This window comes from Aquarana catesbeiana, linkage group LG12 (assembly GCF_042186555.1).
Source record: "Aquarana catesbeiana isolate 2022-GZ linkage group LG12, ASM4218655v1, whole genome shotgun sequence".
Classification (NCBI taxonomy): Eukaryota; Metazoa; Chordata; class Amphibia; order Anura; family Ranidae; genus Aquarana; species Aquarana catesbeiana.
In genome coordinates this window covers 173,436,408-173,558,418 of record NC_133335.1, presented here as the reverse complement: position 1 = coordinate 173,558,418, position 122,011 = coordinate 173,436,408, and the positions used below count along the sequence as shown (strand labels likewise).

General features: G+C 43.7%; 2 protein-coding genes and 2 long non-coding RNA genes across 5 annotated transcripts; 2 read left to right on the top strand and 2 right to left on the bottom strand.

The window, feature by feature from the left end:
- Nucleotides 1-2,042: 2,042 nt before the first annotated feature.
- JMJD6 (jumonji domain containing 6, arginine demethylase and lysine hydroxylase) lies at nucleotides 2,043-42,772 on the bottom strand. The gene is made up of 6 exons (XM_073606216.1): nucleotides 42,351-42,772; nucleotides 27,062-27,450; nucleotides 19,306-19,592; nucleotides 18,678-18,813; nucleotides 8,572-8,710; nucleotides 2,043-4,367 (listed from the first exon to the last, which is right to left on the bottom strand). The coding sequence occupies exons 1-6, from the start codon at nucleotides 42,477-42,479 to the stop codon at nucleotides 4,236-4,238; spliced, it is 1,212 nt and encodes a 403-aa protein (XP_073462317.1). The 5' UTR covers nucleotides 42,480-42,772; the 3' UTR covers nucleotides 2,043-4,235.
- A 9-nt stretch (nucleotides 42,773-42,781) lies between these two features.
- METTL23 (methyltransferase 23, arginine) lies at nucleotides 42,782-78,019 on the top strand. 2 transcript variants are annotated; one of them, XM_073606218.1, is made up of 5 exons: nucleotides 42,782-42,990; nucleotides 49,186-49,290; nucleotides 65,400-65,559; nucleotides 67,983-68,067; nucleotides 77,283-78,019. In XM_073606218.1, exons 1-5 carry the CDS (start codon nucleotides 42,892-42,894, stop codon nucleotides 77,449-77,451), a joined length of 618 nt encoding a protein of 205 aa, XP_073462319.1. In that variant the 5' UTR covers nucleotides 42,782-42,891; the 3' UTR covers nucleotides 77,452-78,019. The 2 variants fall into 2 exon arrangements, with proteins under 2 accessions (XP_073462319.1, XP_073462318.1); XM_073606217.1 differs by having other exon boundaries at nucleotides 42,786-42,990; nucleotides 65,400-65,637.
- Nucleotides 78,020-92,654: 14,635 nt separating this feature from the next.
- LOC141114154 (uncharacterized) lies at nucleotides 92,655-93,737 on the bottom strand. The gene is made up of 4 exons (XR_012236881.1): nucleotides 93,565-93,737; nucleotides 93,340-93,456; nucleotides 93,020-93,230; nucleotides 92,655-92,895 (listed from the first exon to the last, which is right to left on the bottom strand). It is a non-coding gene; the product is annotated as an uncharacterized lncRNA (long non-coding RNA).
- Nucleotides 93,738-96,227: 2,490 nt separating this feature from the next.
- On the top strand, nucleotides 96,228-97,301 carry LOC141114153 (uncharacterized). The gene is made up of 4 exons (XR_012236880.1): nucleotides 96,228-96,392; nucleotides 96,501-96,617; nucleotides 96,727-96,937; nucleotides 97,062-97,301. It is a non-coding gene; the product is annotated as an uncharacterized lncRNA (long non-coding RNA).
- Nucleotides 97,302-122,011: the final 24,710 nt, after the last annotated feature.

Genomic DNA, 122,011 nt, shown 5'->3' with positions numbered 1-122,011 from the left:
GCAATGCAGCCGACAAAGGGGACCCTGCATCTTTCAGATACAATAACATGTCTGAGTATAGGCTAATGGTTTCCACTAACTGACCTGAGTGTAGCCTTCTAATGTCCGGACGTGTTCTAATGACAATTGCCAAAGGCTCCACAGCCAGTGCATATAGCAACAGAGACAATGGGTACCCCTATATAGAGGAAAGGGAATTGGCGACCCTACCATTGACCAAGGTTGGAGCTGTGGGAGTCTGGTATAACAGCTCAAGCCATTTAACCTCTTCCCACCCGCGCCTATAGCCGAATGACAGCTGCAACACGGGCTTACATTGCCAGAAGGACGTCTATTGACGTCCTCAGAGGAACCCACTTCCTGTATGCCCCCTTGGGCATGCAACGGGAAAAATCTGTGATCATTGTGTCCCATGGTCAAAGCCAATCACAGATTGTGGTAAATGACCAATCATGGCAACATATAGGGCTCACACAATAGTTCAAATAGGATAAAAAAAAAAAATACTTTTTCTGCTATGGGATCATTACCTCAGTATGTAACACTAAAAACACTGAGCAAAAGGAACCCTAAAACCATTCCTAGGGAGGGAGGCAAACTTCCACATGTACCCTATGGGAAGAGTGTGGACAGGTAACGACACACTAACCCCTCTCCATGGCACCCCAATATAGACATTGGGTGCCAAATAGCCTGATGTCTATGAATATTGGGCACCAGTGCTTTAGGAAGGTTGTTTTTTGGGGGGGGACCCCTTCAATGCTAAGGGTCATGTGAGTCATATCAGAATGGCAGGGTGCTGCACACTCACAGCACTCTTGTCATGTAAAATACCAGCTTGCACTCCTGGTGAGGTTATTTCTGGAAGGGGTGATGATTAACATGTTTTTAGCTTTTAAAAGCCCAATTTCTAATCCAGGACCCTCCCCAAATTATTCCCCCTACCTGTAGCCCTGGGCATTAGTGATGTTTGCTTTGTTGTATTATACTTACATTTTCCAGATGTCTTCAGGCTGAAGATATGATGTCACGAGATCCTCCTCTCTGGGCTGGACAGTCTTCAGTAATACAGTAAGCAGCATTGACATGAAGCAAGCTGCAATCTCTAATTACCAACTCTGAATGAAGGTTGCCATTGTAACACCCCCTCAAGGGGAGGACCCATGACAACCTGCACTTACAGAATGTCCTCAAATCCCCAGGTTGATTGATGCTGGGTGTAATTCTACCTGAAAAAATGAGGACATCTTATGGTGGAGAAAAGGTACTGCGAGGAAAGGTCTAAACTGAAAGATAGTTTTGAAGCCAATTTTTTTTTTATAACATTACTTTCAGTACTTTAATTAATAGATTTTCCAATTTTTGGTGTTTGGGATAGAACGAAGGAACAGCTGCATCCTGATGAGGAGATAAAAGCAAAGGAAAAGCACCTTTAAGTGTAGAAGGTCAAAAAAATGTATTAAAAACCCCAAATTAGGGCCACTCACATAAATCAGCCTGCCCTAGTGATAGACTTTGAGGACCACCTTAATGTTTAATCTTAAAATTGGGGGTCTACTTACCTTGGTGCCTACCATCCTCTTTTTCTTGGATCCTAATGAGGTCATCCCTATAAACATTCTGAAGAACACAGAAAGCTGACATTATGTCAAATTTCAGGTACATGTTATAGTTTTCTTATTTTTGAAGTAGGAAAGAATTATAACCCCTGTCAACTTGCCGTCTGTGATTCCATTAAGCAGATTAGCTCACCATTATCACAAAAGACAAAAAGATGGAGAATTCCAAAATTGCCAAGTTGGCACTAGAACAGAAGTTCTGCAATGGGAACACATTTTCCACTGACAATATATTTGAGGAATTCCACTCATTTTGTAGGAAATTTCTCATATTTTCATGTGTATCTTCAGGACAGGAAGTGGACACAAAAAACTAAAAAAAAAAAAAAAAATTTTGGCTACACATACTGTACACACCTAAATGAAGTGGATGAAATGGTTATTTTAAGCTGTAAATAAAACATTTGAGGGAAAAAAAAGACATTTCTAAAATGAGTCCATTCATTTTATTCTTGTTAGAAAACATTAAAAAAAAACATACAAATTAATGAAGTAAAGAATATTTAAATTAACATTGATCACAGACTGTAGTATAAGATATACATCGGTGTAACTAGAATTTAAGAAGACTTCCACAGCTTGGATTTGTTTAAACTGGAATTATTTGGCAGTCCAGAAAAATCTCGGGGATTATCCTAACGTATAAAAAGCATTTTTTAATTTTGAGTAGTCGAGTCTGCTTAGAAGGTATATTTACATTCCATAATTTCTTGGGGAGTTAAATCAGTTAAAAAGCTGCTGAAATGCCTGGACTGAGAAAGTGTATTCTTCTACATAGGTGCTGGATATGTGAAACTGGTTAAAAAAGGCCTGTTCCAGAATGTCGGTCAAGAAAATGTATGGCCTCTTCCAGGTACCCAATGGACATTTTTGCAAACTATTCTGTTACCCTAACTTTCAATATACTGGAGGATCAGGGCAAATGTAGCAACAAGAAAAGGGAAAGAGGTGCATAAGGCATCAACATCCTCCTACTAAAAACTCCACATTTTCCCCACAGCCACTTTAAGATTTAGAGATTTTTCAGGCAGCCCTGTACCTACCTGCTTGCCAAGAAAAAATAATTAGTCAGAACATTGATTAATCAGATAACTTATTGGAAAGAAATTCTGGCTCCAACTTAAGTCATGATGAATACTCTTCCCTTGCTCATACTAGAATGCAAGTAGCAATTCTTGCTTCATGAATGAGACTTTCAGTCACCATACGAGCTGGAGAAGAATGGTAACATGGATTTGTGGACTGTAAAGCTTTACCTCTTTCTGTAATGAAGTGTCATTAGTTGAAGAAACCAGACCCACCCACTAGTGTCAAATATAAGAATATGCATTCATATAAGTGGCACCGGGCACCTTTCAGATGGATAAAAATAGTTTGTTCTGTTTTCTGGATTAGGGTAATGCTCATAAGGTCTTGTTTAATAAGGCAATACAAAAAAGCAGCAATGACGTCCAAAGTGCAGTAACCCACAGTTACTAAAGTTGATCATGACTGAAAGCGAATGATAAAGCACATGGCATTCTTTAGACATGTTTACAAATGATGCAACAGAAAATGGATAGTAATGTTCAATTGTGTTATATTATTGTAGTTATCAAAGGCAAACCTGGTATCCATAAATGGACAGACTGACATGAACACTCTTAAAATGCTGGATGCCTGGCTGTCTCAGTCTTTTATGCATCACCAACCCAAAATGAGACCTATGATCATGGGTTACGGTTCACTGGTAATTAACTTGCTGCACACTTGTTCGGGGTCAGTTACTCACAAATGAATGAAGGTAAATAATTAGCAGCTAATGTTTTCATGAGGTGGTCATGGCCGCCAGCCCAAGGATTCATCCTGGGACAGCTTTCCTCCAATGTACTGCATTTGTAGGCTTTCTTCTGCTTTTGAAAGAAAGATTTTCTTCTTGCATGAATTAAATACAAAATCTGTGAAACAAAACAAAAAAAAAAAAAACACCAAAAAGGTATGCAACAAACACCTTTCAGACATCATTATTACTACACTATACTTTATTTAAAGTCACCGATGCCATGGTCTACTTTAATATTCCTACAACCAATAAACAGAGCTGAACATAACAAACATTCTATCTCAATTTTGTAGTGGGTGGTTTGTTTTCCCATGAAGGCAACTAAATTAAAAGTATTATTGTCTGCACCATAAAAGTAAAACTCTCCATCCAAGAAAATCAACTGTCTTCAGTACAGAAGAGGCCAGCAGAATTTGATGTACAGAATTCAATGTACAGCTTTAACCGTTTTATCAATCATATAAAGGGTCTTCATTTCCACTCTGAGGCCACACATCCTGTCATGCACTGTATTTTCTTTAGGCAGATGTGGTTTATGTTGCAGTTTAAGAACCTGTTCCATATTCACTGTAAAAGACATTCTATATAACTTTGTAACCTTTTAACCTCTGTTACCATATGTGAAAAAAGGGGCTAAAAACCAGAATTGAACTTGAAGTCTCTGTCATTCCTATAAAATGGTGGCACAGTATGTTCTCTGCAAGATTCCAGCAGCAGCAAACGTAAGTTAGACTTGATAGCACTCCCCCATGAGATCAGGAGCAGTCTCTCCCCCAGTGTTTATGCTGTCAGTATCACCTGGATGAGCTGCGTTCTTTGCTCACACAGTCATCCTGCGTGGTGATATCTCCATTGCCCATCCCACTACATGTTCTTCTCTTCTTTTTTCTGTGGGCCATAGTCTCTGCTCCAGAGCTAGAGTCATCCTGTGTGAAGAAAAGAATGAAAACCATTTGAGGATTATAACAATCTACCATTTATATCCCATATTTAGAAAACAATGTTATAGTGGTTGAACATGAGCCCCCCGACCCCACATTTACAAGCCCAATTTTATGGGGGGCAGTGGCATGGCCATAAGACCTACCTGGCAGTTTTCCTTTTAGTTCCAAACCCATCTAGGCTACGTGGATTTTCTGACTTGCCTCTAACATTTGTTTTCCTAGGTCAGTTCCAGATGCCTGCTGTGTAAGGCAATATTCTTGGTACTGCTGTCAAACTTCCAGCGCTACGGCTCTCAAGTAGTGAAAGGATCCTGTTTATCCACCCTTTCCTCTCCCTTTATCTAAACCATAAAAGACCTGTTTACAAAATACAAGGCTCTCTGTAGTTGGAGAAGTGAAGAGCAGGGACAGGTAGGTCACATGATCTCTCTTTATCCATTCACAGTATGTATTCTGTTCACAGAATACAAGGTGTTTTGTGAAAGGACAAGGGCAAAGGGAAGGTAAAATGATTGGATATGTTCATTGCATGAGAGCTGAGTTGAGAGTAGTAACTGGCATGAATGAAACTAGAATTATAATCAAACAGAGCAGCCACCTGGACCTAGGAGAGCCATCATTAAAAAGAAAAAAAAAAAAAAACTAAAAATGTGTACACAGTAAAATAGTGTGAAAAAAAAACAAAAAAACAAAAAAACAAAAACACACAATTGTTTTTTGCCTGGAAATCCACCCCCTGACTCACTTATACTCGCCTTCCCTATAACGCCTAACCCTGCTGGAACTATACCATAGTTTAGGCAAGGTTAATATCTACCTTTTATATAACAATGTTTGGGCCTGGTGTCTGGCCACTAGGCCAAAGCAATGCACCATGGAGGGGGCTCATATAGGCTTCCCTATACCTGGAAGCACTGAATATTTCATGGTTACAATCCAGTGCTGTGCCTGCTGCTCTCTCCCCTCACAGGACACAGAGGCAGCAGAGGGAGCAATTGGCTGCTGTCAATAACATTCTTTGTGAAGGGAGCAGGGCCGAGCCGTGCGTCTATGGGTGCATGCAGCCCAGCTCAGAAGCGAGCCCACACGTGTGCCCCATAGCAAGCAGCTTGATATGGTGGCACACACGAGGAGGAGCCTGGAGCACCTGCAGGGGACCCCAGAACAGGGAGGTTTAGGGCGATCAGTGCAATACAATTGCACAGAGCAAGTATAACATGAAGGAGCTTTTACAACCACTTTCCGACCAGGCTATAACCAAAAGACAGCTACAGTCTGGTCGTCCAGTTCTAGGAGGGTGTCCTCCCCGAACCACGCTCCATCCCCTCCACCCTGGGGCGCACACCCTGGGGCGCACTCTGATTGCATAGCTGCTCACAGATCGGGGTAAAGGGCCAATCACAGAGTCTCTTTACCATGCGATCAGCTGTGTCCAATCAAAGGGCACCCAATAGCTGGCAAGTGTGACAGAGGACATTTACAATGATAATCAGGGCACTGATCATCAGTGTCCTGATGATCAGTGTAGCCCCAGCAGTGCCAATCAGTGGAGAAAAATTACTTATTTGCACAACTTTACAAGAAAAAAAACTTTCTCTTTTCCACATTTTTGGATGTTTAGCAAAAAAAAAATTAAAAACCCAGTGTTGATTAAATGCCACCAAAAGAAAGCGGTGTCTCAAAAAAATTATAAAAATGTCATTCGTGTACAGTGTTGCATGACCGTGCAGTTGTCATTCAAAGTGTGGCAGCGCTGAAAGCTGAAAATAGGCCAGGGCAGGAAGGGGGTGAAAGTGCCCCGTATTGAAGTGGTTAACTCAGCAGTTGGGGGGGGGGGGGGGGCTTCATAAAAGGTCAGGGAGTTGGCTTTAAAGAGACACTGAACAGGCAGAACAGAGTACATTTAATAAGGACTAGGGGCAGTGAATTCCCACTTTGCTTATTAGTAGCCATATTGTTCCTAAACACATGCTGGATGGTTGATGCATTATAGCACACAAACTTATGACATAAAATGTATAATGTTGATTCATCAGTGATACACTATGGAATACTACTGAGACCCCCAATGTTGTAGAACTATAAGTAAGAATTTTAGCCTAAAATTATTCTCATATGTAAACACTAGCCTTCATATCCTGCACTGCAAAACGCTGCAACTCACTCGGGGTGGAGGATGGCTTTTGAATAGGTTTGAATGAAATCAGGTGAATCAGCCTGGATACAACCATTTTATATAAATATATCCCTTGGTATACAAAATGCAATAATAAATACATATTATGGCCACATCATGTGTACAGAAATTGTTAATCACATTATTTGCACTTAGTGCCATTTATAGCCCCAGGATTTGGCTTTACTAGAGATCTGTCACAATATATTAAACCATTGCCCGAAAAGGACTCCCTAAAGACGTCAGTTGTAGTAATGCCTATTATCATGTCCTAACAAGTGAAACGTAACTGCTTAAGGAAAGCATGACAGGACAATATGTCGTGTGCTATTTGTCTAACATGCACACATAATTACTTCCGTCAAGGCTGCTCTTGCAGCCCCTGATTTCATGAGTGTAACAACATCTGGTTGTAGCTCTGCTCACCACAGTACTGTGCACTGAAATGATGGAAATGCCTGTCATTTTGATACAACCTTCCTATATCCAACACTCTCATTGCTCACTGGCAAAAAAATAGATATAGTTCATCTCAAAAATACAAGTGGCTAGAAGTTAAAATTAGACAAAAATAAAACAGCTAGCCAATTACTTCTTTTAATTTATAAGGCAGCTATAAGAACAGCCAGTGTCTCTTGCAACCATTTAAAAAAAGATAAGACTAAAAGCGGAGCTCCACCCAAAAGGGTTCTGCTTGTTTGCTGCCTCCCCAGCCACATGGGGAAGGGGGAGCGGGTACCTGTTTTTGACGGACCCCCTTCTCCTTCCCCCGGCTCATTCACAAAGCGCAGTGCGCATTGCACATGCACATTAGGGAACCGGCTGTGAAGCTGGCGGTTTCCCTTACAAGAAATGGTGGCGTCAGCACCCAAGAGCAGATTGAAAAATGCGCTGGGGTACCAACATCGCGGGATCCCTGGACAGGTAAGTGTCCCAATATTAAAAGTCAGCAGCTACAGTATTTGTAACCGCTGACTAAATGTTTTCGTTGAGGGGCTGGAGCTTTGCTTTAACTAAGGAATCCATTTATAATGGGCTGTAGATTTCGCTATCCGTTTTAAGCTATATACCATAATGTTGGACTGTGCCATGGCCTGTATTTTGGAGGCCCAATTATAAAATGCAGGTCACAGTGTGGAGTTTACTTTCACTTGGTTCTGTTATCTATTGAATTCAGGCAAACATGGTTTTCAAAGAGGAGAAGTAGGACCAAAGATCTCCTGTGCCCTACTTCTCCTGTGGGTCACACTCCTATGATCTGTATTCAGCCAACAGCAGGAAAAACTCAGCTATTGGCTGCTATCACGGACCTGGTCCAGGCTCCAAGAGATCCCGACATTAATGTTGTGCGTCAAAGAGCCTGAGCCAGTCACTCCCACCCCCTTCACAGCCCAGCAATTTAGTAAGCATTGAAGGGGCAGAGCAGACAGCCAGTGACTGACAGTCACCATCTCTCTGCTCACTGAAGACTGAGAACCAAGGGATCATGCAATCACTCGGTTCTTGGTCTTAGATGTGGTAGGGGGACAGGTGCAGCATCAAGCCGATGCTGCTTCCAGCTAGGCAAGTATATATAAAAAAAAAAAGTTATTTAATTCCCTTACTTCTTTTTTAATTATACCCAAGGCAGTCAATACATGGTGGAATAAATGTCACATTTAAACCTAGCCTCACTTTGGTATAAACACTCCACTGCGATGGCGCTGTGTACAACTTCTGTTATTTAGCCACAGCCAGACACAAATACATATACAATGGCTAAGGTAACTGCTACAATCCCTGCAAGCTCCAGATTTAGACTAAATAGTCCAATTGGAGCTTTGCACACAAGGTATTGAGCATTGTGCTTCCAATCAAACGTTAAATGTGCACAAAACAGAGAATGTGCAAGAAAGCTTGTTAACTAACACCCACAGCAGCTAAACACAGTATGATCCTGGATCTACCTGTATTGGGGCTATACAAAGTCCCTGTGAGCATATTTCTTATTGATCTTTACACCAGTCTCACCTCTGAGCCAGATTCTGAAGAACTTGAGGAAGAAGAACTAGATGAATCACTTGAAGAGTCAGAAGCAATCCCTGTTGATTCCTGCAAATCCACCGTATCTGCAAGAGTTGCCAGCTCAGGACGTTCCTGCTTCAAGATCCTGTGAATTTAGAGGGAAAAATGAGTATGTAATAAAGAAAAAACACAAAGGACAGCACATTTTATTCACATCTGGTCCACATACAGAAGGCGACACCAAGAATTGTCACAGCCAAGCAGTGCAGGGAACGAAGCTTGCACTAAGTGTAAGGAGACACTTTATATGTAGGTCCACATCAGCTGTGAAGCACAGGTTAAAAGAAGATTTGCCATCCTCAAAGCTTTGTCCCAACAGAGCAGAACACGACATGATCAGTTGCAGCAAACATTCTTCAGCTCACAGCTGCTTTGGTAAAGGTTTCCTCTAATGGTAAAAAGAAGAACTATGCCACGTGCAAAAATAAGTCCACAAGCTTTTCCTAGGGTTCAAATATGTTTGTATACACAGTATCCCCATGACATACATTTTTGAAAAAAAACATTTGAAAGCTTTTGTGGAAATTATCTGCATGGCTCTGTTGGATGCATGTGCAAACATCTGAATGTTTGATTGTACACATACTTGTTCTCAATATGCAATATAAAAGCACAAAGAACTCAACCCTCACCATGCAATGACTGATTCCACTGCTTTCAATCCACATGAAGCAGTGAGAACTAATGCACAATATAGAAGGATATCAGTACTGGATGATGTTTTAACTCCTCTCCCATTGCAAAGAAAGTAGGGACCAGTGTTACCTGGATATATTTCATGATTTTAACAGCTTTACACTTTGGGCAACATAATATTTTAGAAAGTAGAACCAACCACCAACTTGTTACTTCTTGAAAATCCCTGGTATAAAACCTCTGCACTCTAGTTCAGCTTTGTCATCTATTACAATGAACTACTTCCCGACCAGTCGCCGCAGTTATATTGCGGCAGGTTGACTCCCCTGTGTGAGCCGTCGGAGATGTTACATAGTTACATAGTAGGTGAGGTTGAAAAAAGTCCATCAAGTCCAACCTATGTGTGTGATATGTCAGTATTACAAACATTATAATTACATTATTATGTACGTCTGCTCCTGGGGTCGGGATAGCAGGCGCGCGCCCACTGCACAGTGGGGGTGCCAATGCTTGTGGCCGACGGTCGCAATGACCGCCAGCCACGAGCGATCGTGAGCAGGAGACACAGAACAGGGACGAGTGTATGTAAACACACACACTTCCCTGTTCTGAAGAGGAGTGACAGATCGTGTGTTCTTATTAGCTAGGAACTAGGGCTGAAACAACTAATCGATTAATCGATTATGAAATTAATCGATTACTATTTTCATAATCGATTAATCGGCCAGTAACATAATGGGGTTAAAAAAGCTAAAATTAGCCCTATATAGTACAAAAAGAGCAAATAATCTCTACTGTAAATATTACTTTCACTGTTGCACAGTAAAAAAAAACGAATTTTTAATTTTTTTTTAACTCCATTATGTTACTAAATGTCTTAGGCCTGGTTCCCACCCATGTGTTTTTTGGTGCTTTTTGCAGAAATGCACTACAGTTCATTTAACGTTCACATCTATGCTTTTTTCAGCTGCTGTGTATTTGGAAAGTGTCAAGGACCTTTTTCAATGCAAAACGGTGCTTTTTTGGTTCAATATACTTCAATGGAGAAGCTGCAGAAAAGCATGTAATATTACAGTTCTGTTTGAAAATCTGCAAAACAGAATTTTTTTTCTTTAAATAAAAAAACTTGATATGAGTCAAGATTCAACCTCTAATGCCCCGTACACACGGTCGGATTTTCCGATGGAAAATGTCCGATCGGAGCGTGTTGTCGGAAATTCCGACCGTGTGTGGGCTCCATCGGACATTTTCCATCAGATTTTCCGACACACAAAGTTGGAGAGCAGGAGATAAAATTTTCCGACAACAAAATCCGTTGTCGGAAATTCCTATTGTGTGTACACAAATCCGACGGACAAAGTGCCACGCATGCTCAGAATAAATAAAGAGATGAAAGCTATTGGCCACTGCCCCGTTTATAGTCCCGACGTACGTGTTTTACGTCACCGCGTATAGAACGATCGGATTTTCCGACAACTTTGTGTGACCGTGTGTATGCAAGACAAGTTTGAGCCAACATCCGTCGGAAAAAATCCTAGGATTTTGTTGTCGGAATGTCCGAAGTCCGACCGTGTGTACGGGGCATAATAGTATATAGAGTATATCTCTTCTGTCTGTTATTCTCAGAGAGGATTAAAGATTTTACTCCCTAACCATATAGTTGGTTATTTATATTTACCCCTGCGTATTGATATTTAGGAATAAATTGCCTTTTTTAAACTTTACATATTAACTAAATTATACACCACACCTTTTTTTAAGGTTATTAACCGATTAATCGAAACAATAATCGGCCAACTAATCGATTATGAAAATAATCGTTAGTTGCAGCCCTACTAGGAACCATGATCCATCACTTCCTCTAGTCAGTCCACTCCCACTTCAGTTAGAATCACCTCCCAGGGAACACAGTTAACCCCTTGATCGCCCCCTAGTGTTAAACCCTTCACTGCCAGTGAGATTTTTACAGTAATTAATGCATTTGTATAGCACTGATTGCTGTATTAATGTCAATGGTCCCAAAAATGTGTCAAAATTGTCCAATGTGTCCGCCATGTCGCAGTCACGATAAAAATCACAGACCGCCACTATTACTAGTAAAAAAAAAAAAAAAAATGATAATAAAAACGCTATAAATCTAACCCCTATTTTGTAGATGCTATAACTTTTGCGCAAACCAATCAATATACACTTATTGCGATTTTTTTTTACCAAAAATATGTAGAATACATATCGGCCTAAACTGAGGAAAAAAGTTTTTTTTATATATATTTTTGGGGGATATTTATTATAGCCAAAGTAAAAAATAATGTGTTTTTTTCAAAATTGTTGCTATTCTTTTGTTTATAGCACACAAAATAAAAACCGCAGAGGTGATCAAATACCAAACGGAAGCTAGATTTGTGGGAAGAAAAAAAAAAAAAAAAAAAAAAGAAGAAGAAGACGTCGATTTGCTTGGGTACAATGTCGCACGATCACGCAATTGTCAGTTAAAGCGATGCAGTGCTGAATCGCAAAAAATGCTCTGGTCGGGAAGGGGGTAAATCCTTCTGGGGCTGAAGAGGTTAAAGTGATTGCAAACTTTTTTTTTTTTTTTTTTTTAAAAACAAACATGTCATACTCACCTGCTCTGTGTAATGGTTTTGCACAGAGTAGCCCCGATCCTCCTCTTCTCTGGTTTGCAGGCGGTGCTCCTGGCTGGCTAGATAACTTGCCAAGCAGCCCTGCTCGCTAGCCCAAACATGGTGGGTTACTCTCTTGTGGAATCATGAAAAAAGTAATTTCATGGTTCAGCTGTGACATGCCCCATCCCTTTCCCTGTAGGGTAGGGTCAGGTGATTGGTGGCCTCAATGGTCAATATGGAGAAAACAGGTGCAGTAAAGAGATTGTATGGTTTTTAATTCTATGGTTGGAGCTATAATAGTATGTCAGCACAACATCTCTTTAAATGTAACTATTATTCAAACAAGAATGGAGTGGGACTGTTTTAGGTGCCAGGTAAAACCACCAAATAAGTTTAAAAACATGTACATTTCATTCATTGAAAAAGTTGAAATGCATATGCACAAATTACAGATGCATGTAAGTAAATAAGCAACCAATAGTGTTACATTGTACTGAATTTCAAATGCACTTGGGTCTTCTACATGTTTCACCGTGCAGGCTTCTTCAGGGGATATTAAAGTGCAACAGTACAAACAGGGCTCCAACAACTTCAACCCAGATGAAACAAGAGGTCAGAGATGTGTAGGGAAAGGTACCAGAGAGCTGCGAAGGGCGAGGGCCCCCACAGGCCAAAACGGGTCACCCACTCCCCCCAACACAACCAGATGGGGTCAAACGCAGAAGGAGCACAATAGCATAGGGCAGCTTTAATTAAAAATATTATTGTGGCAACGGTGCCTGGGAACAAAAACCCATCCAAATTGGATATAGCTGTATTATCCACTGTAATATGGTCCAACCTCCAATCAGGAGATTAACCACTTCAATACAGGGCACTCCCCCCCCCCCCCCCAAGCCAATTTTCAGCTTTCAGAGCTGTTGCATTTTAAAGGACAACTGCGCAGTCATACAATGCTGTTTCCACAAATAGAGCTTTCTGTTGGTGGTATTTGATCACCTCTGGGGTTTTTATTTTTTTTTACAAATAAAATAAGACCAAAAAAAAAAAAAAGTTAGTTTCTGTTACAAAATTTTGTAAATAAGAAAGTTTTCTCCACTGATGGGCATTAATACATTAATAGGTGGCACTGATGGGCACTACTGATGAGGAGGCACTGTAAGGCATTACTGATTGGCACCTCTAATGGGCACTGATTGGCATTCCTGGTGGGCATGGGTGGCCATCCTCGGTGGGTCTGCACTGATAATCAGCGCAGACCCCCTCTGTCAGGAGAGCAGCCGATCGGCTCTCCTCTACTCGCATCTGTCAGTGTGAGTGGAGGAAAAGCCGATAAGCGGCTCTTCCAGTTTACACTGATCAGCTGTGATTGGACACAGCTAATCACATGATAAAGAGCCTACAACAGAGGCGCTTTACTGAGATCGGAGATGCAGCGTCAGACTGACACACCACCCCAACGATTACCGCGCTGCACACCTCTGCATAGGACGTCCAGTCAGGATAACTTAACCACTTTCCGGCCATCATTTTGCTATATGGCAGGCAGGAAGTGGTTAAGAAAATCCCCACTTTACTCCCACGTGGGAACGCTTACCAGGCTAAGGCCTCTTGTGCCATCTGGGTTGAAGTTGTTGGAGCCCTATTTGTATTGTTGCACTTTAATACTTCCTGAAGAAGCCTGCTCAGCAAAACATGTAGAAGATTTAAGTGAATTTGGAATCCAGAATATTATAACACTATAGGTGGCTTATTTACTTACATGTATTCGTATGTGCATATGGATTTTTACTTCATCTATGAATAAATGTACACGTTTTAAAAACTTTACTTATTTGGTGGACTTATCTGGCACCTAAAAAAATCCCACTCCATTCCTGTTTGAATAATGGATGCAGTAAAGAGTAGACCATAGAGCAACCATCAGAAATTGTAATTTCCAGAATTAACCACTTAAGGACCGCCGCACAACGATGTACGTCCAAACTTTGAACGGGGATATCGTTGTTATGGCAGCAGCTAGCTGCCATAACCCCGGTATCCCCGTTTTCGTGCAGCGGCTGGCTTTCAGATAAAAGTGGTGCCTGCGGCGGATTCGCCACGAGATCACTTTTAATCGGTGGCGGGAGAGGGCCCCCACCGCGATCTGGTGCCCTCCGCCGCTTACCGGAGCCGTCGGTAGCGGCGGAGGCGATCGCGTCCTTCCCTGTGGTGTGTCTGGAGACGAGTGAGGCTAAGATGGCGCCCACTTGTCTCCATGACACTGCTGGGCGGAAGCGACGTCAAAACGTCACTTCCGTCCACGCCTCTTAAAGGCACATTTTTTCAAATGTCATTTTTCTAAATTACTTTTTTTTTTTTTTTATTGCATTTTAATGTAAATATGAGATCTGAGGTCTTTTTGACCCCAGATCTCATATTTAAGTGGTCCTGCCATGCTTTTTTCTATTACAAGGGATGTTTACATTCCTTGTAATAGGAATAAAAGTGACACCATTTTTTTTTTTTTTTTTAAACAGTGTAAAAATATATAAAATATTGTAAAATAAATAATAAAAAAAAAAATAAGATTTTAAAACCCCCCCGTCCTAACGAACTCGCGTGCAGAAGCGAATCGCAGCGACCGGTAGAGCGAGAGCAATAATTCTAGCCCTAGACCTCCTCTGTACCGCAAAATATGCAACCTGTAGAATTTTTTAAACGTCGCCTATGGAGATTTTTGAGGGTAAAAGTTTGACGCCATTCCACGAGCGGGCGCAATTTTGAAGCGTGACATGTTGGGTATCAATTTACTTGGCGTAACATTATATTTCACAATATAAAAAAAAATTAGGCTAACTTTACTGTTGTGTTATTTTTTTTATTCAAAAAAGTGATTTTTTTCCAAAAAAAGTGCGCTTTTAAGACCGCTGCGCAAATACAGTGCAAAAAAAAAGTATTGCAACGTCTGCCATTTTATTCTCTAGGGTGTTAGAAGAAAAACCATATATAATGTTTGGGGGTTCTAAGTCATTTTCTAGTAGAAAAACCTGTTTTAAACATGTAAACACCTAAAATCCAAAACGAGGCTGGTCCTTAAAGCGGTTGTATACCCGCAATTTTTTTTTTTTTAACCCTGTAAAGCAAAAGGCATAATGAGCTAGTATGCACCGCATACTAGCTCATTATGAAATACTTACTATGAAATACTTACCTTAGAACGAGGCGTTCCACACCGAGGGAGCTGTCATGTTGCCTCGGCGTGTCTTCCGGGTATCGCGGTTCCAGCGCTGAGTGGCTGGAGCCGTGATGTCATCACTCCCGCGCATGCGCGCGGGAGATTTCTTACTCGGCAGCCGAGAATCCCCTGTGCGCATGCGCTGCTGCAGTCAGCGGCGCATAGCAAGGGGAATATCTCCTAAACCGTAAAGGTTTAGGAGATATTTTTTTTACCTACAGGTAAGCCTTATTATAGGCTTACCTGTAGGTAAAAGTAAAAAAAAAGACTATACAACCGCTTTAAGTGGTTAAGCGAACCAGCTATTTTTGGCCTCAAGGCTCTGTAGGTTACCTAAGAACACCTGCAGGCATCAATAGTGCCTGTTTCTCATCTTGCAGGCAATTTGTACACTTGTAGGTTTGCTGTAAATATCATTAACCACTTAAGCCCCGGACCATTTTGCTGGCCAAAGACCAAAGCACTTTTTGCGATTCGGCACTGCGCCGCTTTAACTGACAATTGCGCAGTCGTGCAATGTGGCTCCCAAACAAAAAATTGACGTCCTTTTTTTCCCCACAAATAGAGCTTTCTCTTGGTGGTATTTGATCACCTCTGCAGTTTTTATTTTTTGCGCTATGAACAAAAATAGAGCGACAATTTTGAAAAAAAAAAATTAAAAAAAACACGCATTATTTTTTACTTTTTGCTATAATAAATATCCCCAAAAATATTTAAAAAAAAAAAACATTTTTTTCCCCTCAGTTTAGGCCGATACGTATTCTTCTACACATTTTTGGTAAAGAAAAAAAAAAAAAAAAAAAAAAAATCGCAATAAGCGTTTGATTGGTTTGCGCAAGGTATAGCGTCTACAAAATAGGGGATAGTTTTATGGCATTTTTATTAACTTTTTTTTATACTGGTAATGGCGGCGATCAGCGATTTTTATCATGATTGCCACATTATGGCGGACACGTTGGACAATTTTGACACATTTTTGGGACCACTGTCATTTTTACAGCGATCAGTGCTATGAAATTGCACTGATTACTGTAAAATTGACACTGGCAGTGAAGGGGTTAACCACTAGGGGGCTAGGTAGGGGTTAAATGTGTCCTAGGGATGTGTTCTAACTGTGGGGGGAAGTGGCTGTGTGTGACACGTCACTGATCATAGCTCCCGATCACAGGTAGCTGTGATCAGTAACAGTGTCACTAGGCAGAACGGGGAGATGCTTGTTTACATTAGCATCTCCCCGTTCTTCCTTACCGTGAGACGATTGCGGGTATCCCCGCGGACATCAAGTCCACGGGACCCGCGATCCTACTCACGGAGCTCGGGGCGGGAGCACGCACGCCCGCAATGGCACGTCGGCAAATTCAAAGGGACGTACGGGTAGGCCCATTTGCCCAGCCATGCCATTTTGCCGACGTATAAGTACATGCGGCGGTTGGCAAGCATTAATATTTCCCAACCTTTAGGCCTCGTTCACACCATGGTGCAGACGTCAGTTTTTCTCCATTTCCCTGTTCACACCAAAACAATGGTAACAGGTGTGGATTTTTTTCCTGCGCAGAAATCTGCAACATGTAAGCAATTTGCTGCACATGAAAATAAATAAACAAACAAATAAATATACTGACATGACAAACATTGGTGTGAACAGGGCACATAACTGACACGCATGAAAACTAATGTCAACATGCATAAAAATTCACTGCGGGCTCGTTCCCACCATACATGCATAAAAACTGATGGGAAAAACGTGCAGAATGCACTTGCAGAGACATGAGTTTACATTTGTTTTACATCAGTTTTCATGCAAATCTGTTTTATGCACAGACTGACATCACATCCTCTGTCCTCATTGTGTAATCAGTGCCCACTATTCTTTCATCATCTGTGCCACCATTTTGTCCCCAATCATCAGTGACGATATGCTGTCTCCCCATATCAGTGCCTGCCAACACATGCCCCCTTGCAGCAGACATGATGTAAAGCAGGTGGGCAGTATAGACACAGAGCACTACTCTGCTTTCTCTCCCACATCCTGTCACACAGAGTCATGCAGAGCAGGGCTGTCAGATCTGTCTGCGTTTCAGTGCACAGGTGTGAGGAAAAATGCAGACATGCTGCATAACACCACACCTCTTCGCACTGGACATCACGCCTGCATTAAGGTGTGAACGAGCCACATAGAAAACAATCGTTTTCTGCCTTTCTTGCAGAGACCTAAAGGTCTCTGCAGATGGTGACTGAGCCCTTACACACGTGTCTGAATCTCCCTTACCTCTGAAGCCCCATCCACATTCGGATTGTGCTAGAGGCTACTGATAGGTGCTGATAAAGTGATGCAGCAACCACTTCTCAACACCCGTTTTAACTCAATTTTTTGCAGAAAAAGTGCTGCAAGTGAGTGCATTGCACACGATTGCAGGGCGTTTGCGGCACTTTCCCGCTGACTTGAATGTGTAGTGTTCAGATGCCCGCCGGTTTCTACAAGTTAGGTCAACTCTGCCACGGGCACAAAGAAGCATCACAGCCGCAGCATGTAAACACCCCGTTTGCTGTCTATTGCAGCTTAAGTGGTGGCAAAAAGGTGTCAATTGCAACATTTTTTTACTTTTTGTAGGGGCTTTGGTGAAATATCAGGGGTCTAAACAGACCTCTGATATCTCACTTTTGAGACAGAGAAAGGGACTGAGAACATTCCTCAATCCTTTTCTCTGCAGCCTCAACTGCAATGCAGAATGAATGAGCAGGAGGCTCTATCTATACAGAGGTTCCATTTATTCATAAACTGAAGCATAGTAAATGTTTACTACACTTCAGTTATGAATGAACACAGTGAGCGATCAGTACCAATCACTCACTGTGTTTATTCATAAAAGGAAGGGGCCTGGTAAATTGCATTTACCGGCTCCTTCCCCTGATCTGCAGACTGAAAAATCCCCGTTTGTCCGCAGTACCTGCCGACAGTGTTACGGGTGGGGAGGGGGACAGGCGGGGGCTGGGCAGTATGAAGACTCGCATGGTGGACCAGAGGGGAAAATCTATGTGGCAGGAGAAGGGGCAATTACAAGATCTGATCATCTGTGTGTGGGTCACTCCCTGCAGCCCCTTCTCCTCCTCTCCCTCCTGCCGGCTTTCAGAGGCTGCAGGGAGAGACATGCGGCTGAATGGATCTTGTTACCCGCCCCCCTCTTCCCCTGCCACACCGATCCCCCTCTGGTCCACCATGCAAGTCTTCATGCTGCCCCCCTCTTAGCTGTGGTCATGCTGTTGGGACACGGAAACACAAACCGCTCTGCCTGTCACATGGAGTGCAGAGCGGTGCTGTTAGTTTCTTTCAGTTTGGGTGCAGAGCTGTGTGCAATAATCCTGCACACCTCTGCACTGGAAACACAGTTTCCTGTGTGTCTTGCAGAGACCTGTGATTTTCTGCTGCAGATGTGAATGATCCCTGAAATGCACATGAAAACTGATGTAATACTGATGTAAACTCATGTCTCTACAAGTGAAATCTGTGCGGTTTCCCCATCAGTTTTCATGCACGTATGGTGTGAATGAGCTCTTAATGAACAACAACCTCTTACCTGTACCATTTTCTTGAAAGTTTGGGGCGCCCTCTTACTGTCTTGTGCCAAACAATAGGGAAGTTCGTGCAGCTGGCAAAGTTTTGGGTAACAGCAATAGTGGTGTCCAGGTTAAGTACAACATGCCACCAACCACCTGAAGAAAACCATATTATTAAAAACAATAGGTATAATATGTAATATAAAACCTCACCATAAACTGAGTGTATATAGGTCTTACAAAAATTAAAAAACACACACACAGCAACTTACATTGTGTAGGTGGGGTGTTGAAGCGTGCTGTAGAGAAGGTGCATGGTGTATGCGTGTTGCAGTGCTGTAGCACAGATGTGTTGGGTACCATAAAAAATGACTGGAAAGGCAAATACACATCATTGAGCAGCCGGTAGCTCATGTTCCCACAGCCCTAAGGGGCTTATTTACCTCTACACTTCGTTCATTGCAGTTTACCATTTAAGAGGACACATCTACACTTTTGCCTGTTTGCAGAAGAGAGCCTTTTAAACCTCAGTGTAGGCACTGTGGCGAACTCCCAAATAGTGCACCCAAAGCAATGTACTAGTATGTACTGACCCGGTGTCCACATTTATTCTAAACATGGGCACTTTTTGTGGGTAGAAGTATTTACCTGGCACAAATACAGTCTCTCCAGGCTTCTGTAAGATCTCTAGGGGTTTGAATTCAGCAGGCCAGGTAGGAAGCAATGTGCGTGGGTATATGACATTAAACCAAGTGATGGCTTCATCTTGCTGGTTTCCACCTTCTTCCCGTGTCACTTTGATTAGTTCACGTGGGGTATTGGTGGGAAAGAGGCACCAACGCTTGTGGCCATGGACCAGGGCATTCCAGGCACTGGTTCCTAGAGGATCAATGTGTATTCCTGTTCCAGAGCGAGGAGGACCCATCACAAACCACCTGATAGAACATAAGACATTTAAAAAATAAATATCAAGCCATTTCACAGATTTTTTTTTTTTGCCACATGAGATAGAGAGATAGAGAGATAGATATATCTAGATTTATATCTTTTTTACTAGCGATTTAAATCAAATCCACCCTGGTTAAGAGTGGAGAGGTACCCCAGATGATTTTATTATTGGGTGAATGGCTCTTTTATACAAGTCTGCATCGTAAGTATTAATCTTAGATGTAATGTGTTACATTAATATTGTTGTATTTAAATTATATTTAAAATTATCAGTTCTATTAACCACTTCAATACCAGGCACTTAGACACCTTCCCGCCCAGGCCAAATTTTCAGCGCTGTCGCAATTTGAATGACAATTGACCGAAATGTTTTGAAAAAAAAAACAAGTTTTTCTTTGTTTCTGTTAAAATTTTTTTGTAAATAAAGTACGTTTTCTTCTTCACTGACGGGCACCGATATGGCTGCACCAATGAGGCGGCACCGATATGGCTGCACCAATGAGGCGGCACCGATATGGCGGCACCGATATGGCTGCACCAATGAGGCGGCACCGATATGGCTGCACCAATGAGGCGGCACCGATATGGCTGCACCAATGAGGCGGCACCGATGATGGGCACTCGTAGGTGGCATTGATTGGTACTTATGGGTGGCACCGATGGGCAATGACAGGTGGCACTGATGACACTGATTTGTGGCACTGATAAAACTTATTGGTGGCATTGCTGGGCATAACTGAAACATAATGGTGCCAAGAGGCTCTTTACCAAGATCGGTGGAGCGGTGTGTCAGGCTGACACACCGCTCCACCGATTGCCGCGATGCGCGGCGGCATGTTATCCTGCTGGACGTCATATGACGCCCAGTCAGGATAACGGAACCACTTCCCGGACGTCAGTCCGCTATAATCCGGGCAGGAAGTGGTTAAAAAATATGTCACACCCCATTAACCCTGAAGAAGAATAGCCAAAACTTATTGGGTTAATCCAGATTCGGGTATTAGGGAGGACAAGCCAAGCACTATAAGAAACGCTATAAATTTCCAGATTAGGGATTTAAGGGTAGTGTCAGATATATTGCATTTTTTATGTACAGGTGCATCTCAAAAAATGTATTTCAGTAATTCAATTCAAAAAGTGAAACTCATAATATATATCTCAAACAAAAATGAGTACACCCTTTACATTTTTGTAAATATTTTATTCTATCTTTTCATGTGACAATACTGAAGAAATGACACTTTGCTACAATGTAAAGTAGTGAGTGTACAGCTTGTATAACAGTGTAAATTTGCTGTCCCCTCAAAGTAACCTACACAGCCATTAATGTATATACCGCTGGCAACAAAAGTGAGTACACCCTTAAGTGAAAATGTCCAAATTGGGCCCAAAGTGTCAATATTTTGTGTGGCCACCATTATTTTCCAGCACTGCAATAACCCTCTTGGGCATGGAGTTCAACAGAGCTTCACAGGTTGCCACTGTCCTCTTCCACTCCTCCATGACGACATCATGGAGATGGTGGATGTTAGAGACCTTGTACTCCTCCACCTTCCGTTTGAGGATACCACACAGATGCTCAATAGGGTTTAAGTCTGGAGACATGCTTGGCCAATCCATTACCTTTACCCTCAGCTTCTTTAGCAAAGCAGTGGTCCTCTTGGAGGTGTGTTTGGAGTAGTTATGTTGGAATACTGCCCAGCGGCCCAGTCTATGAAGGGAGGGGATCGTGTTCTGCTTCGGTATATCACAATACATGTTGGCATTCATGGTTCCCTCAATGAACTGTAGCTCCCCAGTGCCGGTGTTCTGCTGAGAAAGTTCCCCTCGGCGGATAAGGACCCCCCTGTACTGCGCAGGAGCAGCGCTTGCGCAGTACGAGCTGCCGGAAAAATTCCAAGCTGAATAGCTGTAAGTCATCTGTACACGGCGCCTGTAACAGGGCCCTCGCGGGCTCACTACGCTTCGGGCACGGCCCCGCTCGGCACTTTATTATTCTACCTCTATGTCCACTTGGATGGTGGGGCTTGAACCTGGGCTCAGGGCACAGGCGCCGTGTACAGCTGACTCAAGGTTTCCAGATTCGACTATTTTCGGCGGCTCCGTAGTCGTACTGCGCAAGCGCTGCGACTGCGCAGCACAGCGGGGTCCTTATCCGCTGGGGGAACTTTCTCGGCAAGACACCGGCAGCACTAATGCAGCACCAGACCATGACACTCCCACCATAATGCTTGACTGTAGGCAAGACACACTTGTCTTTGTACTCCTCACCTGTTTGCCGCCACACACGCTTGACACCCTCTGAACAAAATAAGTTTATCTTGGTCTCATCAGACATTTCTTAGCAACAATTCTTTTTTTCAGATCCTCAGTTTTTTGCCATGAACTGCCATGTTGAACCTCAGGTGATCAGTATGAGAGGGTGAGAGTGATAACACCAAATTTAACACACCTGCTCCCCATTCACATCCGAGACCTTGTAACACTAAAGAGTCACATGACACCAGGGAGGGAAATGGCTAATTGGCCCCAATTTGGACATTTTCACTTAGGGGTGTACTCACTTTTGTTGCCAGCAGTTTAGACATTAATGGCTGTGTGTTGAGTTATTTTGAGGGGACAGCAAATTTACACTGTTATACAAGCTATACACTCACTACTTTACATTGTAGCAAAGTGTCATGTCTTCAGTGTTGTCACATGAAAAGATATAATAAAATATTTACAAAAATGTGAGGGGTGTACTCACTTTTGTGATACTCTGTAGATTCATTACACAGAATGATATTTTTCAAGCATTTTTTACTTTTGATGATTATGGCTTACAGCTAGTGAAAACCCAAGATTCAGTATCTCAGAAAATTAGATTACATAAGACCAATTAAAAAAAAAAGGACTTTTAAAATACAGAAACGTTGACTTACTGAAAAGTATGTCCATGTACAGTATGGTATGCACTCAATACTTGGTCAGGGCTCCTTTTGCATGAATTACTGCATCAATGCAGAGTAGCATGGAGGCGATCAACCTCTGGCACTGCTGAGTTGTTATGGAAGCCCAGGTTGCTTTGATAGTGGTCTTCAGCTCATCTGCATTGTTGGGTCTGGTGTCTCTCATCTTCCTCTTGACAATACCCCACAGATTCTCTATGGGGTTTAGGTCAGGCGAGTTTGCTGGCCAATCAAGCACCATGATACCATGATCAATAAACCAGGTATTGATACTTTTGGCAGTGTAGGCAGGTGCCAAGACCTGCTGGAAAATTAAATCAGCATCTCCACAAAGCTGGTCAGCAGAGGGAAGCATGAAGTGCTCTAGAATTTCCTGGTAGAGGGCTGTGTTGGCTTTGGACTTGATAAAACACAGTGGACCAAGACCTGCAGATGACATGACGCCCCAAATCATCACTGACTGTGGAAACTTCACACTGGACCTCGTGCAACTTGGATTCTGTGCCTCTCCACTCTTCCTCCAGACTCTGGGACCTCGATTTCCAAATCAAATGTAAAATTTACTTTCATCTGAAAAGAGGACTTTGGACCACTGAGCAACAGTCCTTTCCTTTTTCTCCTTAGCCCAGGTAAGATGCTTCTGATGTTGTTTAGAGGTGCACCTAATGTCGGCCGAAAATGGTCTTTTGCGATTGGCCGAAAGAAAAAAAAAGGTGCCAATGATGGCACTGAAAAGGTGGTGGTCCATCCCGGGTGCAGCACATTGCAGGGGTGTCATCCTGGCACGCCCCAGTCCTCCCCTCCCTCCTCCTCATGTCACGCAGAGCTGAGATCTCCCTCTGTGTCACGGAGCTGATTGTTCGGCAGCCCCTGTAACAATGTCCCTCCCCCTGTGATAGACCGAACACTGATCCAATGCAGGTAAATTGAATCAGTGTGACGTGGATCATAGGAGACGGGAAAATCGCTGCTCTGTGTGATCCAGGCACCGGAGAGGCTGCATTGATCACTTGTATCATGTCTGCAGTCTCTATCTCCTGTATCATGTCTGCTAGAGGTGCACCAAATGGAAATTTTGCCAATACTATTAAGCAATGTGTTTAAGAGATTGCAGACATTATACAAGAGATGGTCAGAGACTGCATTTTTCTTGCACTAAAAAGGTGCCAATAATGTCCAACAATAAATTATTAATCTAAATTGATATTAATTAAAAAGCTTAATACAATTATATATAAAAATATACATTTTTTTTTTAAACTGTCATTTTTGGCATCCTCCGTTTTTGGTTTCGGCACCAAAATTTCCAGTCAGTGCACCTCTACTAGATACGTCTGTGTGGTGGCTCTTTAGGCACTGACACCAGCCGTAGTCCACTCCTTGTGCATTTCGCCAAAATTTTTGAATGTCCTTTGCTTCACAATCCTCTCAAGGCTGCGGTTATCCCTGTTGCTTGTGCACCTTTTTCTACCACACTTTTTCCTTCCACTCAACTTTCCATTACTATGTTTGGATACAGCACTCTGAACAGCCAGCTTCTTTAGCAACAATGTTTTGTGGCTTACCCTCCTTGTGGAGGGTGTCAATGACTGTCTTCTGGAAAACAGTCAGCAGTCTTCCCATGATTGTGTAACCTACTGAACCAGATTGAGAGGATATTTAAAGGTTCAGGAAACCTTTACAGATGTTTTGAGTTAATGAACTGATTAGAGTGTGACACCATGAGGCTACAATATTGAACTTTCACAATATTCTAATTTTCTGAGATACTGAATTTTGGGTTTTCAGTAGCTGTAAGCCATAAATCAATATTAAAAGAAAGAAATGCTTGAAATACATCACTCCGCGTGTAATGAATCTATATAAAATTATAGGAATTTCACTTTTTGAATTGAATTACTGAAATAAATTAACTTTTTGATGATATTCAATTTTTTTGAAATGTGCCTGCTAATGTACATTGTACCAAGCGCAATTTGATTTTAGGATGGTGTTCTTTAACTGTTTGCCGACCAGCCGTCGCAGTTTCACTGCGGCCGAAACGACGTTACCTTACGTTGATTCGTCTTTTGGCCACTAGGGGCGCACCCACAGCGTGTGCCTGGAGCCGATGCGCGTGCCCGGCAGGCGTGATGACCGTTGGGCACCCACGATCGCTCGTGACAGAGCGAGAATCAGGATCTGTGTGTGTAAACACACAAATCTTGGTTCTTTCAGGGGAGTAGAGACAGATCTGAACACCGATCTCTCTCTCCTCCTAGACAGTCCCATCCCCCCTACAGTTAGAACACACCTAGGGAACACAGTTAACCCCTTGATTGCCCCCTAGTGTTAACCCATTCCCTGCCAGTGACATTTATACTGTAATCAGTGTATTTTTATAGTTCTGATCGCTGTATAATTGTCAAAGGTCCCAAAAATGTGTCAAGTGTCCAATCTGTCCGCCACAATATCGCAGTCCCGATAAATAAAATATAAAATCGCAGATCGCCCCCATTACTAGTAAAAAAAAAATTAATTAAAAATGCCATAAATCTATTCCCTATTTTGTAGGCGCTATAACTTTTCCACAAACCAATCAATATACGCTTATTGCAATTTTTCCCCCCAAAAAATATGTTTTTGAGAAAAAATGTGGGATATTTATTATAGTAAAAAAAAAAAAAAAAAAAAAAAACGGAAGATAGATTTTTTTTTTTTCAAAATTGTCGCCCTCTTGTTTATAGCGCAAAAAATAAAAACCGCAGAGGTGATCAAATGCCACCAAAAGAAAGCTCTATTTGTGGGGGGAAAAAAAAATAAAAAAAAAAAAAAAACAACAGCGTTGCACGACCATGCAATTGTCAGTTAAAGCGACGCAGTGCTGTATCACAAAAAATGGCCTGGTCATTGAGCAGCCAAATCTTCCAGGGCTGAAGTGATTAATATGTTGTAAATCAAGATGATGTTTTTACCTATAAACTTTACACACCATTCCCACAAAAGTTTCATGGGGACACAATAGAGATTTGGTTCAGAATTAGGAATGTTGGCAAGTTTACTCATTCATTTTACCACCATCCTATTTTGTATTCTGCATGTTGAGCAATTGCGGAACATAAAATATTACTTTTCTGATCGCTTGAGGGAAACATTTGCAGCCTACAGAAACACAGAGGCATTGAACACAAGTACAAACTTTACCATACTGAATCTGGTTTGGGTTCTTTCCAAACTACAAGCAAATTGGTAAAGTGAAAATGATCCCTTAGGATTTAAAAACAGATTTACAGAGTTTTTTTTTTTTTTTTTTTACCTCCTCCCTGGTGCTGTCCCCTGCCTTTTTTGGTGCAAGATATCCTCAGTCTTCCAGGTGGAATGCACACTGGACATCATTTAACTCAGAAGAAATACTGAGTGTAAGGGGCTTCCTCACAGCACCCTGTGGACACAGTGTAATGATGCAGCTGACATCAGCACCACTGTCTGCATCATCGAGGACCTCCCAATGCCAGAAAAAGATACAATGATAAAGAGTACCACATGACCGGCCTGAAGACTGTGCAAAAATATAATACAAAAATAAATATTAAAGGGGTTGTAAAGGTAAAAATTTTTTCACCTTAATGCATTCTATGCATTAAGGTGAAAAAACTTTTGACAGTACCGCCGCCCCCAGCCCCCCCGTTTTACTTACCCGACGCCTCGAATCTTCGCTGCTCGTGCTCGTCATCTTCATTGCAGCTCAGCCTGGTCGCTGATTGGCTGCAGTGGATGGATTGAAAGCAGCGCAGCCATTGGCTCGCGCTGCTGTCAATCACATCCGATGATGCTGCGCGCCGGGGGGCGGGGCCGAGTGATACAGCGAGCAGCTATAGCCGCCGGCTGTATCACGGGAGCGCGCCCGCAAGCACTCACCACCGTGCGAAGGAGCTCGCATGAAGGTGGTAAATGCTTGTGGGGAGGAGCTGAAACAGCCGCCGAGGGACCCCAGAAGACCAGGTTCGGGGCCACTCTGTGCAGAACGAGCTGCACAGTGAAGGTAAGTATAACATGTTTGTTATTTTAAAAAAAAAAAAAAAAAAACATCTTTACAACCCCTTTAACTACTATGTATTGGGTGGCTGTAGGAGGGGGTGCGGGGGCATAAGGGGGAACCCAGAGCGGGCCTAACAAATTACAAAATTACTTTTCTGGTGGATTTCATTTTTAAAGTGGAACTAAACCCTCCTATCGTTTTCAGCCAAGGAAGCTGCCACCTTGACCTCTGTTTATTCTTCAATTGCCATGATGCTGCACATGTGATTAGTTATGGAAACAGCCATGGGATGGTTTGACAGTTTGGTTTAGAGCACAACCAATATGAGCGTTACATTCCCAGCACGTTCCGGGAACTTAAAGTTTTTTTGAAACTAAATCAATAGGTTTACTTTTGCTTTAAAGCCTGCAGCAGTGTCACTGGGTTTAGTACTGCATGACGCCTTGTACCATTTATGACAGAAGTTGAAGACCTAATCTCACTGTACCTGTATGGTGGTCTGCGCTTCTCGCCCGCATACTGGAAGAGGTCATCCGTGAAATATTTTGGCACTTCATAGTCATCCAGTATTTTCTGTCTCTTGGGATGTTCCCCATAACTGCTGTCAAAGATGTAGAGTGGACTGTCATCCCGGGTCCCCTCCATGTACTCAATGTAATATTTCATTTTCATCTTCACCGAATATCCATCGTTATCCTCTCCACATTTGAACTTCTGATTGCGATACTTTCGCTTCAGCCTTTCCAGCGTCCATTTCTCTTGAGCTGGCCAACCAAACTGAGCATTGATGAGGACTACTGGCTTGTAAGGCTTCTCAAAGCGCTCAATAAATTCTTCAAGGCTGAGCTGGATAGCATCAGCCCGCTCTACATTATCCTGTTGTGGGATTTAAAAAAAAACAAAAAAAAACACAAAAACATTTAAAACTGAACTGAAGTTTAAGTGGTTCTAAAGGCTCAAGGCTTTTTTACCCTAATGCAATAAAGTATAAGTTAACCTTTGGGAAGATGTTTCACCCGTTTATATGGGTGGGCACACACAGCGTGGCTCGGGAGTGAGCCTGCTCGAGTGCCCCCATAGCAAGAAGCTTGCTATGGGGGCACTTGACAATGGGAATCTTTGGGTTCTTTACTGTAAGATCGGCAAGGATGTGGAATTCCCTTCCACAGGCGGTGGTGTCAGCAGGGAGCATCGATAGCTTAAAAAAAAACTATTAGATAAGCACCTTAACGACCACATCATTACAGGGATATACAATGTAATACTGACATATAATCACACACATAGGTTGGACTTGATGGACTTGCATCTTTTTCACCCTCACCTACTATGTAAAAAGAAAAGGATTGGGTCTCCTATGTGCAAAATCAATGCACAGTGCAGGCGAGAACAACATGCTTGTTATTTTAAAAAAATGTTCTTCATAAATTTAGCCCAAAATACTGCTACATTTCTTTGGTGAAAATAATCAGTGTATATTATTTATGTGTGAAACTTAGCGATTCCACAAACTATAGTATATAGGGTTGCACCAATACCATTTTCTCAAGTAGGCGCCAAAACCGATTCCCGATACTTTTTATGTCATGTGACAGTGGCACTAATATGCAGCACTGATGAGGGGTGGACTTTTTTTTTCCCCCCACAATTAAATTTTTTACAGTTATTTTTTTTAATTATTCTTTTAATTGATATATTGGGTTTTTTTTTTTTTTTTTTACAGTGTTTTCTTATTTTGGGAGTGGGAGTGGAGGGTGTCAGTGGGTGGGTTATTTATTTTTATTATTATTTTTACAAATTACCCTTTATTTATTATTCTCTCTTTTTTTAAATGCATTTATTTTTATCAGCTACTGTTGGGGGGGGGGATTTGGTGAGAGATTGGGGGGGGGGGGGGGGGGGGGGGGGGGGGGGAAGCGGCTGTCAGTTGCTTTATAGAAAGGCTATACAGGGGGAATGGGTGCTTGTAACTGCCCCCACACCAATCACCTGTGAAGCTGCCCAGCCCCCCTGCCTCAATGAGGATGCCTGGCTCGATACAACAACAAGTATGGCATTAAACATCAGAGCATTTGCACGAGTACCGACTCATGGTGACCTCAATCACACCCTCTCCTGAGGTAGTTCTGCTATCTTTGCTCCCCGGACCGCTTAAATCGGTCAAAAAAGACGTTTTGCTTCACTTTCTGGCGGCTGCTAGAACGGTTCTGCCCAGACATTGGAAGTGGACGAGCATGCCTTCTCTGGGGGATTGGGCAATTGAAGTGGACCAAATCAATAGATTGGAACGAATGTTGTCGCAGGAAACAGGTAAAGAGGAGCAATTCTCCAAGACCTGGACCTCGTGGTCTATGTTTCGATACTCCTCAGAATTTATTCCATGGGCCAGAGGACTGTGACGCACCTGTGTAGCCAGAGTGGAATGTCTCTCTTAATTTCTACATTCCTTACTGCCTTGACCCCTCTATCCCCACTCTCTCTCTCCTTTCCCTTTAAATGTTGCAGTATTACACGATCACCTAAATCACAATCTCTAGTCTCATCAGACCGGAATGGTGGCACACACAGAGAGCTTCCCCCTCAGAGAAAACGCATTCAGCACAGCAACAAAAGCCCTAGCCTACCTGTAATGAGTAGATAGTGGTGCTCACCTACCCTTAATAAGCCAGGTTAGACGCTGTAGGTATACAGGCATATATACCACACTAAATCAATCAAAGCTCACAAATTATCTAAACCATGAGGCGGTATGACACCAGTGTTGCAAGGATGTATATTTCTGTTTATGTGATATTGAAGGACATATAGGTCTACTGTACAATTTTTCTATCTCAATAAAATAAGATTGCATTAGAACATATACTGAGAACTGCACCCAGCACAAGCAAAATGTTACTGTGGAGTATCCATACATACAGCACAAGAACAGATAAACCAAGTGTGAATTTAGCCTGTTCCAGAAAAGCGATCTGTACCTTTCAGAGGGGGGCTGAGCCTACCACCCCGTGAATGTTTTTTTTGCCAAATGGGAATCTTTAATGGAACAAACATGCTGCAAGCCAAGCATTTTGCTTACAGTTGCAGAGCAGCCTGTCAGCTCAATAAGCAGGGAAGTTGGGGGAGTGGAGGGTGGTTGAATCCAGAATCCATACCAAGAGTAAAATGCTACTGTGCAGTGTCCATACATTCCAAATTAAGAACAGACACGGAGAATTAAAGAGGAAGTAAACCCTGATGAGTTTACGTCTTCTTTGTTTCCCTGCAAAGGTAAAGCATAATGGGCTACTATGCATCGCATAATAACCCATTATGTGTCACTTACCTGACAAGGGAGCCTGTGATGTCACCGCTGTCCCTTCTCCTACAAAGCGTCCATCTTCTTTCCGGGTATCACAGCTCCAGCGCTGTGATTGGTCAGAGCTGCGGTGACGTCACTCCCGCGCATGCGCACTGGTGCCACCACTAACAGCACGCTCAGTGCGCCTGCGCGCCGTTGTCTACGGCGCATGCGCCGTAGACATCGGTGACTGTCTTTTGGAAATATCTCCCAAACCATGTAGGTTTAGGAGATATTTCTTGCACCTACAGGTAAGCCTTAATCTAGGCTTACCTGTAGGTAAAAGTGGTCTGTAAGGGTTTACAATCACTTTAAAGTATAACTAAGGGTAAAACTTTTACTATTTGGAGTGGAGAGGGATTAAAATGCTTGTCAGTTTTTATTGCCGTCTGTGTCCCTGTAAGGGAGAGTCACCCTCTCTATTTGTCCTGTTTACCATTATCATTGAAAGTAAAAAGAAAATCCCAAAATTTTGGGTTGTCCCTAGAAAAATAATAGGGGGGAAATCTTCCAATGGGGACACTAGTTCTGGTGACCAAGGAATTTCCTCAGCAGGAATTTTCTCTCACTTCCTGTTTGGCTATGTGACAAGACGTGAAGGGAAATATCTGCAATGGAACACAGGTGGAGAAAAAAAAAAAAAGAAAAGTTTTTCCCATAGTCCCATTTTAAACCCAGGGTGATTTGAATGTCATGAAGGGTGACAGGGTAACAAAAAGAATGGAGGACTTCCTGGATGAATGGCCGAATTGAAATTTTTTCTACACAACGGTGATGTGGACTTCTTTAAAAAATATTGTGTAATAAAGACACTGCAACCCAATTTCATAGTTCATCAGTTTGGAGTTGTCAAAGCAAAGCATGATTGCTGGCTAGCTGCTAGACATTATTACCCCTTGGAAGTGTCATTGCTCTCCCACCTGGAAATCCCAGCAAAATCTGATTCATTATCTGAAAAGACCAAAAGGCACAATTTAAACTGCTGAAACATGCTATGTAAAGCGTAAAAGCAATTACACGGACCTATTATATAATATCACAGATTAAAAAATAGGTGGTTTTACTATCCCCCGACCTCCCCCTAACAGTGATTGGAGGGGGGTGTACACATGGCTGCAGAACTTCACAGCTGTGGCAAAAATTATACCCGCTGTCATGTTTGGTTGGCAGTACCTACACCAAATGCAACCCATTCGAATAAACAGCGCTGTGTTCTAATTGCCCTGTGAGGGCTTTTCAAGGGTAAAAGTGAGAAGATGACATGTTGCCTCCCAGCTGCCTGTCAAACCCGCTCTAAAAAGTGATCCACCACTGAATGCTTTTCAGATGGGAAAAAAAAAAAAAAAGAGCTGCCGCCAATATAAATGAGCCCTAAGGCCCCTTTCACACATGCGGACCGTATGTCCGTATTTCATCCATCCGTTTTCGGATGAAATACGGACATACATGCATCCCTATGGGATAGCGGGTGTCAGCGGATGTACATCCGCTGACACCCGATGTTGTCCGCCTCCGCTCTCGTCCGATTCTGCGGACGGAAGAAAATCCTATTTTTCTATCCGTCTGCAGAGCGGATCGGAGGAACACGGACAGACGGTCCGTGTTCCTCCGATCCCCCATAGGGGAGAGCGGAGATCTGACAGGGCGGTCCCTGCACAGTGTGCGGGTCCCGCCCTGTCATCTGCCTGCTCAGCTGGGGAAAGCGGAGCGATCCCCGCTGAGCAGCGGATAAACACGGGGCGGATCAACACGGATCCGTCCCGTGTGAAAGGGGCCTAAGGGCTCGTTTACACTTGCTTCAAAACATGGCTTCGGACACGCTTTTTTAAAGCTCTCTGAACACCAAAGCCCCTGTCACTAAATAAAATTGTTAGCTTACAGTCATGTTTACACCTAGGGCAGGGAGATTTTCCAAGAGAAAAAAAAACTCAATTCACGATTCAAATTTTTTTTTTTTTTGGACACCGCGCCAGTCCTGAGGAGCTGCGGGCAGGAGTTTTTAGGCGAGGCCGTGGCTTCGGCCTAGTCCGCGGCATCCGGCCTCGCGGACTAGCCCGTAGCCGCGGGCTCGCCTAAAAACTCTTGCCCGCAGCTCTTTAGGACCAGCGCATTTCCCTGTTCTGCCTAGTGACAGGACAGAGATCACTGTTCTCTGTCATTGAGAGCAGTGATCACTGTCCTGTGTGTTGAAGCTCCTCCCCCTTCACAGTTAGAATCACTCCCTAGGACACACTTAACCCCTTCACTGCCATTTACACAGTAATCAATGCATTTTTATAGCACTGATCGCTGTATAAATGTCACTGGTCCCAAAAGTGTCCGATCTGTCCGCCATAATGTCGCAGTCCTGATAAAAATCGCAGATCACCGCCATTACTAATAAAAAAAAAAAAAATTAAAAATAAAAATGTCATAAAACCATCCCCTATTTTGTAGACGCCATAAATTTTGCGCAAACCAATCAATATACGCTTATTGCAATTTTTTTTTACCAAAAACATGTAGAAGAAGAATACATAATCTGCCTAAACGGAGGAAAAAAAATTGTTTTTTTTTATAAATTTTTGGGGGATATTTATTATAGCAAAAAGTAAAAAATATTGTGTTTTTTTCAAAAAATTGTCACTCTTTTTTTGTTTATAGCGCAAAAAATAAAAATCGCAGAGGTGATCAAATAACACCAAAAGAAAGCTCTATTTGTGAGGAAAAAAAAAAAAAAGGACGTCAATCTTGTTTGGGTACAGTGTCGCACAACCGCGCAATTGTCAGGTAAAGCGACGCAGTGCCGAATCGCAAAAAGTGCTCTGGTCAGGAAGGGGGTAAATCCTCAGGGGCTGAAGTGGTTAAACAAAGAATTCCCTGATGATATGAAATGTTGTACTGAGCATCTTCTAATAATAACAGTGCTGATCATTAAAAGGCCCGTACACACGATACGCAAATCAGAAGTAAAATTTCATCCGAACGATCTGCCGATTTTCGGATCATTCGTATGGTACTTTCGGCAGCCGATTACGCTGGATGTGCAGACTATAACATTTTAGACATACGTGAACACAACGTCCGATTTTCATTTCATTAATATGGTTTTCGTCCAAAAAAAATAGTAAGACCAAGACTACGCATGCTCAGAAACGAAAGAACACATACAAAACTATTCAACACATTACGTCACTTCTGACGTGGTATTCTGCCGTACGAAAACTTTTGTATGGCGAGTAACCTCTTCACTTTTGAAGAGACTATGTTGATGGGGACAAGGGCCTCATCTCCACAACCCTTGCTTGGTGGTTGTGGGGGTCTGTGGGTGGCTCATTGGAATTTGGAAGCCTCCTTTAATAAGGGGAGCCCCAGATCCCTGCCCCCCCCCCACGCTTATTCTCAGTGACAGCTGTTATATAGCTGAGGGCGGGGCCACCAAGTGATGCAAACGGGCGACCCCGCCCCCTCTGACCCCACGTGACATCAGAGGAAGGCGGGGTCGCCCATTTACATTACCAGGTGGCCCTGTCCTCAGCTATATAACAGCTGTCACCAAGAAGAAGTGTCACTCGGGAGCCTCCCATGGAGGTGGAGCTGTTGCTTTTCTTTTTTTTTTTTTCAGTCCATCGGGTGGTAAGAGATGGATTTACATCGCAGGACATTTTTATTTTTTTAATAAAGGACTTGTCCCAAAGTGTCTCCTGTCTTTTTACCTTTTGGCCCGTTACCAATTCACATGGGGGGGGGGGGGCCGGGATCTGGGGGTCCCCTTGTTAAAGGGGGCTTCCAGATTGCGATAAGCCCCCCGCCTGCAGACTCCCACAACCACCAGGCAAGGGGTTGTGGGGATGAGGCTCTTGTCCTCATCAACATGGGGTACGGTTCAGAAGGAGGGGGGAGCCTTTCTCACCCCCCCCCCCCCCAATTTTCCTGCGGCCTGCCAGGTTGCGTACTCAGATAAGGGTTTGGGAGGACCCCTATGCCATTTTTTTTGGTGCAGGGTTCCCCTTGATATCTATACCAGACCTGAAGGGCCTGGTATGGATTTTGGGGGGACCCCCAACGCAAAAAAAAAAAAAAAGGGGTTCAGGGTTGGGGAACCCATGCCGTTTTTTTTTTTTCAATGAGTTTTATCTATATTGCTGAGACCCGACAATTCATTACAGCTGCGATCAGTTTTGAATGACTTTTTTTCCTTTAGAAATGTCATTTTGCTGTCAGACTGTTCTAAACACGGGAAAACTGCGCCACTTTACAGGCATACTATAGACACCCCCAGGCACAATATTTAAAGAAATATTTCATTTTTTATTGTTTAACTTTATGCATTATTAAAATCACTGCTTCCGAAAAAACAGCCGTTTGTAAAACTTTTTTTTTTGCATTGATCCATGTCCCCTGGGGCAGGACCCGGGTCCCCAAACACTTTTTATGACAATAACTTGCATATTAACCTTTGAAAATAGCACTTTTGGTTTTCCATGTTAGTGTCCCATAGATTTTAAAGGCGTTCCGCGGCTTGCCGCGAACACCACATAATATTCGCTGTTCGGCGAACACCCAATGTTCGAGTCGAACATCTGGCTCATCCCTACTCATAACAATTCTCCAGTCTCCTGCATTATATTATCAGCCTTTAAAGAGGAGCTTTACTCACCTTCTTTGTCGCACTGCAGTGTCCGATGGATGCTGCCATCTTCAGCTAGATTGGCTTCCAGGTACCGATCATCAGTCGTGTTCATTGGCCTGGCTAAGGCTTCATGTACACGGGATGTTTTTAAACCTCTCCTGAATGATTTAACTTGACAGATAGTAATCCACGTTTAAAACGTTCATTTTGCCGCGTTTACATGGTGCATTGCGTTTAAAAACTTTTTTTTTAAACTTTAAAATAGCCAAAAATGAAAAAATGCCTGTAAATGAAACGCAGATAAATGCAAATGACCTTGTTTAGAAGCACTTGGCGCTTGAAATGCCTCTAAAATCAGCTTCTGAACCTTTTTTTGCGTTCCAAAAAAAGGCCTCTAAACTCAACTGCTTAGAAACGACTGTAAATGACCCTGTGTACATGGACAGGTAAGATAACAGAGGAGAGTTCAGGAACAGTTAAAAAAAAAAATGCCCAACTGCTCCTAAACGTCCGTTTACCAGCAGCAGTGTACATGAGGTCTAAGAGGATGTCAGTTCTGTGTACGTGCCAGGATTCATTAATTGCTTGCCGACCGGCTAACGCCGATATATAGGTCGGCAGAAGAGCACGTACAGGCAGATTAATGTACCTGTACGTTGCCCTTTAACCAGTTAAGGACCAGCCTCGTTTTGGATTTTAGGTGTTTACACGTTTAAAACAGGTTTTTCTGCTAGAAAATTACTTAGAACCCCCAAACATTATAAATGGTTTTTCTTCTAACACCCTAGAGAATACAATGGCGGTCATTGCAATACTTTTTTTTGCACCGTATTTGCGCAGCGGTCTTATAAGCGCACTTTTTTTGGAAAAAATTCACTTTTTTGAATAAAAAAATAAAACAGTAAAGTTATCCCAATTTTTTTTTATATTGTGAAATATAATGTTACGCCAAGTAAATTGATACCCAACATGTCATGCTTGAAAATTGCGCCCGCTCGTGGAATGGCGTCAAACTTTTACCCTCAAAAATCTCCATAGGCGACGTTTAAAAAATTCTACAGGTTGCATATTTTGCGCTACAGAGGAGGTCTAGGGCTAGAATTATTGCTCTCACTCTACCGGTCGCGGCGATACCTCACATGTGTGGTTTGACCACCGTTTTCATATGCGGGCGCTACTCGCGTATGCGTTCGCTTCTGCGCGCGAGCTCGTCGGGACAGGGGGGTTTTAAAAAAAATTTTTTTTATTTTTATTATTTATTTTACAATATTTTATTTATTTTTACACGGTTTAAAAAAAAAAAAAAAAATTGTGTCACTTTTATTCCTATTACAAGGAATGTAAACATCCCTTGTAATAGAAAAAAGCATGACAGGACCTCTTAAATATGACATCTGGGGTCAAAAAGACCTCAGATCTCATATTTACACTAAAATGCAATAAAAAAAAAAAAAAAAAAAAAGTCATTTAGAAAAATGACATTTGAAAAAAATATGCCTTTAAGAGGCGTGGACGGAAGTGACGTTTTGACGTCGCTTCCGCCCAGCAGTGTCATGGAAACGAGTGAGCGCCATCTTGGCCTCACTCGTCTCCAGACACACCATGGCACAGGACGCGATCGCCTCCGCCGCTACCGACGGCTCCGGTAAGCGGCGGAGGGCACCGGATCGCGGTGGGAGGGGGGGGTGGGCCCCTCTCCCGCCACTGATAAAAGTGATCTCGCGGCGAATCCGCCGCAGGGACCACTTTTATCTGAAAGCCGGCCGCCGCACGAAAACGGGGATACCGGGGTTATGGCAGCTAGCTGCTGCCATAACAACGATATCCCCGTTCAAACTTAGGACGTACATAGTCGTGCGGCGGTCGGGAAGTGGTTAAGAAGTGGTTTGCAGGCGCGACCTCTGTGAGTGTGATCGTGGGCCCCACGTCTCACGGAGAGGAAGAAATTGGAAATGCTGATGTAAACAAGCATTTCTCCATAAATCGGGAGTGGTGATCAGTGTCGTGCCACACATAGCCACGGCCCCCCCAGTTAGAATTACTCCCTAGGACACACTTAACCCCTTCACATTTACACAGTAATCAATGCATTTTTAAATCTCACTGATCACTATATAAATGTGAATGGTCCCAAAATTGCAAAAGTGTCCGATTAGTCTGTCATAATGTCACAGAAAAAAAAAAAAAAAAAAAAAAAAAAAAAAAAAAAAACGCTGATCGCCGCCATTACTAGCTAGTAAAAAAAAAAAATTTATTAAAAAAAAAAGCCATAAAACTATCCCCTATTTTGTAAACGCTATAACTTTTGCGCAAACCAATAAACGCTTCTTGTGATTTTTTTTTTACCAAAAATATGTAGAAGAATTCGTATCGGCCTAAACTGAGAAAAAAAAAAAAAAAAAGTTTTTTTTATATTTTTGGGGGCTATTATAGCAAAAAGTAAAAAAGAATGTGTTTTTTTCAAAATTGTTGCTATTTTTTTGTTTATAGCGCAAAAAATAAAATACCACCAAAAGAAAGTTCTATTTGTGGGGAAAAAAGGATGTAAATTTTGTTTGAGAGCTACATCGCACGACCACGCAATTGTCAGTTAAAGCGACGCAGTGCCGAATCGCAAAAAGTGCTCTAGTTTTTGGGCAGCCAAATGGTCCGGGGCTGAAGTGGTTAACCTCGGCATTGAAGAAATTTGTACATGGAGTTGTATGTTTGTACATGGCGCACAGGCAAGTAAGGAACTTTACCACAGGAGAGACATCATTGAGGAGGGGGGGGGGGGTTCATAATGGATGTCGTAGACATCCTTTAGAATTCTGCTAGGGCGCAGCACTGAAAGGGTCAGTGCTTGTGTCCAATTCATGTACCTGTCAGACACATCCATGAATCTGTCCATGTCTGCTCTAGGGACTCTCCTTCCCTACTACACTTCTGCCTTCCCTCCATGGCTACTGCGCCCATCACACTGACAAGACGCTTAGGAGTGGGCGAGTAGCCTGATGGGGGAACTAAGAGCTCCCCATGAGGTAGAATCCTGCAATGACAGCACAGGCAGTGGGTGGATTCATAGCTGCTATTCAGTACAATAGTAGCATTCAGATCCGCCCACTGCTATGAACTGCCAGTCAAAAGTGAGGTCGACCTGATGAAGAGCTAGTCTCATTTACTCAGACAGGGCCGCCTGCCCACCCAGTGACAAGTCAATGTCCATATTTGGGTAATGATGTCACTGTATGCCCACCTTGTTAACATTTAGCTTTCAGCTGAGTAATCTCCAGGTTCAAAGCTACAGTGCCTTGAAAAAGTATTCATACCCCTTGAAATGTTCTACATTTTGTCATGTTACAACCAAAAACGTAAATGTATTTTATTGGTGTATAGATAGACCAACACAAAGAGGAAGGAAAATGATAAATGGTTTTCAAGATTTTTTACAAATAAATATGTGAAAAGTGTGGCGTGCATTTGTATTCAGCCCCCCTGAGTCAATACTTTGTAGAACCACCTTTCACTGCAATTACAGCTGCAAGTCTTCTTGGGGATGTCTCTACCAGCTTTGCACATCTAGAATCAAATTTTTACCCATTCTTCTTTGCAAAATAGCTCAAGCTCTGTCAGATTGGATTGAGAGCTTCTGTAAACAGCAATTTTCAAGTCTTGCCACAGATTCTCAATTGGATTTAGGTCTGGACATTGACTGGGCCATTCTTACACCTGAATATGCTTTGATCTAAACCATTTCATTGTAGCTCTGGCTGTATGTTTAGGGTTGTTGTCCTGCTGGAAGGTGAACCTCCGCCCCAGTCTCAAGTTTTTTGCAGACTAACAGGTTTTCTTCTAGGATAGCCCTGTATTTGGCTTCATCCATTTCCCATCAACTCTGACCAGCTTTCTTGTCCCTGTTGAAGAAAAGCAACCCCACAACATGATGCTGCCACCACTATGTTTCACAGTGGGGATGGTGTGTTCAGGGTGATGTGCAGTCTTCCACCACACATAGTGTTTTGCTTTTAGGCCAAAAAGTTAAATTTTGGTCTTATCTGACCAAAACACATTCTTCTACACGTTTGCCGTGCCCCCCACATGGCTTCTGGCTTGAAAAACAAAAAAAAGGGGGAGGAGATCCTGATCCTTTAAAGCAGAATACAGAGCATGGTGCTTGTGCTGTGTAATTTGTCCCTCTCTACATTCTAATAGACCTGGTTAATCCTACCTGTTCCTGTGTCCCACACAGTAATTATGGCTGCTGATCCCCAATTACCATGGTCAGGTCATGTGCCTCTGTCATCCCTCCCTCCCTGTCAGCTCAGTAGCCTGTGTGTGATCCATCTCCTCGCTGCCTCCATAGCTGTAAAATTACTACTGAGAAATACCCCATTTTAAAGCACCGCTGGGTGCTCAAGTGACCTCCCGCCGCTCTCCTCACTGACGTCAACGAATTTCAGCCCCACCTGCTGTAGTGCTCGGATCAGGGAAGGAGAGCGCTGGCAGGTCACGTGAGCACCCAGCGGCACTGTAAAAGGTATTTTGTGAAATCATAAAAAAAAAAAAAAAAAGAGAAGAAGATACTGCACATTATATCTTCCTGTAGGAGAGGGGATTACAGGATTTCTCTGTAGTGACTTTACAACCACTTTAATGGGACTACTGCCAGAAAAGTGACGTTAGAGCCATTCTGAATTACCACTTGTCTCTCTTGCATTAAAAATCTGCCGGTTTGCCAAATGTTTTTACTGAACGATATGTGTGGCCCTCATAGGGATATCACAATTAAAGTCCCCCTATAACCATTAAGTTGACCACCACTGGTTTAAAAGATCTGTCAGGATTTTCCTGCTGTCTGCCAAAAAAGAAACTATTCACTTCCTGCCCTTTTTGAGATTCAAATAGGACAGGAAGAAGAGAGGGAATCTCCTCAATGGGCCAAAATACACACAGCAGTTGAAAGCTAACAGGATTCTCATTCAAATCAAAAGAAATGTTCAAACGGAACTTTAGTCTGAAAATGAAGTTGTCATAGGTCACTTCAGGCTGAACCCTTCTGCAGGTGTAGCTATGTAAAACATTAAAAATAAGTGTCTATACTGTTTATCCCATAATACACTGTCTCACCCTGCTCTGCACATGCTCAGTTGCTCTGTTTCGGCACTATGCCTAAAATCAGAGCCACTAGAGGCTTATCAGTTGACACCTTTAAGCTTTACTGTTGCTGAAGAGGGAAGAAAGCAACAGTAACGACACAAGCTGTGCATAGAGAACACAGATTTGGGAGGGAGAAAAGAAGAGCAGGAGAGGGGACAAAGGATAACCTCTGACTGACCTCACCATTATTATTATTTTTTAGCCTCGCTTACCTGAAGGTGGTATCTGCACATTTCAGATACTCACCCATCCAGTGGATTCAGCATTGTCCTGCTGAGATTCTCAAGTCCTGCCACCTGCGCCGTCCTACACCATGTTCTTTCTGACATCATTCAGAGGCCACCAGCTGTTCCGGGTTCAGCGGGTGGGCCCCTCCTTTCCTTTAATGAAAGGCTATGCCTCCTGGGATATGCGACATGCACATCCAGGGCGGCACAACGGGCAAATCATTCGCCTAAAGCAAGTGACATGCATGGGGAGGCAGAGCGGACTTTAAATTTACATTATAAAAAAAAAAAAAGGAAGGGGAAAGCCCTATTCCTGCAGAGGAAGGGAGGACGGGTGGAGAGGCAGGATCGTCCTTGGGAAGCTGAAGGTCCACTTTAAAGGGGTTATAACGTCAGGGGTTTTTTTTGTTTTTTTTTTAATGCATTCTATGCATTAAGATAAAGAGCCTTCCGTGTGCAGCAGCCCCCCTCATACTTACCTGAGCCCCCTCTCTGCCCTGCGATGTTTGCCCCTCCCTCCCGTATGGCTGAGACACAGCAGTGGTGCCATTGTCAAAGTCAGTTAGCCAATCAGGAGAGAGGGCGGGGCGGATCCGCAGCTCCGTGTCTGAATGGACACACAGAGCTGCATCTCGGCTTGAGTGCCCCCACAGCAAGCTGCTTGCTGTGGGGGCACTCAACAGGAGGGAGGGGCAGAGCACAGAAGAGGCACCCTAGAAGAGGAGAATCCAGGCTACTCTGTGCAAATCCACTGCAACGGGGCAGGTAAGTATAACATTTTTTTTTTTTTTTCCTCTATAAAAAATAACAAACGAGACTTTACAATCACTTTAAACTTATCTTATTTTTTTTTTTTTTTTTTTAGGTCCAGCGATCCTCTTTCCTGTAAAAGAGATGTGAGTGGCTCTACAGCTGCCTGATCACTTTTACAGGGTGCGGAAGGAGCCACCCCCTCCCACCGTCATCTCTCCTGTGCCATCATGGAGCCCAGGATGGCTGCAGACAGAGGAGAAAAAGCAACATCTTTCTTTCCCCTCCTCTGTGACGAACAAAGCCAGATGTGATTACGCCACTCCCGGTTGTTTATTAGCCATTTCCGGCTAGACAAGCATCTGTTCAAACCAATGCTTTTGAAGGCACAGGAGAGATCTGGGGTTCAACAGACCCCAGATCTCTCCATAAAGAGTACCTGTCACTGCCAATGATATAAATTGTTCATCCATTGTGATAGCAATAAAGGTAGTACAAAAAAATGTAAATAAAATAATAAAGTTTTCCTGCCCTGGTTACCCTGGGTATGGATGGCAACGTCTGACATGTAGGTGGATGCCCTGTATCACTCCTTCCTTTTTGTTGCTCTCCTGTAACTTTTGGGTTTCAGACAATGCCTCCTGACATCTGATTGTGTATCATTGCGCCAATGGTGGGATCTAGCTGAACTGTTTTTGATCTGCCATTATAAAGCTTGATAAAAATGTATGTTTTATCCCGCCTTGGGTACCATCTATCCTATGCTTGTTTTCCTTATTTTATGACCTGTATGCTGGCGCTTATTGTCCTTTGCCAATCTGCTTATCTTGTACCCTTGGTTATTATTGAAAAACTAAAAAAAAAAAACTAAAAAAAAACTAAAAAAAAAAAAAAAAAAAGGGTCGGTTTTCAAAAAAAAGTTTGTAAAGAAAAAAAAAATAAAGCTCCTCTGTCCTACTGTACAAATGGGCATGTAGGACACACATACGTAAGCAGTGATTGAACCACACAAGTGAGGTATTGCCGCAAATGTCAGCGTGGAAGCAATCATTCTAGAGCCGTACCTCCGATAACCAGTAGAAGGATTTTAACGTGTAGAATTTTAGGTACTATAGTGTCACCATTTCACAGGCATGCAAATTGTTAAATCTTGACATGTTTGGTATCTATTTAGTCAGTGCAACATCTTCTTTTAGATTATTAAAAAAATGGGTAATATAATTGTGTTTGTGTACACTAATGCATTTTAGTGTGTTCTTTTTCCCCTGAAAATTAGCATTTGATAAACAGATGCACAAAAATACTACAAAAATAAATAAAATTGAGACAATTGGCATTTTATTTTACGGGGGGCCTCCGCCATTGGAAAATATATACTGCTTGGGATTCTACGGAACTTTCCAGCAAAAAAAAACAAAAAACTGATTTTAATATGTAGGAGAGAAATGTCGGGATTGGCTGGAAGTTATTTGATGTGTACACCCTGAGAAGAAGTTGATGTACAGAAGTAGAAGTCACATGGAGGATGCTGTATTCAGGACATCCCTCCTCTGAGTACCACGTGTACCCCAGTACTATGACATAGGTAACCTGTGTGTGCTGGAACCATCCAATATAGGCCTATTACAGGGGGGAGTCCACCCACCGTCCAGCAGTGCTGGCTCCCCAGTGAGCCCTCCCCCTATAATGTGTAGAGGTGGGAGCGCTCACTCACCCGCACATTGTTGGTGCTCAGGCTGTACACCTCTATGTAATTATGGCGGATCCAGTCCTGCGAGTCCTTCAGCTCGGGCCGAGCACTCCGCTTGGCCTCCTTTATCCTCTTCTTACTCTTGTGGTTCATCCCGAGTATTCCCTACCAGGCGCGCTCTGATCCCCCCAGCTATCTCCCAGCCGCTCACCAGACACTCTGCGCCCCGCCCACCCCATTTCCGATTGGCTCACACGTATCAGGAAGTGAAGCGCCCTCCCCGCACGCCTTGTCCTGAGAGAGCCGCCATGTTGGGAGGGTCAGCGCACACACGAAATTATATAACGCCAATACTTTTCATTTTCACCTTCTATCGGCGCTCGGCGTATTTTTTTTTTATCCTAAGCAAATGGCTGCACACGCATGTGTGCAGCGATACATCCTACAACTAAAGCTATGCGGTTTCCTCTACCAATATGGCTGCCGGGTTCCGCCGATGGCGCCATTAATGTGCGACAGTATGGCGGCGCACGTGTGGAGGAGTTCCCCCCGGTGATGTCTCCGGATGGGGGAAGAAGGGGAGCTTCGAGTCGTGCTCCGGGAGTATGTGTACGTCCAGGAGGAGGGGGAAGAGGACGGGGAGCTCAGGCTGATCATCCCCGAGGTGCTGATTGTATTATTGTCCACAATGGGGCGCCATGGGTTACGTGCAGAACCGCAGGCAACGCTTTAACCCGCTCACTACTGGGGCGGCCAATCACTGACCGAGTCTGGACACACAGACACGCCCACTATTCTCTGCCGCTATCCCAACTACAGACCATGACCCATACAGTGTGTGTGTATATATATATATATATATATATATATATATATATATATATGTGTGTGTATTACATTTATATTATATAAGTCTAGGTATACTACAGTATATCATTCATTACATTAATATTATATAAGTCTAGATAGATACAGTATATCATTCATTACCTTAATATATATGCAATGTTATATAAGTCTATATCTCATATGTATATATATATACTTTTATCACAATAATGTTATTATATAACTCTATATTTGTATTACATTAACTGCTTCAGAAGATTTTACCCCCTTCCTGACCTGAGCACTTTTTTGCGATTCGGCACTTTGTCGCTTTAACTGACAATTGCGCGGTCGTGCGACGTGGCTCCCAAACAAAATTGACGTCCTTTTTCCCCACAAATAGAGCTTTCTTTTGGTGGTATTTGATCACCTCTGTAGTTTTTATATTTTGCGCTATAAACAAAAAAAGCGACAATTTTGAAAAACACACAAAAAAACGCATTATTTTTTACTTTTTTGCTATAATAAATATCCCCCAAAAATATATAAAAAAAAACATTTTTCTTCCTCAGTTTTTAAGCCGATATATATTCTTCTACATATTTTTGGTAAAAAAAAAAAAACGCAATAAGCGTATACTGATTGGATTTGCACAAAAATAATAGCTTCTACAAAATAGGGGATAGATTTATAACATTTTTATTATTATAATTTTTTTTTTTTTTTTTACTAGTAATGGTGGCGATCTGCGCTTTTTATCATGACTGCGACATTATGGCGGACACATCGGACAATTTTGACACATGTTTGGGACCATTGGCATTAATACAGCGATCAGTGCTATAAAAATGCATTGATTACTGTAACAATGTCACTGGCAGTGTAGTGGTTAACACTAGGGGGCGATCAAGGGGTTAATTGTGTTCCCTGGTGTGTATTCTAACTGAAGGGGGGATGGGACTGTGTAGGGGAGTTGACAGATCACTGTTCATACTTTGTATGAACAGACGATCAGTCACTTCTCCCCTCAGAGAACCCGGGATCTGTGTGTTTACACACACAGATCCCGGTTCTCGTTGTGTTACGAGCGATCGGCACTCGCATCGGCTCCGGGGGCGAGCTGCGGGTGCGCCCCTAGTGGCCACTAGAGGGAGCGACGTAACATAACGGCAATTCGCACAGGCAAGCCATGTTGCTGCATGGTCGGAAAGCGGATAATATACACCACTTTGCAAAAGTTTTAGGCAGGTGAGGGAAAAAATTGCTGTTAATTCAGGCGGAGTTCCACCCAAAAGGGGGAAACTCCGCTTATCTGCCTCCTCCCTCTCTGGTGCCCCTTTTTTGGGGGAAGGGGGAGCGGGTACCTGGTTTTGATTGGTACCTTCTCCCACTTCCAGCTCAGTTCGCTGTGGCGAACCTACTGCGCATGCACGAATCATACTTACTTGTACCCTAATAGTAAAAATCAGCAGCTGCAGTATTTGTAGTTGCTGACTTTTAATTTTTTTGGGGGGGGGGGGGCAGGACTGTCAAAAATTAAAAACGCTTGTAAATGAAATGCGGCTAAACGCGAGTTAACACGTTTACACACGTTTACAAGCTGTTACAGGCGTTTGGCATTTCGAATGCTTCTGAACATCCGTCCTGAACCCCCTTTTTTTTGCTTTCCAAAAAAAATGCTTCTAAGCTCAACTGCTTAGAAACGGCCCTGTGTACATGTACTGATAAGATAACATAGAGGAGAGTTCAGGAGCAGCTGAAAAAAACGCCCAACTGCTCCTAAACGTCCGTCTACCAGTAGCAGTGTACATGAAGCCTTAGGCTTCATGCACATGAGACGCCGGTGCAAACTCTGCTGAACACATATTTTTAAAAGCTGAAACCGGCATTTATAAACTCCCGTTTTCCCCCATTTCCATGCCGCGTTTAGCCGCTCTTAGCCACGTTTTACCGCGTTTGAGTCTAGAAGCGTCTGCAGAGCAGAGAATGACATTTTGCGACCCAACTTTGGGGCCCCGTATCTCAGGGCCACTTGGTGCTAGGAACCCTAAATTTGCTAACACAGTGGAACTAACACTACAACATATCCAAAGTTGGGGTTCCTAGCACCAAGTGGCCCCGAGATACGGGGCCCCAAAGTCGGGTCGCAAAATGTCATTCTCTGCTGCAGAAAAGTGCTTGACATTTTGCGACCCGAATTTAGGGCCCCGTATCTCGGGGCCACTTCCTGCTAGGAACCCCAACTTTGGATATGTTGTAGTGCTAGTTCAAATGTGTTTGCACACTGAATTTGGGGTTCCTAGCACCAAGGGGCCCCAAATTTTGGTCGCAAAATGTCATTCTCTGCTGCAGTTTACTATCATATTTCTGTGTTTTCTGGTCCAAAAAAACAGGGTTCCTTTAAAGACACTTATAAACGCAAACGTGGTTAAATGCGGGTACCGGTGTTTAGCGTCTGAACCCATTTTTTGCTTCTGGAAAAACGAGGTTAAACACAACTGCATAAAAACACCAAAAAACGAGACTGTGTACATGGACACATAGGATAACATTGAATGAGTTGCCTTGCAAAAGTATTCACCCTCCTTGGAATTTTTCGTGTTTTCTTGCCTGGACCTGGAATTAACATGGATTGTTTGAGGCTTTGCATCGTTTAATTTACAGAGCATGCCCACAACTTTTGAAGATTTTTTTTTGTTTGTTTTATTGTGCAGCAAACTACAAATAGGACAAAATAACAGAAAAAGTCAATGTGCATAACTATTCACCCCCCTAAAGTCAATACTTTGAAGAGCCACCTTTTGCGGCTATCACAGCTCCAAGTCGCTTTAAGTCTGACCACAGATTTTCTATTGGATTGAGGTCTGGGCTTTGACTAGGCTATTTCAACACATTTACATGTTTCCCCTTAAACCACTCAAGTGTGGCTATCACAGCTCCAAGTCGCTTTCGATAAGTCTCTATGAACTTGCCACATCTTACCATTGGGATTTTTGCCCATTCCTCCTTGCAAAACTGCTCCAGCTTCTTCAAGTTGGATGGTTTGCGCTTGTGAACAGCAATCGTTAAGTCTGACTACAGATTTTTCCGTTGGGATGAGTTCTGGGCTTTGACTAGGCCATTCTAACACATTTACATGTTTTTTTGGGGTGTATTTAGGGTCATTGTCCTGCTGGAAGGTGAACCTCCGTCCTAGCCTCAAATCACACACAGAGTGGTACATGTTTTGTTCAAGAATGACCCCGGAATTTAGCACCATCCATCTTTCCCTCAACTCTGACCAGTTTCCCAGTCTGGACTGCTGAAAAACATCCCCACAGCATGATGCTGCCACCACCATGTTACACTGTGGGGATGGTGTTCTTAGGGTGATGTGATGTGTTGGGTTTGCGCCAGACATAGCGTTTTCTTTCATGGCCAAAAAGTTCATTTTTAGTCTCATCAGACCAGAGCACCTTCCTCCATACATTTTGGGAGTCTCCCACATCCCTTTTCGGAAACTCAAAACGTGCCATATTGTTTTTTGCTGAAAGTAATGGCTTTCTTCTGGCCAATCTGCCATAAAGCCCAACTCTATGGAGCGTACAGCTTATTGTCGTCCTATGTACAGATACTCCAGTCTCTGCTGTGGAACTCTGCAGCTCCTCCAGGGTTACCTTAGGTCTCTGTGCTGCCTCTCTGATTAATGCCCTCCTTGCCCAGTCCCTGAGTTTTGGTGTGCGGCCGTCTCTTGGCAGGTGTGCTGTTGTGCCATGTTCTTTCCATTTGGTTATGATAAATTTGATGGTGCTCCTAGGGATCATCAAAGATTTGGATATTTTTTATAACCTAACCCTGACTTGTACTTCTCAACAACATTGCCCCTTACTTGTTTGGAGAGTTCCTTGGTCTTCGTGGCAGTGTTTGGTTAGTGGTGCCTCTTGCTTAGGTGTTGCAGCCTCTGGGGCCTTTCAAAAAGGTGTGTATATGTAATGGCAGATCATGTGACCCTTAGATTGCACACAGGTGGACATTATTTCACTAATTATGTGACTTCTGAAGGTAATTAGTTGCACCAGAGCTTTTTATGGGCTTCCTAATAAAGGGGTGAATACATACGCACATGCCAATTATCATTTTTATTTCTGAAAAATAGTTTTATGTATATATTTTTCTAATTTTACTTCACCAACTTAGACTATTGTGTTCTGATACATCACATATAATTCAGATTAAAAAAAACATTGAACTAAAGGCTGTAATGTAACAAAATAGGTAAAAAGCCAAGGGGGGTGAATACTTTTGCAAGGCACTGTGTGTGTGTGTGTGTGTGTGTGTGTATATATATTTATATTATATTTATATTATATTATATGTAATGTTGATCCAGGGAAAATCCGATTGCCTCTCGGGGGATCAAGAAGGAATTTTTTCCAGAGCTATAGCAAATTGGTCCATGCTTTGCTGGGGGTTTTTTGCCTTCCTCTGGATCAACTGTGGGTGAAGGATTGTGTGTGTGTATGTATGTTATATATTTTTTTTTTTAACTAGATGGACTTGTGTCTTTTTTTCAACCTGACTAACTATGTAACTATATATTATTATATACGTCTAGGGGATTTCAGAGCAGATGTATCACCTACCTTATACTTTGCTCTGGTGCTTCCATCCTCCACCAAAACTGCATGTAAATTCATTCTGTGTGAATGTGGCAAAATTGAATATTCTCAGACTATATTGTCTGTAGATCGAATGTTAATAATTGGAAAAAAGAAGTCTAAATAGGGAAAATATTGTATTATGACTACTAGATTGAGCTAAGGAGTGTATTTATTTCCTATGATACGCAGCGCCATCTAGTGCCAATAATGCGGTACTTTTACCATTCACAATGTTTGTTTTCTATGAAATAACATTCAGTCTGCAGAGAATATAGCCTGAAAACAATCTATTTTGCCCCATTCGCAATAAAGACATTTGCTTGAAGTTTCACTAGACAAGCTATGCACATTTTTATATAAATACACCTCATAGTGTTTAATAAAGGGGGGAGTCACCATTTCATAGGTGGGGAGTTGCCCTATTAGAAGAACTTTGTCTAAACCATGTGTAAGCCTGAAATGGCAGGTTCTCTTTAAGGTCACAAAGTGTTTTGACTGACATGGTCACTTTATCCATTTTCTACTTTATTCAAAAGAAACTTTTGGCTTTAGAAATGTTACATGTTTCGTTTTTCTAATTGCTTGCTTTGTGAACCTGCCCTCAATGCTGACACTGCAACAATATAGGATCAGCACTATGGACAGCGCTTAAGATGCCAGGCTTTACCAGGATGTGGAATCCTGGCTGCGGGCAATATTGGCAACGGTCTCATGTATTACGGCTTACAAAGTAGTTAACATATTACGGCTTTTAATTATTATACTGGTAAAGTTTGGCCCAAATGGTCTATGTAAAGTGACTGGAAACCTGGACTTCTGCTTTTAAAGCTGAACCCTAGACAGATTTAGGAGACACAAAGTAATGAAATTAATTAGTACATAAGTAATGCATATATTTTTTAATGAAAGCAGTGCAAGTATCTGAATTTGACCTGGTATCACCCTCTTGAATCAATGTACAGCAGAGCTCAGTCTAGGACAGGAAATGACAGCACAAATGAGCCGGTTAGTTGTGCTATAGTGTGCATGTGCTACCAAGGAGCATTGCTGATAGGAGGGGAGAGCAGAGTGACAGAGATGAGCTCATAAGTCTGCTGCTTTTCTTTTCACTGTCCATTCGCCCGCCAGGAAAGAGACAAGACCTGTACGTTTCACTTGATCGCAGCAGAGGAAAATAACGCTTTCTAAATTGCCAGAAAGGGCTGTGCTGTGTGGCAGAGTTGTGTAACTGTTAGGACTAGATGAACAGAATTACAAATCCTATGGAAGGTAAAACAGGTCTGTTATGTGTTATTTTATCTAGGAATTAACTGTCAAAGGAAAACAGTGCAAGGAAGACTGATTTGTTTTATTTTACCCTTGTTCACCAATTTAACAAAAATGTTTTGCAGGTACTGGATTCAGAATATGGAATGTATGTCTGGCCTTGTGCACTGGTCCTTGCACAGTATATATGGTTTCACCGATCAGTCATAACTGGCAAGAGGGTACTAGAGGTATGTTTATTATTTCCCTTTAAATATATTTATGTAGTACCCAACCCTAGTCAGGCGATATTATTCCTGATATGTTAAATAGGCTAGCTATTAGAGGGTAAATATGCCCAAAAGTGATATCTTGGCAGATTAATCACCATATGATTTCTTATGTATCTTTGGGACATCAGTGGTGGGATTTTTGTGTTTGAGTTCATAGGTATATAAATCTTCTAGGGGCATGTTCCTCTCAAGGTTGCCCTTCTTTTGGATGTTTCGTTTTTGTATCCTTTTTTTATCAAGAAGTATATACATTTCTGTTGTTGCAATGTACTGTGAGCAAGACTTTCAGATGACCTTAAAGCAGGGGTTGGCAACCCCCGGCACTGGTGCAGCAAGCGGTACATGAAGCCTCTTCAGCCGACACACGAAGCTTCTTCAGCCGGCACTCGACTCCCTTCCCTATCAGCAGAGCAGTGCAGGGAAGTGTCAGTGAGATACTAATGCATTCCAATCTCAGAATTCCCCATGCCGCACCCACACTGAGGGGGAGGCACTGCGCCCCCACACATTGTGAAAGATGGGAAACATTGTTTGGTTCTGTAACTTTGCTGTAGCTGCAAGCATCAGCTTTTGTGATGGGGAAGAGATTGAGTGCAGTTCTGCAGGAGGAGGAGGAGGACTGTCTTGGCCACTGCTAGCCCCATCCACCATCTGGAGGAAGACGACTCTCTCGGTTGCCACTACCAATCGCAGAAGAAGGGATTTCACTGTGATTGAGAAAACCACAATCAGGTGACAGTTTGTGGAATTATTGTTGAGCTTCTGGGAACTTTGTTGAAATTATTCCTGAACTTTGTATCACTTACTACTGAACCCCTGCACTCTGTCTTTTTAAGCCACAGCCAGTATTCAGTGCAGTGAAAATCACGCCCAACTTTTCCTGTGGCGCAGAGCGCCGCACTTTTTCTCAGCTGCGGGGGCCAAACTTATGATCCTGCACACAGGCCCACTGATTTCAGAAAATGCCCCTGACCTGAGCTCATCATTGCGCATCCATTCCAGATGCTTGTATGTGACATCACATACAAACACGTGGGCTGGATGCGAGAGGTGGATCAGCAGGATGACACTCAGGTAGATGTGTCATCTTTGCTTCCTTTCATCAGTCTGCATATCACGCATATCATAGATGACAACGGTGGAGCAGATGAGAAGAGGGTACAGCGGTGGAGCAGATGAGAAGAGGGTACAGCGGTGGGACAGATGAGCAGGAGGCGTTCAGAGGTGGGACAGATGAGCAGGAGGTGCAGCGGTGGGGCAGATGTGCAGGGAGGTACAGTGGTAGAAGAGATGAGAAGGGGTTCAGCAGTGGGACAGATGAGCAGGGGGGTTCAGATTTGAGCCAGATGAGCAGGGAAGTTTAGTGTTGGGGCAGATGAGAAGGGGTTCAGTGGTGGGACAGAAAAGCGGGGGTAGAGCAGTGGGTCAGATTTGAAAGGAGGTGTATTGGGGGGACAGATAAGCAGGGGGTTACAGTGGTGGGGCAGGAGAGCAGGGGAGTAAAGAGGTAAGACAGATGTGCAGGAGGTACATTGGTGGGGCAGATGAGAAAGCGGGTTACAGTGGTGAGGCAGATGAGCAGATGGGTTCAGTATTAGGACAGATGAGAAGGTGATTCAGTAGTGAGACAGAAGAGCATGGGGATACGGCGGTGGAGCAGATGTGCTGGGAGGTACAGTGGTGGGACAGGAGAGCAAGGGGGTACATTTGCGGGGCAGATGTACAGGAGGTACAGTGGTGGGAGGGATGAGAAGGGGGTTCAGCGGTGGGACAGAAAAGCAGGGTGGGTACAGTGGTGGGACAGATGAGCAGGGGGTTCAGTGTTGGGCTAGATGAGAAGGGGGTTACAGCGGTGGGAAAGATGAGCAGGGGGGGTTCAGTGTTGGGGCAGAGGAGAAAGGCGGTACATTGGTGACAGATGAGTAGAGGGTTACAGTAGTGGGGCAGAGAAGCAGGGGGTACAGAGGTGGGGCAGATGTGCAGAGGAGAAAGGAGATACATTGGTGGAACACATGAGCCAGGGGGTTACAGTGGTGGGGCAGAAGAGCAGGGGGTACAGTGGTGGTACAGATGTCCAAGAGGTACATTGGTGGGGCAGATGAGAAAGGGGGTTACAGTGTTTGGACAGATGAGAAGATGGTTCAGCAGTGAGACAGAAGAGCATGGGGGTATGACGGTGGAGCAGATGTGCATGGAGGTACAGTGTTGGGGCAGATGAGCAGGGGGTTACAGTGGTGGGACAGATGAGCAGGGTGGGTACAGTGGTGGGACAGATGAGCAGGGTGGGTACAGTGGTGGGACAGATGAGCAGGGGGGTTACAGTGGTGGGACAGATGAGCAGGGGGGTTACAGTGGTGGGACAGATGAGCAGGGGGGTTACATTGGTGGGGCAGATGAGAAATGGGGTACGTTGGGGCAGATGAGAAATGGGGTACGTTGGGGCAGATGAGAAATGGGGTACGTTGGTGGGGCAGATTTGCAGGGGGGTACAGTGGTGAAACAGATTTGCAGGGGGGACAGTGATCTGAGGTGTGAAGGTGCAGGATGTTAATTTCTCACTACTAAAGTAGTTTACAGCATTTAAAAAATCCTTTTCATGATTGAGAGTGTGAAGTTGACTTTTTTTGGTATAAAATCAGCACATTCAGTTTCTTTGAAAAGAATTTCGGCACACTGTGCTCAAAAGGTTGCCTATCCCTGCCTTAAAGGCTAAGTTCACTTTTTTTTTCTAAATTCCAGCTCCCCTATATACTAATATAGCATTAATGTACTTCTTTTGCAGATATAAAAAAGCTTTCTATTTATCCTACACACCCCTTACCTCTGTGTCCAACTTGTATAAAAAAAAACTTTTTATTCCTGGATGGCCCTTAGGAAGTAAAAAAATGTTAAGATACAGGAAGTAGTTCACCAGCTGACCTCATTAACCCCCCCCCCACACACACACACACACATAATCTGCTCTCCTACTCCAGGAGATCACTACCACCCACCTCTGCAGGTGCACATTTTTTAAATGCAATCAGTGATCACTGTTCTCACTTAATACACAGGCATCAATTATTTTTCTACCTTACTTTCATGTTGCATAGATCATTCATTTGGCAGAGTGTGCAGGAGCTGAGCAATCAGATAGCAGCCTATGTGGATAGAGCTGTAGTATTAAAAACAGGAGAAGTATGTCCTGGGTTCTGTAAAACTCACCATACACTATATAATCTGATTGTACAATCTCCTTTAGATCTATCATCAACTATGTAGTGCTAGGGCCTGCCTGATTGGATAGATGGTGTATCCTCCTATTATATAGTTTTGGTAAATCTAAAGGAGATTGTGCAATCTCTGTACAATCAGATCATATGATGCATGGCCAACTTTATACTAAAACATAGGAGGGAGTGGATGGAGACACTTGGCTGTCAGAGTTCTGTGAATGAATGAACTACAACTAAGATCAGCCATTGCAGCTGACAGCTTGTAGTTCTCAATGAACTATGAGGGTTCTGGTGAGCGCTCTAGTAGTTCATTGATCTTCCTTTCTTTAGCAACTGCCTTCCTTTATTGGAGGTACAGGCAGACAGCTCTACTGACAGTCTGCAGGAGCCTGGCACTGCACTTGTGATGTGCTGATCGTGGGTGCGATGCTTTACAGGCTCCTAAGAAAAGAAAAAAAAAATACATTTTGTAAAGGTGCACTTACAGTGCCTTGAAAAAGAAATTTTCCTCATTTTGTCATGTTACAACCAAAAACATAAATGTATTTTATTGGGATTTTATTAGAGGTCGACCGATATGGGTTTTTCTCTGGCCGATGCCGATGCCGATATTTAGAAATCGCGGTGGCCGATGGCCGATATGTGATGCCGATTTTTTTGGGCTGATATATTTGGCCGATTTTTTTTTTCCTTTCTTTTTTCCCTTCATCTCATAAAATCTAACAGTTAGACCCCTTTCACACTGGGGCGTTTTTCAGGCGCTTTTGGGCTAAAAATAGCACCTGTAAAGTGCCTGTAAAACGGCTCCCCTGCAGTCTCAGTGTGAGATCCCGAGTGCTTTCACACTGAGGCGATGCGCTGGCAGGATGTAAAAAAAAGTCCTGCAAACGGCATCTTTGGAGCGGTGTATACTGCTGCTCCACCACTCCTGCCCATTGAAATGAATGCGCACTGCTGCCGAAGCGCCTGCAAAGCGTTTTGGCAGCGGCGCTTCAGGGGCGCATTTAACCCCTTCCTCGGCCGCTAGCTGGGTTATAAGCGCCCCGCTAGCAGCCGAATAGCGCCTCTAAAATGACGGTAAAGCGCCGCTAAAACTAGCAGCGTTTTACCATCAACGCCTGCCCGCTCCAGTGTGAAAGCAACCTTAAGTAATACAGAAATTTTTTTTCATTTAAACATTAAACAAAACAAACCTTCAATCAGTTCACTTGTATGTATAATTTAGATTAAAAACCTAAAAAAAAAAAAAAAAAAAAAAAAAAAAACCTATCTTAAATAATAAATACACAAAAACAGGTAATCAAAACTTTTGGACGAAAAAAAATGGGCTAACTTTACTGCTTATTTTTTTTTTTTTAATTCATTACTGTATTTTTTTTTTTAATTGCGTTTGAAAGACCGCTGCGCAAATACCGTGTGACATAAAATATTGCAACAATCACCATTTTATTCCCTAGGGTCTCTGCTAAAAAAATATATATAATGTTTGGGGGTTCTAAGTGATTTTCTAGCAGAAAATACAGGATTTTTACTTGTAAGCAACAAGTATCAGAAAAGATTTAGTCTTTAAATGGTTAAACTGAAAACTTCTCCACGGAGTTCAGTCTATTGATAAAAAGAACCTGAAAGAGATACAATGTATCTTCTTATCAGACTTGGCAGGCTGCCCAGAGGAGGGGAGAATCCTCTCCACAGATAACTTAGGGAAACTTGCATTAACTTCTATTACAGAAGTCATTTGCAAGTCACGGCTGAAGTTATAATCGGCCTTTTTTATCAGCACAATCGGCCGATGCCGATTAAGTAAAAAACGCCAAATATCGGCCGATATATCGGCCGGCCGATATATCGGTCGACCTCTAGATTTTATGTCCTAGACAAAGTGGCACATAATTGTGAAGTAGAACGAAAGTGATAAATGGTTTTCAAATTTGTTTACAAATAGATATCTGAAAAGTGTGGCGTGCATTTGTATTCAGCCCCCTTTACTCTAATAACCCTAACTATAATTGAGTGGAACCAATTGCCTTCAGAAGTCACCTAATTAGTAAATAGAGCCCACCTGTCTGTAATTTAATCTCAGTATAAATACAGCTGCTCTGTGAAGCCCTCAGAGGTTTGTTAGAGAACCTTTGTGAACAAACAGCATCATGAAGGCCAAGGAATGCACCACATAGGTCAGGGATAAAGTTGTGGAGAAGTTTAAAGCAGGGTTATGTTATAAAAAAATCCCATCATCACATCGTTCAATCCATCATCTGAAAATGAAAAGAGTATTGCACAACTGCAAACCTACCAAGACATGGCCATTCACCTAAACCAGTGATGTCAAAACTTGGCACCCCAGATGTTTTGGAACTACATTTCCCATGATGCTCAACTACACTGCGGCAGAGTGCATAAGCATCATGGGAAATGTAGTTCCAAAACATCTGGGGTCCCAAGGTTCACCATCACTTACCTAAACTGACAGGCCGGGCAAGGAGAGCATTAATCAGAGAAGCAGCCAAGAGGCCCATGGTAACTCTGGAGGAGCTGCAGAGATCCACAGCTCAGGTGGGAGAATCTGTCCACAGAACAAGTATTAGTCGTGCACTCCACAAATCTGACCTTTTATGGAAGCGTGGCAAGAAGAAAGCCATTGTTTAAAGAAAGCCATAAGAAGTCCCATTTGCAGTTTGCGAGAAGCCATGTGGGGGACACAGCAAACATGTGGAAGAAGGTGCTCTGGTCAGATGAGTTAAAAAAAATTGTACTTTTTGGCCTAAAAGCAAAACACTATGTGTGGCGGAAAACTAACATTTTCACACTGAACACACCATCCCTACCGTGAAACATGGTGGTGGCAGCATCATGTTGTGGGGATGCTTTTCTTCAGCAGGGACAGGGAAGCTTGTCAGAGTTGATGGGAAATTGATGGAGCCAAGTACAGGGCAATCTTGGAAGAAAACCTGTTATGCCCTGTACACACGACCAGTTTTGCAGTCGGCATAAACTCCGAAGGTTTCTCCGACAGAATTCCATTCAAGCGGTCTTGCCTACACACGGTCAAACCAAAGTCTGACCGTCCAGAACGAGATGACGTACAGCACGTACGATGGGACTAGAAAAAGGAAGTTCAATAGCCTGTAGCTAATAGCTTCCATCTCGTACTTGCTTCAGAGCATGCGTCGTTTTTGGTCCATCGGAACAGCATACAGACGAGCGGTTTTCCCGATAGGAATTGGTTCCGTCGGAAATGTTTAGAACATGTTCCATTTCTAGGTTCATCAGAATTTTTGAGAAAAAAAGTCAGATGAGACATACACACGATCGGAATAGACGATGAAAAGCTTCCGTCTGACTTTTTCTGTCGGACATTCCACTCGTGTGTATGCGGCTTTAGAGTCTGCAAAAGACTTGAGACTAAAGCCTCGTACACATGATAAGATTTTCCATACAAACACGCATGCTCGGAAGCAAGGACGAGCCGGAAGCGGTCGTTCTTGTAAACTAGCGTTCGTAATGGAGAATTAACACACGTGACGCTGCAAATTATGAAATCTAGAAATGCAGCGCACATTCTCCTCTTCTTTAATGGGATAATAATGAAGCTGCTTTGCTGGTGATACTGATGGAGTTATGGCAAACTAATTTTCAAAGGCTTTTTTTTTTCTAGTGATATCAAGAATAATACCACAACAGCATTATCCCGTAGTTTTTAAGATCAAAGATTCAAAGATGTTGGTGTCCCTTGTCAATTTTACATTGTATTTTTTGAAATGTAACTGCCTACTCCCAAACCGTCATTTGAAGTAAAACACAGAGCCAAGTATTATTCTCCACAATTTTTTTATTCTGCCAATAGAACTACGTAGAGGGTTCTTTACTGTAAGAGCGGCAAGGATGTGGAATTCCCTTCCACAGGCGGTGGTCTCAGCGGGGAGCATTGATAGCTTCAAGAAACTATTAGATAAGCACCTGAATGACCGCAACATACAGGGATATACAATGTAATACTGACACATAATCACACACATAGGTTGGACTTGATGGACTTGTGTCTTTTTTCAATCTCACCTACTATGTAACTATGTAAGAACTTATCCAAAAAGTGCATTCTATGCATCCAAAAATATAGAAAGTATAACAAATCAAATCATTATTCAAACAAAAAATAAAATAAAAGCCTTGTGCATGTGTCCTGCTTCTTAATATAAGGGGTCAACAATGCCGAGAGTTGGTGAGAGCAGGGGTCCGTCATCCGGAGATAATTCTGAAAATCATCCGGATTATTCTCCTGGAGCTCCCGCAGCAAAGGCATATGACATAATTGGTCACGATTAATAAAGCAACCAATTTTTGGTCCAAGAAATCCTCTTCCTCCCTGTTCCTGGACTGGGGTCAAAGCAATAAATCCAAGGCCAATAATAAATAACACGTTATCTCCTCCGATTCCGCAACATGGCTGGTTGACGAACGGCCATTCAGAAATTAACTGAAAAGCGCAAATCAACACTCACCAATTAGCAGAAGGAGCCCAAAAGGTGGTGCCTGACAATTGAACTTCCTCTTTATCGGCTCGTAGTATTTCACTATGTTCATGTTTGTTGGCCGACAATTGTGTACCGTTTGTATGCAAGACAAAATCCAGGCACACGCCCTTCGGACAAAAGTCCGATGCTTTGTCTGCGGAAAATCTGATCGTGTGTACGAGGCTTGAGGCTAAGGCTTCACCTTCCAGCAGGACAATGACCCTAAACCTACAGCCTGAGCTACAATGGAATGGTTTAGATCAGGGATCTCCAAACTATGTCCCATGAGGCATTGTAAAACTCTGACATTCACAGACATGATGGGAATTATAGTTCCTGAACAACTGGAGGGCCATAGTTTGGAGACCCCTGGTTTATATCAAAGCATATTCATGTGTTAGAATGGCCCAGTCAATATCCAGACTTAAATCCAATTGAGAATCTGTGGCAAGACTTGAAAATTGCTGTTTACAGACGCTCTCCATCCAATCTGACAGAGCTTGAGCTATTTTGCAAAGAAGAATGGGCAAAAATTTCACTCTCTAGATATGCAAAGCTGGTAGAGACATACCCAAAAAAGACTTACAGCTGTAATTGCAGCGAAAGGTGGTTCTACAAAGTATTGACTCGGGGCTGAACACAAATGCACACTTTTCACATATTTATTTGTAAAGAAATTGAAAACCATTTATCATTTTCCTTCCACTTCACAATTATGTGCCATTTTGTGTGTCACATAAAATCCCAATAAAAAACATTTACATTTTTGGTTGTAACATGTCAAAATATGGAAAATTTCAAGGGGTATCAATACTTTTTCAAGGCTGTGTAGCCTTCAAATTTGGTCAAAGCTGCACAGTTTTTGTTTTTCTTTATCGTACATCAGGGGACACAGAGCCATAGTAGTTACTATGTGGGTTATATAGGTCACCTTTAGGTGATGGACACTGGCACACCCTAAGACAGGAAGTTCACTCCCTATATAACCCCTCCCATTACTGGGAGTACCTCAGTTTTTTTGCCCGTGTCTTAGGTGTTGGTCACGAGTAAAGATGTGCTATGCTGAGCTCCACTGGAGTAATCCTTTGCTGGGGCACGCGTTGCAGACTGATCCATTCAAAGTGTCTTTTCAGGCCGAATTGAATGGTACCTGTGCCTGGTGGGGAAAGAAACGAGGTTTGACCCGTAACGCTTCACTTATTTGAGGGCTGGACCCCGGGATCCTGTGCTTTGGTTTTTTCAGCCATAAAGCTTCCTGGCGGGGTGCTATACACGGGTCCAAGGGTGAGGATCCCCCTGATAAAAAAGGGGCCACGGTCCTTGAAGGTTTTTTAATGGAGCCCACCATGATGGGTGAAGGTTGGGTCTGTTTGGTTTTACCACAGAATCCTGCGGCGGGATAAGGTAAGTGGAGATTCCTAAGGAATTTCACGCTTCTCCATGTCTTGCTCCGTCTCAGCAGAAGCTGCAGCCTTCTTCCAGCTAATCAGTCCTAAGCCTCGGTAAGATGTTGGAGGGGGGATTTTTTTGCAAAGTCCCCCCACCTGTGCAGGATTTTTACTCCCTCTCCAGAGGGAGTCCAGGATGGTCGGCGGTATGCCGCTCTGCTCCTTCTGCCACTTTGAAATAGCGGCGGCTCTCCTGCTCTTCCTCCTCTCCACCACTCCCACCCACACGCCTATCCGGTCGGATCGGAGGCCCACAGAAATGGCCTTTTTTTGAAAGGGAGGGGGGCGTGGTGGGAAGAAGGGGGCGCGGCTTAGCGCGGCGATGGCGTGCTTCAACGTCCTCAGCGCAGGTGAGGCGCAGGTAAAGTCTCCACTGCCAAGCTTCATTTGGCTGTCGGAGGGACATGAGAGCAGATGGGGGCATGTAAGTATGGTGACACAGGCATTCACCAAGGCACGTTTACTTGCACCAGGCTGAAGCATTAATAGCAGCGGCAGTGCTGAACTATTACTCAGCAGTGGGTGCGTTTTTTTTCTGGCAGTACCTCTGCGTTTGTAATCAGGCTCTGGAGACCCTAATATCACCTCTGCAATACCATCCTCCCCTTAAAGACCTGGGGTGGCTAGTCAGGGTGAGCCTTTGGGTCCGCCAAGTGTTTCAACTGTTTCCAACACTTCAGCCCCTGTCTATATTACTGAAGAAGTTTTTTTCCTCAGCCTTGGTGGTTTTAGAGGAAAGGTTAGCTGCTTTAATTTGCCCAAAATGGGAGACGCAATAGGTCCCCTTCTACCACCCAGGTCCCTCAGTCAGAGGGACAGTGGGCAAGAGAGGATGAATTCCCCTCAGGGGAAACTATCTGAGAAATTGCTAGTGCAATCTCTTATGCCACGTACACACGGTCGGACTTTCCAGCAGGAAAGGTCCGACGGAATCTTTTCATTGGACATTCCGATCGTTTGTGGCCTCATCAGACTTTTATTTTTCGAAAATTCTGACGGACCTAGAAATAGAACATGTTTTAAATCTTTCCAACGGAATCCATTCCGATTGGGAAAACCGATCGTCTGTATGCTGTTCCGACGGACCAAGAACGACGCATGCTCTGAAGCAAGTACGAGACGGCAGCTATTGGCTACTCGCTATTGAAGTTCCTTTTCCTAGTCCCATCGTATGTGTTGTACGTCACCGCGTTCTAGACGGTCGGACTTTGGTGTGATCGTGTGTAGGCAAGACAGTTTCAGCGCAATAGGTCCCCTTCTACCACCCAGGTCCCTCAGTCAGAGGAACAGTGGGCAAGAGAGGATGAATTCCCCTCAGGGGAAACTATCTGAGAAATTGCTAGTGCAATCTCTTATGCCACGTACACACGGTCGGACTTTCCAGCAGGAAAGGTCCGACGGAATCTTTTCATTGGACATTCCGATCGTTTGTGGCCTCATCAGACTTTTTTTTTCGAAAATTCTGACGGACCTAGAAATAGAACATGTTTTAAATCTTTCCAACGGAATCCATTCCGATTGGGAAAACCGATCGTCTGTATGCTGTTCCGACGGACCAAGAACGACGCATGCTCTGAAGCAAGTACGAGACGGCAGCTATTGGCTACTCGCTATTGAAGTTCCTTTTCCTAGTCCCATCGTATGTGTTGTACGTCACCGCGTTCTAGACGGTCGGACTTTGGTGTGATCGTGTGTAGGCAAGACAGTTTCAGCGGAACTCCGTCGGAAAAACCTTCGGAGTTTATTCCGACGGAAAGACCGGTCATGTGTACGCGGCATTACAGAATTGGTCCGCCGTACATTTAACCTCCCTGGCGGTATGATTATTTCGGATTTTAGGTGCTGAAAGCGGCACAATTATTTTGCATTTGGCGTTTTATATTGTAGGCCTGTAATCCTTAACAATAACACACTTAAATCTGTCTAGTAGATATCCCGGGTATGATGAAGTTTGAAACACAAAAACATAAATTATAATATAATAAATATAAATAATTTAAAAAAATAATAATAATAAAATACATTTCCCCACGATTCACTATCGCTCAATTCTGCAAATGTTCTAATTTACTATCACTGTTTTCTAGCTGATCTAAAGCCACTTTTGACGTAAAGGGACACTTTTTGGTTGCTATGGACAATCTCAAGTTTCCAGGCAGAAAGAACAGTATATATAACATAAAACTGCATGCAGGACATGGGCCAAAGCACTGGGGACAAAAGGGATGTGAAATTTCATACAGTACTGTAATCTGTAAGATTACAGTACTGTATGTGTTATGGTTTTTAAATTTTTTTGAATTTGCCGCCAGGCTCCGCCCCTGTACGTTGCGATGCTCACAGGGAACGGAGCCTGGCACGGAGAGGCTTCGGAGGAGACAGAGCCCGCAGACACAGCGGGGGACATCGCAGGATCCTGGGGACAAGGTAAGTAAAGCCGCACCAGGATCCTGAGATGCAATCCCAAGTGTGGCTCGGGGTTACCGATAATGGTGCTGAAATTTAACCCCGAGCCACACTCAGGAATACCGTCGAGGAGGCTACGCTACCCTTAACTGAATCAGCTGGAAAACCTCCTTCTTTGGGGTTCGCTAAAGCCTCTTCAAACCTTGCACACCTTTCCTGTCCATTCATGACTGGAACAGCTTGTGTATCCTGAGTGGGATCACCCAGATAAGCATGTTTTTTTCTCCTAAAAAGTTCAGTACTTTATCCTATAGGGGGAAAAAAATCACTAAAAGGTGGGGTATACCAGCAATTGACGCTGCCATATCCTCTGTGAATAAAAGTTTGACTTGTCTGGTAGACAACGCTCAAGTGATTAGGGATCCACCCGATAACAAATTGGAATTCCTGTTAAACAAACGCATTTTCTTTGGCAGGTTCAGTGGCTCAACCTGCAGTGGCTGCAATTGAGGTATGCCAAACCTTAGTTGAGACAGGTGTTCAAAGTTATTACTGATCAACAGGCCCAGGATTTAGCAGAGCTACCAGGGGCTTTATGTTTTGCAATTGACGCTACGAGAGATTCTATTCTTCGGGCCTCACGCCTTACGCTTGGGCTGGTGCATATGAATAGAATCTTATGGTTGAAAAATCGGTCAGCCAAGCACCATGCAAAAAACTCCTGGTCGTTCTTTCCTTTCCGTAGTGAACGGCTGTTTGAGGAGGATTTGGTCATCCAATACATCCAAAAAAGGTACCCTTTTGCCAGTTAAGAAAGGGAGTAAACGTCCCTTATTTAAACAGGCTCCTTCTCCAGGGCCAGGGGCATCAGCCTCCAGGCAGTCCCAACAGTTTTCACCATCGGGTTCAAAAGGTAGACCTTAGGGTCAATCCCAGGGTCAGAAGAAGTCCTAGGGAAGGAATCCTACAAACAGAATGCTAAAGCCTCTTTGTGAAGGGGCGCCCCCCGCTCACTCGAGTGGGGGGAAGACTTCTGCAGTTCTCAAGGATCTGGCCGGACGAGTTTCCAGACAGATGGGTGGTCTCCACAATAACTCTAGGTTACACTAGAAGTGTTCCCGCCTCCTCGTATTTCTCAGGTCAAATGTCCAAAAATCCAAAGAAAAAGAAGTCTCTCTTTCAAGCATTAGATCAGCTTTTGTCTCAAAAAGTGATCATGTAGTCCCCATGTATGAACAGGGTTTGCGGTTTTATTTAAACCTTTTCACGGTGCTAAAACCAAATGGAGATGTTAAACCCATTCTAGGTCTAAATCGATTCCTGAAAATCTGCTTTTTGTGCCTGGAATCAATCTGAGCAGTTGTCTCCATCCTATAAGGAGGAGAATTTCTGGCATCAATTGACATCAAGGATGCATACCTGCATGTGCCTATTTTCCCCGCTCACTAGAAATCTCTACGTTTTCGAGGTAGAATGCTCCATTTTTAATTGTAACCTTACCTTTCGGGCAAAGCTACTGCACCCTGGGTGTTTACAAAAGTTCTGGCCAGATTAAAGGCTCAAGTTATAATAAATATAGCATACCTAGATGACCTGCTCTTGATAGAACAGTCGGTATCCCACTTAGACCAAAGTATGGTCACCACAACTACTTGGAATACCTAGGTTGGATCCTCAACCTAGAGAGCTCTTCTTTAAAACCATTAAGAAAAGGGTATTTTTACCCCAGGCAAAGATCAGCTCCATAAAAGAGCTGGTTCAGGTGGTCAGGACAAAGAAGAATCCTTCTATTCGCCTTTGCATGAGGTTGTTGGGAAAGATGGTGGCTTCGTTCGAAGCTGTTCCCTATGCTCCGTTTCATTCGAGACTGCTGCAAAACAGTATCTTTCTGCTTGGAACAAGAAGCTCCAAGCTCTAGATTTCCCAATACGTCTGTCTCCTAAGATGTTCCAGAGCCTCAGTTGGTGGTGGATATCCAGGAATCTGCGGAAGGGGAAATCCTTCATACCAGTTACCTGGAAAGTGGTAACAACAGATGCCAGCCTTTCAGGTTTGGGAGCAGTCTTGGAAGAAGCGACTGTCCAAGGGAAATGGTCCAGAATGAAGGACCTTGCCCATCAACATTCTAGAGATTCGGGCAGCGCTCTTAGCCCTGAGGGCCTGGACATTCAGGTTGCGGAATTGTCCTGTCAGGATCCAATTCGATAATACCACAGCAGTGGCCTGTATCAATCACCTATGGGGCACCAGAAGTCATGCAGCCCAGGGAGAGGTGAACCATATCCTAGCCTGGGCAGAAAAGCATATGTCCTGCATATCGGCAATCTTCATTCCAGAGATAGAGAACTGGCAGGCGGTCTACTTCAGTCGCCAGCAGTTGTTCTCGGGGGAATGGTCCCTTCACCCCGACATCTTCCTGGCTATATGCCAAAGATGGGGGTCCCAGATGTAGCTCTGTTTGCGTCCAGGTTCAACAACAAAGTCGACAACTTTGGTTCAAGAAAAAAGGGATCTGTTCGCATGTGGAACAGATGCCTTAGTGACCGTAGGATCAGTTTTCACTGATTTATGCATTTCCTCCTATTCTGATGCTACCTCGACTTGTTCGCAGGATCAAGCAGGAAAGGAAGTCGGTGGTTGGTGTGGCCCAGAAGATCTTGGTATGCAGAGATCGTAAAGATGGTGGTAGGGGACCCATGTCCCCTACCACCACGTTCAGACCTGCTCTCGCAGGGACCAGTATTCCATCCTACCTTACAAAGAGTTAAATTTAACGCTCTGGCTATTGAAACCCACATTCTGAATAATCATGGGTTTTCAGGGTCAATGATATCTACCTTGATTAATTCAAGGAAGCCAGCTTCCAGAGTCATATAGAATCTGGAGGGCATATGTTTCCTGGTGTAAATCCAGGGGTTGGCATCCTAGAAAGTATGTCATAGGTAGAATCCTTACCTTTCTGCAAGTAGGATTAAGAGATGAAGCTGGCCTTGAGTACTATCAAAGGCCAGGTCTAGGCCTTATCGGTATTATTCCAACGACCACTTGCTTTGCATTCCCTGGTCTGTAATTTTTTTTCAGGGGGTAACGCGGCTTAATCCGCCGGTTAAATCACCCTTGAAACCTTGGGACTTGAATTTTTGTTTTTTTCTTATCGGTATTACAAAAACGGCTTTGAGCCAAGACTACATACTCCCTTGATCCTTTTGACAAGGATGTTTTTCTGGTTGCCATATCTTCTGCAAGAAGGGTATCAGAGTTGGCTGCTCTTTCTTGTAAAAGAGCCATACTTGAATATTCACACGGATAGGATGGTATTGCGTCCTTATCCTAGCTTTCTGCCGAAGGTTGTGTCAGGTTTCATCTAAACCAAGATATTTTTCTACCTTCATTTTTATTCCCCGAACCCTGTTCTAGAGAAGAAAAATCACTACATTCTCTTGATGTAGTGAGAGCAGTCAAAGCCTTTTGAAGGCGACTGCTCAGATTCGAAAAACGGATGTTTTGTTTGTGTTGCCTGAAGGGCCTAGAAAGGGACAGGCAGCGTCAAAATCTACTATTGCTAAGTGGATTTGGCAAATAATTATTCAAGCTTATGGTTTGATGAGCTAGGTTCCACCTTTTTCAAATCAAAGTGCACTCCTCCAGGGCTACTAGTGCGTCATGGGCAGCGCATCACCAAGCCTCCATGGTTCATATCTGCAAGGCCGCAACTTGGTCTTCAATCCTTACATTTACCAGATTCTATCAGGTGGATGTAAAAAGGCATGAGGATATCGCCTTTGGGCGCAGTGTGCTGCAGGCAGCAGTATAGGTCCTCTGGTCTGATGGTACTCCCAGTAATCGGAGGGGTTATATAGGGAGTGAACTTCCTGTCTTGGGGTGTGCCAGTGTCCATCACCTAAAGGTGGCCTATATAATCCACATAGTAACTACTATGCCTCTGTGTCCCGTGATGTACTCCGAGAAAAGGATTTTACAGGTAAGCTGTTATAAAAATCCTATTTTATTTACAGGCGCCCCTTACCTGCATAAGGAGTTTAGTTGGTAAAGGTGAACTAAACCTTTAAGGCATCCCATTCGTTTTGGATGGGCTGCCAACGTGCAAGAACAGACAAAAACATACATGCTGCATTTCTCTGACGTAGAGAAAACCACCATGCGTTGTGGTGCAATGCAACATATGTGGGTTCAAATCGCACTGCAATAAGAATTTCACTGCGACATGCTAACGCATGTACTGTTAACACATTGTAGAAGTGTGCTTTTGGCCTTAGTGAAGTCTGCTGGATCCCGCTGTATTGAAGGTTCTTCAGTGAAGGTTCTTTTTTCCAACAGATCAACCCCCTAAACCTGTCAAAAGTAGTCCTTGGGTTACATGTTCTATGAGTTTCAAACCTATGATATATATTATATGTAATATGATATAGAAAGAAATGTGAAGTGTTGCTTCCAGCTCATATATTTTTAACTTGCTTTTGAAGGTTGGATCAGGTGTGAGCCTCCCAGGTGTACTGGCTGCAAAGTGTGCTGCTAATGTTATATTATCGGATTCAGCAGCTATGCCACAGTGCTTACAGAATTGTTCCAGGAGCTGCAGACAGAATAATCTATCGGGGATACCGGTCATAGGACTGACGTGGGGTGAGATATCACCTGATCTCTTGGACCTTCCTCCTATCGATATAGTGCTGGGATCTGATGTCTTCTATGAACCAAAGGGTAAAGTTGTAAAGCCAAAAACGTATTCAGATTGGAACGGAATAATTCTAATCAGCAGAAAATCAGCTCACAGATCTCCTGCTGATCAGAGCGGGAGGATGACACATCCAGGTCTGCTCAGTTTCTGCAGAGTAGACATGGACAGAGCCCGCTCTGCTCTATGGGCGGACAGAAGTAAAACGACTCAGCTGTTTACACCTGACTGCCCTCCGATCCATCTAAATGGAAGAGTACAGATCCCCCCTTTTTTTTTTTTAGTGGACCAGATCGGACTCGGAGGTAAGCGGGTGTAAACGGACACAAATCCGTGTACACCCGCCTGTCCATAGGAATGTTTGGACCTTCCAATCTGCTCTGCCTGAAAAACTGATGGGTGGACCTAATCAGGTTGCCTGTGTGAAGGGGGCCTAGGATAACTTTAAAACATTTTAAGGAGCAACTGTACCTAGACAAATATGTAACATATTTACTGAACTTAGGAAAATTATTTTTGCCTTGCTGTCATGCTAATACTTTGCATAAGTTCTTTAACCACTTCAGCTCCAGAAGGTTTACCTCCCGTCATGACCAGGCCATTTTTTACGATACAGCACTGCGATACTTTAACTGACAATTGCGTGGTCATGCGACGCTGTACCCAAATAAAATGTATGTCCTTTTTTCCCACAAATAGAGCTTTTGGTGGTATTTGATCACCTCTGCGGTTTTTCTTCTTTACGCTATATAAAAAAAAATGTAAATAGTAAAAATTTCTTCATTAATTCAGGCCAATATGTATTCTGCTACGTTTTTGGTAAAAAAAAAAAAAAATCACAATACGCATTTATTGATTGGTTTGCACAAGAGTTACAGCGTCTACAATGGTAAATTTTTATATTATCACTACAATCCCGCAATGCATCGTGTTCTGTGAATAGGTAGTGAAGCAAATAAATGACAGGACCTACTGCATTCATTTACAGAACACAATGTAATATGGGATTGTAGTAAGAGTTCTGTGAATGGTGGAGAGGGGACAGTCATGTAAAATTCAAAAGTGACAGCTGCCACAGGGGAGAAGAACCCATGCATAATGTTAAGGGGAGGTCAGCTTGCAGCCATGTTACATGTTACACCCTAAATATGGGTATAACATGTATTATGGTGTAGAAGGTGGAGTTAGCCTTTAAGTGATCAGTTAGGACTGTACCTGGGTCAAGAGCCATAAGCGGAGTCCATTTTGCTAACTCTAATATTAATAACATAACAGCAATAGCAGGTTGCATGAAAGGGAAACCTATGATTTCGAAAGGCTTACCAAACTTAAAGTGGAATTAAAGACTAAAAAAGGCTGCTTAAAAAATGTTGCCTCCCTCCTCCCCACCTATGCTGAATACAGTTTATAAAAGAGAGCAGTGTGAATACCTTTTTCTTTATTCAGCTTGGGTGAAATTCACAGAATCGGGACATCAGCCTCCGGCTTCCATTGCCCCCTGTTGTCAGTGCTTCCGCCAACTGCAGCAGCTGCTCACTGACACAGGGAAGCTGGTGCTTCTGGATCATAGAAGTGCAAAGAATAGAGGTAAAGGTGGGAAGAAGCCACCTAATGCTGAGTGCACACTACTCTCCTGCTGATGATAAAGCAATAATTTCTCTGCGCAGTAACCCTTTCTATAGAGACCAATGGAATGAGGACATAATGGTAACAATGTAACAACATTGTAAAGTGCTGCGCAAACTGTTGGCACTATATAAATCCTGTATAATAATAAAAATAATATGAAAATGTAGTAGCTTCAAATGTTCTGTTGCAAAAGCTAAGAGCCACGAGAGACCAGGCAAGCACTCTGCAGCTAATCAACACAGTATCCAATATTAGCACCACTGGCGGAGCCCAGATTTTCCTGACTAAAAAGGAAAATCATTCCTTGAAAACTCTAGTGCTGAGAATAATAAAGTAATATGTACAAAATCACTGTAAGCCTTTATTCTACATCCCTGCCTGCTGGAAGCTGCCATTGTCTAATTTACCTGTCTGCTGGAAACTGCCATTGTCTGACTTACAAGCTGCATATTAGTCCGTCACCTCACTTGCACTGATAATGAACAAGTGCTGTACTGCTGAAATTATCACGCTGGTTGTGAGTCAGACAATGGCAACATCATCAGAAAAATAAATAGCATGACAAAAGATGCACTTGAAGAAGGGGTTTTCTACTATAAGAGCTTATGTAGAATAATTGTACTGTTCTATTTATTGTAATACTTAGAATGATGTAAAATAACCAGTGCCACAAGTTTGTGTGCTGCATAAGTAACTGTTTGTTAAACTATACTGTATCCTAATAGTCTGAATTTATTTGCAGATTTTGAAGACATCTTAGTAACTGTTCAGTTTATAATGGAAAGAAATCCTAAGGCTGAGTTCTGGACAACCTATCAAGTTAGAAGGTGCTTTGCTAGTTTAAGATCTTGGTCTGTTAAAGGCTAAGTCCACCTTTTCCCAAAAAATAAAAAAATGCACCCATATTACTAAAAACATGCATTGATTATTTTATTACACGAGAACCTGGAAAGCAATACAGCTTCAAACAGTGGATTATGGAGGCAGTGCTCTGATTCCTGCAGGCACAGGTCTGTACAAACCTTTAGTTGTGGGACCGGGGGAAGATAGACTACACTTGTGCTGCATTGAGAAATACGAGCCCCTCTGCCACAGTGACAGATAGGACTTGTAGTTCTTTCATTTACAGATTCCAATCAATGAATGACAGGTCTGTGCAGGCTGGGTCATGCACAGCCGCATAGATTTCAAATCTGACAGGGCCTGCCAGGGAGCAGAACCCTTCCGAGTATGTACCTAAATATGGGTATAACTTAAAACATGTTCAGAAAAGGTAGAGTTAGCCTTTTAGATTCTATTCTATTCTAATGCTGTTATTTTTTAAATCAGGTACACACAAATGGGATGATGGTTATCAAAATTCTATCTATAAAAAGAAATATCAGCCTGGTGCCCCAAATTCTGTATATATGTTGGAGAAAAAAGGGTGTCACAGTATGCAGTCAGGCATGGAGACCAGTAGCTATAGCAATGGAGAAACTCCCACTGACCAACAGAATAGTTATACAAGCAGGTCACCGAAGCGGATGTCACGGGCTCACCTGAGGTGCGGGTTCTAAGTACTAATTGGTATTCACCAGAGCTCCTGATGGTGGAGATGGATTTTGGTACGTATTGGTACCAGGTCATGGTCCTCAGGATTGCCCCACCAGGGGATGAGTAAGCTGGGGTTCAGTAGCAGATATAGGAAGTAGGGATCAAGCAGAAGAGTAGTCAGTTAACAAGTCAAAGGTCGGTAAGAAATGGTAACAGGTTGGTATCAAGCATAAGTGTAGTCAAGGAACAAGCCAAAGATTGGTATTGAGTGGTAGCGAAGATATGGACAGCAGCAGGAGTAACAAGAGCAAGATATTGGCTGGAGAGGGCACAATAATCTGGCATACAGAAAGTGCAAAGGCATAGCTTTAATAGGAAGTTTATGGGAGGAGTAAAGGGTTTAAGGTTCAAGGCAAGGTTGTCTTATAAGATCAGACATGGAGCTGTCCAGTATCTCGAGTGGCTAAGCAAGAAGAGCTGCCCCTAGACACAGACAAAATCCAGGTCCTGACAAAGTGAATTCTGAAATTAGTCATACTGGAACTATATATTTGTTACTATGATTTTACAGGACAGCATCCAATACAATGATTTACAGGCACTGAGAAGCCTTAGAAACCAGGCAGCCATGATTCTAAAGTAACACTGAACTTTGGTTTAAAAAAAAAAAATCTATCCAAGCGTGTATTCTTCACTCACAAAAGTACCTTCTGTTGCTCCCAGACTCCTCCAAATCACCAAAGTACTTATTTTTTTGCTGTTGTAATCCAGATTTCCCTTAGAGGGTGGCTAAATTCCTTATCCATGGTCCCACTGTATGTAGGAAAGTAGCCACTCTCTCTCTTGTTCATTCCTAAGATGGCCTATGAACTGTGAAGTTTGTAGTGTTTATAGAGCACAGTAAATGTCCACAACTAATGTGCACTGTTTGCTGCGGCCTGAACAAGCTCTCACTTTTGATCCATCTCTGGAAGGTTAAATAGTATAACATTTAGGAGTCTAGTAGTATTAAACCGAAAACATTCTGTTTTATTTGTTTTTTTTTTTTAAAGTTTTTTTAGATTCAGATAGAAAGGGAGGGGCTGGAGCCCTTCAAATGTTTTAAATAAATTTCAGTTGACACCAGAACAACATTTAATGGAAACACTTGCTTCACAACTAAGGGGGCATTTCCTTCTTATTTCCTGTTGTGCCCACAAACAGGACATAAAATCTCCCCAATGGGATACAAATAGCAACACAAAAACTGGTAGGCTTTTAACCCTTTCCCTACTCTATCTGAAATATAAAAAAAAGGCTTTGACTTTTAGATACACTTTAAGCAGTTTGAGTAATTGCTCAGGATTGGTAGCCCTAGTTGTGTAACAAGATACTCATAATTGTCTTTTTAGCAGTTTAGTGCATGTGCGTTTGAGTGTCTAGATTAAGAATGAAGCATCACTAAAAATGTTAAATCCTTATAGAATCGTCAGGGACCCTAGTATATGGATCCCATTCTGATCCATGCAATGATTGCTGAGCAGCATGGTTGACCAGTCTATGGATGGGACCACTGTGTCCAGAGACTCTGCACTGAGCCCTATAGAATGTGTCTGCATTACCTGCCTGGTGTCAAGTAAGTTCCAGGCAGCCTAGGTTATTTTCCAGAGTGTAGCATTTATTGGATATAATCCCAGAGATAGATCAAAATAATATAAAGTTTCTTCAGAATTCTAGGTTTTCTTTTTCATGATTTTTAGCAAAGATACAGACACTGCACACTCCCAGCTTATATGTTCTCTATATATATATATATATATATATATATATATATATATATATATATATATATATATATATTGTGACAGCAGGCAGGTAAAATCGCCTGGTTGCATCCAGGATGGAAAATATGTATGCCCTAGATTCAGGCTTTATGCTGACTTATACCACTAGGGGGAGTACTGGGAGTCCTGCAGGGGAAGAGGTAATGAGCCCAGCTGAAGTAAGTGGGCTCATTAAGACCTATAGAAAACATCCCAGCATGCTTAGGGAGATGCTCCATCCTGGAACCAGTTCTGTGATTGTGTAGACTGGGGAGTGTGGTATCTGAGCTTTGCGGTGAGTTAACGCCTGTGTGGCAAAACTTCTCAAAGAGAGATAGGGTCTGGGGCAGCACAAGGCTGCACCCAGTTGTTAGTTAGGGAATCTACGTGTGTAGTAAGCGGTCAAGCTGACCAGGATTTCTTTTCATGTTTCTTTTTGTTTTTCTGTTATTTTTCAATGCATCTAGTCTGAATAAACCGCACCTTTGTTTTTGTTTCACCTACCAAGCTGTCTGCTGTGCCTGATTTTGTGTGGTGAACCCATCCAGGGGGTCACACACACCCGCTGCCGAGCTAACCCCTCACAGTTGGTGGAGAAGCAGGGGCAGTTTTTTTTTTAAAGGCCAGCATGGAGGAGATACTGAGACAGCTGGCTCTAGCAAATGCAAATCAGCAGCAGACAAATGCAGGTTTGCAAAAGAGCCTTGCAGCCCAGCAGCAGACAAATGCAACTTTGCAGCAGAGTCTGGAAGCTCAGCAGAAAGCTCAACTGCAGAGTCTGGACGCTCAGCAACAAGCCCAGCAGCAATCTGAGGCCCGCTTCATAGAGCTGTTACAAAAGCAAGAGCAGAGACTCCAACAACAAATCGAGACATTAATGCAGCAACGGCCGCAGACCAGTGAGGCAAGTGGTTCCACTAATACTGCATCCTTTGGTGTGAGCCGTTTACTGACAAAAATGACTGGAGAGGATGATCCGGAGGTGTTTTTGACCACATTTGAAAGGACTGCTGAAAGGGAAAAGTGGCCTAAGGAGCAGTGGGCTGGACTTGTGGCCCCTCTGTTAACGGGGGAATCGCAGAAAGCCTATTATGACCTAGAGCCGGACCAAGCAAAAGACTATGTGGTGCTAAAAACAGAAATATTGGCACGGCTGGGTGTCACCCTGGCCGTCCGGGCTCAGCGTGTACATAACTGGACTTTCCGGCTTGGAAAACCCCCCAGGTCTCAAATGTATGATCTCATTCACCTGAGCAGGAGGTGGCTGCAGCCAGAGACTTTGACCGCACCAAACATTGTGGAACGTGTTGTTATGGATCGTTTCCTGAGAGCTCTTCCTACTGCCATCCAAAAGTGGGTAAGCCATGGAGACCCAGAAACTGCAGATAAGCTGGTGGATCTGGTTGAGAGGTACTTGGCTACAGAGAACCTGACCACCTCTTCCAGGGACTCACGGACTTTCCACCCTAAGACCAGACCATCCCCAGTGGCGGGTAAGATGACTCCAAGGGGTGAGGGTGGAGAGAGTGAGAAGGTGGGGGTTCAACCTAATGTCTGGCGGGAGCAGCCCGGGAAGCCCAGGCCGCAAGAGGCAGCGAAAAAGATTATTTGCTACCGCTGCCGGCAAGAGGGACATATTTCAGCTAATTGCCCAGTTGTGGATGAACCTATGCAATGTGACTTTATAAGGGACAGACGTCAGTCGATGTTTGCGACAGTCGCTTGTACTGCCATTCGGGGACCTGAGAAACATTTATGTAAAATGTGTATTAATGGTAGAAATGTGGATGTGTTGCTGGATTCAGGTAGCCTGGTGACATTGATAAAGGCTGAATTAGTTACTACAGTGGTCTCTGGGAATAACAAGGTGGCTGTTATTTGTGTGCATGGGGACACCCGAGAGTATCCTGTAACTTCAGTGTTTTTTGAGACCCACAAAGGTAACCTCTCTCATCAGGTGGGGTTAGTGTCTCACTTACCACATGATGCCATTGTGGGAAGGGATTTTCCAATGTTCTGGGAACTCTGGGATTGTCCTGAGCCCCCCACTGGTGCCCCTATAGACCAGAAAGATGATGACCAGAATTCCTCTGAGAGTGGTGAGGACTCTCCAGAATTTCCCTTGTCGGTATTGGCAGGGGAAACTCGAGAAAATGGGGAGGAGCCAACATCCTCAGATGAAAACATGCCGTCTGTGGAATTTTCAGATCTTGAGGTTCACAGGGAAAATTTTGCCACAGAACAGTTAAAAGACCCCACCCTAATAAAGGCACGGGAAAATGTGGTGAAAATAGATGGCGAGTTAGTGAACCCAGAAAAAACTTGCACTTACCCGTACTTCACTGTGGAAAGGGACCTACTGTATCGAGTGGCTCAAAGGGCAGAAGAAACCGTTGAGCAACTTGTGGTGCCCAAACCTTACAGGAAGTTGGTGTTGGAATTGGCCCATGGGCACATTCTTGGAGGTCATCTGGGGACAGAGAAAACCAGAGAGAGAGTATTGCAGAGATTCTATTGGCCTGGGGTCATGAAGGAAACAGAAAATTATTGTTCCTCCTGCCCTGTGTGTCAGAAGTCGGCACCTATGCCACATTTCCGTAACCCGCTGGTACCTCTTCCTATCATTGAGGTCCCCTTTGAGAGGATCGCAATGGATTTGGTAGGTCCGATAATGAAGTCCGCTAGGGGGCATCAGTACATTTTGGTTATAATGGACTATGCCACCCGTTATCCGGAGGCAATTCCTCTTCGAAATACCTCGGCCAAAACCATAGCCAAAGAACTATCTCTTGTTTTTAGCCGTGTGGGTATTTGTAAGGAACTGCTTACGGACCAAGGTACACCTTTTATGTCCCGGGTTATGAAAGAACTATGCAAGTTGTTCAAAGTGACACAATTACGTACGTCTGTGTATCACCCCCAAACAGATGGGTTAGTTGAAAGATTCAACAAAACCCTAAAACAAATGTTAAAGAAGGTGGTGGATAGAGATGGAAAGAATTGGGACTGTCTAATACCCTATTTGATGTTTGCCATTAGGGAGGTACCCCAATCCTCTACGGGTTTCTCACCCTTCGAGTTACTCTATGGGAGACACCCAAGAGGACTGCTGGATATCGCCAAGGAAACTTGGGAAAATGAGAGTTCTCCCCACAGGAGTGTGATTGAGCATGTCGCCCTGATGCAAGATAGAATTGCACAGGTAATGCCAATCGTAAAGGAACATTTGGCCCAATCGCAGTTAGCACAGCAGAGAGTGTACAACCGTGGGGCCAAGACCCGTACTTTTTCCCCGGGGGATAAGGTATTGGTGCTAGTCCCTACGGTTGAAAGCAAATTCATGGCCAAATGGCAAGGTCCATACGAAGTTCTTGAAAAATTGAGCGAGGTGAACTATAGGGTCAGACAGCCAGGAAGGCGAAAGCTGGAACAGGTATATCACGTCAATCTGCTGAAAGCCTGGAGGGATAGGGAATCCCTAGTTGCAGAGACTTTGTCACCGGTCCAGTCTGATTGCTTTGTTCCTGAGGTTGGAATCGCAGTCACCTTATCGAAACCCCAAAAACAGGAGGTTAAAGAGTTTGTACTTCGCAACAAAGAGATTTTCTCTGAGCTGCCGGGAGAAACATCTGGCGTAGAGCATGATATTATTACCCCGCCAGGAGAAAGGGTAAAACTAAAACCTTATAGAATACCAGAGGCCCGACGGGAGGCAATACGTGGGGAGGTTCAAAGGATGCTGGAATTGGGTGTGATAGAGGAGTCCCAGAGTGACTGGTCCAGTCCTATCGTACTAGTGCCCAAACCTGATGGGAGCTGGCGGTTTTGTAACGATTTTCGACAATTGAATAAAGTTACAAAATTTGACACCTACCCCATGCCGCGTATAGATGAGTTGATCGACCGGCTGGGAACAGCCCGATACATGACAACTCTCGATCTCACCAAAGGGTATTGGCAAATTCCCCTGGCCGAGTCGGCCAAGGAGAAAACTGCGTTTGTAACCCCAGATGGGGCGTTTCAATACAAGAGAATGCCGTTTGGGTTACAGAATGCACCTGCAACATTCCAGCGGAAAATGGACAAGATTCTGAGGCCCCATCAGAAGTATGCTGCAGCTTACCTGGATGATGTGATTATCCATAGCACAGATTGGGTCTCACATCTGCCAAAAGTGCAAGCAGTCTTAGACTCCATTCGGGAAGCTGGGTTTACGGCCAATCCAAAGAAGTGTACCATTGGACAGGAGGAGGCCAAATATCTGGGGTACACTATTGGGAGGGGAGTGATAAAGCCTCAAGTCAATAAAGTCGAGGCCATACAGAGTTGGCCACGGCCCAACAGCAAGAAACAGGTACGAGCCTTTCTGGGAATCGCTGGCTATTATCGGCGATTCATCCCCCATTTTGCTTCTCAGGCTGTGCCCCTCACCAACCTGACAAAAGGGAAAGAGTCTGTCATGGTCAAATGGTCCCCAGAGGCTGAAGCAGCATTCCAGTCATTAAAAACCGCCTTATGTAGCCAGCCAGTGTTGTACTCACCAGACTTCTCTAAGGACTTTGTTGTACAAACTGATGCATCAGACGTTGGGTTGGGAGCAGTGTTGTCCCAGGTCTGGAACGGGGAAGAGCACCCAGTCATTTACCTCAGCAGGAAATTGAAGTCCCATGAGGTAAATTACGCCACAATTGAGAAGGAGTGTTTAGCGGTGAAGTGGGCTCTAGATTCCCTTCGGTACTATCTGTTAGGTAGGCACTTTGACCTGGTAACTGATCACGCCCCTTTAAAGTGGATGGCTCAAAACAAGGAGACCAATAGAAGGATAAATAGGTGGTTCCTGGCCCTACAGGAATTCAACTTTACAGTAAAGCATCGCCCTGGCGTTAAAATGGGGAATGTGGATGCTTTGTCCCGAGTACATGCGTGCCTGACTGCGTGTGTTCCAACCCCAAGGTTGAAACAAGAGGGGGGGGTATGTGACAGCAGGCAGGTAAAATCGCCTGGTTGCATCCAGGATGGAAAATATGTATGCCCTAGATTCAGGCTTTATGCTGACTTATACCACTAGGGGGAGTACTGGGAGTCCTGCAGGGGAAGAGGTAATGAGCCCAGCTGAAGTAAGTGGGCTCATTAAGACCTATAGAAAACATCCCAGCATGCTTAGGGAGATGCTCCATCCTGGAACCAGTTCTGTGATTGTGTAGACTGGGGAGTGTGGTATCTGAGCTTTGCGGTGAGTTAACGCCTGTGTGGCAAAACTTCTCAAAGAGAGATAGGGTCTGGGGCAGCACAAGGCTGCACCCAGTTGTTAGTTAGGGAATCTACGTGTGTAGTAAGCGGTCAAGCTGACCAGGATTTCTTTTCATGTTTCTTTTTGTTTTTCTGTTATTTTTCAATGCATCTAGTCTGAATAAACCGCACCTTTGTTTTTGTTTCACCTACCAAGCTGTCTGCTGTGCCTGATTTTGTGTGGTGAACCCATCCAGGGGGTCACACACACCCGCTGCCGAGCTAACCCCTCACAATATATATATATATATATATATATATATATATATATATATATATATATATATATATATATATATATATACACACACACACACCTATGTGTCTTCCATTTATCTATTTACTCTATACCCTATCTCCAAACCATATAGCTAAAATAACTTTCCCTTCATATACAGTTTACTGCCAATCCCTAGCACTAGAGGAGTTTATGATTTTGTTGTAAAAAAATGTTTGCACACGTTAAAAGTCATATTTTAGGCTTGAAGATTAGTAAAACCCCTTTAACATTCTATATCTTTTTGGAAAGCAGGAACCCTGAGGAATAAAATGGTGGTAGCTAAAAAAAATTTCACAATATTTGCGCAACTATTTGTCAAACCCACATTTTTTTCAGTAAAAAATATACTAAAGTTATCATTTAAGTCCACACAAACCCAATATATTACCCAATTTATGGATAAAACATAAAAGATGAGGTTGTGTTGAGTAAATAGATACTCAGCATGTCACCCCTGAAATTATGCACCTCAGTGAAACAGTGCAAACTTCAATAACCCAATGGGCACGACAGGTCCTCCCTAAGAAGACATCAGCAATCTTTTAGACCCCTAATGTCACCTCTGGACTACACTGGAGCTGATGAAGTACCTTCTGGGATGTGTGGAATTGATTTATCTAGTGGCAGCTAACTATACAGGTATCTTATTGAAGTAAATTATCTTCAGCTACAATATTTCTATTGTGTACAGTCAGATCATGCTTTATGACCCTGACACCAGTCTTTTCACATGCCCAACTGGCCAGGACGCTTATCACAGCAAAGACCTAGTTAGCATATGACTGAGGTGTCTCAAACCATGAGCCACAGGAATTCCTGCCACCACATCCACCTTCAACCCTAAATAGATTTTGCAGACATACTTCCAATCATATAAATACCCCATAACCATCAACACCATCATGCCATTTTTTGTGATTCCAAATCTTTTTTTTTTTTTTAATTGAAACAAAACTTTCAGGACTTAGTGACACTCAACATTGGGTTTGCAAACCACTGCCTGAGAATCTTCTTGCTTCAAAAAAAAAAAAAGTCCTAAATCTCTTGACATAATTTAGTACAATTTTAGAATTGTTTGTGTAGATAAAGCATATATTAGAACTGTTTAACTAAAATCATTAATATTTTTTTACAGTGAGGACTGGTCGATTGAAGCTCTGCTCCACAAATGGAATTTCAAGTGTACTAATGTTCCACTGAAGATATTTGATGCTGATAAGGAATGTTTGGCTGGATCCAACCTTCCAGGGCGGCATAGTATTCAAATGATGATCATCACATTAAATCTGGATAATTTAGACTGATCATCTAAAATTCTGACTATTCATAAACTAATGTAGTAAATTGTGGAGTTCAGCCTGAAATATGCAATGGGTCATTACAAAGCTCAAAATTTGTTAAAAGGTGAATTTAAGAGACTTATTTTTACTTTTATGTTTTTTATTTCCATTTATTGGCTTGTTTTTCCTCCGATTTTAGTAAACTAATGTTTTAATGTCCATGTTTTTATTTAAAACTGCACCTGTGTGCTGGTTGTGATGCTCTTTTTTCTAAGCTTAAAGTGGAACTTTACCCATAACAACCTGATTAACCACTTCAGCCCCGGAAGGTTTTACCCCCTTCCTGACCAGAGCACTTTTTACAATTTGGCACTGCGTCGCTTTAACTGACAATTGTCATGCAATGCTGTACCCAAACAAAATTTGCGTCCTTTTTTTCCCACAAATAGAGCTTTCTTTTGATGGTATTTGATCACCTCTGCGGTTTTTATTTTTTGCGCTATAAACGAAAAAAGACATCATTTTTTTTTCAAAATTTTCTATTTTCTACTTTTTGTGATAAAAAAATCCAATAAACTCAATTTTAGTCATACATTTAGGCCAAATGTATTCAGCCACATGTCTTTGGTAAAAAAAAAAAGTCAATAAGCATATATTTATTGGTTTGCGCAAAAGTTATAGCGTCTACAAACTAGGGTACATTTTTTGGAATTTACACAGCTTTTAGTTTATGACTGCCTATCTCATTTCTTGAAGTGCTAAAATAGCAGGGCAGTACAAACACCCCCCCCCCCCAATGACCCCATTTTGTCAAGTAGACACCCCAAGGAAATTGCTGAGAGGCATGTTGAGCCCATTGAATATTTTATTTTTGTGTCCCAAGTGATTGAATAATGACGACAAAAAAAAAATATTTTACAAAAAGTTGTCACTAAATGATATATTGCTCACACAGGGCATGGGCATATGTGGAATTACATCCCAAAATACATTCAGCTGCTTCTGAGTACGGGGCTACCACATGTGTAGGACTTTTTGGGAGCCTAGCCGCGTACGGGGCCCCGAAAACCAAGCACTGCCTTCAGGATTTCTAAGGTCGTAAATTTTTGATTTCACTCCTCACTATCTATCACCGTTTTGAAGGCCATAAAATGCCAAGATGGCACAAAACCCCTCCAAATGACCCAATTTTGGAAAGTAGACACCCCAAGCTATTTGCTGAGAGGCATGTTGAGACCATGGAATATTTTATATTTTGCCACAAGTTGTGGGAATATGACAAACTTTTTTTTTTTTTCACAAAGTTGTCACTAAATGATATATTGCTCACACAGGCCATGGGCATATGTGGAATTGCGCCCCAAAATACATTCTGCTGCTTCTCCTGAGTACGGGGATACCACATGTGTGAGACTTTTTGGGAGCCTAGCTGCGTATGGGGCCCCGAAAACCAATCACCGCCTTCAGGATTTCTAAGGGCATACATTTTTTATTTCACTCCTCACTACCTATCACAGTTTCGAAGGCTATAAAATACCAAGATGGCACAAACCCCCCCAAATGACCCCACTTTGGAAAGTAGACACCCCAAGCTATTTGCTAAGAGGCATGGTGAGTATTTTGCAGCTCTCATTTGTTTTTTAAAATGAAGAAAAAAAAGAAAAATGTATTTATTTTTTTTTTATTTTTAAAATTTTCAAAACTTTGTGACAAAAAGCGAGGTCTGAAAAATACTCACCATACCTCTCAGCAAATATCTTGGGGTGTCTACTTTCCAAAATGGGGTCATTTGGGGGGGGGGGGGGGGGTTGTGCCATCTGGGCATTCCATGGCCTCCGAAACTTGATAGGCAGTGAGGAGTGAAATAAAAAATTTACACCTATAGAAACCCTGAAGGTGGTGCTTGGTTTTTCGGGGTCCTGTACGCGGCTAGACTCCCAAAAAGTCTCACACATGTGGTATCCCCGTACTCAGGAGAAGCAACAGAATGTATTTTGGGGTGTAATTTCACATATTTCCATGGCATGTTTGAGCAATATATCATTTAGTGACAACTTTGTGCAAAAAAAAAAATTGTCTTTTTCCCGCAACTTGTGTCACAAAATAAAATATTCCATGGACTCGACATGCCTCTCAGCAAATAGCTTGGAGTGTCTACTTTCCAAAATGGGGTCATTTGGGGGGGGTTTGAACTGTCCTGACATTTTATGCACAACATTTAGAAGCTTATGTCACACATCACCCACTCTTCTAACCACTTGAAGACAAAGCCCTTTCTGACACTTCTTTTTGTTTACATAAAAAAATATTTTTTTTTTGCAAGAAAATTACTTTTAACCCCCAAACATTTTTAAAGCAAAGGCCCTACAGTTTAAAATGGTGGGTGTTTCATTTTTGTTTTCACAGTATTTGCCCAGTGATTTTTCAAATGCATTTTTTTGGGAAAAAACACCCTTTTTTTAAATTTAATGCACTAAAACACAGTATATTGCCCAAATGTTTGATGAAATAAAAAAGATGATCTTAGGCCGAATACATGGATACCAAATACGACATGCTTTAAAATTGCGCACAAACGTGCAGTGGCGACAAACTACATGCATATTTAAAAGCCTTTACAGGTTACCACTTTAGATTTAAAGAGGAGGTCTACTGCTAAAATTACTGCCCTCGATCTGACCTTCACGGTGATACCTCACATGCATGGTGCAATTGCTGTTTACATTTTTTTTTTTTTTTTGCATTTTTATCTTATTTTTAAACTGTTCCTTTCATTTTTTTTATCATGTTTATTGTTATCTCAGGGAATGTAAATATCCCCTATGATAACAATAGGTAGTGACAGGTACTCTTTTTTTGAAAAAAATGGGGTCTATTAGACCCTAGATCTCTCCTCTGCCATCAAAGCTTCTGACCACACCAAGATTGGTGTGATAAAATGCTTTCCCAATGGTGCTGTTTACATCCAAAATGCTCGTAGCTTCCGGTTTCTTAGGCCATAGAGATGATTGGAGTCATTCTGGTCTCTGATCAGCTCTATGGTCAGCTGGCCGAATCACCGGCTGCATTCTCTGGTTCCCTGTTGGGACAGGAGAGCCAGAGAAAAACATGGAAGACAGTGGGAGGGGGGGGGGACATTCCCTCCCACTGCTTGTAAAAGCAGTCTAGAGGCTAATTAGCCGCTAGGATTGCTTTTTCATGAAAGCCGACCTCTGGCTGAAAAGAATGATACCAAGATGATACCTAAACCTGCAGGCATCATTCTGAAATAACCACTCAAAGTCCAGCAACATACCAGTACATTGCTGGTCCTTGTTGGGCATATATTGTAATCTTTTTTTTTTCATGCAGCCTGTGGGCTGAACGAAAAAAAGAGATTGATCAGTGGGTATGCCCACCATTAGAATACCTCCCTTCATCCACCCACTTCTAATTATGGGCATACATGCACCATTTATATATGCCGAATCATGGGGACATCCACCCCAAAAGTTAGGAGCAAATCGCTCCTCCTCCCCTGCTCCCCCCATGCTTCGGCATATATGCTCCTTTTTTTTTTTTTTTTTTTTTTAACTGTGGTGGTGAAATCATCCCCTACAGCGCTGGAGTCACGGCTTTATGTATCGTGGAAGCAAATGCTGTTGCTGTCAAGATAAATAAATCCGTGCTTCAACTGAATGGCGTACCTGCTAAGTAAATGATGGTTAACAATAAAGCAAAGTAACATTACAGTATAAAAGTAAGACTTACCATACCTGCAAAGCAAATACAAAAAAAAGTAAAAAATAAAACATTTTTTAATGCAACCTCTGCCAAAAAAAAAATATATATATATATATATATATATATATATATATATATATATATATATATAATGTATGCCGAAGCAGTGGGGCATCCTCCCGCAAAAGGTAGGAGCAAATCGCTCCTCCGCCCCTGCTGCCCCCACGCTTCGGCATATATGCTCTTTTTTTAACTGTGGTGGTGAAATCACCTCCGACAGCGCTGGAGTCACGGCTTTATGTATCGTGGGAGCAAACGCTGTTGCTGTCAAGATATATAAATCTGCGCTGCAGCTGAATGGCGTACCTGAAAACAAAAAATACAATAAAACACAGTAAACAGTAAAGTATAAAAAAATTACATACCTATAAAGCAAACATAGCTGGACCTAACTTTCTGACCCTTTGCTATCATTCCTACTACTGTAAAGGGATGAGGTGCCGGTTCATTTAGGGTCACTCCATTCACCCCCTTTTTGCACTTTCCTTAATACTAATATCCTCCAGTTCCTTTATTCATTTTGTTGCCCTTCTCTGGACTCTCTTCAGTTCCAGCACATCCTTCCTGAGAACTGGTGCCCAGAACTGGATGGCATACTCCAGGTGCGGCCAGACCAGATTCTTGTAGAGTGGATGAATTATCATTTTATCTCTGGAGTTATTCCCCTTTTTAATGCATGTCAATATTCTGTTTGCTTGCAGCAGCTTGGCATTGCATGCCATTGTTGAGCCTGTCATCTACTAGGACCCCCAGGTTTTTTTTTCCATCCTAGATTTCCCCCAGAGGTTCTCTCCACAGTGAGTAGATTGCATTCATATTTTTGCCACCCAAATGCATTATTTTACATTTTTCTACATTAAACCTCCCCCAACAGGTCATGTTTTCAGGATTTCCCTCAGATGAAACGGCTGTGGCTGTGGTATGTGGCTCAAATCACCTGTGCAAAATAATGGAGAGCCTGAATACCTGTTGCAGGAACTTGAAGACTGGAGTTGAGAAAAATTGTATTGGTGTACACTTTTGCAAGTGCTACCTTAGTAGCCTCCTGGTGCTCCTTGTCAAAGGGATGGTTTTATAGCATAACGTTCTCCAAGGCTTCTTCAGACCCTTTCACATCTGTCATGTGCTCAGGGTGAACCTGCTCTCATCTGTGAAGAGCACAGGGCGCCAGTGGTAGACCTGCCAATTCTGGTGTTCAATGTCAAATGCCAATCGAGCTCTACGGTGTCGAGCAGTGAGCACAAGGCCCACTAGAGGACATCGGGTCCTCAGGACACCCTCATGAGGTTTGTTTCTGATTGTTTGATTCCAGGTATCACCTTAGGCTACCAGTAGTGACACTGACCCTAGCCAAATGCAAACCTAATGAAAAACAGTAAGAAAAGATGAGTAGGGGAAAAAATTGGAATGGTCTCCACCTGTAAAACAATTCCTGTTTTGGAGGTCGTCTCATTTTGTCTATCTACTGCACCTGTTGTCAATTTCAATTAGGGTTGTCCCGATACTAGTATCGGTATCAGGACCGATACCGAGCACTTGCGTAAGTACTTGTACTCGCACAAATGCTCCCGATGCCTTAGCCGATACCTGGCTGGGAGAAACAGGAAGTCAGCGGGCGTAGCGGAGGGCGGAGCTGAAAGCAGAGTGGAGAGCGCTCTGTGTTGCAGTTACACCATCAGTGTAACTGAAAATCCTGACGCCCATCTTGGTACACCTTGCACTCGGCCACAGTATGCCAGCAGCGGACATCTTGTTACACCCAGCCCATATAGTTCGGGCTGGGTGTAACAAGATGTCCGCTGCTGCTTTATTGAGGCCGAGTGCAAGGTGTACCAAGATGGGCGTCAGAGAGGCAGCAGAAAAAAAAATTAATCCTTAATCCATAAGTGTCATCCATCAACCAGTGCTCATCAGTGACATTTGTTAGTGCCATCCATCAGTGCCCATCCAGCCAATGCCACTGCCAGTCATCAGTCAGTGCCACTTATCAGTGTGTGCCACCTATCAGTGTGTGCCACCTATCAGTGCCCATCAGTGCGTGCCACCTATCAGTGCATGTCACCTATCAGTGCTGTATAATCAGTGCCACCTATTAGTGCTCATCAGTCAGCGACATCTATCAGTGCCAGCCATCAGTGTGTGCAACCTATCAGTGCATGTCACCTATCAGTGCTCATCAGTGCTGTATAATCAGTGCCACCTATTAGTGCTCATCAGTCAGCGCCAGCCATCAGTGTGCAGGGGCGGATCCAGGGGGGGGGCAACAGGGCAATTGCCCTCTCCAAGATTGTGGGTGAGTGGGTGGGCAGGGCAGGCATCGCTGTGGGTGAGAGAGCCGGCGGACGGCTCCACAGCTGAGAGCACGGGCGGCTCCGAAGTGAACAGCTGTGTGCGGCTCAGTGACAGTTTGTGAGCGGCTGCAGTGCTGGCCAATCAGGGAGCCGGCGGGCGGCTCCACAGCTGAGAGCACGGGCGGCTCCGTTACGTGAACCGCTGTGTGCGGCTCAGTGACAGTTTGTGAGCGGCTGCTGGCCAATCAGGGAGCCAGCGGGCGGTGGAGCAGAGAGATAACATCATCTCTCACCGCCCAGCGCCGCCCTGCATCCCTGCAGTTACGCCCACACTGTTGAATGCACAGGCAGCCGCGGCAGCAGAGAGATTACATCATCTCTCTGCTGCCCCCCCTGGGGCGGGATGCAGCGCTGACACATCCGCTCAGGATGAGCCCTGTGTTCGCTCTGCTCCCATCGCTCTCCCAGTGGCAGCAGCCAGCCCATTCCTCCCTGCCCAGCACTGATGACAGGGGGTCACCAGTTAAATAAGCCTGACTCTGACTGGGACACAGCAGACAATTATAGCAGTCAAGTGACAATCCGCAACGTGTGGCATGGGACGTGGCAAGTGACAATCTGCAACGTGTGGCATGGGACGTGGCAAGTGACAATCCACAACGTGTGGCATGGGACGTGGCAAGTGACAATCCACAATGTGTGGCATGGGACGTGGCAAGTGACAATCTGCAACGTGTGGCATGGGACGTGGCAAGTGACAATCTGCAACGTGTGGCATGGGACGTGGTTATTGACAATCCGCAACGTGTGGCATGGGACGTGGCAAGTGATAATCCACAACGTGTGGCATGGGACGTGGCATGTGACAATCTGCAACGTGTGGCATGTGACAATCTGCAACGTGTGGCATGGGACGTGGCAGGTGACAATCCGCAACATGTGGCATGGGACGTGTCAAGTGACAATCCACAACATGTGGCATGGGACGTGGCAAGTGACAATCCACAACGTGTGGCATGGGATGTGGCAAGTGACAATCTGCAACGTGTGGCATGGGACGAGGCAAGTGACAATCTGCAACGTGTGGCATGGGACGTGGTGATTGACAATCCGCAACGTGTGGCATGGGACGTGGCAAGTGACAATCCGCAACGTGTGGCATGTGACAATCTGCAACGTGTGGCATGGGACGTGGCAGGTGACAATCCGCAACATGTGGCATGGGACGTGGCAAGTGACAATCCGCAACGCGTGCCATGTGACAATCTGCAATGTGTGGCATGGGACGTGGCAAGTGACAATCCGCAATGTGTGGCATGTGACAATCTGCAACGTGTGGCATGGGACGTGGCAGGTGACCATCCGCAACATGTGGCATGGGACGTGGCAAGTGACAATCCGCAACGTGTGGCATGGGACGTGACAAGTGACAATCCGCAACGTGTGGCATGGGACGTGGCAAGTGACAATCCGCATCTAGTGACAGGTGACGTGGCAAGTGACAATCCCCAATGTGTGGCAGATAACAGTGGCAAGTGACACGCTCGGGGCTCCCACTGATTCTATGGTGAGTTGAACCATTTCATTTTTTATAACCAGGTAATAATAGTAATAATGCGCTTCAATCATCCTGACACCATAACAACCATGGTGCCGTGATGATTGAAGCGCTAACACCAGCCATTTCCCCGTTAAATTTACCCAAAAAAAAAACATATTTTCTGGCAGTGCCCCTCCCGAGACTAGGCTCTGGATCCGCCCCTGTCAGTGTGTGCCACCTATCAGTGCCCATTAGTGCTACATGACATTAAAAAAAAGTATCGGTGATCGGTATCGGCGAGTACTTGAAAAAAAGTTTCGGTACTTGTACTCGGTCTTAAAAAAAGTGGTATCGGGACAACCCTAATTTCAATAACAACAAAGCAGCTGAAACTGATTCACAACCCCCTCTACTACTTAACTGACCAGACCAATATCCCAAGAGTTTAATTGACTTGATGCTATACTCTGAATAAAAAGTGTTCCTTTAATTTTTTTGATCAGTATATATACTGTATATTGTAGCAGAGCGGTACCCTGCCAGAGTTCAGATCTAGTAAACAGCCAGTTTACTAATTGGTAAGCTGGGCTTTAAGTAATGACCAGACCAGGGTTCTGGGCTCCCAGTTGGAGATAGCTCCACCCAACAGACAGGAGGTCTGGGCATGGGAGTCAGGAGGGGTCCACCTAGGAGATAGGTGGGAGCCAGTGTAGAACGAGGCTACTTGATGTACGCACTGAGGTGCTGAGTATCTGGTCTGTGGAAGACAGACCATGGCCCAAAGCGTAAGGCCCGAGCAGGAGAGCTGCCTTTTATTAGCCAAGAGGGCTGAATTGTCGTTTATTTCGGTAGCAGGACTGAAATGGTGAATACCCCTGCGAGGGAAACTACTATGTTTCCTTTTAACTAAAAGTGGGCAAAACCAGCCCAGAAACAGAGAATAAGTGATTGGCGGAGTCCTTAAAGCTCTAGGTTTGATGTGAACCCCTTACAAAAAATATATATACAGTGCCTTGCAAAAGTATTCACCCCCCTTGGCTTTTTACCTATTTTGTTACATTACAGCCTTTATTTCAATGTTTTCTTAATCTGAATTATATTTGATGGATCAGAACACTGGGGAGAACCTCTGGGGGAATCTAGGATGAAAAAGGACCTGGGGCTCCTAGTACATGATAGGCTCAGCAATGGCATGCAATGCCAAGCTGCTGCTAACAAAGAAAACAGAATATTGGCATGCATTAAAAAGGGGATTAATTCCAGAGATAAAACTATAATTCTCCCGCTCTCCAAGACTCTGGTCCGGCCGCACCTAGAGTATGCTGTCCAGTTCTGGGCCACAGTCCTCAGGAAGAGGATGTACTGGAAATGGAGCGAGTACAAAGAAGGGCAACAAAGCTAATAAAGGGTCTGGAGGATATTAGTTATGAGAAAAGGTTGCGAGCACTGAACCTTTTCTCTCTGGAGAAGAGACACTTGAGAGGGGATATGATTTCAATATACAAATACCATACTGGTGACTCCACGATAGGGATAAAACTCTTTTGTGGAAGGAAGTTCAACAAGACTCGTGGCCACTCATTAAAATTAGAAGAAAAGAGGTTTAACCTTAAACTACGTAGAGGGTTCTTTACTGTGAGAGTAGCAAGGATGTGGAAATCCCTTCCACAGGCAGTGGTCTCAGCGGGGGGCATCTATAGTTTTAAGAAACTATTAGATAAGCACCTGAACGACCGCAACATACAGGGATATACAATTTAATACTGACATATAATCACACACATAGGTTGGACTTGTGTCTTTTTTTTCAACCTCACCTACCATGTAACTATGTAACACAAAAGTCTAAGTTGGTGAAGAAAAATTAGAAAAATATATATACATAAAACTATTTTTCAGAAATAAAAAACTGATAATTGGCATGTGCGTATGTATTCACCCCCTTTGTTAAGAAGCTTATAAAAAGCTCTGGTGCAACCAATTACCTTCAGAAGTCACATAATTAGTGAAATAATGTCCACCTGTGTGCAATCTAAGTGTCACATGATCTGTCATTACATATACACACCTTTTTGAAAGGCCCCAGAGGCTGCAACACGTAAGCAAGAGGCACCACTAACCAAACACTGCCATGAAGACCAAGGAACTCTCCAGACAAGTAAGGGACAATGTTGTTTAGAAGTACAATTCAGGGTTAGGTTATAAAAAAATATCCAAAGCTTTGATGATCCCTAGGAGCACCATCAAATCTATCATAACCAAATGGAAAGAACATGGCACGACAGCAGACCTGCCAAGAGACGGCCACACACCAAAACTCACGGACCGGGCAAGGAGGGCATTAATCAGAGAGGCAGCACAGAGACCTAAGGTAACCCTGGAGGAGCTGCAGAGTTCCACAGCAGAGACTGGAGTATCTGTACATAGGACGACAATAAGCCGTACGCTCCATAGAGTTGGTCTTTATGGCAGAGTGGCCAGAAGAAAGCCATTACTTTCAGCAAAAAACAATATGGCACGTTTTGAGTTTGCGAAAAGGCTTGTGGGAGACTCCCAAAATGTATGGAGGAAGGTGCTCTGGTCTGATGAGACTAAAATTTGAAATTTTTGTCCATCAAAGAAAATGCTATGTCTGGGGTAAACCCAACACATCACATCACCCAAAGAACACCATCCCCACTGTGAAACATGGTGGTGGCAGCATCATGCTGTGGGGATGTTTTTTAGCAGTCAGGACTGGGAAACTGGTCAGAGTTGAGGGAAAGATGGATGGTGCTAAATACAGGGGTATTCTTGAGCAAAACCTGTACCACTCTGTGTGTGATTTGAGGCTAGGATGGAGGTTCACCTTCCAGCAGGACAATGACCCCAAACACACTGCTAAAGCAACACTTGCGTGGTTTAAGGGGAAACATGTAAATGTGTTGAAATTGCCTAGTCAAAGCCCAGACCTCAATCCAATAGAAAATCTGTGGTCAGACTTAAAGATTGCTGTTCACAAGCTCAAACCATCCAACTTGAAGGAGCTGGAGCAATTTTGCAAGGAGGAATGGGCAAGAGGCTTCTTACCACGTGATCAGCTGTGACCAATCACAGCTGATCACAGCGTGAACCAGGAAGTGCCGGTAAATGGCATTTCTCGGTTCGCGCTGACAGGGAGAGCCGATCGGCAGCTCTCCCTGTCAGAGGTGGAGGTCTGTACTGATAATCAGCACACTGATTATCAGCACAGCCCCTTCAGATGTGAAAATAAGTTACCAATCCGTGCCCAGCATTTCCCCAATAAAAAAGCCTTCATGTGCCCACCACAGTGCCAATCAGTGCCCAGCAGTAACACCTGTCAGTAACACATCAGTACCTCATCATCAGTGCTGCCCATCAGTGTCACCTGTCAGTGCTAATCAGTACCACCTATCAGTGCCAATCAGTGCCGCCGGTCAGTGCCCATCACCCCCGCCTGTCAGCGCCCATCAGTGCTGCATATCCGTGCCGCCTATCAGTGCCCATCAATTCTACATATCAGTGCCAACTCATCAGTGCCGCCTCATTCGTGCCCGTCAGTGAAGGGGAAAACAAAATTTTATGACAAAAACTATGAAAAAACTTTTTTTTCCAAAATTTTGGTCTTTTTTAGTTTGTTTATCAAAAAATAAAAACCCCAGTGCTGATTAAATACCACCAAAAGAAAACTCTAGTTGTGTGAACAAAATTATAAAAATTTAGTTTCGGTACAGTGCTGCATGACCGAGTAATTGTCATTCAAAGTGCGACAGCGCTGAAAATTTGCCTGGGCAGGAAGGGGGGAAAAGTGCCCGTTATTGCAATGGTTAACGTACTACATACGTATTAACTATCAATGCCTCAAAGTATTAAAACTGCAACGGCAGCTTGCATAATCATTTTAATACAGGTTTCCTTTAAACCCAAACTCAGTAGCTGACACGGACACTTACTAATGTATAAATGTTTCAAAAGTAATTCAAAAGTAATTCTGTTTGGGGAAAAAACAGAACATAATCCGCAGGAAGTATGTATGTATATATATATATATATATATATATATATATATATATATATATATATATATATATATATATATATAATGTTGTAAAGCGCTGCGTAAACTGTCGGCGCTATATAAATCCTGCATAATAATAATAATAATATATATATATATATCTATATATATATATGTGTGTATGTATATATATATATATATATATATATATATATATATCTATATCTATCTATCTATCTATCTATCTATCTATCTATATATATATATAATAGTAAAAAGGTTGGGTCTGAGCATGTAGGCTCTTTACAAAATAATCTAGAGTGGGTGACTGGGGTCAAAGAGAAGGCAATTTTATTAAATACTTTCTTCAGCTCTGTGTATACAAAAGAGCATGGGGGAGCTCATGCCCATAATGGTGGATAAAGCACCTGGACCAGGTGGCATCCACCCACGGATCCTAAAAGAATTGAGCTCCGTCATTTCAAAGCCATTGTTTCTAATTTTTAGGGACTCTAATGACTGGAATGGTACCACTGGATTGGCATAGGGCCAATGTGGTGCTTATATTTAAAAAGGGATCAAAGTCTTTACCAAGTAACTATGGACCTGTTTAACTTCTATAGTCAGGAAGATACTGGGAATTTTAATAAAAGACCGCATAGACAAATTCTTGCTGGAAAAAAATATTTTACGCATCAGACAGCATAGATTCATGAAAGACAGAAGTTGTCAAACAAACCTGATTTCTTTTTATGAGGAGGTAACACCTTGGACAGAGGGGTGGCTGTGGACGTGGTATACTTGGATTTTGCAAAAGCGTGTGACACAGTTCCCCCCACACAGGTAATGTGTAAGTTAAAGTCTACAGGCTTGGAAAGATCAGTGCGTAAATGTATAGAAAACTGGCTAAAAAAACATATTCAATGAGTGGTATTTAATGATTCATAATCTGAATGGTCTAAAGTTCAGTGTTGGGACCCCTACTTTTTAATATCTTTATAAATGATATAGGGTCTGGGATTAAAAGTAACATTTCTGTCTTTGCAGATGACACTAAGCTATGCAGTGGAATAATGTCCTTACAGGATGTCTCCAATTTACAACCCAGCCTCAATGCACTGTTTAATTGGGCAACTATGTGGCAAATGAGGTTTAATGTGCATAAATGTAACGTTATGCACTTGGGGTCTAATAATATGCATGTATCATACATACTAGGGGGAGTACAACTGGGGGAATCCATAGTGGAGAAGGATCTGGGGGTTTTGTTAGATCATAAGCCTAATATATAATGCCAAGCTGCAGTTTCCAAAACAAGCAAAATCCTTTATCCTGTATTAAGAGAGGTATGGACTCCAGAGAGAGATATAATTTTCCCCCTGTACAAATCATTAGTAAGACCTCATCTGGAATATGCAGTTCAGTTTTGGGCACCAGTTCTCAAAAAGGATAGAGGAGCTCAGCTATGAGAAGATTAAAGGAACTGAATGTATTCTCTTTTGAGAAGAGGAGATAAGGGGGCAGATGATCAACATGTAAAAATACATAAGGGATCCATATAGTGAACTTGGTGTTGAATTATTCACTTTAAGGTCATCACAGAGGACAAGGGGGGACTTTTTACATCTAGAGGCAATTGTCCTGCCTGGGATGACTTCGATATCCCCTCCTCCTCCCTCCCCTGTCCAAGCCGGGGAGTGCTGGATGCCTGAGCCGGATGCTGGAGGCTGAGCCATCCCTGGAGTCTGACTGTGGCGACTGGTGGGTCGGTGTTCTCCTGCTTCTCCCCTGGCAGTGCGTCTGCTCTGGTCGTGCGTCTCCTCCCCACACTCCCTTGGCCAATAAGATCGCTTCTCCTTTCTCTTTCTCACGACCCGCTTCCTGATTGGCTGGGAGGAGAATCAGTGTGAGAATAGCAAATATTCATTTGCTATTTTCACACAACTGGGTGGGCTCAGAGTACAGTCCTCTCTGCCCCAAGCCCACCCTTTTTTTGAAGGCTATTAAAGCCTCTGGCTCTAAAAACACCCCCCCCCCCCATTGAAATATATGCGTCTAGTGCCCTGCTTGTAGATTAGGGGGCTAGACGCATGGACAGGGGGGGGCAGGCGCCCGTGTGCCCCTAATGGACGGGTCGCCACTGGTGCGATTGTATGATTTGGTTTTTTTTTATTTGGTTGAACTAGATGGACTTGTGTCTATTTTTCAACCTGACTAACTATGTAAGTACACTTTTCTTCATGTTTTGTCTTATTAAAAATGTTGGGCAGGTCTGATAGCACTGTTTTGGATTTCAGTGCAGCAAAAGGCACTTTTTTATATTACCCAGACCTACATTTTAAGAAAACTTAAGTAGTAAAGAGATACCAAAATACCGTTCTAGGGACATTTGCAATTATTCTGTTAATTTCTGACCCTTTATAAAACAAAGTAACAAAAGCAGATAGTTGTCTTGAGGAATCAACTGCAATGAAGCTATAGCAACAAAAGTTGTATTTTCAGCTATTTGAGAACAATTGAGCACTGCCTGTGATGTATTTTTTTTTAATCTATGCTAATAGCATTCAGTGATACCTCGGTTCATGAACTGAATTCTGGTAGCGAACCAAGGCAAATTTTACCATAGGGTTCAATGAGGTTAATCCGTTCTGAACTTTTTTTTTTTGTTTATATGTAAAATTATGAAATGTATGTACAAAAAAAGGTTTTTAAACATATATTACATATGCTCTTTTACATTAAGCTGACCTCTTTCATGTGTACATCTAAAAAAAAAAAAACTAAAAAAACTAGAGCTCCTCTTTAATCCTTGTTTGAAACAATCTCAAACCACAATTTAAATGACTAATCTAGGGGCCAGAAAACAGCACTGTGCATCCAGGAAAAGATCATCTGAGGACATGATAAAGTTGTAGAATTCATATGAACTGTTTTTCCATGATTCCCAATCAAGTGAGCTCACCCTCATGGTAGTCAAGGGGAAGACACCCCTATCTGAGTGGACTGGTTCACCTAAGACTCTCATCTTGCACTGCTCTTCTCAATATGAACGTGTCCGAGCAGGGAAGATGGCCGCGACTCGTGTTCGTGAACCGAAGCAGAGTACGCGTACCGAAGCAAATTTTTATGAACTCTTCTGTTCGCGAACTGAGTTGTTCATGAACAGAAGCGTTCGTTAACCGTGGTATCACTGTATTTGTATTCACCATAATATAGTTATGGAGGGCATTGAGAGACAAAGAAGTCATTCATCTTTGGTTATATTGCCACTTACAGGAGGATTAGATGATGACAAACGCATACAACAATAAAAAAACCTGTAGGCCAGCTCAGGATAACCCATTCCACTACAAGCATGTCTGGCACTTTTTCTTTCTCGTACATCACAGGACACAGAGCCTCAGTAATTACTGATGGGTTATATAGGGTATCACTAGGTGATTGGACACTGGCACACCCTAGACAGGAAGTTCAACCCCCTATATAATCCCTCCCCTTCCTGGGGATACCTCAGTTTTTTTTTTCGCCAGTGTCTTAGGTGTTTATATTTAGGAAGTTACCCCCAACAGGTTAAAGGGACTTTAACGGCAACTCATTTAAAATTTAAAATTTATTTTATTCAGTAGAAAAAGTATATATATATCATAAAAGACATGAAGAGTCTGTGACAAAAGGGTAACAAAAACAGTGTCATATAATCTATAAAAAAACTATACAACGATATACTGTATGTATGGAATTCAAGACTATATTCAATGGTCTTGCCACGAAATCTTACGCATTTCGGGACTTAGGCATAATGTCCCTTCATCAGAGACAGGTCGTGGATCATAGACCTATTATACAATGAAATACAAACAAAATGAGTACAAAAAACAATCATGTATAAATAATATTTACAGGTATCACATATATGTCATTTGGTTTATTGTGACCGTGAATAAGAAAGGCGCAACCTACCCATACATATCAGTAACGGAGCATCTATGCCAAGATCGCTGCAGTAACGGTGTCAGATACCCCAGGTCTGACAGATGTAAACAAGGACCTGAGTGCATCGGCCGGCCCAACTCTATCCACACTGATCCAACCCACAGACATAAGGGGGCGTCCCGCGGCTCCACCACACAAACTAAAGCCAAGTTGCAAGCACTACAACATGCTGTATCATCTGCGGGATAGAAACACGTGCTATGTAGTAGAAGCTTGCCAGAGGCTAATAAGCGATTCAAGAAATCAGAGGGCAGAGGTGGGGGTTAATAGGAGAGCTGTGTTCATACCGGGATATCCGCAGTTCAGGCCACAACAGTCTGCATCACCATAAGAGAGGGAAGAGTATTGCCATGTGTATGCAAGTGCAGATCGAGCCAGGGAATTAACCCATATAAGGGCTAGGTCTGTGGACAAACAAACAGGGGATAAAGTTGTAATAGCAACCCTGAGAGTTTCAAATTAAATAAACAAACGGTATAGCTGGACCACAGCCATCCAAAGATAGTACTTACATGAGGGTGCAATGTTAAGTCCTGGTGAAGCATGGGTGGTCCTATAGCGCGTCCGGGCCGGTCACCGCCAAGTGCGGTAATGATAAGCCCATTCAAGTGCATCGCTGAAATATAAGGAGCCTGGGGGGGGAGTGGTGTAGCGTGACGTGCGTCTAATCAGCTCAGCGTCATCACATCAATCACACAGTAGGGGTGTGTGAGAGGGGAGCGGCCGTGCTATAGCGCCACGCCCACTGCACGTTCCCGTACTAAGGACGAGAAACAGCGTGTAGCTGACAGGTAAACCCGCCCACCAAGTAAAATCAAAACACAGCAGACGGAACAGCGAGGTAAAGTTTGATGGTTGCCTAGCAACTACTGGGTGGCCGTTTTCTCATAAGAATTCAAGGAAATTGCTCAGGCATCAGAGGGCAATTCATTTGAAACAAAGTTTTAGTAATAATGGACGCTGTATAGCCTGTGCAGCCCGGTCTGTGTTAACCCATTCAAACAGAAGAGACTATCATATTCAGTGTGTGGTTTTAGCATGGCCACACTAGTTTAACCCCTTGGAGCCTGAAGCCTCTGATTACTACCATAATATGCGCAACACAGAAATGAGACAAAAGATATTCGTTTGTGTATAACTGGCAGGACCACAAAGGTCCCCCCAAGACACACAATCCCATCCGAAGTAGGGGGAGGGACAGTGGTGGGAAGAGGATCCCGAGCCGTCGCTGCACGGCCCGCCCCACAGAAAAATCTGAGAGGGGGGTCATGCAACGGCAGCCCACCGACGCAGAAAAGGCCGACGGGCGGACCACCTGCCACAACATAGCGGCTAAAGTGTCCCACCAGGAGGCCAAAAACAGAGGCCCCCCATAGGCGAACCGAAGGAAGCCCGGGGGGTCCCCCTGCGCCGGGTGGGACAGGGAGGGGTCAGCCGAAACAAAGACAACCGCAGGCCCACAGATCTGGCATAAAATGCTCCGACATCAACAGGGCACAAGGGCCATTGACAACATATCATATATGTGGATTGGATAACATAGACACATAGTAAGGCATTTCAATTTTTCTAGACAACAAACAAGATGATAAGGAGCAGCCACAGAATGGTAATACATATTTATGGTTGAAAAAATGGATGGATAGTAAGTATGCGGGGGGCCTGTGAGGAGAAACTATAAGTCCTTCTCACAAAGACCAGATGTAAAACCCTCTAAAAACGGTCTGTAGCTGAACTGCTCATTGAAGCCCGGGGGTGAGGTGGCAGCAAGGTCCATAATCCAGCGAGCCTCTCGCTGTAGAAGGACCTTATTCCAGTCTCCGCCCCTCGGGTTAGGGTGGATTCTGTCCAAAAATAGAAATTGGATTTTTGGGAAGACCCCGTAATGTTCGTTAAGAACATGTCTCCCCAAAGGGAAATCAGGGTCTGCTTTTTTCATTGAGACAATATGTCTGGATGACACATTACGGGGTCTTCCCAAAAATCCAATTTCTATTTTTGGACAGAATCCACCCTAACCCGAGGGGCGGAGACTGTAATAAGGTCCTTCTACAGCGAGAGGCTCGCTGGATTATGGACCTTGCTGCCACCTCACCCCCGGGCCTCAATGAGCAGTTCAGCTACAGACCGTTTTTAGAGGGTTTTACATCTGGTCTTTGTGAGAAGGACTTATAGTTTCTCCTCACAGGCCCCCTGCATACTTACTATCCATCCATTTTTTCAACCATAAATATGTATTACCATTCTGTGGCTGCTCCTTATCATCTTGTTCGGTGTCTAGAAAAATTTAAATGCCTTACTATGTGTCTATGTTATCCAATCCACATATATGATATGTTGTCAATGGCCCTTGTGCCCTGTTGATGTCGGAGCATTTTATGCCGGATCTGTGGGCCTGCGGTTGTCTTTGTTTCGGCTGACCCCTCCCTGTCCCACCCGGCGCAGGGGGACCCCCCGGGCTTCCTTCGGTTCGCCTATGGGGGGCCTCTGTTTTTGGCCTCCTGGTGGGACACTTTAGCCGCTATGTTGTGGCGGGTGGTCCGCCCGTCGGCCTTTTCTGCGTCGGTGGGCTGCCGTTGCATGACCCCCCTCTCAGATTTTTCTGTGGGGCGGGCCGTGCAGTGACGGCTCGGGATCCTCTTCCCACCACTGTCCCTCCCCCTACTTCGGATGGGATTGTGTGTCTTGGGGGGACCTTTGTGGTCCTGCCAGTTATACACAAACGAATATCTTTTGTCTCATTTCTGTGTTGCGCATATTATGGTAGTAATCAGAGGCTTCAGGCTCCAAGGGGTTAAACTAGTGTGGCCATGCTAAAACCACACACTGAATATGATAGGCTCTTCTGTTTGAATGGGTTAACACACAGACCGGGCTGCACAGGCTATACAGCGTCCATTATTACTAAAACTTTGTTTCAAATGAATTGCCCTCTGATGCCTGAGCAACTTCCTTGAATTCTTATGAGAAAACGGCCACCCAGTAGTTGCTAGGCAACCATCAAACTTTACTTCGCTGTTCCGTCTGCTGTGTTTTGATTTTACTCGGTGGGCGGGTTTACCTGTCAGCTGCACGCTGTTTCTCGTTCTTAGTACGGGAACGTGCAGTGGGCGTGGTGCTATAGCACGGCCGCTCCCCTCTCACACACCCCTACTGTGTGATTGATGTGATGACGCTGCGCTGATTAGACGCATGTCACGCTACACCACGCCCCCCCCAGGCTCCTTATATTTCAGCGATGCACTTGAACGGGCTTATCATTACCGCACTTGGAGGTGACCGGCCCGGACGCGCTATAGGACCACCCATGCTTCACCAGGACTTAACATTGCACCCTCATGTAAGTACTATCTTTGGATGGCTGTGGTCCAGCTATACCGTTTGTTTATTTAATTTGAAATTCTCAGGGTTGCTATTACAACTTTATCCCCTGTTTGTTTGTCCACAGACCTAGCCCTTATATGGGTTAATTCCCTGGCTCGATCTGCACTTGCATACACATGACAATACTCTTCCCTCTCTTATGGTGATGCAGACTGTTGTGGCCTGAACTGCGGATATCCCGGTATGAACACAGCCCTCCTATTAACCCCCACCTCTGCCCTCTGATTTCTTGAATTGCTTATTAGCCTCTGGCAAGCTTCTACTACATAGCACGTGTTTCTATCCCGCAGATGATACAGCATGTTGTAGTGCCTGCAACTTGGCTTTAGTTTGTGTGGTGGAGCCGCGGGACGCCCCCTTATGTCTGTGGGTTGGATCAGTGTGGATAGAGTTGGGCTGGCCGATGCACTCAGGTCCTTGTTTACATCTGTCAGACCTGGGGTATCTGACACCGTTACTGCAGCGATCTTGGCATAGATGCTCCGTTACTGATATGTATGGGTAGGTTGCGCCTTTCTTATTCACGGTCACAATAAACCAAATGACATATATGTGATACCTGTAAATATTATTTATACATGATTGTTTTTTGTACTCATTTTGTTTGTATTTCATTGTATAATAGGTCTATGATCCACGACCTGTCTCTGATGAAGGGACATTATGCCTAAGTCCCGAAACGCGTAAGATTTCGTGGCAAGACCATTGAATATAGTCTTGAATTCCATACATATAGTATATCGTTGTATAGTTTTTTATAGATTGTATGACACTGTTTTTGTTACCCTTTTGTCACAGACTCTTCATGTCTTTTATGATATATATATACTTTTTCTACTGAATAAAATAAATTTTAAATTTTAAATGAGTTGCCGTTAAAGTCCCTTTAACCTGTTGGGGGTAACCTCCTAAATATATTCTGACTTTGGGGATGTTGGCAACAACTATGATATAGCTGAATAGCACTTCCTTTCCTTTTTTTCTGTGTCTTAGGTGTTGGTCTCGAGTAAAGCTGTGCTGAGCTCCAAAGGAATATCCTATACTGGGGCAAGCCATGCAGCCGGATCCATTCAAAGTGTCTTTTCCAGGCCGAATTGAATGGTACCCGGGCCTCGTGTCTGAAGAAACTAAGTTTTACCTGTAACGCTTCTCTTTTTAGAGAGCTGGACTCCGGGATCCAGTATTTGTTTTTTTCAGCCATATCCCTGACGGGGTGCTTTACGGGGCCAGAACTGTGGATCCCCCTATACATAGGGGGCCCCAGTCTCCAAAGCTTTTTCTCTAAACAGAGCCCACCGTGAGAGGTGAAGATTGGGTCTGTTACAACAGAACCCTGCAGCTGGATAAGGTAAGGGAGACTCCTTAAGAATTTTTCCAGTTCTTATAAGGTTTCTCCTTTAAGTAAATGTATGCTATGCCTATAGTCACCACCGGGGGCTGTCAAGAGCACATACCTTTTCATGCTTGATCTGTCTTGTCTCGGTGTCCACGCTGTATGCTCCTCCAAGCCATGCTCCAGGTAGGGTGTGGGAAGGGGGGGTTTTTCCTACAGGGATTCTCCCCCCACGGCTTAGATAAAGGCACAGGGAAGAGGTAGTATGCCCCTCCGCACGCCGCCGCCATTACAGCGGCTTCCCATCCACCGGCCCTCCTCTCTCCTCCGTCTCGGCCCCCCCGCCATGCTAGTTCCGAGGATCAGAGCCTCGGCTCGCGCGGGAAACAGTCTTTTTTGAAAAAGACGAGGGGGGGCGGCAAGGGGGGGGCGGAGCGTTAACGCAACGACGGCGTGTTGAAACGCTCACATTGCATGCTGCACACAGGCTATAAAGTGCACTCTTTTCAGATGCACACGGCCTATGGAGAGACACAGAGCAGACGGGCGCATGTGAGGTTGGAGACACAAGCATTCCCAGGCAAACATTTACTTGAGCACCAGACTGAGACTTGGTAGCAGCGGAAGTTGCTGAACTACATTGCTCAGCAGTCAGTGCATTCTGGTAGTGCCTCTTTTTTTTGTGTTATGCACTATGGGCAGAAGAGGATACATATACATATACCCCGAAAAATAGGAGCTCTAAGGTACTCCCTCTGCAGGACCCCCCTTCTGCAGCACCTCCTCCCCCCGAAGGACCAGGGAAAGCTGGCCAGGGTGAGCCGTCGGGGTCAGGGGCTGCAGCTGCTTCTGGCACTTCAGCACCTGTATACATTACACAGGAGGTTTTTTCCTCAACCATTAATGGATTAGAGGAAAGACTGGTGGCCTTAATCGCATCTTCACTCTGTGGAAGAAAACGCACTAGGTCCCCCTCTGCCACCCAGGACCCTCAAACAGAAAAACTCTGGGGGGGAAAAGGAGAGGAATCCCTCCCAGAGGATCGGGATGAGACTGATGATTCCTCTTTTCAGGAATCAAGTGGAGAAGGGCCCTCTTCAGCTTCTCAGGATGAGAAGGTGTTAGTGCAAATTTTTGCTGGATTGGTCCGCTCCACATTCAAGTTACCTGTTTCTGAGTCAGTTAAAGAACCCTCCTTTGGTTTGGGTTCACTGAAGCCTCCTCAAACTACACATGCCTATCCTGTTTATGGTTACTGCAAAAGCTTATTTTTTTTCCGCCTAAAAAGTTTTCAACACTTTATCCTATGGAGCAAAAATTTACTAAGATGTGGGGTATACCGGCAGTTGATGCCACCATTCCTCCATAAATAAGTCTGACTTGTCTTGTCGACAACGCTCAGATACTTAGGGATCCAACTGATAAGAAATTGGAATTCCTGTTAAAAAATGTTTTTCCTTGGCAGGTTCAGTGGCAGAAGGTCCTAATAGCTCAACCTGGCAGCAATCGGAGTCTGTCAATAATTGAGAGACCATGTTAAACAGGTCCTCAAAGTTTTACCTGAACAGCAAGCCGGGGGTTTGCCAACCTACCAGCGGCTTTGTGTTTGCTGTTGACGCAATCAGAGATTCTATCATTCAAACCTTTTGCTTTGCGCTTGGGTTGGTACATATGCGTAGAATCTTATGGTTGAAAATAGCCGAATCACCATGTAAGAAGCTTCTGGCTGGGTTTCCCTTTCATGGTGCAAGGCTGTTCGGAGAGGATTTGATAAACGTCCCTCTTTTAAACGGGCTCTGTCCCCAGTGCCAGGAGCATCAGCCTCCAGGCAGTCACGACGGCCTCCTCCGTCAGGCTCAAGAAATAAATCTCAGAGTTGACCCAGGGACAAAAGAAGTCCTGGGGGAGGAAGCCTACTAGACAAGACGCTAAAGCCTCTTTATGAAGGAGTGCCCCCGCTCGCTCGGGTGGGGGGAAGACTGCTACAGTTCTCAAGGCTCTGGCAGGAGGATTTCCAGGACAGATGGGTGATGTCCACATTAACTCTAGGTTACGAACTAGAGTTCTGAGAATTCCCCTCTCCTCGTTTCCTCAGATCAAATTTTCCCAGAGACCCAGAGAAAAAGAAGTCTCTCTTCTAGCGATGGAGCGACTATTGTCGCAAAAAGTTATCGTGGTTGTTCCCACGCAAGAGCAGGGATTGGGGTTTTATTCAAACTTTTTTACTGGTCCAAAACCAAATGGAGATGTCAGACCCATTCAAGGATCTAAACCGATTCCTAAAGATATGATTCGCATGGAATCGATCCGATTGGTAGGCTCCTCCTACAAGGAGGAGAACTTCTGCCGTCAATAGACATCAAGGACGTGTACCTGCATGTACCTATTTTCCCTGCTCATCAAAAGTACCTGCGTTTCAAAGTAGAAAAATTTTCAGTTTATAGCTCTGCCTTTCGGGCTAGCTACTGCACCTCGGGGGTTTACAAAAATCTTGGCCCCTCCGCTGGCCAGATTAAGGGCCCAAGGTATAAAGGTAATAGCATACCTAGACAACCTGCTCTTGATAGACCTGTCGGTAGCCCGCTTGGACAAAGCTTGGTCACCACAGTCGACTACCTGGAATACCTAGGTTGGCTCCTCAACTTAGAGAAGTCTTCTTTAAAACCAGTAAGAAGACTAGAGTATTTGGGTCTGGTCATAGATGCAGCCCAGAAGAGGGTATTTTTACCCCAGGCAAAGCTCAGTACCATAAAATAACTGATTCAGGTAGTCAGGGCAAAGAAAGATCCTCCTATTCGCCTTTGTATGAGGCTACTGGAGAAGATGGTGGCTTAATTCGAAGCAGTTCCCTATGCTCAGTTTCATTCGAGACGCCTGCAAAACAGTATCCTGTCTGCCTGGAACAAGAAGGTTCAGGCATTGGATTTCCTGATGCGTCTGTCTCCTACAGTGCGTCAGAGCCTCAGTTGGTGGTTGATACCCGAAAATCTGCAAAAGGGAAAATCCTTTTTACCAGTTACCTGGACAAGGGAGATGGTCCAAGACAGAGAGGACCTTTTCCATCAACATTCTAGAGATCCATGCAGCGTATCTAGCCCTAAAGCCCTGGACACTCAGGTTACAGGGTTGCCCTGTCAGAATCCAGTCCGACAATGCCACAGCAGTGGCTTATATCAATCACAAAGGAGGCACCAGGAGTCGTGCAGCCCAAGGAGAAGTAAACCAGATCTTAATCTGGGCAGAAACATGTGCCGTGCATATCGGCAATCTTCATTCTGGGAGTAGAGAACTGGCAGGCGAACTACTTGAGTCGCCAGCAGTTATTCCCAGGGGAATGGTCTCTTCACCCCGACGTCTTCTTGGCCATATGCCAAAGATGGGGGGTTCCGGATGTAGATCTTTTTGCATCCAGGTTCAACAACAAGATCGACAACTTTGTGTCAAGAACAAGGGATCCTCTTGCATGCAGGACAGATGCGTTGGTGACTCCATGGCATCAGTTCTCCCTGATTTATGCATTTCCTCCTATTCTGCTACTGCCACGACTTCTTCGCAGAATCAGGCAGGAAAAGAAGTCGGTACTTCTGGTGGCCCCAGCGTGGCCCAGAAGAGCTTGGTATGCACAAATAGTAAAAATTGCAGTAGGTCCCCCATGGACCCTACTGCCACGTCCAGACCTGCTATCCCAAGGTCCAGTGTTCCATCCTGCCTTACAAACGCTAAATTTGACGTTCTGGCTATTGAAACCCACGTTCTGAAGAGTCGTGGGCTTTCAGGTCCTGTGATTTGTATCTTGATCAATGCAAGAAAGCCAGCTTCCAGAATGATTTATCATAGAGTCTGGAAAGCTTATGTCTCCTGGTATGTATCCAGGGGTTGGCATCCCAGAAAATATGTCATAAGTAGAATTTTTGACTTTCTACAAATGGGATTAGAAATGAAGCTGGCCTTGAGTACCATCAAGGGCCAGGTCTCGGCCTTGTCAGTATTATTTCAACGGCCGCCTGCTTCGCATTCTTTGGTCCGAAGCTTTATACAGGGGGTAACGCGTCTTAATCCTCCGGTTAAAGCACCCCTAAACCCCTGGGACTTGAATTTTGGTTCTGTCAGTTTTACAGAAACAGCCTTTTGAACCAATACGTCAAATTCCCTTGGTCTTGTTGACCAGGAAATTAATTTTTCTGGTAGCCATTTCTTATGCTAGAAGAGTATCAGAATTAGCAGCTCTTTCCTGTAAAGAGCCTTATTTGATCATGAACAAGGATAGAGTGGTTTTGGGCCCTCATCCTATCTTTCTAACAAAGGTGGTTTCAGGTTTTCATTTAAACCAAGATATTGTTCTGCCTTCCTTTTTTCCAGATCCCTGTTCTACGGAAGAAAGGTCACTACATTCTTTGGATGTAGTGAGAGCGGTTAAAGTCTATCTGGAAGTGACTACTCAAATTCGCAAAATGGATGTTTTGTTTGTATTGCCAGAAGGTCCTAATGGAGGACAGGCAGCGTCGAATTCTACCATTTCTTTTTTTTTTTGTAAATTCTTTATTTATCAGGGTTTATCACGCGGTAATACAGAACACTCAACAAAGTATGTTACAAAGACAATATCTGATATACATCCCAGTAGCTCCATTATGTACAGTATATACCTAAGGTTTTGTTACAAAAAAATGTTTCCCATCTGAATAGAGGCTGGGTGTATGCCTAGCAGAGAGGAGGCCTCCGTATCCCGCATGACCCTTGTAATTTTTTCCGGCATGAGCCGTGTTTTAAGGATTTAGTTAAGGGGCCGGCGTCAATACACACCAACCCCTTAAGTCTACGACCGATGTAAAAACATCGGGTAGTACAAGAAATAGAAAAGGGAAATGTTGAAAAATAGAAAGTGGGAGGTTAGGATGAGGGGAAGAAGATGAAAGAAGACAAGGTGGGAAGAAGGGTAGGGGAAAGAAAAAAAAAAAGGAGAAGGGGGGGGAAAACTCCCCCCCCCCGTTTCTCAACAGGGGGGAGAGGAGGGAGCAAACACCTCCGGCCAGCCACAAACACATCATCGGGGACATTTTGCACTTATTCCCCTTCATGGGGAACGATTTACTAGCTGTCCGTATTCCTCAGAATAGATAAATTTGTGCCAGAAGTACCATTTTTTTGGAGAATTTTTCACTTAGGCCTTTTTCCGTGGCCACCAAGTCCTCCATTGCATATATGTCAGCTACTCTGTTCAGCCATACAGCTACCGTCGGTGGTTGGGTCTGCTTCCAATACAGTGGGATGCAACTTTTTGCTGCGGTGAGCAAAAATGGTAGTATTGATTTCTTGTAGCTCTTAGTTGGGATCTTATGATGATGCAGAAGGAAGAACTCAGGGGAGTCCGGTAAGTCCCGATCCGTGAATCTCTGGACGATCCTGTGTACCTCTGTCCAAAAGGGCCGTATCAACCTGCAAGACCAAAAAACGTGTAGGAATGTTCCAATTCCTCCCCACACCTCCAGCACCGGTCCGAGGACCGGGGGAACATTTTGTGTATCTTATCTGGCGTGCAATACCAGCGCTTTGTATCCTGCTTCTAAGTGTCTTGCACAGATGGAAGTCTTTTGGGAGAAAAGGATTATACAGTCAATCTGTTTATCCGTAAATTTTAGTCCTAAGTCTCGCTCCCATTTGTCTATGTATTTAGGTTTTACTCCTGGTTGCGGGGACACCAATAGCTGGTATGTTATGGAAATCGCGTGTTTCAGTGGAGTCCGGTCTAAACATAGCATTTCAAAGGGAGTTAGTTGCCTCCTGAATGCGGACGGTGGTGGTAATGAGCTAATGAAGTGGGAGAGCTGAACTCTTTTCCAGAAAGAGAGCCCCTGCAGAGCTGGATCCTCTATAATTTGTTGTCTACTTTGGCAATGGCCGAATTCTACCATTTCAAAATGGATTCGGCAAGTGATTGTTCAAGCTTATGGTTTGAAACAAAAAAATCTGCCTTTTCAGATCAAGGCACACTCCACGAGGGCTATTAGTGCTTCGTGGGCAGTGCATCACCAGGCCTCTATGGCTCAAATCTGTAAGGCCGCAACCTGGTCTTCAGTCCATACATTCACCAGATTTTATCAGGTGGATGTAAGAAGGCATGAGGATATCGCCTTTGGGCGTAGTGTGCTTCAGGTAGCGGTACGAGATCCTCAGGTCTGATTACACCCTACTTTGTTGTGGTTCCTCTCCCCTCAGATAGCATTGCTCTGGGACATCCCATCAGTAATTACGGAGGCTCTGTGTCCCGTGATGTACGAGAAATAAAATAGGATTTTTATAACAGCTTACCTGTACAATCCTTTTCTTTTGAGGTACATCACGGGACACAGAGGTCTCACCCCTCTTCTAATACACTTATATTGCTTTGCTACAAACCTGAGGTATCCCCAGGAAGGGGAGGGATTATATAGGGGGTTGAACTACCTGTCTAGGGTGTGCCAGTGTCCAATCACCTAGTGATACCCTATATAACCCATCAGTAATTACTGAGGCTCTGTGTCCCGTGATGTACCTCAAAAGAAAAGGATTTTACAGGTAAGCTGTTATAAAAATCCTATTTTAAATCAGTATTTTTTTGCTAGAAAATTACTTATAACCCCCAAACATTTATTTATTTTACTTTTTATTTTTACACTGTCCCTTTTTAAATTTTAAATTTAAAAAATTTTAAATTTTTTCATTTTAAATTTTTTTTCAATAGGAGATCTGCAAGTCTGTGCAGTGACAGAGGAAGGTTGGAGTTGAGAAAATGAAGAGGGGGCTGATAGCTGAACTCCAAACCATAGCCCTTACAGATCACCTTTTCATCTGAGATGCAAGCCAAATTCATGTCCGCAAAGGTTAACAACCCCTCCTCACCCCCAATGTGTGGGTTTACCTTGATGCAAAGGAAGGCTTGTGCAAGGATTTGGTTATCTTTGTGCCTCAGACCCTGCATGTAGAATGCCAGGCTTAGGCACCCTGGATGTGGATCAGTGGCAGGCGGTGGAAACTTTTTTTGGGGGGTGGCAAACAGTATTCCAACCCCCCCCCCATTCGGTAGCACTTACCCCATCACCGGTATCTTCCCCTGCTCGGCGGTGGCCTCCAGCTCTCCACGGGTCATCACGGCGGCCTCCGTTTCCTCCCTTCTCCACGGCGGCCTATCGGGTGTCTTCTCTTTTCGGACAATCGGAAAACGGGTCTCACACTCGCTTCTGATTGGCCGGATTAAGGATCAGTGTTTCAACAGCGAATATTCATTCACTGTCGTAACACACCTGGGTGGGCTTCGAGTACATTCTCTGCGACCCAAGCCCACCCTATTTTGAATCCTATCAGAGCCTCTGGCTCTAATCAGGTGCTTCAAAAGAAAACCCCGGCCGCTGTAATTCATGCGCCTGGTGTTCTGGGCTGGACGCATGAATAGAGGGTGGCCGCGGATAGATTCATGAATCTAGTCATTATGCATATAGGGGGTGCTGTGGAGAGAGGGCGTGGCGCCTGGGCACCCCTAATGGACAGGCCACCACTGATGTTGATGCTGCGGGAGTGGAGAAACAAAAGGGATGTAGAGATGAGGTAGAGGATTGTCTGTCTGTCTGTCTGTCTGTACCTTAAGCTTCTACCACTGAGGAAGGTAGGAGACATCTCTCAAAGACCATGCAGATAAGACATTTCTTAGATGCAAGTTCCACAGTCCAGCACTTTATCCAAAGCATCCCCTGTATTTGAACAGAGAGGACACCCGATAGACAAGAAAACTCCAGCAGTTTGTCACAATGGTAGCTTAAAGCTACAACCATTTGCTCCAAATATTCCCCGACCAAGGGTTCAACCATAGCAGTGGCAAGAGCTTTTAGCCTCATAGTTACATAATAGGTGAGGTCAAAAAAAGACACAAGTCCATCAAGTCCAACCTATGTGTGTGATTATATGTCAGTATTACCTTGTATATCCCTGTATGTTGTGGTCGTTCAGGTGCTTATCTAATAGTTTCTTGAAACTATCAATGCCCCCCCCCTGCTGAGACCACCGCCTGTGGAAGGGAATTCCACATCCTTGCCGCTCTTACAGTAAAGAACCCTCCATTCAGACTTGAGCAATTTGAAGCATGTTTTCAGAAGTGGTTCACCATAATACCAGATTTACATGTTCTTCTATTGTGCCCTTTACCATCTATGCAATATGCCATTGCTCAACACTCAGAAAAAGTAAAGGAGGCTGTTTAGGGCATGATCATACATTTTTTCTTGTCTAGAAGTTTGTTGTGTAGTACAACTCCACTTTCAAAAAAAGTTGGGATGCTATGTAAAATCTACATAAAAACAGAATGCAAGGATTTGCAAATCTCATAAACCTGTATTTTATTCATAATAGAAAATAGAGCAGGTAAGTATAACATGTTTGTAAGGCTTATATAGAAAGCATTAAGGTTAAATAAAAAAAAACTTTTACTTTTAGAACCACACCAGGCCTTTTCTGGCACTTTTTGTTTAAAAGTAAAAATCTGTATTTTTTGCTAGAAAATTACTTAGAACCCCTCAAACATTATATACAATATCTTTACTAGGGATGTGAGTACACCCCTCAATTTTTTTGTAAATATTTTATTATATCTTTTCATGTGACAACTGAAGAAATGACACTTTGCTACAATGTAAAGTAGTGAGTGTACAGCTTGTATAACAGTGTAAATTTGCTGTCCCCTCAAAATAACTCAACACACAGCCATTAATGTCTAAACCGCTGGCAACAAAAGTGAGTACACCCCTAAGTGAAAATGTCCAAATTGGCTCCAATTAGCCATTTTCCCTCCCCAGTGTCATGTGACTCGTTAGTGTTACAAGGTCTCAGGTGTGTTAAATTTGGTGTTACCGCTCTCACTCTCTCATACTGGTCACTGGAAGTTCAACATGGCACCTTATAGCAAAGAACTCTCTGAAAATCTGAAAAAAAGAATTGTTGCTCTACATAAAGATGGCCTAGCCTATAAGAAGATTGCCAAGATCCTGAAACTGAGCTGCAGCACAGTGGCCAAGACCATACAGCGGTTTAACAGGACAGGTTCCACTCAGAACAGGCCTCGCCATGGTCGACCAAAGAAGTTGAGTGCACGTGCTCAGCATCATATTCTGAGGTTGTCTTTGGGAAATAGACGCATGAGTGCTGCAGAGGTTAAAGGTATAGGGGGTCAGCTTGTCAGTGCTCAGACCATACGCCACACGCTGCATCGAATTGGTCTGTGTGGCTGTCGTCCCAGGAGATAGCCTCTTCTAAAGATGATGCACAAGAATGCCCACAAACGGTTTACCGAAGACAAGCAGACTAAGGACATGGATTACTGGAATCATGTCCTGTGATCTTATGAGACAACGATAAACGTATTTGGTTCAGATGGAGTCAAGCGTGTGTTGGCAACAAAGGTGGGGAGTACAAAGACAAGTGTGTCTTGCTTACAGTCAAGCATGGTGGTGGTAGTGTCATGGTCTGGGGCTGCCTGAGTGCTGTCGGCATTAGGGAGCTACAGTTCATTGAGGGAACCATGAATGCCAACATGTACTGTGACATACTGAAGCAGAGAAACAATACATTTTTATCCAAGGATGGGAGGTCTCATTAGAATGCACCGCCTTCCCCAAAATAAGGCACTTTATCAAAAAAGTAAGAAAATGAGTTTTGAGGTGCAAAATTACTCAACTAGAAACACAAAAAAAAAAAAAACACATTTTTATTAAATAAACATTAAAAATGTTAAAATCAACATGAAAATTCATAGGATTGTGGTACAAAGGATTTTCAGCTTATAAAATGAGCTGAAAATCCTTTGTACCAAAATCATATGAATTTTCATATGTTGATTTTAACGTTTTTAATGTTTATATGATAAAAATGTGTTTATTTTGATTTTGTTTCTAGTTGAGTAATTTTGCACCTCAAAACTCCAATTTTCATACTTTTTTGATAATATACTGAAGCAGAGCATGATCCCCTCCCTTCGGAGACTGGGCCTCAGGACAGTATTCCAACATAATGACCCCAAACACACCTCCAAGATGACCACTGCCTTGCTAAAGAAGCTGAGAGTAAAGGTGATGGACTGGCCAAGCATGTCTCCAGACCTAAACCCTATTGAGCATCTGTGGGGCATCCTCAAATGGAAGGTAGAGGAGCGTAAGGTCTCTAACATCCACCAGCTCCGTGATGTCGTCATGGAGGAGTGGTAGAGGACTCCAGTGGCAACCTGTGCAGCTCTGGTGAACTCCATGCCCAAGAGGGTTAAGGCTGTGCTGGAAAATAATAGTGGCCACACAAAATATTGACACTTTGGGCCCAATTTGGACATTTTCACTTAGGGGTGTACTCATGTTTGTTGCCAGCGGTTTAGACATTAATAGCTGTGTGTTGAGTTATTTTGAGAGGACAGCAAATTTACACTATTATACAAGCTGTACACTCACTACTTTACATTGTAGCAAAGTGTAATTTCTTCAGTGTTGTCACATGAAAATTTACAAAAATGTGAGGGGTGTACTCAGTTTTGTGAGATATTGTATATTTTTGTAAGCACCCTAGAGAATAAAATGGCAATCATTGCAATTTTCTATGTCACCACGTATTTGCGCAGCGTTTCTTTGAATGCAATTTTTTGGAAAAAATACACTTTAACCACTTGACCACTGGGCACTTAAACCCCATTAATAACCAGACCAATTTTCAGCTTTCGGTGCTCTCACATTTTGAATGACAATTACTCAGTCATGCAACACTGTATCTATATGAAATTTTTGTCCTTTTTTTCACACGAATAGAGCTTTCTTTTGGTGGTATTTAATCACCGCTGGGTTCTTTATTTTTTGCGCTATAAAAGAGACTGAAAATTCGGTAAAAAAATTTTTCTTTGTTTCGGTTATAAAATTTAGCAAATTTTTCTTCATAAATTTTGGCCAAAATGTATACTGCTACATATCTTTGGTAAAAATAAGTACCAATTGATGTATATTATTTGGTCTTTGTGAAAGTTATAGTGTCCAAAAGCTATGGTGCCAATATCTGAAAAATTGATCACACCTGAATTACTGACGGCCTATCTAATTTCTTGAGACCCTAAGGCCCCTTTCACATGATCGAACCGTTCAGGTCCGCCTGTCAGTTTTGACGGCGGACCTGAACGGGCGCTCCATGTTAGTCTATGGAGCGTCGGATGTCAGCGGAGACATGTCCGCTGACATCCGACCCGGTGAGATCCGCTGAAAAGCAGACGGATGGCTCTAAGTCCAGGTCCGTCGCTGGCGGATCGGATCGGGTGAGATCTGACAAAAACGGACACGCTGTCCGTTTTCGTCTGATCCCTCCATAGGCGGCAGCGGCACCTGACAAGCCCCTCAGCGCTCAGTGAGCAGAGAGGGACCTGTCATCCGCCGGCTCAGCAGAGATCAACGGACTGATCTCCCACTGAGCCGGCGGACCGAGGTGGGCTCCGTAGAAACGGAGTCCGCCTTGTGTGAAAGGGGCCTAACATGCCAGAAAAGTACAAATACCCCCCAAATGACCCCTTTTTGGAAAGAAGACATTCTAAGGTATTTAGAAAGATGCATGGTGAGTTTTTTGAAGTTGTCATTTTTTTCCCACAATTCTTTGCAAAATCAAGATTTTTTTTTTCTTTTTTTCACAAAATTGCCATATTAGCAGGTTATTTCTCACACACCGCATATGCATACCACAAATTACACGCCAAAACACATTCTGCTATTACTCCCAAGTATGGCGATACCACATGTGTGAGACTTTTACCCAGCGTGGCCACATACAGAGACCCAACATGCAAGAAGCACCTTCAGGCATTCCGGAGCACACAGGCCAATTCTGACATTTCTCTCCTACATGTAAAAATCATCATTTATTTTCTAGAAAATTACATAGAACCCCAAAACATTATATATGTTTTTTTAGCAAAGACCCTAGAGAATACAATGGCAGTCATTGCAACTTTTTATCTCGCACGGTATTTGCGCAGCAATTTTTCGAACACATTTTTTCTTTTTAAAAAAAAACAGTTTTGTGCTTTAAAAAACAAAACAAAACAGTACAGTTAGCCCAATGTTTTTGCATAATGTGAAAGATAAAGTTATGCTGAGTAAATAGATACCTAACATGTCACCCTTCAAAATTACACACGCTCGTGGAATGGTGCCAAACTTCGCTACTTAAAAATCCCCATAGGCAACACTTTAACATTTTTTACTGGTTACGTGTTTTGAGTTACAGAGAAGGTCTTGGGCCAAAATTATTGCTCTCGCTCTACCGATCGCAGCGATACCTCACATGTGTGGTTTGAACACCGTTTTCATATGTGGGCGAGACTTACATATGCGTTCACTTCTGCATGCAAGCACACGGGGTCGGGGCGCTTTAAAATTTTTTAATTTTATTTTAATGTTCATTTTACGTTATTTATTTTAGTTTGACACTTTTTTCCAAAAAATTCATGACAGGTCCTCTTTACAGTGAGATATGGGGTCAATAAGACCCCACATCTCACCCCTAGGCTGGGAAGCCTGAAATAATAAAAAAAAAAACGATCCTGGCTTCGATCGTAGCGGTGAGTCGGTAGAAGCACCGGAGGGTGGTGGGAGGGGGGGGACATCCCTTCTCGCCTCCCGTAAGAACGATCAAACAGTGGAACAGCTGCTATGATTGTTCTTATGGTGTAGGGAATCGCCAGCTGAAAAAGCTGATATCTGAATGATGCCTGTAGCTGCAGGCATCATTCAGATATCCCCGCACAAAGTCAAGGACATCATATGATGGCCGGCGGGCGGGAAGTGGTTAAAACGCATTTTTTTTAACACAAAGTTGTCCATTTATACAATATTTCTAACACATAGCATGGACATACCAAAATGACACCCGAAATAGATTCTCCTACTCCTCCTGAGTACGGCGATACCACATGTGTGAGACTTCCACAGCCTGGCCACATACAGAGGCCGAGTATGGCTGAGTATGGCCGGGTATGGCAGGGTATGGCAGAGTATGGCCGGGTATGGCAGAGTATGGCTGGGTATGGTATTGTATTGCAGGGTATTGTAGAGTACTGCTGAGTATTGCAGGGTATTACTGGGTATTGCGGGGTATTGCAGGGTACTGCAGGGTATTGCACAGGGTATTGCAGAGTATTGCACAGAGTATTGTAGGCTATTGCAGAGTATCGCACAGGGTATTGCAGAGTATCGCACAGGGAATTGCAGAGTATCGCACAGGGAATTGCAGAGTATCGCACAGGGAATTGCAGAGTTTAGCACAGGGCATTGCAGAGTATCGCACAGGGAATTGCAGAGTATCGCACAGGGAATTGCAGAGTATCGCACAGGGAATTGCAGAGTTTCGCACAGGGAATTGCAGAGTTTCGCACAGGGAATTGCAGAGTATCGCACAGGGAATTGCAGAGTTTCGCACAGGGAATTGCAGAGTATTGCACAGGGAATTGCAGAGTTACAATTGCAGAGTACAATTTTCTTTAGATTTACCTTCAACTATGCTGTGCAAGGGTCTGCCTAATTGGATATAATTGGAAGTGTGGTTTAGTTTTGACCTCATATTATATGATTTTTGGTAAATCTAAAAGAAAATTGTACAAGAAAATTGAACATGTATGGCCAGCCTAACCCAGTTTTTTGGTTAATTATAAATAATGATGTTATGCCGAGTAAAGACAGTGGATATTGAAAAGAATCATATTTTGTTGCTTTGCAGCCTGAAATGAAGACAGACACAGTTTTTGTTTTATCCAGCTGTATTTACAAGTGCAACTTGTAACATCCAAGTAAAGGTTACAAAACCCCTCCATGTCATAAAAAAAAACAAAAAACAAAACGGAATCACTGAGTTGGAAAAAGTATCACCCCCTTATGTCAGTATTTTGTTGAACCGCCTTTTTTCTTTAATTACAGCCTTTAGTCTGTTGGGATAACGGAAAATTGTATACTCACCTTTCCGTAATTTTCCTTTCCTGTCGCATCTCATGGCAACATACACCTATGGGTTGTGGCTCCGCCCCCGCAACCTGATAGGACCGCGTAGCTATTAAGGTCTGAGAGAGCCCCTGCCCCAGCATTCTCCGTGTATATATACCTCACCTCAGATGGGTGGGCATTTGTATGCTGCCATGAGATGCGACAGGAAAGGAAAATTACGGAAAGGTGAGTATACAATTTTCCGTTTTCCTGTCGCATCATGGCAGCATACACCTATGGGGAATAACTCGCAAACTGGGTGGGTATGAGCAAAAGATAAGTTTTATTTAGAAGGTATTGAGGAGTTATCCTGAATAATCGCTCTCCCAAATTGTACCGTGGACAAACTAGCGGAGTCCACTTTATAATGAGAAATAAAGGTGGTTTTTGAAGACCAAGTGGCTGCTTTGCAGATGGTTTCGGCTATCAGGATACCCTGCAGTAGGCCGCCCAGGAGGTCGCCATTGCCCTTGTGGAGTGTGCCCTTAAGCCCTCAGGTACTCGTGTGTTGTTCGATGCGTAAGCTCTCTTAATGATCTTTACCAACCATGCTGCGATGGTGCGAGAGGTTGCTGCTTGTTCTCTTCTAAACCCATGAGGAATGACCAGTAGGTCCTCTATCTTCCTCAGATTGCTGGTTGCCAAGAGATAGGCCTGGATATTAGACTTTATGTCAAGCGGATGTGGATCACCCTGTTCTGTGGAGAGGGTGGGGAGACATAGCTCTTGGTTAAAGTGGAAAGATGATGACACCTTCGGGATGAAGCGATCCGATGGTTTTAAGACTACTTTGTCTGGATAGAACATTAAGTATGGTTCCTTAGCCTGTAAGGCCTGAATTTCCGATACCCTTTTAGCTGATGTAATTGCTATTAGGAAAGAGAGTTAGGTCCCACAGGGAAACATTCTCTAACGGAAAAAATGGCTCATGGGATAAGGCTTCCAACACTACTGAAAGATCCCATGTCGGGAAGGAAGGTTTTCTAGGTGGCCTCAACTTTAGGCAAGCCTTCTGAAATTGGATGATGAGAGGTTCTTGAGCCCATTTCACTCCTGTCATAGCGGATAGGGCTGATACATGTACCTTCAGGGTACTAGACCTAAGACCTTTATCTAGACCTAGCTGGAGAAACTCGAGGATCTGAGCAACTGATGGAGATGCCGGGTTCCAGGATTGCTGTTGTGCAATTAAGAGAAAACTCTCCCAGATCCTTTTATAGATTTTATTGGTCGTGGATTTTCTGGCCTGAAGGAGAGTGTCTATCACCTTCTGGGAGCAACCTTGGACTAAGAACCTAGTCCTTTCAATCTCCATGCTGTTAGATGCAGCCTCTCCGGAAATGGGTGAAGGAGTTGCCCCTGCGACAGTATATCCGCTGTCATTGGGAGTGTCAGTGGTTCTGCTGTGCTCAATTGGAGGAGCGTCGTAAACCATGGTCGTCTCGGCCAAAATGGGAGGACTGCTAACACTGTGGCTTTCGACCTCTTGAGTCTGAGTAAGAATCTCGGAATGAGTGGCGTTGGCGGAGAGATGTACCCCAAACGGAAGTTCCAGTCGTGCTGTAGACAATCCGTGCCTTCTGCCGATGGGAAAGGAATTCTGGCTAGATACCTCTGGCATTTCGTGTTGACCGGTGTTGCCGCCAGGTCTATATCCGGTATCCCCCAGGTTTGGGTTATGAGGGTAAAGGCTTGGTGACTTAAGGCCTACTCGTTGTTTGATACAAAGGTCCGACTTAGAGAGTCGGCTAGTTGATTTTGGACTCCTGGGACATACGTTGCCGTTAACCCCGACAGGTTCAGCTGTGCCCACTCGAAGACTGGACGGACTTCCTGCATCATGGAGCGACTCCTGGTGCCCCCCTGCCTGTTGATATAGGCAACTGCCACTCTGTTGTCCAATTTTAGCAGGACCTCTTTCCCCCTGAGGAGGGGGCTGAAGGCTAACAGAGCTTGGAATGCTGCTTTCATCTCAAATATATTTGAGACCACGTTCTGTGTTCTGAATGTCCAAAGGCCCTGGACTGCGTGATGGCGGTAGTGTGCCCTCCAGCCCTTCAGGCTGGCGTCTGAAGTGATTACTTCTTGAGGAAGAGGGACTATATGCCTGCATCTCTTCAGATTGTTCAATCTGGTCCACCACCAGAGTGATTGTTTTATTTCCTTCTGGATTATGATTGGCTGAGACAATGTTACCCTATTCCATTGTTTTAACAGTGATGCTTGCAGAGGTCTGGTGTTCCATTGGGCCCATTGTACCATTGGGATGGTTGCTGAGAATGACCCCAGTATGCTGAGGTACTCCCGGGCTGGTAGTGTGGTAGAGGCTAATAACTTTCTCGCCTTCTGAATGAGACTGATAATTTTTTCCAGCGGAAGTTCTACCGTATTGAGACGGGTGTAATCAGAATGGATCGATGCAGTAGAAGGGAATCCTGATTGTCTGCTAGCAAGAGGATGTCGTCCAGGTAATGATGGACTCTCAATCCTTGTTCTCTTAGTAAGGCTATTACTGGCAGTAAGATTTTTGTGAATGTCCTTGGAGCGGTGGAGATCCCGAACGGGAGACTTCGGAATTGAAAATGATGAAGACCTACCGCAAAGCGGAGAAACTTTTGGAATGAGATGTGAATGCGGACGTGCAGATAGGCGTCTTGTAAATCGACGGAAAGCATCCAATCCCCAATATTCATGGCCCGAAGAATTGACTGGAGGCTCTCCATCTTGAATGTCTCGACTAAGATTGAGAGATTGAGATTCTTTAGATCTAAGACAGGGCGGAGATCCCCTGATTTTTTCTTCACCAGAAACAACGGGGAGTAGAATCCCGTTGACCTTTGGGATATTGGAACTTCCACTATGGCTTCCTTTTGTAACAGGTCTTGGACGTATTTTGTCAGTAGCATCCTTTTTTCCCGAGATGCCGGTAATCTGGTTACAAAGAATTGGTCTCTTGGAGCCCGTGTCTTGAATTTCCATTTGTGCCCGAACTGGACAGTGTCTATCGTCCATGGGTCCTTTATTGTATCCGCCCAGACCTGCTTGAAACTCATGAGTCTGGCCCCCACTAAAGCTGGTTGGGCGGACGCACCTTCAAAAAGACTTTTGTTCCCCTGTGGTAGGGGTCTTAGACTTCTGGAGCTTGAGGAATGATGACTGGGGATTCTTCCAGTTCCTCCTATACTCTTTTCCAGGCCTGTAGGATCTTGCCTCTCTGTATTTATCTGGCAGATTTCTTCTAGAAACTGGTGGTCTCTGCTGTCTGGGCCTCCTATCTGAAGGGATGAGTCCCGATTTTCCTCCGGTGACTTTAGAAACAGCCAAGTCTAGTTTTTCGCCAAAAAGGTTTACGCCATCAAAGGGTATTTTACACCAGTTGGACTTTGAGGAGGGATCTGCCGACCAGGGTTTTAACCAAAGCGCCCTTCTGGCCATTACTGAGCTTAACATTGCTCTTGAAGTGGTTTTAATTATGTCCACAGAGGCTTCTGCGACAAAGTCGCCTGCGAGACTAAGTTCTTGGAGGGCTGAGATAACTTTCTCTTGCTCCATTCCTTCTGACACCAGCTTCTCGGCCATCGTGGACCAGCTTGAGATAGCCTTGCCGACAGCAGCCAATGCTATTGCTGGCCTGCAAGCGCCACCTGCCGAGAGGTAGGTCCTCTTAAGATCCAGATCGATCTTTCTATCCAGGACATCTTTGAATGTGACTGCATCCTCTATTGGGAGTGTTACGTGCCTGCCTAGCGAGGCGCATTAGAGAGGAGTCGACCACTGGAGGAGATATTAGTGGGTTGACGTTAGGCTCTTTAAGTGGATAGAGCTTTGCTAATCTGTTGCTGAGGCCAGTTTTTTTCTCTGGCTTTTGCCACTCATCCTTAATTAGATCCTCAAGTTCATCAATGAATGGGAAGTTCTCTGGGTCTTTTTTAAGATTTGGAAAATATTTCCTCACTTTTTGAGGAGTTTCTTTTTCCTCCACCCAGTCAATCGCCTCCTTTACTGACTTCACGAATGGATCGATCAGTGAAAAGTCAAAGCCGGTGGATGCCTCTAGATCATCAGTGTCAGAGAGAGGGTCTGACGTCTTTGATGATGATGGAGCAGTGGATGAGGTATTTTGCATGGGTCTGCTGGCCTCTGGCCCTGCGACTTGTGGTGATGGTTCGTTTGGTTCCCTTGCCTCTGTTTCTCTGTCCTTAGTTGCCTCGATGAAGCACGTGCGACAGGCTAGTTTGTCTGGAAGTGCTGTAGCACCGCAAATCCAGCAGGAGTTCCCGGGTGGACGGGAAGGCTGGGTGACAGGAGATTTCCTGCGCGCAGGGGATTTCTTGTGGTGGGAGCGACTATGCCTTGATCTTGATCGGCTTCTCCTGCGACGTGATCTGCTCCTCCTGCGACTTGAGCGGCTTCTGCGACTTGAGTGACTTCTGCCACGCTCTGAGCGACTCTGCCTGTGGCTTGAGCGGCTCCTTCTTGAAGGCTCCCCTCATCTTGAATGTGACGATCTGGAAGACCTGGTGGGGCTGTTCAATTTCCCCTCTTACCTAGTAGGCTGGCGATGGTCTACCTGGGCAGCGGTCTCCATGAAAAGGTGATGAATCAACCTATAACATATAGGTGGCTTAGCATGCATGGGATAGCAGTTAGTAAGCAAGCAAAGAAAAAAACAGAGATCTTACCTGGGCATGGAGGTAGTAAGAGAGAGACAGGGTAGTACAGCTGGGTAGAGTAGCAAAGAGATCCGGTCAAAATTCCTCCTTACAGGCTCAGGAGAGAAGAGACAAGAAAATGCTGACATTTACAGTGTTTTTAAACTTGCCGCCGTCGCGGCGGTGATGACGTCACGCTCACGCATGCGCAGATGCACTCTGAGGCCTCCGACAACATTTTGGAAGCTGGAAAGTGGGATGCCCTGACGAGATACCGCTGTTTGCGCATGCGCGAAGAGCTGAGACGCTCGGTGCTAGGCACAGAGAGCGGAGGGGAGACAAGCTGGAGCTATGGAGACAGACAGGAGGGGAAGTTACCCACAGGTGCACTGAAAGGAGCTGGAGACCGCTGCGATCCATAAACCTATTTAAGGTTTGTAATGCATAGTAACATACCCCTGAGACCATCAGAGTGGGGTTCCTTCCATTAAGCTCATTTAGAGGCTGCACAGGATAGGACTTCCACCCAGGAGAGGCTAGAACCTGGCTGGGGCGAATGTTAGGTAAGGGATGCCTGTTTCGGTCCTTGACAGGTGAGGAAAAAAAGGAGAAGAATGCTGGGGCAGGGGCTCTCTCAGACCTTAATAGCTAGGCGGTCCTATCAGGTTGCGGGGGCGGAGCCACAACCCATAGGTGTATGCTGCCATGATACGACAGGAAATGTTTCTACTTACTTTGCACATCTAGACTTTGCAATATTTGCCAACTCTCCTTTGCAGAACTGCTCAAGTTCAGTTAAATTTGATGGTGACCGTTTGTGGACTGCACTGCAGTCTTCAAATCATTCCACAGATTTTCAACGGGGTTTGAGTCTGGGCTCTGACTAAGTCATGCAAGGACAGTCACCTATTTCTCCTTCAACCACTGCGTGGTCATTTTTGCTGTGTGCTTTGGGTAAGTGACATGTTGGAAGGTAAACTTTCTGGCAGAGGGCAGCAGATTTTGCTAAAGAATTTGACAGTATTATGCCCCATCCATTTTTCCTTCTATCCTGACACGTGCTCCAATCCCTGCTGCAGAGAAACACCCTCATAACAGGATCTTGCCACCTCCATGCTTTACTGTAGCAATGGTGTTATTTGGATGGTGAGCTGTAATAGATTTCCACCAGACATATCGTTTGGTGTTGAGGCCAAATTCAATTTTAGTCTCATCTGACCATAACACCTTTTTCCATGTGGCCTCAGAATCTTCAAGGTCCGTTTTGGCAAAGCTCAGTCATGACTGCATGTGGCCTTTCTTGAGGAATGGCATTTTTCTTGCGACCCTCTTATACAAGCCACATTTGTGGAGAATTTGTGATATTGTTGTCACATGCACACAGTATCACTCATTGTCATAAATTCCTGCAACAGCTTCATATTTGCTCTAGACCTCTTGGTAGCCTCTCTGCCCAGTTTCCACTTGGCTCTTTCATCCAGTTTGGAGGGACGTCCTGATCCAGGGAGGGTCTGTGTTGTACCAAATACCTTTTACTTCTTTTTTTTATTTTTTTTATTTGGAGGATTGCAGCAAATAACACGAGAAGGAATGACTAACATATGTTCCAAGTCCTTTGCAAGTTACATTTCCAGAAAATCCACAGAGGAGTACAGCACTATACTACTTATAGCCAAACATGGTGAAAGGATTTGGTTAAAGCAGAACTCCGGGATCTGCAAAAAATCCCCCATTAGTACACCCTCCTACACAAAACACTAAACGGGTATTACATTTGTGATGTACCATTGAAGAGAAAAGTCTAATTGAATTTTCAGGAAGTCCTCTCTGTAATTCAAAAAATGCAGCATCTATTTTGCCAAGGAGGAGCTGTTACAACAGGGATTACATCATATCCTCTCCTCTCTCTAGAATCAAACTACACTTCCTATGAATCTTTGAGAATTGCAATGAATGTGGGAGGGTACACTAGGCCTGTATATGTTAAATGTGAACTCACCCACTTCAACATAAATCACACCCGTTTCTCCAGCCACACTGCTGAGCACAACACAGACAGTGAGGGGAAATTCTTATAATTGTGAAGCATGCATGTGCACAATGTTTAGTTCATTCTATGTAATCTACTATCAATAAAAAATGAATTTACCCTCCTCTAGGTTTTATGTTCCTGCCTGTGGCTGCAATTTTCACATGCGAGCTCCAACAGGAGATATAAAAAATCCCCCTCATGCTTTATTTAATCATTACTGAACTGTAGACACATGCCCATAATTATATATTATACCTGCTGTAATTCAGTATTATAAATATCCCTCCTCCTGTAGCTTTGAGATCTTTCTAACATCATTAAGTTCTTGTATGGTGTATGTGAGCACATCCCTAACCACAGCACAGAAAGAGCTGGGATATGCTGCTTTACATCCATAACTGCAATAAATCACATCGCAATAGTAACTAAAACATAAAATTCAGTGTAACAATCTAAACCAAAAAAACAAACAGAGTGCACATAAACTACAAAGTGGTTGCACTTGAATGTAACTTGTATTGCAAATATCTATATGTATCTATATAGATATATGTATCTATATGTATTTCTTATTCTCATTTTGATGTGTATTACATGTGAAATCACTGCTCACAATGCCCATGCTTCTCAATCCCTCACATGAAATCCTTTACCCCCTGCCTCTGATGTTGCCTGGCGTGTATAGAGTTAAATGCTCTCAGGGAAATTTCGGCTCTGCATTCTTCACTGTGTGATCTGATGGCTGGGGCTGTAAACAGGGCAAGAGAAAGGAGATCAGTTGACAACAAGCAAGCAGCAATTATTGATAAGGGGCTGGAGAAACGTGTGTGTGTGTGTGTGTGTGTGTGTGTGTGTGTGTGTGAATGTGAGGAGACAAGGGGCAGCAGTGAGGGCTGGCAGGAGAAAGCACAAATGGATGACAGGCTGCCCGGCTTTGTATACTATATTATGTATAGCAGAGGTGGATGACAGGAGCGAGCCAGATACAAGCAAGATGAGAGAGGAGGAGGACAGCTTCAGAAGGGGAATTAGTGAAGGCAGGGAGCAGAAGAGGACACCACCTCCATAGGGCGGTACAGACCGGGGGTTTCTAAGTCCCGTCCTCCCACTACAGCAAGCAGGGAGGAAGTCCCTGCATGCTGGAGAGAACTACAAATGGGCTGTGACAAGACCGGTGGCTGAGGGTACAGGAGGAATAGCAGCTACCGGTCTTACAAACAGGAAGTCACTGGCAAGTAACGGTTTTATTTCAAAGTTACCAGTCTATTACAGAGGAACTCCTGAGCTCAGAAGAAGATTGATGGCATATTCAGTGAATGTAGGAGATCAGCACCAAGGACATGCAAAAACGTTTTTTCCCAGAGTTCTCCTTTAACCACTGGGCACTTAAACCCCCTTCCTAACCAGACCAATTTTCAGCTTTCGGTGCTCTAACATTTTGACTGACAATTACTCGGTCATGCAACACTGTACCCATATGACATTTTTGTCCTTTTTTTCACACAAATAGAGCTTTCTTTTGGTAGTATTTAATCACTGCTGGTTTTTTTTTTTTTTTTTTGCGCTACAAAAGAAAAAAGACTGAAAATTCTGTAAAAAAATTAATTTTTCTTTGTTTCTGTTATAACATTTTGCAAATTAGTCATTTTTCTTCATAAATTTTGGCCAAAATGTATACTGCTACATATCTTTGGTTAAAATAACCCAACTTGGTGGATATTATTTGGTCTTTGTGAAAGTTATAGAGTCCACAAGCTATCCACAAGCTATGGTGCCAATTTCTGAATTGATCACACCTGAAGTACTGACGGCCTATCTCATTTCTTGAGACCCTAACAAGCCAGGAAAGTACAAATACCCCCCAAATGACCCCTTTTTGGAAAGTAGACATTCCAATGTATTTAGTAAGAGGCATGGTGAGTTTTTTGAAGTTGTAACTTTTTCCCACAATCCTTTGCAAAATCAAGATTTTTTTCTTTTTTCCACAAAATTGTCATATTAGCAGGTTATTTCTCACACACAGCATATGCATACCACAAATTACACCCCCAAATACATTCTGCTACTCCTCCTGAGTATGGTGATACCACATGTGTGAGACTTTTACACAACATGGCCACATAGAGAGGTCCAACATGCACCTTCAGGCGTTCTAGGAGCATAAATTACACATCTAATTTCCTGACTACCTCTTGCACTTTTGAAGGCCCTGGAGCACCAGGACAATGGAAACGCCCCAAAAATGACCCCATTTTGGAAAGAAAACACCCCAACTTATAATCTGTGAGGTATAATGAGTCTTTTGAACATGTCATTTTTTCTACAAGTTTTTGGAAAATGTGGAAAGATTTTTTTTTTACACAAAGTTGTCTATTTATACAATATTTCTAACACATAGCATATGCATACCGTAAATTACACACCAAAATAATTCTCCTACTCCTCCTGAGTATGGCAATACCGCATGTGGGAGACTTTTCTACAGCCTGGCCACATACAGAGGCCCAACATGCAGGGAGCAGCATCAGGTGTTCTAGGGGCATACATTTCTCAAATCTAATTTGACTACCAATTACACTTTTGTGAGGCACTGATGTGGCATGGATGAGCATGAATGGGGATGGATGAGCCGTGGATGGGGATGGCTGAGCATTGTTGGGCCATAAATGTGGATGGCTGAGTATGGATGGGATGGCTGAGTATGGCTGGGTATTGCTGAGTATGACTAGGATGGCTGAGCATGGATGGATGGATGAGTATTGCTGAGTATGGATGGCTGAGCATGGATGGATTAGTATTGCTGACTGAGCATGGATGGATGAGTATTGCTGAGTATGGATGGCAGAGCATGGATGGATGGATGAGTATTGCTGAGTATAGAAGGATGGATGAGTATGACAGAGGGATGGCTGAGCATGGATGGATGGATGAGTATGACAGAGGGATGGCTGAGCGTGGATGGATGGATGAGGCTGCAATGGGCACAGAGCAGCGCTGTAGTCACAACAGATCCACCACAGATCCAGCTGCAACCGATCTCTCCTCTCTCCACTCACACTGTACTGATTGGTACAGAGAGGGGAGAGAGGAACCGGACATGATGCCGGTTTGTTTACAATTGATCGCTCTGTCATTTGACGGAGCACTCATGTGGTAAAGGGCCGCTGTCAGCGTCCATTTACCTTGATCCGCCGGGTCCTCTGGCGGTCATGGATACTCCCGTGTGCTGCCATCAACTTCAAAATTACCTTTTTTTTTCCCTTAAAATAGTAAATTTTCTCAGTTTAAACATTTGATATATTTTCATTTTGCAAATCATTGCATTCTGTTTTTATGTAGATTATACACAGCATCCCAACTTTTCTGTAATTGAGGTTTGTACAACATTGGGCTAAGGCTGGGTTCACACTGCTGTGCAGAGCAGCTCACAGCAGAGGTCCGGTTCGTCCCTGTTCACCGTTTTTAGGTCCGATTTCATTCCAAATTTTGGGCTGAATTTGGACCTGAAACAGACCAGAAGACACACAAGACTCCTGTGCAATC

Excerpts from the sequence above, each read along its gene's own strand:
- JMJD6 (XM_073606216.1), bottom strand. The coding sequence starts at position 42,479 with ATGAACCACAAGAGTAAGAAGAGGATAAAGGAGGCCAAGCGGAGTGCT. Across the intron at positions 27,451-42,350 it reads TGAGCACCAACAATGTGCGG|GATAATGTAGAGCGGGCTGA; the intron begins GTGAGTGAGCGC and ends ATCCCACAACAG. Across the intron at positions 19,593-27,061 it reads AAGCGCAGACCACCATACAG|GTGGTTTGTGATGGGTCCTC; the intron begins GTACAGTGAGAT and ends ATGTTCTATCAG.
- METTL23 (XM_073606217.1), top strand. The coding sequence starts at position 42,892 with ATGGGGGAAGAAGGGGAGCTTCGAGTCGTGCTCCGGGAGTATGTGTAC. Across the intron at positions 49,291-65,399 it reads CTGGCAAGAGGGTACTAGAG|GTTGGATCAGGTGTGAGCCT; the intron begins GTATGTTTATTA and ends TTGCTTTTGAAG. Across the intron at positions 68,068-77,282 it reads ACAACCTATCAAGTTAGAAG|TGAGGACTGGTCGATTGAAG; the intron begins GTGCTTTGCTAG and ends ATTTTTTTACAG.